This window comes from Lissotriton vulgaris, chromosome 4_1 (assembly GCF_964263255.1).
Source record: "Lissotriton vulgaris chromosome 4_1, aLisVul1.2, whole genome shotgun sequence".
Taxonomy (NCBI): Eukaryota; Metazoa; Chordata; class Amphibia; order Caudata; family Salamandridae; genus Lissotriton; species Lissotriton vulgaris.
In genome coordinates this window covers 1566180373-1566324551 of record NC_141691.1, presented here as the reverse complement: position 1 = coordinate 1566324551, position 144179 = coordinate 1566180373, and the positions used below count along the sequence as shown (strand labels likewise).

The 144179-nt window shown below is 44.0% G+C and overlaps 1 protein-coding gene across 1 annotated transcript; it reads right to left on the bottom strand.

The window, feature by feature from the left end:
- Positions 1 to 24712: 24712 nt before the first annotated feature.
- LOC147724247 (lectin-like) lies at positions 24713 to 125516 on the bottom strand. Its single transcript, XM_086966983.1, has 5 exons — positions 125444 to 125516; positions 111112 to 111200; positions 81681 to 81821; positions 54762 to 54873; positions 24713 to 25040 (listed from the first exon to the last, which is right to left on the bottom strand). The coding sequence occupies exons 1-5, from the start codon at positions 125499 to 125501 to the stop codon at positions 24955 to 24957; spliced, it is 486 nt and encodes a 161-aa protein (XP_086823109.1). The 5' UTR covers positions 125502 to 125516; the 3' UTR covers positions 24713 to 24954.
- Between the last annotated feature and the right edge of the window lie 18663 nt (positions 125517 to 144179).

Below are 144179 nucleotides of genomic sequence, written 5' to 3'. Positions count from 1 at the left end.
CAGTCAATATTGAAGAAATGATAGTGGAATTTATTTATTAAATTGATTTAGAGTTCCACTTTATTTGTCCGTTCATGGAGTAGATTTCTATGGTTTAATTTTTTTGTGTCAGAGACCATATATCAGAGGGTTGCAACAGGATCCTAGTTTTCAGTAACAAAATTGCATGGTCGCTTACTTTTGTAGTTTTAAGGTTCAGGGTTTGCATCATCCCGTAGAGATACACACTGCAGATTACATAATCGAGAATGGATGTATTAGATGGTCCCTTTCTGGTATAAGCTGTGGGGATATCCCCTTCCATTCTTCAGTTTAGTATAAGCCCATTTGAGGCCATCACCGAGGCGATTAACATTTTACCTCTTTTGTCAGCCTTGATCTCTGAAGGGAATAGTGATGATGGAATTGATAACTTAGTATGAGTAAGTGCCCCATTCAAACAATAGTGTATTAGACATTTTCCCAAGAAGTCCCCCATTAACGATACTAAAGGGAATCCTTTGGAACAGAGTCTATAATGGAAAAAACGTTGATCATTGCATGGTTATTCGCAGGTCCAGGGGGGATATAAATGTTAAAAATAAGCAGATTGTGCATATAGTCAAAAATCGTTTTCTAATACTTAGGGGCCCATTAGGATGGCGGGCGGATTGCCCCCGCCATCCTTCCCTGTATTCCCCCCCGCCATATTAGAATGGCGGGGGGGACAACGGCGGAGCAAAACACCGCCCGCCACTTTTCCGCCCCGGTCGCCTTGCGGCCGGGGCGGAAAACGAGGAACATGCAGGCGGAGCCTGTCAATATTACAATGGGCATTTTTCAATGCCTTTCCGTGGCGGCAATGCCGCCACGGAAAGGCATGCCGTGTTCATTCTGGGGGCCCCCTGTGGGCCCCCAGAGTGAAGGCCAAAGGGGGGTGGCACACGGGGGGGTACCTGTGGTACCCCCCTGCATTTACATAACCAAAGCGGTAGGCACCGCGCGGTGCCTGCCGCTTTGATTATGTAAAGGCTGCAAAGCAATTTTAGTAATGTTGCGGGCGGAGCACAGAGCTCCGCCCGCCACAATACTAAAAATACTGGATGTGCCCGCCACAGTGACGGGCACATCCTAATAGTGCGTGCAGGACCCCCGCCCTTAGGGCGGGCGGTCCCGATATCCGATAGGATGGCAGGATAGGAAGGGGATGGGGCCCCTTAATTTTTATACTTTGGATATTTGGCAGCCACATTTTAACTACTTCCTGATCCCAAAATATATCATCCTTCAGTAAAATGGCAAGGTCTCCTTTTGCGTGGCCCCATCTCACTGCCTCTGCCGGGAGATCATACAAGATTTTGGGGCAGATTTACATGCCCCTTGCGCCTCTTTTACGCCGCTGTTGCGTCAATTTTGTGACGCAGCGGCAGCGCAAAAGAAGCAATATGGTGTGGGGTACTTACAACGTGACACATCTGGAAGAAGCGTCACGTTGTAAAGCCCTGCATCAGAAGGAGGCGTTCCTGTGCAGGGGGGGGCGTTCCGGCGCAGAACGCCTCCTAAAAGTGGCTGAGTGAAACCTACAAGATTTCACTCAGTCACTTTGGGGCCCATGCTGCGTCAAAACCCTGCGCCTGCTTGAAGTAGGCGTATGGATTGATGCAGCATTAACAAGATAGGGCTCCCAGAGCTCTGCTGGAGCTGCGTCGCGCTTGCGACACAACTCCAGCAATGCGTCGCTTTTACGATGAAGATGCGTCACGCATCTGTGCCGTTTTTGCCCATTGGTGCGCCTCATTGTAAATGCGGAGCTTCAATGGTGGCGGAGGCATGGCGCACAATAAGTGGCGCATCCCTGCATAACAGCAGGGATGTGCCACTTATTGTAAATCTGCTCCATAGAATTTTTGGTCAAAGGATGCTATTGCCCTTGTCTCTTGCAAAGTCACAATTGACGGTGAGTTTTCTAAAATCAATGCTAGTTTTCCAAGGTCTTTCCCAGCTATATTCCATGATGCAATAGTCAAAGATCTGCTAAAAGGTAAGCGTGTTTGCCTTGCCCAGCTTATAGCTAATCAGGTTTGTAGAAATCCAAGACCAGGAAAGATTATGGGGCTGTGGTCGAAGATTTTCTTGGGTGAGGTCCGAATTTCGTCGTTCCCCGTTACTTACAGAGACAATTAGTATTCCTCCAGGTACTATTGCTTGTGCACTTGCACCATGTGGAATGTAGGTGTCACACGTGGTCTTGTGTCGGTTTTTATGTTTTGTTTTTTTAGGCGATTTAGATTTTCCTTGAATTTGACCACGTCAAATTCATATTTGTGAATGGTACCTTTCTACTTTAAAATAATTGAATGTATCACTTTAGACCAAAATCCAACATTTGCCATCGTAAGCTCAGGTTTATTTGGAAATGACACTCATTTTATTTCTGAAGGTGTTAGGCCATGAAGCAGGTTCATTTTCTGCAACAATTTTAGTATTCTTCCACGGTTTAAGGATGTATTTCCTACAGAAAACAAATTGGTTATTTCCAAAGTATAGGCAGCAATCAAGTTTTCATTTGAATTTCCTGGATACAAATAGTCTTCGTTGCCTAGTTTGTTTGCCTGAAAGGGGTTAGCTGGGATGCCTGTAGAGAAAAATGGAGCATACACACGTAATGACTGATCTTTTGTTAAGGCGATCTCTGGAGTTTTTAAGAGTTGAGACTTATCCTAGGTTTCCCTTTCTGGTGATGTAATGGGAGGGGATTTCATTTTCCTTGCAGATTGCTAAAATAATCTTCGTTTTGTTCTCGTCTTACACCTTTTATCTTTATGATTATTTTTACATTTCTTTCCCTTTTGTTTTGGCTGCAATCTGGTCCCTGATACAATCGGTGATTCAGAAGTAACTGTTGCCTCCTTGTCAGATATATGCCTTTTCGTAGTTTGGTTTCTTTTTTGATCAAAGGTTGGAAAGAATGAAATACTTTCTTTTATGTTGGTGACACTTGAAGACTCCTTAAATAATTTCCGGAGTGAGTATATTTTATCCTCGAGGGGCACTTTTATTATGTCTTTGGTGGTCTGCGTAGATATTTGAAACTTTATTGAAGAGTATGATTTATTTGGCAGAGAAGGTGCCATTTTATGTTTTACTTCCCCGTCTGGGTTTTCTAATTTCATTGGTGAAGCTTGTATTTTGTATTTGAGTTGTTTTTCCCGCTTTTTATTTACTAGGTATTGAGGAATACATGTTTGGGTTTCCAGTATCTGATCAGAGTTGTCCATATGGTTTTCCATTGGAGCCAGTATAGATTACCAACAAATTTGAAGAGTGAAAAGTGCACTAGATACTGCATCTTGTCTGTTGAGTGAGTGAAACAAATTGAACAACGGAAAGTCTGGTGACTGAGAAAGATTTTCTTTTTGATCAGGAGTGGGGCTAGGGGTACTATGGAGTATCAACAGTCTCCTTTGTTGATTCAAGAGGTACTATAAGCGGAAATACATTAGTATTTATATCTGGTAGGGTAAAGTCGTTTACTGAAATTGTGAGCTGTATCTCCTCTGCCTTTTGTGGCTTTTGTCTCTGCAGTTCTGATGATTGATCTGCTTTCCCATGTGCGCAAATACCTTCTTGTTCCTCTGCTGGAGCCCTATCATTTATTAGTATTGAAGATTCATTCTCCATTAAGGAGTTCTTTCTCTAAATTTTCTCTTGGTGGACTCATACCAGTGGGATGCTTAATTCTTGAGATCATTTTTGAAATCGCAGTGGTTCCAGTTACAATTCCTGTATGAAAGGCTTAGCATTTGTTTTTAGTCAGGGGTTGTTCCGTGCTCAATCTTTTCATGTGGATAGTTCTAGTCCTAAGTTACTTGTATGCCATTGTAGCGCAGTGGGGGCAGAGAAGCACAAATCCATCTTTTCTCGGTACTAAAATGTACTCGCCATGTCATCTTCTAATTTGTCAGCCCTTCTCCCTGACTAGGAGTTTAATGTCGTGGATATAACAGGCAACTGCAGCAGATGACAACGAGTAATAATTCCAATGTCTATATCTGTAGCAGGAATGTGATTTCTCAACAGCACCAGTATATAATGGGTGATGAGCGAGTGGGGCTCCACTGGAAGCCCAAAGGTCTCTGGGGGCCACTCTCAGCAGATTCTGACTGTCAGCTGCCAGACTTGCAGTCTCAGCAAATCAGGATGACGATGTGGAGACCTCCAATGGCCTCTCTGTGCAGCTTTTTTAAATCTCTCTTGTGGCCGCACTCCCGCTCCCCATGATGTTTGTCTGATTTAGGGGGGGAGGCAAGGTCTTCTCAAATAGATAAATAAAAGAAAGATACTAGTAAAAAAAATTGAGATATTTGAGAATTATGGGAGTTATGGGGGGTGGGGTGGCACCTGCACGAATCAGGAGTGGCAAGGGTGGGTGTGAGGGAGGGAACGGGGAGGGAAGCTGTTGTGGAAAAAAAAGAAAGAAAAAACGTACTTTCTCGCCGCTTCCTCACCGCATCTCTCCTCTTTAGTCCCTCGCTCGCCAGGTGGAGAACATGAAAAGTGCTCATGAATGTTTAGCCAGCCCGAGACAGCTGCCCAAACATTTATTAGTGGAGAAGTGTGGCTCAATGGTTAGAGGCGGCAGACCCGGAAGCTGAGATCGGCCCGGAACCAGGGTTCGATTTCCAGCGCGGCAGGGTTTTGGGTCAAAATGTCCGCGGGCCTGATAATTCTCGCCTCGGCGCCTACTCTAACCTTGGGCTCCACTCTGCAACTCTGGGCAATAGCTTGCTTAATCTTCACAACGGCCCCTTCAACGCAGGGGATGACTGGTCTCACCTTGGGGGTGCCCAGAAGGGAACATCTCACAAGGAGAGCCAGGACGGGTTCCCCAGCGGTATATAGCGCCGGGACGCCCGCGGTGCGGGCAGCTGTGCGCTTTACAAGTATACAACATATTACAACATATTACATTCATACACACTTACAGAGTGTGCCTACCACTCCTCTCTATGATCTCAGAGCAGAGTAGCTCAACCCGCAAAGCTGCCCAGCAGGAACAAATAAAATTATAATAGTATCAAGTTATCATTTTTTCCCCTTTATTTCACTGCAAAAAACTGAAAACAGTGGGGCTACGCTCCTCTGCCTTAGCGGAGGATCCGCCACTTTTAGGATGTAGTGAGTAGACTCAATATGAAAGGCAGATGGTACTAGAAGTAGTTGGCAATGATTGACACATTTTCAGGTGAGCACTAAAGTCTGGGCATTTTACTTTCCTTTACATAGTGTTTAGTTGTTAGAAAAACCATGGCTGGTCTTTTGAAGCTACGTTGATGGGATCTTTAAAGAAATTGGATTTAGTATGGAGAACAGGGTATGTAAACATTTTCTCTTCATTTTTTCAATACATGCAATGAGTCATATATTTATTATTTCCTCCAAGATATTTAGTTCTTGGATTTTCCGTGGCTGGCATTAAGGTCCTTGTAATACCACAAGAAGAAGTCTCATCAATGATGGATTTATCTGTGAGAAGATTGAAGTGAGGTCTTTGATGATGTTTAGGGTGCAATATTACACTAGATTTTTACCTTAATTGTTCCACAATTCTATGAAGATGTGTTTTTGGTGGGCGTGGCTATACATCCCCCAACCATTATATGGGGATGGGATTTTAACACAGTTCTTGACTCTGTTTGATGCATGGTCGACAGGCCGTGACCTATAACTTCAGCTGCTAAAACTCAGCTAGAATTATGAGATGGTTGATGTATGCTGACCAAGGCATACCAGGGAAAGAGAATTAACGTTTTATTTTTTTGTGCATTCATATGCTGGAAATGGCAGACCACAGCAGGTACAACACAATGTCACTCCATCAAGAACTGTGAATCGGAAACCTGGAAGCAATGTGAGTTCCCATTCAAACATGTGAGTAAGACACATTGGAGAAGGGTGAGAGGTCCCCTCTGTGACCTTGGGAACATCCAGAGGTGGGGTGGGTAGTGGGTCTGTGTCTTGGGCTTTCAGCCACCCAACCCAATTGCACTGAAGGAACATATTAATTTCTGCCATCCAGCAATGAGAACCATCCCTGTGGTTACAGAGCCATTGACCGGCAATCTCTAGATACATTAGATCACGAGATGCTCATTTTTCAAAGACCTGCTCGTAGCTAACACTACTCATAAAAAATATCCATATTTTCCTATTGCTCACACATTGACCTTGAATACAGAGACGCTAAATTCTATTGTGCTAAGATCGTGTTAGCATAATTTGTATTTGGTGTTTTGCACAATACCTGGAGTTTGTGATTGGGCAACACTGAGTCACATTTTTGGTGAGAGGGTCTCACTCCTCCATGCTCACACTCATTCATAAGCAGAACAGGTTTTAATAACTAGTGACTGCAAACAAAATATATTGTCCAATGGCATTGTTTTGTTATTTTGTTGCTTTATTCGATTTGTGTGATTTAGAATGTTTGTTTACCTTTGTTACTGTACATATATTTATATACTTGTGTTTTTATTAAGGTATTCTCTCATATAAAACGACAGTTTTTGCTGAATACCCTGTCTTTATTATACTGCATTTAAAATAAAAGTTCACGTCACCTCACCTCGTTTATACAACACCTTGCCTCCTGAGCAATGCAACATAGAATCAAGAATGCTTGAGTGGCCATCTTTCAATTCTAGACCAAGAACCCAGTTTTGATGTTGCTAAAATCCCACTACAGGCATTGGGGGAAAGTTTGACAATACATTGTTTCAATTACATTTCTTGAAGGATTTTTCTAAGATAATTAGGGTTTTTAAATATATGTGTCCCGTGCACAATGTAAGCTTCTCCTGGACATAGTGCATGTACACCTCAAACATGTTCTTCAGCCGTGTAGCCATGTGCACGTGAGTCTGGGAGCAGAGCGTAGTCTCCAGCCATTTAATGGATCTAAGCCCCAGAATCCACCGCTGAAAGAGTTTCGACTTGGGGATAATACCCAGGTTTTTACCACTGTAAAGTTCTCTGTCACTCAAAGGCACACAGGGCCTCATTTATGAAAAGCGACGCATCGCTGCGTGAAAACAGCGATGCGTCACTTTTCACTGCGCACTCCTTGCGACACCAATGATGCGTCATATTTAATGTATGACACATCATGTCGCAAGGACTTACAGATACGTCAGTATTTCTGACGCATCTGTAAGTGCAAAAGTGACGCATTGCTGGAGTGTGTCACAAAAGTGACGCAACTCCAGCAATGCGTCCTTTCACATGGGGAAAGCCCCATGTGAAAGGGCTTGCGTCAGTCTTACGCCTGCTGTGAGGCAGGCGCAAGATTTTGACGCAACAGAATCCTAAAAGTGACGCAGTAAAATCTCATAGATTTCACTGCTTCACTATTATGAGGCTTTTTGCGGGGGAACGCCCCCTCTGCATACATTATACCTGACGCAGGTATAATGTGGCGCAGGGGTTTAAAAAGTGGCGCATCTACCTAGATGCGTCACTTTTTAAATATGGCGCAACAAGGCGCATTTTGTACGTCGCTGGTGCGTCACAAAAAGTGACGCACCGGCGGCGCAAAACTGATGCAAGGCCTCATAAATAAGGGCCACAGTGTCCTAGCAAATTATCCTTTGCCCATCACAGCTGTCTCATGATGATGGCAGGGAAAAGTAATCTTTCATATTTGATGTAAATGTCTTGGTTATTATTGTGTGTGGTAGGATTTTAGTTTGTACCTTCATACTCTTCAAGGTAATAGTCATATGGTCTCATCAGTGAGTGGCAGATGGTAAACGGGAATTTGCTCTGGGCTGCCACCACTGGTCGGGACACAGTGATAAAAAGACTTTTCAGGATCAGCAGCTTATTCTATGTGGGACAGTCCCTCTGCAAGTCACTGTCAGGTTTCGGGGGTGCTGGATTCAGTGGTGCCACCCACTGGGAGGACAATAACGGATCACTTACATAATATAGAATGCCAAAATATCGACCTACCAAAATATCGAGGTAAAAATTTAGAATACCAAAATATCGACCTCCTATCTCCAAACAGCTAAGTACAAAAATATAGAATCAAAAATATCCAGGTAAAAAATATAGTTAGTCAAAATATCAAATTTCTTAAAATGCTTTAAATTAATTAAAAAAGAATAAAATAATAAATATAATTAACTTAAACATAATTAAAATACCTAAATAACCTTAAAATAATTATTGTAAGTAAAAAAACATACAAATTGATTTGTTAATACATATATATATATATATATAAACATAATATTAATAAATACTTTACTATATTTTTACCGTAGGATAGCGGAAAGGGTAATATTTACTATTACCACTCCAGTGAATGCAACAGTAGGGAAAGGGTTGGATAGCGTAGAGGTAAAAATTACAATTCCCACTCCAGAGAGTGCAACAGTAGGGAACGAGTTGGATAGCGTAGGGGTAAAAATTACTATTCCCACTCCAGAGAGTGCAACAGTAGGGAAAGCGCTGGATAGCGTAGAGATAAAAATTACTATTCCCACTCCAGAGAGTGCAACAGTAGGGAAAGCGCTAGATAGCGTAGAGGTAAAAATTACTATTCCCACTCCAGAGAGTGCAACAGTAGAGAAAACGTTGATAGCGTAGGTGTAAAAATTACTTTTCCCACTCCAGAGAGTGCAACAGTAGAGAAAGCAATGGATAGCATAGGGGTGAAAATTACTATTCCCACTCCAGAGAGTGCAACAGTAGGGAAAGCGTTGGATAGCGTAGGGGTAAAAATTACTATTCCCACTCCAGAGAGTGCAACAGTAGGGAAAGCGCTGGATATCATAGGGGTAAAAATTACTATTCCCACTCCAGAGAGTGCAACAGTAGGGAAAGGGTTGGATAGCGTAGGGCTAAAAATTACTATTCCCACTCCAGAGAGTGCAACAGTAGGGAAAGCAATGGATAGCGTAGGGGTAAAAATGACTATTCCCACTCCAGAGAGTGCAACAGTAGGGAAAGAGTTGGATAGCGTAGGTGTAAAAATTACTATTCCAACTCCAGAGAGTGCAACAGTAGGGATAGCACTGGATAACGTAGGGGTAAAAATTACTATTCCCACTCCAGAGAGTGCAACAGTAGCGAAAGGGTTGGATAGCGTAGGGGTAAAAATTACTATTCCCACTCCAGAGATTGCAACAGTAGGGAAAGGATTGGATAGCGTAGGGGTAAAAAAAATTACCATTCCCACTCCAGAGGGTGCAACAGTAGGGAAAGCAATGGATAGCGTAGGGGTAAAAAATACTATTCCAACTCCAGAGAGTGCAATAGTAGGGAAAGCGTTGGATAGCATACGGGTAAAAATTACTATTTCAACTCCAGAGAGTGCAACAGTAGGGAAAGCATTGGATAGCGTAGGGCTAAAAATTACTATTCCCACTCCAGAGAGTGCAACAGTAGGGAAAGCAATGGATAGCGTAGGGGTAAAAATTACTATTCCCACTCCAGAGAGTGCAACAGTAGGGAAAGGGTTGGATAGCGTAAGTGTAAAAATTACTATTCCAACTCCAGAGAGTGCAACAGTAGGGAAAGCACGCGATAGCGTAGGGGTAAAAATTACTATTCCCACTCCAGAGAGTGCAACAGTAGGGAAAGGGTTGGATAGCATAGGGGTAAAAATTTCTATTCCCACTCCAGAGAGTGCAACAGTAGGGAAAGGGTTGGATAGCGTAGGGGTAAAAATTACTATTCCCACTCCAGAGAGTGCAACACTAGGGAAAGCAATGGATAGCGTAGAGGTAAAAATTACTATTCCAACTCCAGAGAGTGCAACAGTAGGGAAAGCGTTGGATTGCGTGGGGGTAAAATTTACTATTCCAACTCCAGAGAGTGCAACAGTAGGGAAAGCGCAGGATAGAGTAGGGGTAAAAATTACTATTCCCACTCCAGAGAGTGCAACAGTAGGGAAAGGGTTGGATAGCGTAGGGCTAAAAATTACTATTCCCACTCTAGAGAGTGCAACAGTAGGGAAAGCAATGGATAGCGTAGGGGTAAAAATTACTATTCCCACTCCAGAGAGTGCAACAGTAGGGAAAGCGTTGGATAGCGTAGGAATAAAAATTATTATTTAAACTCCAGAGAGTGCAACAGTAGGGAAAGCACTGGATAGCGTAGGGGTAAAAATTACTATTCCCACTCCAGAGAGTGCAACAGTAGGGAAAGGGTTTGATAGCTTAGGGGTAAAAATTACTATTCCCACTCCAGACAGAGCAACAGTAGGGAAAGGGTTGGATAGCGTAGGGGTAAAAAAACTTACCATTCCCACTCCAGAGGGTGCAACAGTTGGGAAAGCAATGGATAGCATAGGGGTAAAAATTACTATTCCAACTCCAGAGAGTGCAACAGTAGGGAAAGCGCTGGATAGCGTAGAGGTAAAAATTACTATTCCCACTCCAGAGAGTGCAACAGTAGGGAAAACGTTGGATAGCGTAGGTGTAAAAATTACTTTTCCCACTCCAGAGAGTGCAACAGTAGAGAAAGCGTTGGATAGCATAGGGGTGAGAATTACTATTCCCACTCCAGAGAGTGCAACAGTAGGGAAAGCGTTGGATAGCGTAGGGGTAAAAATTACTATTCCCACTCCAGAGAGTGCAAAAGTAGGGAAAGCGTTGGATAGCGTACGGGTAAAAATTACTATTCCAACTCCAGAGAGTGCAACAGTAGGGAAAGCGTTGGATAGCGTAGGGGTAAAAATTACTATTCCAACTCCAGAGAGTGCAACAGTAGGGAAAGCGCTGGATATCATAGGGGTAAAAATGACTATTCCCACTCCAGAGAGTGCAACAGTAGGGAAAGGGTTGGATAGCGTAGGGCTAAAAATTACTATTCCCACTCCAGAGAGTGCAACAGTAGGGAAAGCAATGGATAGCGTAGAGGTAAAAATTACTATTCCCACTCCAGAGAGTGCAACAGTAGGGAAAGCGCTGGATAGCGTAGAGGTAAAAATTACTATTCCCACTCCAGAGAGTGCAACAGTAGGGAAAACGTTGGATAGCGTAGGTGTAAAAATTACTTTTCCCACTCCAGAGGGTGCAACAGTAGAGAAAGCGTTGGATAGCGTAGGGGTAAACATTACTATTCCAACTCCAGAGAGTGCAACAGTAGGGAAAGCGTTGGATAGCGTACGGGTAAAAATTACTATTCCCACTCCAGAGAGTGCAAAAGTAGGGAAAGCGTTGGATAGCGTACGGGTAAAAATTACTATTCCAACTCCAGAGAGTGCAACAGTAGGGAAAGCGTTGGATAGCGTAGGGGTAAACATTACTATTCCAACTCCAGAGAGTGCAACAGTAGGGAAAGCGCTGGATATCATCGGGGTAAAAATTACTATTCCCACTACAGAGAGTGCAACAGTAGGGAAAGGGTTGGATAGCGTAGGGCTAAAAATTACTATTCCCACTCCAGAGAGTGCAACAGTAGGGAAAGCAATGGATAGCGTAGGGGTAAAAATGACCATTCCCACTCCAGAGAGTGCAACAGTAGGGAAAGAGTTGGATAGCGTAGGGGTAAAAATTACTATTCCAACTCCAGAGAGTGCAACAGTAGGGAAAGCACTGGATAGCGTAGGGGTAAAAATTACTATTTCAACTCCAGAGAGTGCAACAGTAGGGAGAGCGTTGGATAGCGTAGGGCTAAAAATGACTATTCCCACTCCAGAGAGTGCAACAGTAGGGAAAGCAATGGATAGCGTAGGGGTAAAAATTACTATTCCCACTCCAGAGAGTGCAGCAGTAGGGAAAGGGTTGGATAGCGTAAGTGTAAAAATTACTATTCCAACTCCAGAGAGTGCAACAGTAGGGAAAGCACTCGATAGCGTAGGGGTAAAAATTACTATTCCCACTCCAGAGAGTGCAACAGTAGGGAAAGGGTTGGATAGCGTAGGGGTAAAAATTTCTATTCCCACTCCAGAGAGTGCAACAGTAGGGAAAGGGTTATATAGCATAGGGGTAAAAATTACTATTCCCACTCCAGAGAGTGCAACACTAGGGAAAGCAATGGATAGCGTAGAGGTAAAAATTACTATTCCAACTCCAGAGAGTGCAACAGTAGGGAAAGCGTTGGATTGCGTGGGGGTAAAATTTACTATTCCAACTCCAGAGAGTGCAACAGTAGGGAAAGCGCAGGATAGCGTAGGGGTAAAAATGACTATTCCCACTCCAGAGAGTGCAACAGTAGGGAAAGGGTTGGATAGCGTAGGGCTAAAAATTACTATTCCCACTCCAGAAAGTGCAACAGTCGGAAAAGCAATGGATAGCGTAGGGGTAAAAATTACTATTCCCACTCCAGAGAGTGCAACAGTAGGGAAAGTGTTGGATAGCGTAGGAATAAAAATTATTATTCCAACTCCAGAGAGTGCAACAGTAGGGAAAGCACTGGATAGCGTAGGGGTAAAAATTACTATTCCTACTCCAGAGAGTGCAACAGTAGGGAAAGGGTTTGATAGCTTAGGGGTAAAAATTACTATTCCCACTCCAGAGAGTGCAACAGTAGGGAAAGGGTTGGATAGCGTAGGGGTAAAAATTACTATTCCCACTCCAGAGAGTGCAACACTAGGGAAAGCAATGGATAGCGTAGAGGTAAAAATTACTATTCCAACTCCAGAGAGTGCAACAGTAGGGAAAGGGTTGGATAGCGTAGGGCTAAAAATTACTATTCCCACTCTAGAGAGTGCAACAGTAGGGAAAGCACTGGATAGCGTAGGGGTAAAAATTACTATTCCCACTCCAGAGAGTGCAACAGTAGGGAAAGGGTTTGATAGCTTAGGGGTAAAAATTACTATTCCCACTCCAGAGAGAGCAACAGTAGGGAAAGGGTTGGATAGCGTAGGGGTAAAAAAATTACCATTCCCACTCCAGAGGGTGCAACAGTAGGGAAAGCAATGGATAGCATAGGGGTAAAAATTACTATTCCAACTCCAGAGAGTGCAACAGTAGGGAAAGCGCTGGATAGCGTAGAGGTAAAAATTACTATTCCCACTCCAGAGAGTGCAACAGTAGGGAAAACGTTGGATAGCGTAGGTGTAAAAATTACTTTTCCCACTCCAGAGAGTGCAATAGTAGGGAAAGCGTTGGATAGCATACGGGTAAAAATTACTATTTCAACTCCAGAGAGTGCAACAGTAGGGAAAGCATTGGATAGCGTAGGGCTAAAAATTACTATTCCCACTCCAGAGAGTGCAACAGTAGGGAAAGCAATGGATAGCGTAGGAATAAAAATTATTATTTAAACTCCAGAGAGTGCAACAGTAGGGAAAGCACTGGATAGCGTAGGGGTAAAAATTACTATTCCCACTCCAGAGAGTGCAACAGTAGGGAAAGGGTTTGATAGCTTAGGGGTAAAAATTACTATTCCCACTCCAGAGAGAGCAACAGTAGGGAAAGGGTTGGATAGCGTAGGGGTAAAAAAATTACCATTCCCACTCCAGAGGGTGCAACAGTAGGGAAAGCAATGGATAGCATAGGGGTAAAAATTACTATTCCAACTCCAGAGAGTGCAACAGTAGGGAAAGCGCTGGATAGCGTAGAGGTAAAAATTACTATTCCCACTCCAGAGAGTGCAACAGTAGGGAAAGCAATGGATAGCGTAGGGGTAAAAAATACTATTCCAACTCCAGAGAGTGCAATAGTAGGGAAAGCGTTGGATAGCATACGGGTAAAAATTACTATTTCAACTCCAGAGAGTGCAAAAGTAGGGAAAGCATTGGATAGCGTAGGGCTAAAAATTACTATTCCCACTCCAGAGAGTGCAACAGTAGGGAAAGCAATGGATAGCGTAGGGGTAAAAATTACTATTCCCACTCCAGAGAGTGCAACAGTAGGGAAAGGGTTGGATAGCGTAAGTGTAAAAATTACTATTCCAACTCCAGAGAGTGCAACAGTAGGGAAAGCACTCGATAGCGTAGGGGCAAAAATTACTATTCCCACTCCAGAGAGTGCAACAGTAGGGAAAGGGTTGGATAGCATAGGGGTAAAAATTTCTATTCCCACTCCAGAGAGTGCAACAGTAGGGAAAGGGTTGGATAGCGTAGGGGTAAAAATTACTATTCCCACTCCAGAGAGTGCAACACTAGGGAAAGCAATGGATAGCGTAGAGGTAAAAATTACTATTCCAACTCCAGAGAGTGCAACAGTAGGGAAAGCGTTGGATTGCGTGGGGGTAAAATTTACTATTCCAACTCCAGAGAGTGCAACAGTAGGGAAAGCGCAGGATAGAGTAGGGGTAAAAATTACTATTCCCACTCCAGAGAGTGCAACAGTAGGGAAAGGGTTGGATAGCGTAGGGCTAAAAATTACTATTCCCACTCTAGAGAGTGCAACAGTAGGGAAAGCAATGGATAGCGTAGGGGTAAAAATTACTATTCCCACTCCAGAGAGTGCAACAGTAGGGAAAGCGTTGGATAGCGTAGGAATAAAAATTATTATTTAAACTCCAGAGAGTGCAACAGTAGGGAAAGCACTGGATAGCGTAGGGGTAAAAATTACTATTCCCACTCCAGAGAGTGCAACAGTAGGGAAAGGGTTTGATAGCTTAGGGGTAAAAATTACTATTCCCACTCCAGAGAGAGCAACAGTAGGGAAAGGGTTGGATAGCGTAGGGGTAAAAAAACTTACCATTCCCACTCCAGAGGGTGCAACAGTAGGGAAAGCAATGGATAGCATAGGGGTAAAAATTACTATTCCAACTCCAGAGAGTGCAACAGTAGGGAAAGCGCTGGATAGCGTAGAGGTAAAAATTACTATTCCCACTCCAGAGAGTGCAACAGTAGGGAAAACGTTGGATAGCGTAGGTGTAAAAATTACTTTTCCCACTCCAGAGAGTGCAACAGTAGAGAAAGCGTTGGATAGCATAGGGGTGAGAATTACTATTCCCACTCCAGAGAGTGCAACAGTAGGGAAAGCGTTGGATAGCGTAGGGGTAAAAATTACTATTCCCACTCCAGAGAGTGCAAAAGTAGGGAAAGCGTTGGATAGCGTACGGGTAAAAATTACTATTCCAACTCCAGAGAGTGCAACAGTAGGGAAAGCGTTGGATAGCGTAGGGGTAAAAATTACTATTCCAACTCCAGAGAGTGCAACAGTAGGGAAAGCGCTGGATATCATAGGGGTAAAAATGACTATTCCCACTCCAGAGAGTGCAACAGTAGGGAAAGGGTTGGATAGCGTAGGGCTAAAAATTACTATTCCCACTCCAGAGAGTGCAACAGTAGGGAAAGCGTTGGATAGCATAGGGGTGAGAATTACTATTCCCACTCCAGAGAGTGCAACAGTAGGGAAAGCGTTGGATAGCGTAGGGGTAAAAATTACTATTCCCACTCCAGAGAGTGCAAAAGTAGGGAAAGCGTTGGATAGCGTAGGGGTAAAAATTACTATTCCAACTCCAGAGAGTGCAACAGTAGGGAAAGCGCTGGATATCATAGGGGTAAAAATGACTATTCCCACTCCAGAGAGTGCAACAGTAGGGAAAGGGTTGGATAGCGTAGGGCTAAAAATTACTATTCCCACTCCAGAGAGTGCAACAGTAGGGAAAGCAATGGATAGCGTAGAGGTAAAAATTACTATTCCCACTCCAGAGAGTGCAACAGTAGGGAAAGCGCTGGATAGCGTAGAGGTAAAAATTACTATTCCCACTCCAGAGAGTGCAACAGTAGGGAAAACGTTGGATAGCGTAGGTGTAAAAATTACTTTTCCCACTCCAGAGGGTGCAACAGTAGAGAAAGCGTTGGATAGCGTAGGGGTAAACATTACTATTCCAACTCCAGAGAGTGCAACAGTAGGGAAAGCGTTGGATAGCGTACGGGTAAAAATTACTATTCCCACTCCAGAGAGTGCAAAAGTAGGGAAAGCGTTGGATAGCGTACGGGTAAAAATTACTATTCCAACTCCAGAGAGTGCAACAGTAGGGAAAGCGTTGGATAGCGTAGGGGTAAACATTACTATTCCAACTCCAGAGAGTGCAACAGTAGGGAAAGCGCTGGATATCATCGGGGTAAAAATTACTATTCCCACTACAGAGAGTGCAACAGTAGGGAAAGGGTTGGATAGCGTAGGGCTAAAAATTACTATTCCCACTCCAGAGAGTGCAACAGTAGGGAAAGCAATGGATAGCGTAGGGGTAAAAATGACCATTCCCACTCCAGAGAGTGCAACAGTAGGGAAAGAGTTGGATAGCGTAGGGGTAAAAATTACTATTCCAACTCCAGAGAGTGCAACAGTAGGGAAAGCACTGGATAGCGTAGGGGTAAAAATTACTATTTCAACTCCAGAGAGTGCAACAGTAGGGAGAGCGTTGGATAGCGTAGGGCTAAAAATGACTATTCCCACTCCAGAGAGTGCAACAGTAGGGAAAGCAATGGATAGGGTAGGGGTAAAAATTACTATTCCCACTCCAGAGAGTGCAGGAGTAGGGAAAGGGTTGGATAGCGTAAGTGTAAAAATTACTATTCCAACTCCAGAGAGTGCAACAGTAGGGAAAGCACTCGATAGCGTAGGGGTAAAAATTACTATTCCCACTCCAGAGAGTGCAACAGTAGGGAAAGGGTTGGATAGCGTAGGGGTAAAATTTTCTATTCCCATTCCAGAGAGTGCAACAGTAGGGAAAGGGTTATATAGCATAGGGGTAAAAATTACTATTCCCACTCCAGAGAGTGCAACACTAGGGAAAGCAATGGATAGCGTAGATGTAAAAATTACTATTCCAACTCCAGAGAGTGCAACAGTAGGGAAAGCGTTGGATTGCGTGGGGGTAAAATTTACTATTCCAACTCCAGAGAGTGCAACAGTAGGGAAAGCGCAGGATAGCGTAGGGGTAAAAATGACTATTCCCACTCCAGAAAGTGCAACAGTAGGGAAAGGGTTGGATAGCGTAGGGCTAAAAATTACTATTCCCACTCCAGAGAGTGCAACAGTCGGAAAAGCAATGGATAGCGTAGGGGTAAAAATTACTATTCCCACTCCAGAGAGTGCAACAGTAGGGAAAGTGTTGGATAGCGTAGGAATAAAAATTATTATTCCAACTCCAGAGAGTGCAACAGTAGGGAAAGCACTGGATAGCGTAGGGGTAAAAATTACTATTCCTACTCCAGAGAGTGCAACAGTAGGGAAAGGGTTTGATAGCTTAGGGGTAAAAATTACTATTCCCACTCCAGAGAGTGCAACAGTAGGGAAAGGGTTGGATAGCATAGGGGTAAAAATTACTATTCCCACTCCAGAGAGTGCAACACTAGGGAAAGCAATGGATAGCGTAGAGGTAAAAATTACTATTCCAACTCCAGAGAGTGCAACAGTAGGGAAAGGGTTGGATAGCGTAGGGCTAAAAATTACTATTCCCACTCTAGAGAGTGCAACAGTAGGGAAAGCAATGGATAGCGTAGGGGTAAAAATTACTATTCCCACTCCAGAGAGTGCAACAGTAGGGAAAGCGTTGGATAGCGTAGGAATAAAAATTATTATTTAAACTCCAGAGAGTGCAACAGTAGGGAAAGCACTGGATAGCGTAGGGGTAAAAATTACTATTCCCACTCCAGAGAGTGCAACAGTAGCGAAAGGGTTTGATAGCTTAGGGGTAAAAATTACTATTCCCACTCCAGAGAGAGCAACAGTAGGGAAAGGGTTGGATAGCGTAGGGGTAAAAAAATTACCATTCCCACTCCAGAGGGTGCAACAGTAGGGAAAGCAATGGATAGCATAGGGGTAAAAATTACTATTCCAACTCCAGAGAGTGCAACAGTAGGGAAAGCGCTGGATAGCGTAGAGGTAAAAATTACTATTCCCACTCCAGAGAGTGCAACAGTAGGGAAAGCGTTGGATAGCGTAGGGGTAAAAATTACTATTCCCACTCCAGAGAGTGCAAAAGTAGGGAAAGCGTTGGATAGCGTACGGGTAAAAATTACTATTCCAACTCCAGAGAGTGCAACAGTAGGGAAAGCGTTGGATAGCGTAGGGGTAAAAATTACTATTCCAACTCCAGAGAGTGCAACAGTAGGGAAAGCGCTGGATATCATAGGGGTAAAAATGACTATTCCCACTCCAGAGAGTGCAACAGTAGGGAAAGGGTTGGATAGCGTAGGGCTAAAAATTACTATTCCCACTCCAGAGAGTGCAACAGTAGGGAAAGCAATGGATAGCGTAGAGGTAAAAATGACTATTCCCACTCCAGAGAGTGCAACAGTAGGGAAAGCGCTGGATAGCGTAGAGGTGAAAATTACTATTCCCACTCCAGAGAGTGCAACAGTGGGGAAAACGTTGGATAGCGTAGGTGTAAAAATTACTTTTCCCACTCCAGAGGGTGCAACAGTAGAGAAAGCGTTGGATAGCGTAGGGGTAAACATTACTATTCCAACTCCAGAGAGTGCAACAGTAGGGAAAGCGTTGGATAGCGTACGGGTAAAAATTACTATTCCCACTCCAGAGAGTGCAAAAGTAGGGAAAGCGTTGGATAGCGTACGGGTAAAAATTACTATTCCAACTCCAGAGAGTGCAACAGTAGGGAAAGCGTTGGATAGCGTAGGGGTAAACATTACTATTCCAACTCCAGAGAGTGCAACAGTAGGGAAAGCGCTGGATATCATCGGGGTAAAAATTACTATTCCCACTACAGAGAGTGCAACAGTAGGGAAAGGGTTGGATAGCGTAGGGCTAAAAATTACCATTCCCACTCCAGAGAGTGCAACAGTAGGGAAAGCAATGGATAGCGTAGGGGTAAAAATGACTATTCCCACTCCAGAGAGTACAACAGTAGGGAAAGAGTTGGATAGCGTAGGGGTAAAAATTACTATTCCAACTCCAGAGAGTGCAACAGTAGGGAAAGCACTGGATAGCGTAGGGGTAAAAAATACTATTTCAACTCCAGAGAGTGCAACAGTAGGGAAAGCGTTGGATAGCGTAGGGCTAAAAATGACTATTCCCACTCCAGAGAGTGCAACAGTAGGGAAAGCAATGGATAGCGTAGGGGTAAAAATTACTATTCCCACTCCAGAGAGTGCAGCAGTAGGGAAAGGGTTGGATAGCGTAAGTGTAAAAATTACTATTCCAACTCCAGAGAGTGCAACAGTAGGGAAAGCACTCGATAGCGTAGGGGTAAAAATTACTATTCCCACTCCAGAGAGTGCAACAGTAGGGAAAGGGTTGGATAGCGTAGGGGTAAAAATTTCTATTCCCACTCCAGAGAGTGCAACAGTAGGGAAAGGGTTATATAGCATAGGGGTAAAAATTACTATTCCCACTCCAGAGAGTGCAACACTAGGGAAAGCAATGGATAGCGTAGAGGTAAAAATTACTATTCCAACTCCAGAGAGTGCAACAGTAGGGAAAGCGTTGGATTGCGTGGGGGTAAAATTTACTATTCCAACTCCAGAGAGTGCAACAGTAGGGAAAGCGCAGGATAGCGTAGGGGTAAAAATTACTATTCCCACTCCAGAGAGTGCAACAGTAGGGAAAGGGTTGGACAGCGTAGGGCTAAAAATTACTATTCCCACTCCAGAGAGTGCAACAGTCGGGAAAGCAATGGATAGCGTAGGGGTAAAAATTACTATTCCCACTCCAGAGAGTGCAACAGTAGGGAAAGTGTTGGATAGCGTAGGAATAAAAATTATTATTCCAACTCCAGAGAGTGCAACAGTAGGGAAAGCACTGGATAGCGTAGGGGTAAAAATTACTATTCCTACTCCAGAGAGTGCAACAGTAGGGAAAGGGTTTGATAGCTTAGGGGTAAAAATTACTATTCCCACTCCAGAGAGTGCAACAGTAGGGAAAGGGTTGGATAGCGTAGGGGTAAAAAAATTACCATTCCCACTCCAGAGGGTGCAACAGTAGGGAAAGCAATGGATAGCGTAGGGGTAAAAATTACTATTCCAACTCCAGAGAGTGCAATAGTAGGGAAAGCGTTGGATAGCGTAGGTGTAAAAATTACTATTCCAACTCCATAGAGTGCAACAGTAGGGAAAGCGTTGGATAGCGTAGGGGTAAAAATTACTATTCCAACTCCAGAGAGTGCAACAGTAGGGAAAGCACTCGATAGCGTAGGGGTAAAAATTACTATTCCCACTCCAGAGAGTGCAACAGTAGGGAAAGGGTTGGATAGCGTAGGGGTAAAAATTTCTATTCCCACTCCAGAGAGTGCAACAGTAGGGAAAGGGTTGGATAGCGTAGGGGTAAAAATTACTATTCCCACTCCAGAGAGTGCAACACTAGGGAAAGCAATGGATAGCGTAGAGGTCAAAATTAGTATTCCAACTCCAGAGAGTGCAACAGTAGGGAAAGCGTTGGATTGCGTGGGGGTAAAATTTACTATTCCAACTCCAGAGAGTGCAACAGTAGGGAAAGCGCAGGATAGCGTAGGGGTAATAATTACTATTCCCACTCCAGAGAGTGCAACAGTAGGGAAAGGGTTGGATAGCGTAGGGCTAAAAATTACTATTCCCACTCCAGAGAGTGCAACAGTAGGGAAAGAAATGGATAGCGTAGGGGTAAAAATTACTATTCCCACTCCAGAGAGTGCAACAGTAGGGAAAGCGTTGGATAGCGTAGGAATAAAAATTATTATTCCAACTCCAGAGAGTGCAACAGTAGGGAAAGCACTGGATAGCATAGGGGTAAAAATTACTATTCCCACTCCGGAGAGTGCAACAGTAGGGAAAGGGTTTGATAGCTTAGGGGTAAAAATTACTATTCCCACTCCAGAGAGTGCAACAGTAGGGAAAGGGTTGGATAGCGTAGGGGTAAAAATTACTATTCCCACTCCAGAGAGTGCAACAGTAGGGAAAGCGTTGGATAGCGTAGCAGTAAAAATTACTATTCCCACTCCAGAGAGTGCAACTGTAGGGAAAGCATTGGATAGCGTAGGGGTATAAATAACTATTCCCACTCCAGTGAGTGCAACAGTAGGGAAAGCGTTGGATAGCGTAGGGCTAAAAATTACTATTCCCACTCCAGAGAGTGCGACAGTAGGGAAAGCGTTGGAGAGCAGGAGGGTAAAAATTACTATTCCCACTCCAGTGAGTGCAACAGTAGAGAAAGTAAATACTTCATATATAAATAAAATTAAAATAAATATTAATACCAATTACAAATTAATTAAAATAATTAACACTTTTATATAATATTATATTTAATCCATTAAAAATATAAATACAAATGAATTAATAACAATAATTGCCTACTAATACACATTATTTACCAATTAACAACAAATTAATTAACAATTAAAAAATAATTAAAAATTAGATAATTTAAAAAAAATAAAAATAGAATTACTTACAATTAAATTACTCCCCACCCAATTCCCCTATAAACCTGCAACCAACTACAGAAAATAAATAAATAAAAGTAACATAATTATCAATTAATAAATTAATCAAAATGATTTACCCATTATATTTTAATTATTTACCAATTCATAATTAATTAACAATTAATTCAAAATAAATAAAAATAAATAAATTAACATATTAAATTATTTGTAATTAAATCACTTCCCACCCTATTGCCCTATAAACCCACAACCCGCTACATAAAATAAATTACTAAAATTAACATATTCATTAATTAATCAAATAATTAAAATTAATTACCAATTATATTTTAATTATCAATTAATAATTAATTAACAATTAATTCAAAATAAATACCACTAAGTAAATTAACATATTTAATTAATTATAATTAAATTACTTCCCACCCTATTCCCCTATAAATCTACAACCCGCTGCAGAAAATACATTTCTAAAATTAACATAATGAATTAATCAATTAATTAAATTAATTACCAATTATATTTTAATTAATTACCAATATTAATAATTAACAATTAATTCAAAATAAATACCAATAAATAAATTAACATATTTATTTAATTATAATTAAATTACTCCCCCCCTATTCCCCTTTAAACCCACAACCCGCTACAGAATTATATCATGCAAAAATTAAATACCATAAAAATATTTAATTAATATAAATAATATAATAAATATACACTTTTCAAACATATACTAACATAAAAAAAACACTTTAAAAATTGATATTAACTTACTTACCTCAAATTCGATATTTTTGTAGTCTATATTCTGTCCATTCTATATTTTTGTAGTCTATATTCTGTTCAGTCGATATTGTGTCCATTTTATATTTTTTAATCGATATTAATGCATATCGATATTAAAAACTCGATATTTTGACTCTATACCGACAATACCAACAGGCCTGTGTGAGGTATAGAATGCAGAAGCCACAGCCTGTACTTGGAACCACACACACAGATCCTCTCTGATTGTTGCTGAAAACTTAAACCACGAGTAGGTCGTGCAAAGCATGATTGTAGGCACTCAGTGGGAAATGTGTGACACTGCTGTTCTATGCTTTGAATCCCACATGTTGGTGCTGAGCAGGGGCAGGGCAGACATATGGGAGGTTTTGTTGCCTTTATTGCTGGATTTATAAATCTATATGACTTTGATTATTTTATTTTTCCCCTCATCTTTTGGTCTTTTCTATTAGGGTTTATGGGATTCAATGTTATAGAAAACAAATATTATTTTGTTCCCCTCATTGTTGTGTCTTCCTCCTCCGCTCTTCCTGTTCGTGTCTTGTTTTTGCTGGTACTGCTAACTAGTGCTAAATTGCTTGCGCTCTTCCTAATCATGGTAACATTGGTTCATCCACAATTGGCATATTTAATTTACTTATAAGTCCCTAGTAAAGTGGTACTCCCTGTACCCAAGTGACTGTAAATTAAATGTTATTAGTGGGCGTTCAGCGCTGATTGTGAAACCCAATTACGTAGCCCTTAACCATGTCTCAGGCCAGCCATTGTAGGGCCTGTGTGTGCACATTACACTGCCATGCCGACCTGGCAAAATAATCCTTTTGCCAGGCCCAAACCTTCCCTTTTTATACATATACGTCACAACAAGTTAGGCTATGGACAACTCAGAGGGGGGAGTGCCATGTATTTCAAAAGCAGGACATGTACTTTTAAGTTTTCCATGTCCTGATAGTGAGAAACATTCCTGTTCACTGATGCAACACCTATGTCTCCCACAGGATAACATTGGGATTACATTAATATATTCTATGAGTGGAATCCCCATTTATGAAGAGAATGACTTTTCAAGTTTGGTGACTGGAATCCCAATTAAAAACCTTGTGGTGAAGTGGGATTCTATATTGTAATTTTGAAAATGCCACTTTTATAAAGTAGGATTTTTCTTACTTTTGCCATTTGATGCCAGCTGCCTGTCTCTGATCACATGTCTGGGGTGGGTGACAGTTGGGCTTTTTTTATTCTCTCTAGACAGCCACACACAACAAGAGTTTTGCTTTGACTTGATGGGCCATCCTGGCACGGTTGGAGGGAGTAGCCTGGCCCAGCCTCATTAACACCTGAATAGGCTGTGTCCTGTCCCCACACAAAGGGCTTGCATACACCCCTGCATTGAGTCTGGAGCCAGGGTAGAAAGGGAGGACCTGTGTGAACTTCAAAAGTATGTCTTTGAAGTCTTCCCAATTTCAAAATCACAACTGGGTATAAATTACTGAACTTCTGATGCCACCACTTCAGTACACTTCTGGACCTGTGAAGACTCTGCCAGAAAGTAGGACAGCTGTGCTGCCTGAAGGACTGCAACTTTGTTGACTGCTGCTTTTTTGGACTCCTGCTTCACTGTGCTGACCTGCTGGCCTGCTTCGCTCCTACCTGGGTGCGAATGACTAGACCTCAATCACTTCAACCCAGAGTGCCTCCAAAGACTAGCTGTCTGGCCTCCTGATCTGAAGTCTCAGGGACATAAAATCCTTCAACCAACCTGCTTCTTCACCAAGACTCCGCCATCTGTGGGTCTGCCCTGCCAACGGGTGCCACCCCAGTTGTGGACCCTTGGAAATGGACCTAAAGTGTATCTTCAGCAGAACAAATGCATTCTCTTCTGAACGATGCACCCCTGAACAGAACGGACATGTCTCCTCGGCTGAGTGGTGCATCTTCTAGCAGAAGCTATGCATTGCAGCTGTTGCATGGACTGGACCCATTGCTACAGACTTGCATTGCCACAGCTTCCTGCATCTGGAACTGATGCATTGCCTTTAGAACAGCCGCTGCGCAACTCTTTACCTTATTTTTCTTATCTGGTGTGGAATCTTCTTTGTGTGGTGTTTTTACCGATTTATTGTTTGAAGTGTTGCACAAATACTTTACACGTTGCCTCCAAAGTTAAGCTTGTTTTCACTGATTTACTGTTTGAAGTGTTGCACAAATACTTTACACATTGTCTCTAAAGTTAAGCCTGATTTCACTGAGTTACTATTTGAAGTGTTGCACAAATACTTTACACATTGTCTATAAAGTCAAGCCTGACAGGTCTGTGCCAAGCTACCAGAGAGTGAGCATAGGTTAATTTAGGGTGTACATCTGCCTTACCCTGACTAGGATTGTGGTTATTGCTTGACTATGGCTCATACTGCAGCAAACTAGGAATCCAATTTCTAACATATTTTATTATGTGTATTGGACCTTTCTTCACCACTGTAAATTAGCAGTTTTATATTTCAAGTTGCACTTCATTCTTTAAGTCGTTGACATCAATAATTGACTCCTCCCAACTTCTGGTATGGAAATAGTAGGCAGGCAAAAAAAGAGCCTCAGTAGTTTCAAGGTTCACACAGGGACAAAGACAAATCTCACATGGAAAAAGTGTGGTAAAGTGAAGACTTTATATTGAAGTGTACAGCATATATGCATGAAAATAGAAAATGAAGCAGCTTTTGTTTTCAGTTTAAGTACTATGATTTTATTTTGAAATCAATTACCCAAAACCCCAGCATCTGATTATCTGACAACAAGTGGTTATGATATGTAACGATTTATCATGTTTCCGCTATTCCCAATCATTCAGACAACAGTGTGTGGTCCTTCTAGCTATGGCGGGTGTGCTTATCCTACAAAATCAAGGGGGCTATACACTTTACACACAAAAGGCATGGATCCGCCGCATTTCTCATCGTTCCACATTCCAGGTTCTGTTAAAGATACAAAAGACATAACATGTTTCAGTCTTTTCCAGGATGCCATACAAAGAAATACAAAATATAAATATCAGAAGACATCCGCTCCAGAAAATTACTGAATCTCCTTGTTAATGTTTTTATCAGGCATTTGCATTACCTACCCTGTAAACGATGGGGCTCAAACCAATCACAACACCTCATTGCAGCGTTGTGATTGGTTATTGGGAGCCTTGGAGCCCAGGTGCTTCTTGTTTGCACCGGAGAAACCAAGAAGAGGACGGAGGAGAGGCATCCGCTGGAAGCTAAGTGCTTTTTTTTTTTAAATCCCACCCTCCTCCTCCTTTTCCCCTTTCCCGCCCACTGCTGCTTTCAGGGAGCACAGCTCACTCCAAATACCAGATAGATAAATTTACAGGTCTGATTGACTATGGAAGTGCTATGAAATTGTACATTCTGACAAGCCAACAAATACATGTGATAGTGTAGAAATTATTCCATGGAAGCATTTTCATAGGAGAAGATGATGACAACTTGCTAATGACATACACCTAGACTATGTATATGTAACAGAATGACAAGATGAGGAAACTTGAACGAATTTCAACTGAAAGACATACTTAGAGTAAGGTGGCCGAGATACATCAAAACACACATGGCAGATGTCCTAGCTGCTACAATGCCATAGCATAAGTGCATTAGAGCCTCTGGGAAGGATTGACTTTTCATTCACGCAATACAATGCAGTCTGGAAATGTGGTGTGCTGTGGTGTGCTGTGTGAAAAGGAGAGAACATATATGTGGCATATATACTAAGATATGTTTCACTACTGCTCCCTCACAGAGCTTGCAGACCGTTTGCTGCCTAGCGTCACTGCAGGCACCTGCTTTATAAGCAGGATTGTTTTTGTGCAGGAATGAATATCTTCCTGCACAAAAACAATCCTAAGAAGAGTAATCCCCAACTTTATTAATCTTTGTAAATCTAAGTTTGCATCAATACATGAGGGGATGCATTGCAATGCCCATGCTCCAACCATGTATTGATTACCCAATGCAAAGTAGCGCAAGGCAAAATTATCCCCTGTTATGTGATACTTTCTATTTACTAAACCATGCAAAGCCACACAAATCATCTTTGCATGGCTTAGTAAATGGCAAAAAGGATTTTGCCTCAGGCTGAGCCAAAAACGTATCATAACTCGATGCAAACATTAGTAAATCTGGGCCTGCTGCACTTATATTATGACAGGTGGGATATTTGTGATGTTTTGACAGAGTATCCCATCGGCCAGACTCTAAACCACCCCCTTTTGTACCGCTTTTGGCCGCCATAAGTGTGGCAGGGTATGCTCAGACGTGAGTCCCTTGCTCACTTTGCCACTGGATTCAAGCAAGCCGGGCTGAAGACGGCTGGAATGCCAGAAAGCGGTCCTCGGAAGCTTGTTTCTGGTCCAGGGAAGACATGGCTTGGCAGTTCGGGCTGGACTGTTCCCATGAGGCACAGGGTCAGACTGATTTGCATATAGCCATGTCTGAACTGGGGTGGCAGAGTGGGCTAAAGAACGGTGATGGATTAAACCCAGATCTTTTGACTGGGTGTGAGTGTTTGATTGATTCAGATGCTCCGTCCATCACCACCCCCTTTTGTACCGCAGACTCTAAATAAGGCTCTTAGGGCCAGATGTAGAAGCCCAAATACCGGTCGGTAACGGCCGAATTCGGCCGTTACCGACCGGTATTTGGTGATTGGGATGTACTGGCATTCTTTTTTTAGATTCGGTAAATTTATCGAATTGGTAAATTTATTGATTCTGTAAAACCCAGATGTAGGTGGGACTCTTCTGCGTCCCAAAGGCCTTTCAGATTCGGTATTTTACCACCCATTCCAATTGGGTGGTAAAATACCGAATCCTGGTGTGCATGCACATGTGTGCATGCACACCTGTGCAATGTGACACACAAGTCCGGAATTGGGGTGCTAGAGGGTGTCAAAGTGACACCCCCTGCACCCTTGCAGGATTCGGTATTTACCGATTCAGTAAATACCGAATCGGTATTGCCCATTGATTCCTATGGGCTTCATGGCCCATAGGAATCAATGGGCAATACCGATTCGGTATTTACCGAATCTGTAAATACCAAATCCTACCGATTCGGTAATTCTCAATTTGGAATTACCTACATCTCCCCCCTTCATATTTACCGTCTCTTAAATACCGAATCGGTAAAATTCGGTATTTAAGAGTCTGTAAATATGAATTACCTACATCTGGCCCTTAGTTATTAGCAAAATCAATCAACTCACTGCTGGTCTGATTCAAAAAGAGTTTGCTATGACTTAACAGGCATTAACAAACACTTACTAAATCAATGACACCTCTCCAGGGGAGAGGAGTGAGGGTATAAGGACTTGACTGAGCAACAGTAGGAGTGAACGTAATGATGATTACAGAACAGTAATCTGACATTACTGCATCATTCCTGTTACTTGTTCACTATGTACCTTTTGAGGATATCACAGGTAGTTTAGGCAATAATTAGGCAGGACAATATATATTCAGTTGAGACAGATTAGTAAGTAACTGTACTCTGAACTGTGAAACAAAGATCTTTACACATACAGGAAACCTGTAAGCTAAAATGTTTAACAAAATGTATAGGTTAGCCTAAATTGATGCCCTACACATATTAAAAAAGATAATGTATGTGCTACCATTTAGGAAGGAGAAAGACTCCTTGTTAAATTAGCTGCAACAGCATACGGTATTGGTGTACCTGGTGCACTGATCACAGGGCCTCATTTATTTGAAGTGACGCAAAACAGCGCATGTTTTATGCCACTGGTGTGTCACAAAAGTGACGCACCGGTGGCGCTAAAATAGCGCAGGGGCTCATAAATGAGCCCCACAGTGTCTACAGATGGTTTAAGACTCGGATGAGTGGTGCTACAAGAAAGAAAAACAGAGTGACATTTGCAGAATTCAGCTATCCTTATATCTTGACCGTCTTACCCACGTCCGAGTTACGCAAGGAAAGTTCTATATCAGATAAAGAAGGACAGAAGTAGGGAAGAAAGATTTCCTGATTATCATGGCAATCAGAACTTACTTTCTGGAGAACAGTCTGTGAAAGAGGTAAAGCAAGACCCTTCGGAACAAATTGAAGGTAGGACTCTCAATTTGAATGCAAACAAATCTCTTCTAATCTTTGTGGAGCAGTTATTGAGATTAAAGAAAGTAAATTGATAGATGCATTTTTTATGGCCACTGCCTCCAGTGATTCGGATGGCAAGTACTGTTAAGCCCTTCAACACAATTGGAAATGGTATAGGGTTCTGGCCTCTAGGGTAGACAAAGTCAACACTATTTAGTAGGCAAGTTTAAGGTAGGGGACCTATGATCTCCAAAGGAGAACTAAATGCTGAAACACACAAAGGATAGGGGATTATAAAATAGCATATTCAGGTCTTTGTAGCCTGAACAATGCATCATAGAGGGCCAATGTTTATTGTATGATTTTGCCTGTTGTGTTGCTTATACAAATTCCAGAATAAGACCCGATCTACAAAGGCCTGATCTCCTACAAGGCAATCCTTCAATTTAGCCTGGTCAGGGAAAATTGAGGAAGGCTCAACAACCTCAAGGGTTGTACATTCAACTGCTTGATAGAGGAAAGCCAGAATTTCCTGGGCCAGTAAGGAGTTATGAGAATTACTTGACTAACCCTGCAAAGCTTGAACAAAATCTTTCTAATTGAGGAAAAGGAGGGAAGCAATATGGGAGTCCAAGAGGTCAAGTAGATGACAGAGCATCTTAAGCCAGGACCAGCATTTCCCTTTCTCTGGAAAACAAATTGGGTAGTTGGGCATCCCTTGAATTGGCAACAAATCTTTTATGTGTTACCTGAACCCCAGACATACCTTCTGAAAACAACCAACTGACCATGAAGCAACAGGTTAACGCCATCTCCTCTCCACGTCTCCACCAGAAAGATGGTCTCCCAAGCCCTTGTCTCCTGCCACCTTGATTACGGCAACACACTCTATGCAGTGACCCCCAAACAACTCCTAAACTGCCTCCAGACTATCCATAACTCAGCAGCAAGACTCATCCTCAACCTCTCCAGAATAACCAGCATCACACCTCATCTCAAAGCTCTCCAATGGCTCCCTGTCCAAGAAAGGTGCCTTTTCAAACTACTCACAAACGCCTTCCAGCCTCTCAACAATATTGCAGATCCGCCTTCATCAACCAGGAAATGATTCTCCACCGACCTCCCACACCCTGGCCCACATCCTCCACATCCATAAGAGCCGCTGTGGAGGGTGTGCCTTCTCCTTCCTAATGCCAAGTCCTGGAATAACTTCTCACTCCACCCACGACCCTCCCCATCGCTTCAAGACTTCAGGAAAAATTTCAAGACTTGACTCTTAGACTGAATCTCACAAAAAACCAACACCTGGAGAACCTCTGTGGTGGCAAGGTGTGCTCTACAAAAACCTACTGATTGATTGATAGATTCCCCAAAGTCAGTTTTAATGTGACATGCACCCAGATGGCTACCTTAGAGGATGCCAACCTGGTTCCCCCAGCCTTTCCTGTGCCCTGGCCTACAGATGCTGCCACTTACACAGGAATTAGGCTCCCTGTTAACAGGTATGAACTCTCTCAGGAGGCAGGGTATCACCTCCCTCCCTGACAAGATGGCTAATGACGTGGCACATCAATTCAGTCAGCTTCAAAGCACCCACTGCCTCTGATATGCAGTCTGGCTTATTCCCAGAGAAGGGAAAAGTCACCCTCTGCCATGTACATTTGCATTCTGGGCAGCCAGCAAAATTAGATAGTACGGAGGTGTACATCTCCAGATGGCTAGCCACACCCAAAAGATGGGCTATCTGGTCTATTTTGCAGAGAAGAGTTCTGCCATTTTTAAAGGTGGCAGAATAGAGGCTTCTTGATAGAATATATGCCACCCTCCAGAGAAACTGGTCACCTCAGGTTCAGATTAGCAGATGGAGCTAGTAGCCCACTGCCTACTACATCTCAGACCCCTAACACCCCAAAATGTAGGATTTAAGAGACTCCACTGGCACCAGAACCATCTGCTTGAATTGCAACCAAGGAAAAAGAAGAAACGCTTGACTGTGACTTCAGGACCGGCACAAAGCAAAGGCACGATAACCTGCATGAGCAGCAACCATCCTGTAACTGCATGACCATGTCCCATCCTGGACCAGAGGCTGGCTCCAAAGGAAAGAGAAACCTCTCTGCAAGCCAAAGGCAAATCCAGAACTCTCTTGGACTAGAGGTACATCTCACCTGCAGTTCGCAGGCAAATCACACTCCCAGAAGCAAAGAATTATGGGCCACAAAAAGTAAATTGTCTAGTGCATTGTGGGGAATGTAGTCCTGACCTCCAAAATGTTTCAGGTGGCTTCAGTGTTCCTCCTGACTCCAAGACATCGAAGTAACCGAAGGCTGTGTTTGCTACAACAAGGCTTGTTGGTGACCAGTCAGGCTACCACTACCTTTGTCCAACGCTGTGCCTCAGGTACAACCACAGTATTTTCAACCTGCTGCCTCAATGACCCTGTTGTCAAGTTTTGCATCCTTTTCCTCACCAGCACCACCCAAGCTGAAAAACCAGCACCTGGGACTCCTACGTTCAGCACCAGGGACAGCCAGGACAACTCTACACCCAGGCCCTATGAGCAAGGTCAAATTATAATGACTGGTCCTGGGACACACATCCCCTTAATCCCGAGTGCCATTAGTGCGTCTTCCTATTGACCGCAACATTATGGTTTTGCAAGTGTGAAATGCACTGATATATTTTTTGTTTCAAAATCTATAACTCTGTTTATACTAATCCCACTATCTTTGGTGTCTGAAATTATATACAAATCTGCTCTATTTTTATGAATTGGTGTCAGATTTCTTTTGAGTTGTGTCAATTACTTAACATCCATTTTGGTACTCTGAAACGCTGAACACATGACCTTTCTGTGCCACACTACCAGGGCTGAAAAATTGATTTATTAGTGTGAATCCAAAGGACTTATTTGGGACATTGCTCGAGTATTGCATACTGAAGCCTAAAAAGTCCCACTGCATAATACTCCAATTGGGTCAGGAGTATCTGCAGACATCCTGCAACTGAAACCTTTGCTCTGATTCCTTTCTATATTACTGAGATCCAAAACTAGAATTAACCATCTCATCTTAAGGGACTGTATATCACTTGATTTTGCACCACAGAATCCCATGGCTGAATTATGTCAAACTATGTTTTGACAAGATGGGGTGCCCTGAGGTCTTTGACCGCCCCAATGTCAGAGTAAAAGGCAATGCTGTTTGGACAAATAAGGCTTTCATGGCTTAGAAATTGGATGAGAAAGAATCACGTGAATAAATCGAGTCATCTGTAAGAGGTTATGTCTTGTTAACATTCTCTTTGTTCACAGATCCACATTTATTGCTTGACATGCCGAATCACCATCGCTTTTTTATTGACTCGTTTGAGTTTGAACGTGATTCATCTTCTGTTGGCCATCACTAAGAAGAATTTGAACTGTCTTAACCTGGTATCTTGTAATAGCGACTTGCGTCAACTCAGGACACTTTGCACTTCGTTGTGTTTTATCCTTTTCATAAAACTTTGCAGAAGTCTTTTACTAAATTGAGAAAAATCCTAATTTTAAGACTTTCGGTATTCACAGAAGGCATTTAGGCGTCCTAAAGTTAGTAGTCCTAACTTTACTACTACTAAATTGAGAAAAATCCTAATTTTAAGACTTTCGGTATTCACAGAAGGCATTTAGGCATCCTAAAGTTAGTAGTCCTAACTTTACTACTACTAAATTGAGAAAAATCCTAATTTTAAGACTTTCGGTATTCACAGAAGGCATTTAGGAGTCCTAAAGTTAGTAGTCCTAACTTCTGTGAATACCGAAATGAGTAAGTTCATTCTGTGAATACCAAAAGTAGTAAGTGCATTCTGTGAATGCCAAAAGTAGTAAGTTCATTCTGTGAATCGGGCCCACTCATTCTCAATCTGTTATACTTGCTGGCAGGCCCAGGTTTACTAACGCATTGTGCTAGGTTTGAATTACTTTTGTGACGCAAATCTGGCGCAAATTGTTAGGGTGGGATTTAATATGAAAACGCAAATCAGGATTTGCATTTGATAGTATCCCAAAGTAACGCAAAGATGCGCTATGCGTTGCTCTTCATTATTTTACCATGGTTAGGTAGGGGAAATTCCATCAGTGGGTGCATGGGTTTTTTCCATACAACTACCCATGAATAGACAGGAATTTGTGCCAAAATATTGCAAAGGCTCGTGTATAGAGGAAATATTTTTTTATTTCTTCTCGTATTTCTTATTTGTATGTGTGCTACATTGTACAGCACACATACAAAGTGGAAAAGCCTTAAAGCATTTTTTTTTATTGAAGATTTCTTTCTTGTGCAAAACCTATGCTTTAGAGAACGCATAAACCCTTGCACTATGGCACAAAGGTATGTGCGTTGACACATGGCTGTCAAATGTGTGCCAACACACAAGGAGAGAAAAGAAGAAACGTCTTAGTAGATATGACACACTTTTTTCTCTCTCCAATTGATGCATGGTAGTGCACCAACGTTGCTGCAGCAACACATTACACCATAAAATAGTACATTTGTACCTCAATCTCACAAACTCACAAAATCTCACTCACAGCCTACCATGGACTCTAGCTCACTTTCACTCACACACACAAGCTTAAATATACAGACACACTTGCTCAAACAAACACAAACTCTCTCTTAAAAACACTCTCACCCGTTAGCACTCACACAACATACATTTAATTCATTTTTAGATACCACATCAGCCACCAAAAATCCCACGCCAGCTTAGCTTGCTCCATTTCTCATTACATTAATAGTGAAAAATGCAATATTATTCACTATTAGTATAATGAAAACAGGCATAAAATTAGGAATGCAGAGCTTCACTGTATTTTTGGAACTGATTTTTCGGCCTCTGAGGCCCGATGTCTCAAAAACAGTGCCAGGGGTTGCAAGGGACAAGCCAAGGGACGCTGCTACAATCCCTGGTAACCCCTAAATGACATCCAAGCTTCCTTGGCTATTAGGTTTATTGGTATGGAGAATTCTGTGAAGCATATTTTACTGGCAAACATTCTTAAGCATCTCCTAGGGTTATACTCCCATGAAAACAAGTTGAGTTCATGCCCTTTTTTACATTTTAGAGCTTGAATTAATTTTCGCTATTTTTAAGAAGAACCACATGTATGGGTCTCCATAGCCATGTTCTCTGATTCTTTATCAGCAAATACAAGTGGTAGCAGACTTGTTTTTAAAAAATATATATTTTCATTAAAAGGTTTTTTTCCCTCTTTCCATATAGTACAATACAGCACAAAGAATGCAATACCAAATATACAATATCAAAGGAACAAACTTGTAACACTTATAGGCAGATCGTTAACACATATAGAAAAAATAATAATAATAATAATACCTCATCACAAGCTATATATTATTTGCATATATTCAACCCTCAGACAAACCCTCCTTCCATCTCTGTATTGGATCCCAGATTCTCTTCCCGAGCACCCTCCCCCTCCTGCCCTTCCTAGCGTAGATTCCCTTTTCTAAATTATAAGCAGCCAAAAGGCTTGAGAGCCATTGTTGCATTGCAGGAGGTGTTTTATCTAGCCAGGCCCTGGCTATCGAGAGTCTAAAAACTGCCATAGCAACGAATAAAAACTCCCCCTAAGAAACATCAGTATCTGGCATAACCCCAAGTAATATCAGGGATGGTATGAGGGTGATTTTAATCCCTAAAGATCTGTCAGGAAATAACTTGGTATCCCTAATAAGTGTATAAAGTTGCGGACAGGTGGCGAATATGTGAATTATATCCGCCTCTGGTAAATTGCAACGTGGACAGGTGGTCCCTGAGGTACCTCTCCACTGAGCTATTCTTGCCGGGGTAAAATACAGGGAATATAGTGTCTTATAAAGCTGGGCCTGGAGTGCGGCTGAGCATAGTAACGAACAACCTAAATCTAATGATTTCTGGAACCAGCTTGTCTCAATGCCAAATTTCCCAACCCATTTAATTCAACGCTTTTCCGGTCATCCGGCTTTGCCGCTGCGAGGAGTGCGTGGAAGCTTCGGATTGTACAATCGCCGCCCCTTTCTATCTTGTCCAGAATTTCAATATTATTGAACCCTGCAGCCCCTCCATGTTTATTACTCAAGAAGCTCTGAATCTGTAAATATTTTAAAAAAGCTCTTCCTATCAATGCAAAATGTAGTCTCTAAATCCGTGAACTGTAAGATCCCCCCCGGGCCAACAATATCCCAAATCTTCACAACCCCTTTACCTGTCCAATCTGCCATAACCGAGTCTGAAAAAATCGCCTCTGGTAGGGACCTATTTTTAAACAAGCGAGTATACCTATTGAACCTTCCTATCCCAAATTTTTTCAGGAAGGCAGCCCAAATTTTATAAGCAGCACCAACTGTCCCAAATCTTTTTCTTTTATAGTAGGAAGAGTCAATGCAGTTGAAAAAACAGTTCTCAGTTTATGCCCCCAGAACTATCGCATAAACATCAGTAGAGGTATGAGTAATTTTTGGATCTAGCCCGCCGCCCCAATCAGTCCCTGCATGTACTGCAATGCCGCGGCCCAGTAATACATCCTGAAGTCCGGGGCCCCCCAACCTCCTCTAGCCCTTGGGAGGGTGATAAACCTATATGCCCTCCTTGTTTTTCTGTGGGCCCAAATAAACCTGTTCAGTACTGATTCTAATGCCTAAAACCATTTAGCTTAAAAAAAATAGCGGTATTGACCTGAAAAAGTAGAGAAATTTAGGTAGAATTACCATTTTGATAACATTGGTGCAGCCGACTAGTGATAGGTGGAGGTTGTGCATTCTCTCTATATTGGTTCTTACTTTGCTCATTAAAGGTGTTATATTCTGCTCCACGACCCCGTCTAGATCTGCAGAGATCTCGACCCCTAAGTAGACTGCGGAGCTGACTACGCAACTATCATTGCAAACTATATGGGGGTTTTTACCTATATGGGTCTTAGCCCTGTTAAGCATATAGCCTGAGACCTTGCCAAATTTCTGGGCTTCAAGTTCAACCTCTCTAATAGCAAGGGCGGGATTTGGTGTGACAATTGCCACGTCATCCGCGTACGCCAGCGTCTTAAACTCTTTGCCATTTATGCTTGGAGAAGGGAAACTTGGTTTAGCCTCTAGCCTGCGCAATAAAGGGACCATATATAGCGCAAACAGAAGCGGGGAGGAAGGAAGCCCTGCCTAGTGCCCCTACTAATTTGCACCGGGGCTGTATACCCTTTGTTAATCCTTATCCTGGCTGTGGGCTCTCTATACAGTGTTTGAATGGCCCTAATATAGCCCTCCCCTATACCATTCCATCTTATTACTGTCCATAGGAAGTCCCAGGAGACCCTATCAAACGCCTTTTCCGCGTCTAAAAATAGAACTGCCATAGGGTCCCCTGGTACTCCTGTGGCATCAAACAAGGTAACTACTTGTCTAAGATGCTGTGTGGTGCCTTTCCCTGGTACAAAGCCATGCTGTGAAGGGTTGACCAAGCCCTCGATCACTCTAGCTAATCTTTTAGCGAGTATTTTGGAGAAGATCTTAGCATCAGAGTTCATTAAGGTAATGGGCCTATAAGATCCTGGCACTATAGGATATTTACCTTTCATCAAAATTACTATAACATCTGCCCCTCCCCAAGAATTTGGAATAGACTCCCCTTGCTGTGCCTGGAGCAAGGTGCTTAATATGTCGGAGATGAGCGCCCTTTGAAAAACTTTATAGAATTCAACAGGGATCAGGTCCGGACCAGCCGCCTTTCCTGAGGGAAGATTCTCAAGTGCAAAAGCAACCTCCTCTAATTTAATTGGAGAGTCTAAAGCAATCTTCTCCTCCTCGGGGAGTGTCGGGCTGGGATATACTTCAGATATTCCTGAATATCTGCCTCCCCTTCACCTGAGTCTAGCCCATAAAGATCTGCATAAAATTGCCGAAATACTTCCTTTACACCCTCAGATTCAGACACTATATTGCCTTGGCCATCTGAGATCTCCTCTATTTCTCCCGCTGAGAGTTTCTGCCTGGTGCGAATTGCTAATATGTGACCAACCCTCTCACTCAACTCAAAGGAATTTTCTTTCTTAGCTAGGTAGTTAACTGCGGCTTTGCTAGCAATGCCCTCTACTGCTTCAGCTTTGATCGAGATAATTTTAAGCAATTGTTGTTCCAACGTCATTTGCTGCTGAATTGCTAAAGTCAGCTACCCCCCTACCTTAGCCAATTTTTTTTACTATTTCTTCCACTCTGGCCTTCTCACGCTTGTGTTTGTTAAGCATATAACTCAACGTCTCCCCCCAAACTGGTGCTTTGAATGCGCCCCAAACCATTCCGGGAGCTGCAATACCTCTATTAACCTCCCAGAATAGCTTTATCCAATTATTCATATATTTTATGTACCCCTTATCCCTAAGTAAGGCTCTTTCAAAGGTCCAGGTGTTATCCCTTCTGCCTGCCTTGTCTAATTTAATAGTTATTATTAGCGGATTTTGATCCGATACTATCCGGGGGTGTTTTTCTATTTGGGATCTGGCAAGTAAGGAGTTAGATATCCAGAAGTAATACAGCCTTACCAAGATTTTATGGGGTGCTGAGAAAAATGTTCTACCATCCTATATAGTTTTGCCCATAGATCTATTAGTGAGTTATGTTGTGCCAGGGCAGTCATTGCTCAATATATTTTTTTTTTGGCCAGTATATCCCAACCCTGCTTGTATATCGGAGTCTGAAGGTCCGTTAATATTAAAGTCCCCGCAGCATATAATGGGTTCAGGCCACCTGGCTAATTCCGTATCTAAGAAATCAAAGATGTCAGGGTCGTCTTCGGTAGAGCCATATACTGAGACCAATGTGAACTTCTCCCCCCTACATACTATCTCCACCAGGACCCATCTACCCCACTGGTCCTCTTTCTTCTTATTTACAGCAATGTCCCTGCCTTTACCCAGTATAGCCACGCCTCTGGTCTTAGAGTCTTGCTTTGTATGAGCAAGTAGTGAAAACCCCAGCTGCTCCAGCAGAAAACCCTTTACCCCCTCTATGTGTGTTTCTTGCAGGCAAACACATCGTTTTTAGTAACGCAGCTACCCGCAGTCTTTTGTTAACATCGTTCAGCCCACAGACGTTAATTGAGGCAATTCGACAAGCCATTAAAACACACCAAAAGGTTGCCTTGCCTTCACTGCCAGCTTTTTAAATAAAATAAAAAATGTTGTGCTGTGTTGTATGTGTCGTATGTCCTGTGAGTACTCCCCCTTCCCCTCCCCCTCCCCCTTCTCTACCCTCCCCTGTGTCCTTCCCCCCCATTCCCTCCTCCCCCGTACTGGCAAATAGGTAAAGCCTTACCTATGTGTGGCCGCTTGGAATGTAGCTGTCGCCTCCTCCCTCCCCAGAGCTGTGGAAACTAATTTTCCCACTAATTGTGCTGTGCCACCTGACCTTACGCTATCTGTTCTTACATGCGACTTGCCCTTTGTGCCTTGCTGTCGCCCCCCACCCTTGAGACCCAGCACTTCCTACATATAATAATTTGCTTCTATTTCTGAAAAGAACATTCTAACCTGTCCTTTAGTGATTACTTTTAGTTTAGCGGGGTATAGAAGATATGCCTCTGAGCCCACGGCCTGCATGGGATCAATTAGCTGCCTCAGACTCCATCTATGCTGCACCGTGACATGCAAAAGTCGGGCATGGCAAAAAATGTAACATTATTGAATGAGCGTTTGGCCTCTGGTTTTGCTTTTTCTAGGATTTCTTGTCTCAGCAAGTAGTTGCCTTTATACACAAGGATTACCCTAGGCCTGCCATCTTGTAATGCACCCTGGCCCTTCCTTATTGTCAAAGGGAAGCGGTGTGCCCTTTGTAATTCATTTTCCCACTTCCAAGAAGATGACTCAGGAAATTCCCAACAAACAGTCTTGCGCCCTGCCCTTTGACCCCCTCTGCCACACCCAGCAGTCTAATGTTATTGCTGCGCTGACGATTTTCATAGTCCTCAAGTTTCCACTGTATATCCTCCGCCATCTTCTGTTGCTCCTGCTTAAAGTTTTGAAAACTATTAAAATCGTCCTCCAGTTTCCAGTCCTTTCCTCAACTTGCGAGACCCACTCTGTAACCTCTACGTAAAGTTTGTTCATCTTTGTTATGTTATGTTATGTTATTGTTATTTGTTGTGCGCACAGCTACTCCAGCTAAGGAGCGTCCTGGCGCATAGACAAGGAGGAACATAACACAACAGGTAAAAACAGAGACTAAAAGGGGGCAGCTAAAACAGAAAGGTTTTTACTGCTTTCCTGAAGGTCATAAGGTCCTCCAGCAGACGAATTTTGACTGGAAGTGAATTCCAGGTTGATGCAGCTTTTACACTGAAGGAGCGACCCCCCATACGGCTGAGCCTGAATCTAGGGACTACAGCAAAGGCCTGGCCTTGAGAACGGAGGGTGCGTGTGGGGACATAGAAGGAAAGAAAGCTGGACATGATTTCGGGGCCTATACCTCTCAGAATCTTAAAGGTCAAACAAAGGACCTTAAAGAGAATACGCTTCCTCACTGGATGCCAGTGTAGGGAGCGAAGAACACTCGCCACCGGGCAAAATCTGGGCAGGGCGACAATCGCTCTGGCAGCAGCATTTTGGACCCGTTGCAGGCGAGTGAGCTCAGCCTGATTGGCCCCGACCAGGAGAGAGCTAGCGTAATCCAGGCGAGAGATGATAGTGGCCTGGATTACCAGCTGTCTGGTTGGGGCATCGAAAAATTTGAGGACTGGTCTTAAGCCTCTCAACAGACCAAAACAACAGGCTGCTGTTTTTTTAGTGTGTCCTACAAAGGTAAGGCCAGCATCAAGCCAGACCCCCAGATTTTTCAGCTCCGACACCGGGGTCGGGGTTGGTCCCAGCTCTGGTGGCCACCATTGGTCACCCCACAGCTCCACTCCCCTTCCGACAATCATTACCTCTGTTTTAGTGGCATTGAGCTGGAGACAGTTTCCCGTCAACCAGCTGGCCACCGCCTTCAGTCCATCCTGAAACCTGGGGGCATCTTGTTTCGCATCCCCGCTGAGAGTGGCCGCCAGCTGTGTGTCGTCGGCATATGAGACCAAAGTTAGGCCCCACTGCCTGGCGACATCAGCCAGCGGTCTCACGTATAGGTTAAACAATGTGGGGTTCAGCGAGGACCCCTGCGGAACCCCCATGGCCAGAGGCTGGAAATTGGACTTGAAGGGAGGGATGGCAACACAGAAGGAACGATTGCCGAGGAAGGAGCGGAACCACTGCAGTGCCTGACCTCCAACACCAATCTCCTCGACCCGATGCAGGAGGATGCTGTGGGATACCGTGTCGAAGGCGGCGCTGAGATCTAACAATATCAGCGCCGCCGTTTGACCAGCATCCAGCCTCGCACGGAGATGTTCCACCATCACAAGAAGAGTGGTCTCTGTGCTGTGCCCAGCACGGAAGCCATTTTGTGTGGGGTCAAGGGCGTTGGGCCGGGCAAGATGTTCTGACAGGGCCAGATTGACATGGGCCTCTGTTATCTTTGCCGACCAGGGTAGCAGCGAGATGGGACGGTAACTTTCAGGCTTAGACGGGTCCAGGGAGGGTTTTTTAATGATCGGGGATACCACCGCCTGCTTCCGCTTAGTTGGAACTACACCCGACTCCAGGGAGAGGTTGACAAGGGAACACACGACAGAGCGTCCCATAAAGGCCTGAGCTCTGAAAAGAGCAGGTCTTACTGGACCAGATGGAGAACCAGATTTAACTTGCAAAGCAAGTTTGTCAAACCCCTCCGAGGTGAGAGGGGGAAATGAGAGCAGGGTAGTCTGATGAGGTGTCCCATCGGATCTTCCCAGGTCCATCCCTATGCTGGGGAATGCCCGATATATTGCTTGGACTTTTCCCAGAAAGTAAGAAGCAAGGGATTCACAATGGGAGATGGAGCTCGCAGCCACAGAGGTAGTCCGCTTCGCCATGAGATCTTTCACGGCCTTGAAGATAGCCTTCGACGGGTTAGCGCTGTTTCGAAATTCTGCAGCATAGAATGCCGCTCGGGCTCGACAAATAGCCCGATGATAGAGCTTGACGGACGCGGCATATGCAGCTTTTAAATCAGCCCCATACGTCTTCCGCCATGCTCTCTCCGCCCGTCTACAGGCTCCCTTCAGGGCACGTAAGGCGCTGTCGTACCAAGCACTCGACTCTCTGGTATTGATTTTACTTGATACGATGGGAATCAGAGTGCCCAGGGCCCTGGTAAGCCAAGAACAGAAGAGGTCATAACCCTCTTCCACGCCATTCAATGAGTTTTGAATCTTCTTTGTCCCTTGCCTAGCCCTTCGACTCTCCACCCTTGCCTCGCTTTGCATTGATTTCAAGGTGCTAAATAGTAAGTCTAATGAGACAGGCTGGGGCTGGGGATGAGGGGGATGAGGGGAAGACTGATCCCCGGTTTGCGTCAGTGTACTATCATTGTCCTGATAGGTCTGAGATGTAGCAGAGTAGTCCCATGTCAGATTTTTAGTAGGGTCTGACGGACTTTCTGATTGATTAGATTTTCTCCTAGACCTTCGTTTTTTCTGGGTGCTCTCTTGGGCACTAGAGCTGCTGCCAGAGTCAGTATCCAGCTCAGAGCTGTCCCCGCTTGAGACAAGGGACTCTGAGTCCTCGTTAACTGAATAGAATCGATCCGGTTAGCCAGCCTCCCCAGAGACCCCGCTTCCACTCTCCAGTGACCTTTTTTGGTTAACATCACTAATGTTGCTCTGATATGCCAGAACCGGATCACTTGCCCAAGTACTCACAGCTTTACCTCCAGTGGAAGGACCCCCTCTTAGTAGGTGAATCCCTGACTCACCCCGGCCCCCATCAGTGGGGGTGTTGTGATTCCAGGCGGGCTCTGTTTGGGCTGTCTAGTTGTCTCTGCCTGGGGGACTGTCAACGCCTTACTCTCCGAGATTCGCCATTCCTCATCTACCTCCGGTGGATCTCAGGCTGCCTCTGACTGCTCCATCTCTCGCTCCAGCAGTTGCCTGGTTACCGGCGCCCCAGCGTCCTCGAGGACGTTGAGCGCGCTGCAGTTTCCATCTCCTCTACTCGCGCTGGCAGCCGCTGCATCCAAGGGCTCTGGAGGCTTTATCGCTAAGGCTTCTGAGACAGTAAGTTGACGTAGGACAATCTCTTTAGTTTTCTCCTTATTCTGAAGGGGTCGCAGCGCTGAGGGATCGCATACATTTCCCGGGGGGCGCGCCATTGTTGCTCTGTAGTTCACCCGCTTTCTTTACCTGGATCCTCTTCGCAGCGCGGGCGCTAGTGGAAAACTCCATTGCAGCGGGGGCAACCGGAGCCTTAGACTCGTTCTTTTCCTTTAGTGCCACATCCTTCTGCTCCTTCTGCTCCTTGCCTGGCCTGATTGAGCGAGGTGCCATGCTGGAGGCCCCTTTGAAGCACAGCGCAGCAAATTCTGTTAGCTTTTTTGTGCTCGCACTAGGAGTATTTTTAGCAAGCTACCAGTGAGGAACCATCTTGTGTAGCTACTTGTTTCAGCAAACGTGAGGTTTCCTTGTCCAGGGAGGCCTAGTCTCATTGCAATGGGGAGAGCGGTCAGTCCATCATGCAGTAGTGGAAAGGGAGGAGGAGTGAGATGCGACCTCTCACTACAGTCTGCCCGCGGCCATCTTGCCTCACGAACAATCTCTGGTAGCAGACTTGTTGTTGTAAAAGATTTTTTTGAAGTGTGATATCCTGTAATCTGTCTATATATTGATACTAGCAGCCCGTCCCGACGTTGTCCGGGTATAAATTGCTGCCGGCCAGTAGTATATTGTTTTGTAGGATTTCGTTTAGATAGCATTTCTTATCTGTGACAGGCCTGTGAAACGCTCCGAAGAGTGCGCGTTCAGTAGTGTGTGAACTCGAGTTTCCCTACTTTATTTTTCCTTGCAATATTATATAGCGCGAACTCGACAACATGGCATGAGCACAGTTTACATTACAGAAAACACATTCATTTGTGGTAGGCACGGGGAGACAAAGCGATTTGCCTGGAATCACAGGATGTTGAGCTGATGCAGAGATTCGAACGTAGCTCACCAGCTCTGAAGTTTGCAATTCTAGAACTTGTGGCGGGAGGTGTGTCTAAAAGTGTATGTCGGTGCTGGCCATCAATGAAAGAGACCTGTGCATATTTCAAATGGGTGGTAAAAAAATATGAGTATGTTGCTGGAGATGTGGGCCGCCGTGCCACCAATGTACTTACAGGGGGAGGGTAAACACCCATTATTCCGCAACTTTTTTTCCGCATACCATCACTCCGCACACTTTCATTACGAAAGTACCATGACTCCGCAATGCCATTATAACGCATGGCATTACATTTTATATGCTTTTACCACGCATACATTTACAACGAAATTCGTTGTAAATGCAAGAATGGTAAAAGCATGGTTTTTTTTAATGTTTGGATAAGGTAAGTATGGGTATAGGGGTATATGTTTTGGGGTACTGAGGTATATGTTTTGGGGTGTTTGGGTATTTTAAGGGTTCAGATATAATTTTGGGTTATGGGGTACAGGCGTAGTTTTAGGGTTTAGGGATAGGTATGGGTTTTGGGGTACAGGAGTATTTTTAGGGTTCAGGGCTAGGTTTGGGTTTTGGGGTATAGGGGTATTTTTAGGGATCAGGGGTAGGTTTGTTTTTGGGGTACAGGGGTATTAAGGGTTCAGGGCTAGGTTTGGGTTTTGGAGTACAGGGGTATTTTTAGGGTTCAGGGCTAGGTTTGGGTTTTGGGGTACAGGGGTATTTTAGGGTTCAGGGGTAGGTTTGGGTTTTGGGGTACATGGTTATTTTTAGGGTTCAGGGCTAGGTTTGAGTTTTGGGGTACAGGGGTATTTTTAGGGTTCAGGGGTAGGTATGGGTTTTGTGGTACAGGGGTATTTTAAGGGTTCAGGGTTAAGTTTGGGTTTTGGGGTACAGGGGTATTTTTAGGGTTCAGGAGTATGTTTGGGTTTTGTGGTACAGGGGTATTTTAAGGGTTCAGGGCTAGGTTTGGGTTTTGGGGTACAGGGGTATTTTAGGGTTCAGGGGTAGGTTTGGGTTTTGGGGTACAGTGGTATTTTTAGGGTTCAGGGGTAGGTTTGGGTTTGAGGTACAGAGGTATTTATAGGGTTCAGGGCTAGGTTTGGGTTTTGGGGTACAGGGGTATTTTTAGGGTTTAGGGATAGGTTTGGGTTTTGGGGTACAGGGTATATTTTTATGGTTAAGATGGGTTAGTGTTTAAGGGTGTTGGGGTATTTTAAGGTGTAAGGGTGGGTTATGATAATGGGTTGCAGGGGTATTTAAAGGGAGCAGGGTGGGATTAGCACACAATATGAGACATGGCATGAAGGGCGGAACGTACCACACGCCCCCAGCGTTTGTCACGCCCCAGCACACGCCCACAAGGGACTACTTTGCTGGCTCGGTTCTTTTACCCTTTAAATGTATATGGTGGGCGTCTGCATAGCCTATGTCCTTCTGCTGCAACTGCCCATTCCAACGCTGTATTGGGTGTTGTGATTGGTGCTGTGGTTCCTGAGATTATCCGCCTCAAAGGTTTGGGCTCTCTCTTTATTATATTAGTATGGATTTATATTTGTTTGTAGGTTGCTTGTGCCATTTGTGACTAGCCACAGGAATTCTGAATCCTGGGTCACTGCTCCATCTATTAGAGGTGCCATTGTGACATTTTAAATTCCTTTTTCTTGAGTTAGGTTATTGTACCCTTAAAGGAAATTGGGTTTATAGTTGAGGGGGTGAAACCCTACTCAAGCAGTAGCCACAATTTCTGATAGGGTAAAACACAAGCAAACCCCTGATAGCTTGGTACAGAGCAGACAGACTTAAATTAAAAGGCAAAGTGTAAAGTATTTGTGCAACACTTCAAAAAGTAAAACAGTGAAAAATCCAGCCAAAAAGATTTCACACCAAGTTAGGAAAATAGCTATTAATTTAGTAAATAAAATAGGAGCAAAACAACAAACATTTATTGAGTGCAACCAGAGATATTGAATTTTAAAAAAATAGGTGAAATTAGTACCAAATAGCACTAAGTACCAGACAAGGGACATCTGGTTGTGCTGAACTGGGACAAAGTCGAAGGGTCAGGCGAACTGCGATGGATCAAGTACGGGCTACAGGGACCATGGTGGGCCCGCCAAGCAATAGTACTTTAGTCCAGGTTGTGTCAACATCAAAGATCCTGTAGATGCAGCCAAAGTGATAGTTGATGTCAAAGCGATGCTTCAGAATTGATCCTTGCAGTGGCGGAGATGAATTGTCCCTAATCAGTGCATCAGCAGCGATGTATCGGGTCCCATGATGCCGGGGCTGCACTGCAGAGTTCTCTTGGTCGTTGTTAAGGTAGTCGTCGACAGAGATGTCTTTACCTCGTGTTGGGGTGAGCGTCGCGCAGTGCTGGCTCTGAAGGTGATGCATCAATGTCGACTGTCGCATCTGAGGAGATGTGCCAGTTCTGGTTAACAAACAGGGGCGATGCACCGGTTCTGATCCACACAATGGTGTGATGCACCAGTTCTAGAGAGGATGCATAGGTTCTGACTGAAACAAGCACCTCAGGCCCACTTCCAAGGATCCAGGACTTGGATGGCACTAGTTTACAGTACAGACTCACAGATGGCAGAGCCCAGGTGCAGAAGCAGGATAGTTGGAAGTCTTTTAATGCCTGAGATCTCAGATCAGGAGGTCAGCCAACTAGCCCTTGGAGTCACTCTGGGTTCTGGGGCTCAAGTGATGCAGGCCCAGACCTTCTCAACCAGACCAGGAGGGCAGCAGGCAGCAGGCAGCAGATGAGCACAGCAAGAACACAGTTCTTCCAGAGCAGCAGCCCAGAGTGGTAGTCCTTCTGCAGTACAGCAGTCCTTCTTCCTGACAGAGTATTTTAAGGTCCATAAGTGGATTGAAGAGGTAGGGTCTGAGTTCAATTTCTCAGTGGTGCCTTTGAAGTGGGAGCGACTTCAAAGAAAGGTCTTTGAAGTGCACAGAGGTCCTTCCTTCCTTACCTGGCTCCAGACTCATTACAGAGGGGAATGCAGCCCTTTGTGTGTAGAAAGGACACAGCCTGTTCAAATTCAAGGTTGTGCCTAGCTCCTCCCTCCAATCCTGCCAGGATGGAGCATAAAGTCACACCTAGGCTGCCATCTTGTGTGACTGTTTCAGGAAATACACAAAGCCAAACTATCACCCAACCCAGACATGCCATCAGAGACAGGCTACAGGCACACATGGCTTAGAGTGCGAAAATGCCAACTTTAAAAAAAGTGGCATTCTCAAAATTATATTGATAAATTAAACTTTGCCTTTAAAGGGAATATATCATTACAATTCAATAGGTACCAAACACGAAAAATGTATTCCCCTCTCAATTAGGAATTAAGTTTATTAAATGTAATAGGGAATCCCCAATGTTATCCTATTAGGGGGTAGGCCTTGCAGTAGGAAAAAACAAATTTGGCAGTTTTTCACCACCATGACATGTAAAACTTAGGAGTGCATGTCATACCTTTTAGTTACACCGCACTCTGCCCTATGGGCTACCTACGGCCTAACTTAAGAGTGGCTTATATGTAATACAAGGTGAGGTTAAGACTTGGGAAGGGATTTTATATGTCAAGTAAAAATGGTAATGTAACACTGCATTCAGGCTGCAAAGGCAGTCCTGGGCCATGTTTTAAAGTGCTACCTAAGCGGATGGCACAGTAAGTACTACAGTCCCACCGGTGTCATGTTCATAAAAAACAAGGGCCACCCTATTCACAAGGAACCAGGTATATGTTAAATATCGAGAGACGATGGTACCTGTGGAAAAATTGAAACAATAACAATGGTACTAATAATGATGGAAATAGTTCAGCACAATGGCATTAATCATGGGTAAAGATGCAGAAACACAGAAGAGTCAAAAAGCCCAAAGAATAAATGCAATATTGTTTATGGCAAAATTAATGTTGAATGAAGAAAGAACTGTAAGGTGTCCCAAGTGAAATTAGAACCTATATACAAAAGTGACAAGTTGTGACATAGACTGAGGTTTCAAATATACAAACGACCGTCTGGTAAAAATACCATATTTATTCAAAGCCTTCGGCGTTTTTGTCTGATTAAGCCACCTGGATAAAGGTTCCCAGATGACAAACCCCTTCTTTTTGGCCCGAATACCTTATTTGGCATAGATAGCCTTCTCAAGGTTACAGGTCGCTACAAGTCAGGCCAACCACTGGGAAAATAAAAGGGGATTTGAATCTATCCAAGGAGATGTTATACAAAGCCTGAGAATAGTCATAGCAACAAAAATTAGCGCCCCACCGCTCTTCCTATTGATTATATCTTGTATATCCATCAAGATGGTCGTAGGGGTTAGCTGAATATCGCGTAATTGGACAATCCTTAAAAAGTTCTGAACCTTATCTAGCAGTGGCCCAAGTTCCATACAGGTGGCAAACATATGGACAAAGTCTGAACTAAATTCGGCACATCTAGGGCAGTACGTGCCTTTACCCGTCCCCCATTTCACAATCCTACTGGGTGTGATGTATAGAAAAAAGCCGGTTATATAAAACTGTGCCTGCAATTTGGCAGAAAGCAAGTCCCTCTGAGCATATTGCAGGGCTACATGAAAACCATTGTTGGAAATATCCAATTTTTGTTGCCATTTGCTTGCAATTTTAGCGACGTCATCAGGCATTTAGCTATTCAAAATAGAACAGATATACCCAATACGAGGCAGGATAGGTTCATTTAGCTAATCAATGAGATCATTTTGCACAAACCCCGTGGGCCAACCAGCCTTACATGCCAAGAAGTCCCTATGGTGAGGTATTTAAAAGTCTCATTATGGCTCAAGTTGAATTTGGTTTTAAAATCGCTAAAGGGACGGATTTCTTCAGCAGAGTACATGGCTCCCAAATTTAATATGCCCGCATTTTACAAGTTTTGAAGATATGATCTCCCAAAAGTGGCAGGCAAGTTAGCATTAATATTGATAGGGGTGTAATGGTTCAAACTACCTAAACCTAGAAGCTTGCGCACATTGGTAAAGACCCTAAAGGTGCACAACAGGATCTTAAATCTGACCCGCTTGTAGTACCTAAATTCAACCTGTCGCTACAGGCAGGCCCAAATCTCTACCCCAAGTAATAGTTCAAAGGGGGACAGGGGTCCTGTCGTTGGAATAGATGGTTGTTCATGCAGCAATATGGTACAATTCTGCAGGACAGTGACCCATAGTATACCCTTAAATTTGAGAGCGCCCAACCCCCTCTTTCACAATGAAGGGATAAAAGCTTAAAATATCTCCTTGGCTGAGAGTATGCCCAGACAAATTGAGTAAAAAGCTGTTCGAAACTCTGAAGCATTACCTTAGTAATTCAAGGGGGATAGCTCTAAAATAATAAAGAAGTTTGGGGGGGAAAAATTATCTTAAGAACTTTACATCGACTTACTATGGTCAAATGTAAGTTATTATTCTGATTGAGTGCTCTCTTAGTTTCTACCGCCAATGGGATAACATTTTCGCTAACAATTAGGTCAGTATCAGCCATTATGTTTACACCTACGTATTTAGCCATGTGGACAACCCTGCTATCTGTCCATTTGCTTTCTTTATTTAGGATAATCTGCATCTTACCTTTATTACATGCGTACCCAGAAATTTTACCAAATCCTTGAACCCTTGTTCTATAGCTAAAAATAGCTTTCTCAGGATCCGGAGTCACCAAGGCAAGGTCATCAGCATAGGCAATGATTTTAGTTTCTAGACTAAATCTACTTACAGCCAGGATTTCTTGATTTTTTTACTGTTTTTTTTTTATGAAAGGATCTGTATATATGGCAAAGAGCAACGGGGAGCAGGGACACCACTGCTGCGTCCCATCTGAGATTTCAACCTGCCCAGTTAATTTCCAATTATTGATATCCTGGCTGTGGGGTATAAGGCTTGAACAGCTTGAATAGCCTTAGGCCCAAAATACATCTTCCTCATGACGTACCAGAGAAATTGGGAGACCCGATCAAATGCTTTTTCAGCATCAAGTCACATTAGGGCAATCGGTTCCCCTGTAATCTGTGCAGCGTCGAACAAGGTGATGGTCCATGGTCCGCTGAATATAGTCTGTGGTGCCTTTTTTAGGAATTAACCCATGCTGCCACTTGGAGACAAGTTGTTCAATTTTGGTGGATAATCTGGGCACGAAGACTTTAAAGTAAACTTTACAATCACAGTTGATGGGAATGATTGGCCGTTAGGAAACCATTTTTAATGGTGATTTATCTTTCTTTGGAAATATTATGATCTTGGCTGATGACCATGAAGCGGTGGGGGGTGGGGGAGGCTGTCGTTAAAGATACAAACTACTAAAGTTGTAAAAAGATCTTTCAGCTGGGAAGAATTTTTTAATAAAATTCCATGGGGATGTAGTCGGAATGTCGGAATTAGCCACTTTACCATCTGGTAGATTTGCTAGAACTGTAGCAATTTCTTCCCATGAAGGAGGATCTTCAAGTTGATCATAGTCTTCTATGTTAAGTTCAGTTAGCGAGACTGCATCTAGATAATTAGTGATCTCTGCACCTCTAGAATCCAACAGACTTGTCCTCTTCAGTATACAGGCCATTATAAAACTCTCGAAAAGCCCCTTAAATTTTTATTGGGTTACTGGTAATCTCCCCTGTAGAAACCTATATCAAATGTATTTCATTAAAGGTAGCCTGCTGCCTAGTTCCAATGGCCAACTGGTGGCCAATAAGCTTGCTATACTTGTATGTTTTTTTGCAAGCAGTGGCCCATTTTGCGGCAACCTTCTCAGCTAGTATTGACCCGATTTCAGACTTAATGTCTACAACTTCCAGTTGTGTAGTTTTCATTTCAGCACCCATCTGGACTGCCTCTGTTAGTTTCTCTTCTGCCTTTACCAATTTGTCCTGGAACTTCGAGATCTAAGCCTTTTCTTGTTAATTTTTCCATAAGGTCTCTCCACAGATACATGCTTTTAGCCCATCCCAAACGACCGTGGCTGGGGCAGACCCAATGTTTATCTCAAGGAACTCATGAATCCAGCTTTTCATATAGGTCTGGTATCCGATATCATATAAAAGTGCTCTCTCCAAGCTCCAGGACAAAATTTCCTTGCAGAAGTCCAAACCTTTTAAATTTACGATGAGTGGATATGATCTGACAAAAATTACGGGGGGGTGTCAATAGCACAATCAGGGATCAAAGATGATGAAGCCAGGAAATATTCTAGCCTTGCCAAGGAAAGGTGCAGAGCTGAGTAATATGTAAAGCCTGTTCAATTTGGTTTTAAATTAGCTGACACATCGATAAGCCCATGAGTGTGCATTAAATCTATTAAAGCTTGGTATACTTTTGGCTTCCGGCCTGTATAGTTCCACTGGTTGTTTACTCTCCAGTTGCTAGGTAAGTTAATATTAAGATCCCTGCATATAAAACTGGGAGAGGCCAATGGGCTAATTCTCCTGAGATTCAGTTCATTACCCCAGGGTCATCAGTATTTGTCCCATAAATACAACATAAAGTAAAAGAAAATTCGGTTGAAAGCCGGCGTAGTGTTGTGACCCATTTCCCAAGAGGATCAGACTTCACACGGGTAGATTTAAGCGAATAATTCCATTGGACCATAATCCCTACACCTCTCACCCGCGCACCCAGTGGATGTCCCTCCACTTATTTTATACCCCAAAGAATTTAAATGTGTATGAGCGATCCCTCGATATGTGTCTCCTGGAGGCAAACTACGTCAGCCCCCAGCAAGCACAACCCTTGTGCCACCTTCTGTCTCTTTTGAGCATCGTTCAAGCTGCAGATATTTACCGAAATAGTTCTAAGATTAGTTATTTTACTCATATTCAAACATGATAAAGTATCAAAAAGTAAACATCATAAGGGTTACATAAAAATTATACCCAAAATAGATCTGAAGTCCAACCAGTGCAAGCATAGACTTCCCGGTCCCAAAGAACATCATTATCCTGAATGCATTTTTTTCCTGAATTCAGCCTCAAAATAGCTCAAAATAACATGCTAGTAAACACCCAGTGTCCCCCCAACACTAATCTACTTGCCCAGTGCTCCATTAACCTACCCCCCCAAAATTAGAGCAATCAGAATAAGCCTGAGTGATTGTAGTTTAATGTTAGTCCCTGCCACCCATCCACGCCGCTTTTATCAACCAGATATTTGAGGGTATTAAAGGCAAGTAAAAGAGGGAGCCCCCAATAGAAACCTTTTTAGAGTCACCAAACTAATCTCTCACAAGAGGCAGATGAAAGAGAGGAAGAGGAGACGTCAGAAATTGAGTGATAGATAATCATTGTCAGATAAAGTACTATTTAGCCATGCCCCTTTCTTGACCTAATTTCCACAAGAAATTCTTCCGCTTTAATTTCTGACAAAAAGGTACAAGTAGACCCGTTCAAGATAACCTTTAGTCTGGCTGGATTCATTAAGAACACCTGAGCACCCTGCTGCTGGAAAGGGGCAATTAGCTGACGCCCACCAGAGCCCTTCTGGGAATTGGGACGGGCCTGATCATAGATCAACTGTCTAAGCAAAAAGTTCCCAAAGAACACCAGAAAGGCCCTGGGTTTTTTCCTCGCTATAGCTGCTGCCATCATTCTGTTTCTTTAAGTGGAAGGGGAAGCAGTGGGTTTGCTGGTGCTCATGTTCCCGGTTCCAATTTGAGTGTTCAGTAAAGGCATCTTGCAGGAGATTCACAATGAAGCGCCACATATCGTCCCCCTCCACCCCTTCGGGAAATCCTAGTAGGCGGAGGTCATTCTGGCGCTGTCTGTTCTCCTGCTCTTCCATCTTCCATATAATGTCTGTCAGACAAGCACCTTGGGAAGAGCCTAGATCTTTTAGGGTGGTGACATCAGTTTCCAAACTTTCTGTACGGCTTTCAACCATGGTAACCCGATCGCCGATATCAGTACAGATGTTGCTTGCTTCCTCATGTCCCCTTGCAGTTTCTTAGCAGCCCCTTGGCTAGGCGACTTTCAGATCGAACCTCTTCCTGAAACTGCTTTATAGAGGTCAGTATAGACATTAGTGAGGGTTCTTCCATGCATTCCGTTGTAGCTCTTGTATTCTCCCAATGTGGGGCTTTAGTAGATTCCTCGCTATCGAAAAAAGTGAGTTGAGAATCTACGGAATCCCATTTAAGCTGACTGCTTCTCTTTGCATTGCTGCTCACCCTTTTCTGTCACCGGAAAGTACTATCATTGTTGTTGGATGAATCTTCCTATTCTGTCACAGAGTCAGAACCATCTGACACTGAATAAAAATAATCACCAGTAGATTTAGGAGTCTGGGGGAGCCTGAGACCCCGGGTTGTTTTTAAAGCGTTGGACAGAATTTACAGCTGCAGCCATTTTGAGTTTAAAGACCCGCTTATCAGAAACAGAACAAAAAGCAGCAGCACTAGGGGCAAGCAGGTTCATTAAGCTGGTATTCCCATTGATGAAAGCCAGAGGCAGGCTGCTGGCTGAATAATATCAATATATACCATAGGCCCTCTACACCAGATGATTGATCCCTGGCACCACAGGCACTTCGGTCTGAACCCGAGTAAGATTTTCTATTGTAGGTGCACCTGACTGTATCAAATTAAGATGCCCCTGATTTGCAGTCAGTGAAACACAGGAATCGCACTATGGGGGTAATACAATTGCATTTGTAGGGGCCTGCAGTTTGGCAGCATGGAAACATTTGACAATTGAGGGTTGAGAGTAAGTACCATCCTTGGAAGATCCGCCCCCCCCCCAGTTTCCCCGCTGGCCTTTTGGAGCCCCTGGTCTCCTGTTTACCTTTCAGAGTGGTGTCCAGCCCATCCACGTCTCCCCGGCCAGCGCTGACAGGAGTGGCTTTAGTTTTGGATGGGTCCTCTTGCTCCTCGAGAAGACATACTCCGTCGGGGACGTCAGCCGACCATCACACAAGGACTTCCCTGGTCATTTTACTCTAAATAGACGATTGGCGGCTGTAGCTGCCATCCGAAGCGCTCGGGGTGAGGTGTCGGGATTTCAGAAACAATCCCAGTGCCTTACCAAGCTGTGTCCCAGGGCCCGGCAACAAAGCTGATGGCTTTCTTCAGGACCAGGGAGTGAAATGGTAAAAAAATGGTGAGAGAATAGGTAAAATTTAACCTGATTCTTCAAGTGGTAGGAGGTCGTAATGTACCTGTAAGACAAAAAGCACACAACAAAACATAGGGAGAAAGAACAAAGGGGAGGAAAAGGTACTTAATTATGTACAAATTGTACTGATTCGAAATCGATTGATTTTGAAAAAAGAAACTGTACAGTTTCTTTTTTCAAAATCAAATTAATCTATTCTCTCGCCCTTTTTTCACCATTTCACTCCCTGGTCCTGAAGAAAGCCAACTGACCAATTTCTCAACTAAGGCTGAAACATGTCGACCATTTTATCAGACCATTAAAGTGCGCCAGAATCCATAACCGATTCTTCAGCAGCACGACTTACTATTCTTAGTATAGTCCGAATCCAGACTTAATAAATTATCATTCACTGGCTGTCCGGACTATTTTTAATTTTAATTCACCACTTCCCTTATCACAAGACCACTTTTCCACGATCATTACTGCCTCAACTAAAGGTAAAGCCTCCTGGTGGAGGGTGCCCACAAAAATTGACCCAAGGATTATGCACACACGTGTTAAAAGAAGCGGGACACATCATATACCGCTACCAAAAGAAAGAGATAATCAAACACGTGTATGAGGGTCATTTTATTGGGAGACACCCAGTTATCAACCTGCAGACCTTGGTTTACGCAGGGCATGCTCATTATATACCAGACTACCTTTGTGACTCAAGGGTCAGTTGGCTGACTATCTGATCTGAGCTACAGGGATACAACAAGCTCCAGATCCCTTCCTGCTACTGCCCAGCTGATATGCTGCAAGTAGACCTGCCTGAACCTGCAACTGGATCTACCTGAGCACTGATGGCCTTTGCAAGAGTGAGTCCTTGATCTCCAAGAGGTGCTTCCTAAGGTGTTTGACCCTTGGCTGGCATCATAGCGCAATACCTTATTAAAAAAAATCCTGAAGTCATGACCTCTTAGCAACAGACTTTGAGATGGTAACATTTTCAGTGGGACTAACCTGGTCCCGCTCCCCATTGTAGTTGGCCTGCACTTGTGACTTTCGCTGGTCCAGCACAACCAAATGACTGCCAGTGGCACTTTGTACTTTTAGGTCCTATACATACCTAAAACTTTAAAATTGCAGATTTCCAGATGCTAACAATGTGATCTCTTTGTATTTATTAAACTTTACTGTATTTTTTTATTTGGATTGGGATTTTTCTTGTGTTGTGTTTTCACTTTTTTTGTGTTTGTGTGCTAAATAAACACTTTTCTCAGTGCCTCTAAGTTAAGTCTGGCTGCTTTTTGTGCAAAGTTACCAGAGGATTAAGCACAGGTTAATTTAGTGACATTTGTGCTTCACCCTGACAAGGCTTGTGGTCATTGCTAGAGTAGGTCTCCAACCCTATCAGTAAATAACCCAATTTCATATACCTGTGATGATCCAGGGGATCAACAATCGTAATTTGGGAGCTATTCCTTTCATCCAAGAGGTTGGTTCTGGTGTTATTAGTCAGTTGGTTGTGTTTTCCTTGTGCTGTTTACATTAGGCCACTGGGTGTCTAATGTTTGGGGTAGGGGAATAGAGCTGCGAATAAACTGTTCTGACAAGTGTAGTTGTTGAACATTAATTCTTTATTTTGCTTCACAAACCGTTCAACCTTCTGGTTCGCCGACCTGCCTACATCGGCTGCTGATGCTGTAGATCCTGCTGACTTAGTTCAACCTGACATGGCTCTGCTTTACTCAATCTTGCCAGGTGGCCAGCGGTGCTCCACAAAGTGCCAAATGAGTGTCAATGGTCAAAATGAAGGTACACATGTGGATACATGTGAGAACTAAGGAGACCAGTAAAGTAGGAGTTGTGTAGTGGAGTCTGCATTGTGATGAGGGTACAAAAGGGGTATTGACAAAACTACCTATGCTAGTTTTTTGGCTGACATCCAGCATTGTTCCAATCCATATCAGGCACTCTTATTAGGTGTCCAACTGACAGCCACCATATGGCTAGGTGTCAGGTAACACTCATTACACACCCATTTCTGTGCATTTCTTCACCATCCCCACTACTGTATTGGAATCTAGACCAGCACTTTCTGTGGGTTGTGAGAGACTTGTGAGGAGATAGACATTAAGAGAACAGTTACTGTGTGCTGGAAAATCTAGAAGGAAGGGAACCTGGCCTGGCAAGGGAGGCCTGAGCCAGGACATTTGGAAAGAACACATGCAACAAGCAACGAAGCACAAACCACCAGCTTGGGGGGCTTGACAGGATGAACACTACCAATCTAGCTGAATTAGGGACTAAAAAGGAGATACACATTATAAAATAATATAATCTGGGCACTTACTGTGTGGTAGTCTAGAGGAAATATTTTTAATTTGAATACAAGAGTTCTCACTTACTGGCAAAGTTGAATTGCAGGCAGGGCTCCCGTCCACCTGAATTGTTGGGTTCTCCCTGATTCCATTTCTGGTAGTCCCACGAAGAGCCATCCGTCCACAAGAAGGTCCTATCCTGCAGATGGAGATTAAAACACGCCTTTACTAGAATCAGATATGTATTTGTACATATTTAGGGTCATTCTTCTTTTGAAAGCTCCCTAAATCAGACCAGTGTGCCATTACAATTTCAAAAGTGAATGCAAGAACATGAGCCTATTGGCTGTTCATAAAAGTTAAACTTATCTTAATGTGGTCCCAAGATTCCCAGTTGAAGGCTTAAACCATTTTACTAAAGTTTGGTAATCTGGTCCTACTTAGCAGAATTCTAAACTGACAAACTGAGCTTTGATCAGACAGAGCCGTAACTTTTCATCTGTTGCAGATAAAGCAGTGCTTCTTTGAGTTGGTGCTTGACGGTGGAGGATACCGGCACTCATTTTAGTGGACTGGCACTTATTTTTAATCATCAGATAACTCCCAAGAAAGAGAAAGAAGGGAAAACTGCTATCAAGATAGAATGAAGGAACTTGCAGGACTGAGATAACGGGGCAAGGAGCACCTTGTAGTGGATTAGAGGGCTTAGATACAATCCCGACTACGCCGGTTTGGTCTTTGATGTGCTGACATTCAATAAGCCCTACTGCAAACTTCTGAGAAGCCCTTTTGGCACGCAGGTCCATTTGGGCATGGGGGCATAGCCCCCCTGCCCACCTGCAGCCGCCAGCAGCTCCCCCTCGGCGTTAAGTAAACTGAATCAGTTCAGTTTACTTAAGTTCAAAGTAAAGACGCCAAGGCAGGCGGGACTCGGGAGAACTGACATTCCAATCATGTCAGTCAGCATGACATCACATCCCCCACCCCCTTCATAGTCTGAAGGGTCATGGGCGGGGTGGCGTCATGTTGACTGACATGATGATGTCATGTCACCAGGACAAGCAACACAAGTGCACATGAGTGGGGAAGGAGGGTGAATTTTTTACCCGTGCCTACTCATGCTTCCATTACTTACCGGTAATTGCATTACTCTGAGTCCTACTCCCTCGCTTCCCTTACTTACGAAATTGAGGCATCCCTGCCTCACCAGACACCTGTACCCACGTGATTTGTCACGTGGGGACTATATATAGCCCCCAGCCCCCTCATACCTCCTGTAATACCACACAGATCGAAACCATACCAAAAGGTTGGCCTGGACCATCAGGGAGGGAGGGAGGGATGTAAGTAAGGGAAGCGAGGGAGTAGGACTCAGAGTAATGCAATTAGCGGTAAGTAATTGAAGCATTACCTCATCGTCCCTCCCTTGCTTCCCTTCCTTACGAAATTGAGATGTACAAAGCCAAACAGGACAACCAAAGAAGGTATGCAAAAAACAGGTTTATTAAAAAACACAGAAGACCAGGGGAAAAATCACTATTCAGGAATCATAGTGGAAAGAACCCTGTGTCCAAACACATCAGCACAGTCAACCTCCTGGCCAATCCTGTAATGAGAGGCAAAGGTAAGCGGGGAAGCCCAGGTGGCAGCCCGGCAGATCTCTGAAATGGAAGCCCCTTGGACCTCCGCACAGGAAGCAGCCATGGAGCGAGTGGAACAACCCTGAACCCCCAAAGGAGAAAGGTGCCCCCCTCTTTGTACGCCAAAGAAATCATAGAACGAACCCAACGACTCAAGGAAGGAGTAGAAGGACGCAAACCCCTATTCACAGGACCAAAATTAACAAAAAGGGAATCTGAGAGACGGAAAGGAGTGACCCGCTCCAAATAGACCAGGAGAGCCCTCCTAACATCCAAAGAGTGAAGCCGCACCTCAGACTCCGAGGATGGGGAACCAAAAAAGGAAGGAAGAACCAACTCCTGATCCCTGTGGAATTGAGAGTCCACCTTAGGACGAAAGGAAAGAATAGGTCGCAACACGATCCTGTCATCAAAAACCCGACAAAAAGGGTGTTTGGAAGAAAGAGCCCCCAGTTCACTCAGGCGGCGAGCAGATGAAATGGCCACCAAAAAGAAAGTCTTGAAGGACAACAGGCGCAGATCCACAGAAACCAACGGCTCAAAGGGAGATGACATCAAGGCGTCCAAGACCAGAGAAAGATCCCAGGTAGGAAAATGCCGCCGAGGGGCAGGAAGAACGTTACTCAAACCCTTAAAAAGGCGACTGACCAACCCCTCAGAATCCGAGAGATTGCCCCAAGAGCTCCTAAACGCCCTAATCGCAGCCCACTGCAAACGAAGGGAAGACACCTTCAAGCCCAAGGAAGCACCCTCCTGAAGAAACAGCATCACCTCAAACAAAGAAGAGGAAGAGGGGTCCAAACCTTTGACAAGACACCACCGACTGAAAGAACGCCAGTGCCGTAGGTAAGACTTGTTGGTCGAAGCGCGTCTAGCCGCCTGCAGAGTAGAGGTCAAACCAGCCGGAACCCCCCGTCGCAGAAGACCTAGGCGTTCAACCTCCAAGCCGCCAAGCGCATCCGGCCCAGAACATCCTGTTGAAACGCCGGGAAGACCAAAGGGGGAGGAGACAGAGGCAGCAACCACTCCACCTCCGACCTCAACTCCACCAGGAGAGGAAACCAGGAGGCACGAGGCCACGCCGGAGCCACCAGAATCACAGAAGCCCCCGAGGACCAGACCCTCAGCAGGAAGCGGAGAAGAAGGGGGAAAGGAGGAAACGCATACAGAAGCCCGCGGGGCCAAGGGCAAGAGAGAGCATCCACCGCCCAGGCCGACCCCTCCCGACAGCGGGAGACAAACCGGGAAACCAAGGCATTTCCCACATCCGCAAAGAGGTCCACCACCGGAACACCCCAACGCAACGTCAGAGCCACAAACAACTCCCGACGAAGGCAGAAATCCACAGACGACGGAATGGCCCTGCTGAGGGCATCAGCACGGGAATTGGACACCCCCCGAATATGGATCGCCGAGAGAGCCAACAGATGAGATTCCGCCCAAACAAACAACCGCCTCGCCACAAGGGCCAGAGAAGAGGACCTCGTCCCCCCCTGCCTGTTGACGTAAGCCACGGCCGTGACGTTGTCCGTCCTGACCAGGACCATGGAACCCAGCAGAAACTGGGAGAAGGCCAACAGAGCCAAACAGACAGCCTCCAACTCCCTCCAGTTCGATGACATCCTGCTCTGAGCGGGAGACCAGAAGCCCCTGGACTGATGAACCCCCAGCCAGGCCCCCCAACCCGAGAGGCTGGCATCGGTCGTCACCACAACCGGAGCTGGAGGAGAGAGAGAGACACCCTTCAGCAAATGATCCCGAACCAGCCACCAACCCAGAGAAGACCTGATCTGAGGGGAAACCGGGATCGGAGAAGAGAGGGGAAGGCAATGGGGAGACCAATGCGCCAGAACATGAGCCAACAGTGTGTGCAAATGAAATCTGGCCCAAGGAACCAGAAACACTGTGGCCGCCATATCCCCCTGAACCTGCAGCCAACGTGCCGCCACCTGCACCGGACCGGACAGCAGAGACAGGATGTGAGACTGAATCTTGACCACCCGAGCCTCGGGCAGAGTGACCACTCCCAAATCTGTCCAAAACCTGGCCCCAATGAAGAGACGATCCTGGGAAGGAACAAGGAACGACTTGCCCAGATTGACAAGAAAGCCGTGCCCCCTCAAAACGGCCAGCACCAAGTCTGTGTGATCGACAGTCAACTGGAAAGAGGGAGCATGAACCAGCCAGTCGTCCAGATAAGGATGTAAAAATATCCCCTGACAGTGGACCAGGGCCACCAAGGGGGCCAAGAGCTTGGTGAAGACCCGAGGGGCGGACTTCAGCCCGAATGGCAAAACCGCAAACTGGAAGTGGAAGCCGCCAACCGCAAAGCGAAGAAACTGCTGATGAGTCCGAGCCACAGGAACGTGAAGGTAGGCGTCCTGTAAATCGATAGACGTCATGAAGTCCCGGACCCCCACCAACGGAATGATGGACTGCAAAGTCACCATCTTGAAGTGAACGGTCCGAACCCAACCATTCACCCTCTTCAGGTCCAGAACCGGCCGGAATCCCCCTGACACCTTCTGGACCAGAAACAAAATGGAATAACATCCCAGACCTCGCTGCGCCAGCGGGACCGGAACGATCGCCTTCTTTGACAGAAGATCCCGAACCCTTTCCAGTAGAGCCTCCCTCTTGGATGGAGACTTGGGGATAGGAGTAAGGATGGTGCCCCAGCCGGGCGGAACGGCGACAAAGTCGATAATATAGCCTCTCCTGACAATAGTCAATGCCCAGCGATCCCTTACATCCAGCTGCCAAGCGTCCAGGAAAGACATCAGCCTCCCACCCACAGGACCCGAGGGCGAAACACAGTCGACGTCAGGACTTCCTCTTGAAGGTATCCGCCGGAAGCTTGGGACCAGGCAAGGCCGAAGATTTCCTGGGCCTGAAATGGCGTTGACAAGCAGAAAAGTTCCTGGAGGACTGGCGGGAAGACTGAAAAGACGCAGAGGAGGAAGGAGCAGGATTCCAAAAACGGCGAGAACCAGAGGAAGACGCCTTGCCCTTGTAAGGCAGAGCATGCTTACGGTCCTTGAATGCCTTAGTGACCATACTATCCAGCTGGTCACCAAAGAGCAACTTGCCATCAAAGGGAATCTTAAGGAGTGAGGACTTCTCCGAAGAATCAGCCTTCCAGTCACGCATCCATAAGTTCCGACGAGCCAAAACCAAGGAGCCAGAGGTCATGGACGCAGAGCGAAGAACATCTGAAGAGACGTCAGCCAAGAGCTTAGCCTGCTGCTCCATGTGGACAAGCAAGCCAGAGCAGTCCGACTCCTCCTGAACAGCCGTGGCCAGCTTGCCAAAGTCAGACACCAAAGATTGCGCCGCATACGCCGAGTAGATACCAGCACGTAAAGACAAATTCCCAGCGGAAAAGGCCTTCTTCAGCGCACCATCCACCTTTTTATCCGTGGCATCCGAAGGCGAACAATCCTCAGGATTAATAGAAGTGCGCCCAATAAGAGTGGCCAACATGGCATCCACCTTCACAGAGTGAGGAAGAGAGACCTCCCCCTCCTCCAGGGAATAAAGCTTCTGCAAAAAGGGAGGAACAGAGGAGCGCTCAAGGTCCCGCCATTCCCCCGAAATCAAGTCTTTGATGCGACCATGAAAGGGCATAGAGAGTTCAGGAGGCTTAACATATTGGGGAAAAATGTCCTCGGACCCCATGGGAGCAGCAAAAGGAGAAAACCCCAAGTTCTCCCTGATGTGCTGGAGAATAGCAGGCACCTCCTCCCTACGCACAAACTTCCCCGAAGATGTAGAAGGCATGGCAGAGTCCGAAGAAGAAGAAGACGAGTCCTCAGAGGGAGAGTCCACCGGACCCCCCGCAACAGGAGAAGACCTGCGTCATGGCTTAGCACCCCTCGCCTCCAAAGCACGAGACACAGCAGCCTCAATCATGGACTGCACCTCAGAAGCAGACAGGAGGGCAGAAGAATCCACCCGACCCTGGGACCTGGTCCTACGAGCCGGGACAGGCACCTCACCATCCTCATCAGAGGAGGACAAAACCCTCAAGCGCTTCGAAGTCCGTTTAGCCATAGTGAAACTGACAGGGTAGAAAGCCGAGGCAAGCCCTTAAATAATGTGTAACACAGCCCCAGCCGGGAGAAACCCAATAGAATCAAAGGATACACGAGGCAACCAATAAAGAAGCCTCGCAGACAATGAAACCAATCACCAAAAACATTAAAATGTATAAAAAACGACCTCAAACGAGGCCCCTACGGCATAGGAGCATCGGAAACAGCCAGCCGAGAAGCTACAGCACATCCGCCAGCCGCCGCCTCCATTCCGGCCATCCGAACCGGAACCACAGCCCCAGCCACTCAGGGCCGGTGACTCCGTCACCCGGAACCCGACCGTCCAGCCGCCGAGAAGCGCACCGCAAAAACACCAATGCGGTGGGGAAGGCTCGCATACACCAGGTCGGCGCCGCCAGACCCAAGTGAGGGAGAAGCCCTCGAGATAGAGAAAATGACCGCAGCTCCGCAGAACGGCCAGCGCGTGGGACGCGCGTCTCACAGTGGTGAGACAGAAAAAAACAGGAGGTATGAGGGGGCTGGGGGCTATATATAGTCCCCACGTGACAAATCACGTGGGTACGGGTGTCTGGTGAGGCAGGGATGCCTCAATTTCGTAAGGAAGGGAAGCGAGGGAGGGACGATGAGGTAATGTGCACTTGCGTTTGCACTTTTTTGCGCATGCCCATTAGGAGCCCTTTAGGCTCCTAATGGGCGTGCTCCGGGCAAAGAGAAACCTGTGCCCCAAGCGCTAGGATTGGCTGTGAGGGGCTGCCACTCCCCATTCGTGCGTGACGTGAGGCGCCAAGGGGTCGGTGAGCAGAGGTGGCGCGGACCCGGACCGGTGGTGACTTAGGAACGTTTTTTTTTATATTTATTATTTAATTCCCCCGCACGACATCACCCTCGCTCCCCCCCAGCCGCGACTGATAGTTCATCTTTCTGTGTGTTCTCGTTTCCTTGTTTCTCCTTCTGCGTTCCTCGATGCAAGTTGCTTATATCTCCTAGCTGTTGTCCGTATGTGTATCTGACTGTTACCCTGCACCAACGGGGCTTCCCCACCTGCTGCGAGCCTGAGAAAACCGAAGCTCAGCAGCAGTCTCTGTGTTTAAGCACAAAATAAGATCTCATCGTCGATCTGAGTCTGTCTGAATGGGAAGGCTGAGGCCAGGGGTGAAACCGTGAAACTAAAGCAACGCAGGCCGCAGGCGGCACCAGGATGTGCATTTGTTGAGGAGTGACACGTTCCATCCCACTCTATAAACACTAACACTCTTTGAAGTGCAGAGGGACTACAACTCTTTGAAGTGCAGAGTGACTCACTCTGCACTTCATAGAGTGTTAGTAGTGTTTAGAGTGAGAACGTCAACGCAGACTGGTGCAGTGTAACAGCAGCCTTGTTAAGGAGCAATTGTTTGCTGCTTCATTACAACACGAAGATAGCTATGTATATCTGTTGCGCTTAGCTCAGCTTAGCTGTGAAATTACTTTAAAACTTCTGTACAGAATGGGCATTTTGTAATAAAAGATTAATGATATATATACCCTGGCTGATTCGTAACAGAAAGTTCAAAACACACAAATGAGTTTTAGTGTCTACTCTACACATATTGTATTGCATAGTTATTTTCAGCATTATGATTTTTGCCAATATACAAACACATTGGCCACCATTTATTTGACTTTCAGCGGAAGCATTTGAAATGGGAAGATTGAGTGGATTGAATTACATTTTTTTCATAGTTTGTTATACTCTTAAACGTGTTTGCTAGCGGTTAGAGGTGTAAGTATAAGACACTGATATTTTTTCCTGCTTATGGCGCAAGTCGCTCAAACAAAACCCATAAAAATGAATTTGAGAACAGCTGATTTTATGCCTAACCATGGCACGGCAAAGTGTACCTGCAATGCTCGTCAAGGATTTTACTGTAAAGAAATCAATAAAGGAAAAAAGACAGCTGACGTATATCTTGAATCTGGCCACAGGCACTGACAGTACAGTCCATCTGGGTTCTGGCCCACGGCCCAGTGCTGGCAACCATGTTGTTATATGACATCCCTTGTTTAATGTAATAACTGTACTTTCACAATTGCTTTATTAGCCTTCTTGCTTCTCAAATTGGCTTGAAAATGCACTATTTGCCCACTCATTTTTTAGAACCACCCCAAACCGCCTTTAATCGTTCGGGCTCGTTCGCTACACTCGATCGCTACGGTGCTCTCCCACGGAACGTTTCGCCTACCACTTTCAAATCTCACCAGCCACCACTGGGCACCAACACTCATTATTTTACAAATTATGCACTGGATAAAGGGCTTGTACATGATGCACCATTGCCGAAATGGAAAATGAAGACAGGATTTGAAGAGAAGTTACTGGAAATAAATTAGAGACGATGGCTGAAAGTACTGACGTCATCAGGGAGGTAGTATTTTATACCATTAAGTGTTAATTACTGGAAAAATTCCCAAGGAAAAATGAACAAAAGAAGGAAGAGAAAATGCGACAGACAGCAAGGCTTTATGCAAAATGTTTCTGGGAACTGCCTACCCATAACTACTTTGGCTCCTTCAATCTGCAGAGAAGCAGACATGAGTGAAAGGGTAATATTGCAGGACTACTTTTTAAAATTTAGAGATGAAACTTGGTGTAGTATTCAGCTTAATCCGCAGGAGAAAGCCTGTGTGGAAGAATCATGTTTACAATGACGTGGAGCTGCTAAACTGCTAAACTTCAAAGAAATAGAGCTGATGGTCTGTGACCCTGACTATGAGTTAGGTGTAGTGGTAATTAGCGCATGAAAGGGTAATAGCGTATAACTTTAAAGAATCGTCTGATGACGAGTTAAAAACTGTATGTGATATTAATGCATGTGTTAAATACTGAATGTGTGTTATAATTATAATTTGAGGATTTATATAGCATGGCTTATCAATCGTAGGGTATCTAGGCACTGCCCATGGGCACAGGGGAGATTAAGTGATTTGCCCATAACTACTGGATGTTGAGCTGACGCTGAAACATGAACCCGGATCTCCAGCTCCTGAGTCGGCAGCTCTGGCCGCAGCTCCACATCCTCTCCCTCAGTTATTCAGAGCATGTGATAAATAAGGCACCCAACATAGCATGGGTGCAAAACATCAGAAAGCGCCCATTTTCAGCCATTGAAAGTTCCTGAAGTGAGGACAAAAGGACCTTAGGACACCCCAAAAGTGCAACTCCTTCCTGTGTGGTAGTGTGCAGGCACTCATTTTGTGCAAACAAAACACAATGAAGCAAGAAAAACTAAATCTACTGCCGTCCTCGGGTATCACTCAATCATCACAATTAGAAACCTGCCAAACCTTTCCACCATGGGACCAGGCAGGGAAAAGATGTACACGTTTATGGATCCACTCCTGGCTAGAGAGATGATAAGACACCATCATTGTCTAGTGTGCCATCTCAAGCTGAAGATGCCACCAAAAACAAAGAAAAGCATGCATGTTGAAGAAAATGGACGAAATCAATACTGAAACAACATATTCACTAGATGTTAAGACTCTTACAATCAGTTTCTAAACCTTGGCGTTCTGTGTACTTAAGTGAGTTGCCAAGCACAAGCACTAAAGAATGACAACAGATGCTAGTTCTCAGCATCAGCTGTACCTCAAGCTGTGCAAAGAACCAATTATGACCATCCTCAATATCTCTGAAGTGGATAACATGAAAGAAGTTCTTGAAATCAGAGGAATCCAAGTTAACAGTTATGAGAGTCATAATAGAATTATGTGTGGCTGTTAAAACATTGACTTACCTGAGAATCATCATGCTTGTGAACATTAGCCGATGTAATTTGTTACACATATTCACATTGATCTATGTAGATGCCACAGGGGCTAACAACTCTTTAGAGTTACTGCTGACAAGTATAGAGATTGGGCTCCAATATTTATAATGCACAGTAATCTTGATGATGAAGTATTAATTTTTTTGCACAGTACCTTATGTTAGATGTTTTTACACAGAATGACGAAAGGAGGAAGGAGCATTCCATCACACACGCCAAGATGCATTGTGGTAAATGCAGTGCGTGATAACACTCACTTCAGTTGAAAATCTTCAGTGTTCACCATTGTTGGTGCAGTCTGTGCTGGGTATCTCTAGAAGTTTCAGGGTTGGTGTCCTTCTACAGAAGAGAGCAACATGTAGATTTTGGGGATGCTGGCAGTGCTGCTCACTGTCTTCTCAGAATTAGTACCACTCACAGAGCACCGGAGGTCGTCAGCCCAATAACTCTGCAAGGAGCCAATCACAAAAGGAGGGGAGAGCACACTGCCTGGCATACCAGAACACAACTAGCCCCACGCACTGTTTTAAATGCTGTGGATCCCATAGTTGTGCTCCAGAGTATCCGTCTAGAGGAAACATGTTTGGTATGGTGCTCATATTGAGCCTGTGTATCCTCTTGATCTCAAGCTAACTCATGTTTAAGGGTTCCAGTCTTACTCTGTCACTCCAACCTCTTACCTTGTGTGGCTGCACCATTTGATTAATGGCCTGGTTTCCAGCCTCATGTTGCATGGTTTGGTACCAGAACCTGGATCTCGTATAGCATGATAAAATGGCTTATCGGTGCTACATGCAATTCCGTGGACTGTAGACAGGAAGTGTGAGCTGCTGCAATCAACATGGGAGGGCTTCACCTGACCATGGCTGTTAATGTGGGTATGACCCTGGGTGCAGGTGTGTGTGCTATTTTATTATTTTCAGCTCAGTCCTTTTATTTGCATTATTGTCTTGGTCTTTCAATTTTCTATTGTTTTACAGCTTTCTTTCATTCCTTATGCTATCATGAGCTGTTATCCCCTCCTTTTGACTGGTGGTATTTTAGGGTGATATTTCCAATGGTATTTAATGACTTTTCATACTTTTAATTTGGTTCGATTTACAACGTTTTATTTTTTGCTGTGATAAATTGCACATGCCTTAAATAGCGCATGTGTTAAATGGTGCACATGGACTAATGACATGCAGTATTTAGTGCATGTGCTAAATATCACACACAGTTTTTGACGTGTGATCGGACAATTCATTGAAGTTAGACACTATTGACCCCTTCATGCAGTAATTACTACTATGCCTAACTCATAATAAGGGCGATAATCAGTGTTATTTAACATGTGTTATTTACCAAAACCCATGGTATTGGTTTGTACCCGATGTTAAAGTTTGATGGTTTTTACTACCAAACTCGTATTGCATCCCTGGGTGGATTAATAGCAAATTATGTCTGATTCTTAGTAAAGGGAAGACTTGTAGTATCTTTGCTAGAATGAACGTAGATAAGACATATGAGTAGAAGTATCCAATCATAAGTATTTATTCAAGTGGTGAAAAATATACATGCAGCTGGAGCTGTAGTCATCCAAGAATGACCCAAGTTCCCAGTAACCGCTACCACCTTAAAATCCACAACTTCGTATGAAAACATTCCAATTATATATACAGTGTTCTATTAAAGAAACATACCATTACTACAAGACTCTTGAAACTAGCACTGAAAGAAGAAAGGCATATGAGGGATATCCTGCCACATTCTTGTCCTTCCTCAAGGAACACATCGCCAAGAAAACCAAAATGAACAGGAGCAGCTTTCTTCACTAAATAAAGTGAAACCGGTTCTCCTTAAAAGTGACAGCAGAACTGCTGCTTAAGCCTTCCAACTTCCACATTTTTATGGTGGCAAAGCCCTGATCCATGACCTCCATGACTCTACAATACAGCCTTACATGCATCTTACATCCTGCAGCACATCAGGAAGGGCTTGAAAAATATGACCAAATTGCTGTCACCCTGATAGAGCACCACTGTTTCTCCTGAAAGTCATCACATGGCATGGTTCGCCATTTTGTATAAAGACTTGCACATTAATTAATATATACCCCAGACTCACAGAAAAGTTACTTGCCTTTCTCTAAAGCATCCTTAAGAGGTGACCAAGATCTGTCCCTCGCACCTATATCTCATTGGTACCTGTGCTTGTCCCTAGAGGCCCAGAGATGTGTGTCTGCTTCAAGGCATTCTCTCTTTTCTATTTAGGTAGCTCACTGCTTATTCTCTGCTGTCAGATGTGACTGTTGAGAGGCAAATTCAGGCAGTGAGTTTTCCATCAAAGATGAATCCATCGTGTCCAGAAAGTGTTCTAGTACATCTTGTTGCTTACATTTCTTAGTCTTCAAATCTATCTTAATCAGCACCATGGCAGCCTCAGCAGACCGTATCGAATGTCCCAATTTTAAGTCTTGATCTCAGTGCTAGAAATGTTCTTATGTTCTGATTGGTCTCATACGAAAAATCTGGAGAAATGTAAATCTTGTTTTCTCCGTACAGAAAAGGACATGTTTCTTCCCTGCCGGCATTATTTGGTGTGCTTGCGAATGCCTGAAGAAACAGGCAATCACTACCTTTGGATCCACTTTCCTATTATTGTTGCGTTTTTTTATCCAATGTGCTCTCTGTTGTTCCAGTGGGGGATACAACGTTATTTTGGTGCATTTTGAAATGAAGCAGGCGAGGAAATCCATCATATTAACTTTTTCAAGGATCTGTGGGATCCCTGAAAAGCGAGTGTTATCTAGCCTATTTCTGTCTTAGAGTTGGGTTGTTTTTATTTACATATTAAAGTGATCTTTTTCCAAGTATGTAGATTCCACCAGTTTTGTCCAATAGATGATCATTTTTTCTGCTGCCCTGAGATGCAAGTTAAATGCTACTATGTTTTTTCCTATGTAGAGGGCGCTGTGTTTTCTTCCACATTGCTATAGATTTAATCAAAGTCAGCTCCTTCAGTATTGTTTCCAGAGTAATCTCTTTCATCATTTCTCCAGAATACCCCTCTCTTGAAAACATCCCTGAGCTCCTCTCTCGCTGCAAGGGGGTTGTAGCCTGTGTCAGATTTAGGATTGTGACACGTGGAGGTATCCCTATGATGAAGCATGACACCTCTAGTGTATAAGGGAAACTGTTCTTCAACGGAGACTCCTCTTCCCTCCCCCCATACCAGCATAGTTGTCTTTACCCACACGCTCGCCTGGCCTGACCTGCCCTCGGACCCAAGGGCTCTTCGTGTGATAGATATTATTAGGATTGGGGAGTTTCCCCTTGCTGGTCCATAATAAACCTCCTCAGGCCCCACCTTGAGTGATTTCTCAGTGACTTCCCAGCCAACCTCTGAGGTCATTGTGCTGGAAATTATCATGTGTTCCTCTTCTAGTGAGGTCTCACTAGGAAGTGTGTGTTGACCACACTACAGTGTGCTATATAAATTCAAGCAAATACCACATTGGAAGTACACCCAGGTTGGTTTGGCGTTTGGTTCCTTTGCCTACCAGGGATCCTGGTTTTGCGTTTTCTTCTCCACAGGAGCTATTGACGCTCTCTGCGTGGACCATGCCACTATTGAGTCCATCGCCCTGCAATAGCAGGCTGGGCCTGCTGTGTGGAGTTCTTCTCCCTTATCACTTCTGCCCACAGCGACCTGCCTCTGCGAGCGGGGCTGGGACTTGCACATTCTTGCGCCATGTTATCAGAATATGTTTGGTGTCCTTGGCCCCTGTTGCTCTGCATAAGAGAGCATGGCTTGGAATCTCAGCACTTGGCCACTGCGCTTGGCATTTTTGGGCAGGGCTTGGGGGTCTTCATGTACTATTTGCCCTGCTGCTTGTGGGCACATTGGTTGTTTGCATCTCGTTGGGGTTCTCACTATGGTCTTGTGGCGAAGGTGGTTGGGTTTGATGTGCCTGATTTGTTTTCCCCGCATTTCGTATGGGGGTTACAATGGGTTGGCTCCACACCTGGTCTGAACTCCCCGGATACCTTTTTGTGGTATGGTGCTGGATGTACCTTTGTTACTTTATGTCTTTGGCACTCCACTTCGGATCTCTGAAAGCCCTTTTGACGTTTCCTCCTTCTAGGGTTTGTTGGCCAAGTTTATTTGTGCTGTGTCGCTTGGTATGTTTGGCATTCTGTACCCCGAACGATGTGTGTGCCCAGTTCAGGCTGGACTGTTCCCATTGGGGTCAAGACTGATTTGCATTCGGCTGAGTCTAAACTGGAATGGCGTGGCATGCAAAAGAATCAATGGATTTAACCCAGATCTATGACTGGGGGTGAATGTTTGATTAATTACGCATACCCCTCTTGCCTTAAGTGGGAAGGGTATGCCCAGACATGGGTCCCGTGCTAGCTACGCCACCAAATTCAAGCTAGCCTGGCTGATGAGGGGTGGTATCGCTAAAGCCGTCCCAAGATGCCTGTTTGTGGTCCAGGGTTGACCTGGTATGGCAGTTCTGGCTGGACTGTTCCCATGGTGAACAGAGTCAAGAATGATTTGCATATGGCTGGATCTAAACTGGAATGGCATGCAAAAGAATCGATGGATTTAACCCAGATCTGTGACTGGGGATGAATGTTTTATTAATTCCACATTCTGTCCATCATCTGTTCTTTTTGCATTTGTTGCCCTAGGTGGGCAGGGTATGCCTAGAGATGGGTCCCATGCTCCCTACGCCACAAGATTCAAGCTAGCCTGGCTGATGAAGGGTGTTACCCCAAAACTGGGCCCAGGATGCTTGTTTCTGGTCCAGGCAGGACCTGACATGGCAGTTCGGGCTGGACTGTTCCCATGGGGAACAGTGTCAAGACTGATTTGCATATAGATGGCTTTAACTCAGATCTGTGACTGTGGGTTGAATGTTTGATTAATTCTGCATTCTGTCCATCATCTGTTCTTTTTGCAATTGGCTGCGGAGGCGGCAGCTTTTTGGTCCTGGGTATCCCCTCTTTGAATCCCACTGCGGGTTGTGTTTTGCCTGATGAGGGTCAGTGGGAAAGTGCCAGAGGGTTCCTTGTGTTCAGGATCCTGATTGAGCAGGCCTACTGTGGAGTGTTGGCGGCTGTTAGTTTCCCCTCAACTTGCGCTTTTGCCCCTTTTTGCCTGGTTGTTTGTCTTTCTCTCTTTCTCTTTGCGGAGATGGTGCTTGGAGTCTGTCATCTTTTAGATTCTTCTCACGACTTATGGCACCCCTCTCAGTATATTATGGGTGATTTTTGTTGGGTTGCGATACACTTCTGCTTTTTGTGCCTCAGTGCCCTTCTGAGTGCATGTGCGCTTTGCACTTGCACATGTCGCATGTATGACATATGCTTGACAGGTCCTTTTTCCCTTGTTTTCTGTCATGGTGTTCTCCTGTGGACATGTTTTGTAGTTTCTTTCCATTGGTGGCGTCTCTGAAATTGGGCTTATCGGGTCTGGTGGTTTAGTGGACTTTCGCATCCATGGATTGGTCACTGGCTCAGATACCGGCGGGTTTATTCAGATTTTCCTCCTTCTGAGGTCAATCAAATGGGTGCCATGGTGTTGGGTGGCTATAGCTATCAGTTCTACATCGCCAATGTGCCCTTCTTGGTGAATTTGCGCTTTCCTTTAACTTATGTCGCACTCTCCTGGCCTCTGTTGGATCTGCCCCTCCTGCAAGGGGTTTTGGTCCACAAGGATCTCTCATTTTTTCCATCTGGTGGGCTGTGGCCTTGATCCTGGCTTTGGTTTTCTCCTGTCTGTCGGGGGTCTTGGGGGAAGTGTGTTTGAATCAACTCCCAGTTGCCATTGTTCTTTTTTGTGTCTTGCAGGGGATGTTGGTCCCCTTCCTTTGTGTTTGCAGCCGCTTGCAGTACAGGGGCCTGCAGCTTTGCTCGATCTTCAAAGGGACTGCCCTCACAGCTCTTGTGTTTTGCTCCTCACATCCCTCATCCTGATGGACGCCTTACTGCGAATTTCCTTCCATCTCAATGGTCTGCTCTGGGCTCACGCTCCTGCCATTTCTGGGTGCTTCTTTTGGGCTTTTCATCACCGCCATGGGTTTTTCTGACCCTGTTGACCCCGTTGATGCTGTGGTTCTTTGGGGCCATCTTCCCTCTGTTCCACCATCTTTTCTGGGTTCTGCTCCTTCCCTGGGTGTCTGCCAGTCTCTGACTGTCAGGTCTGGGGAGTTGGCCTCCACACTGCCCATGCTCTCAGGGTCCATCTCAGTTTGTTCCCTGTTTTCTGGCTATCACCTGGATTAGCGGTTTCGTCTTGAGCCACCGAGATTGGGGGTGTCTCTGGTAGTGGCTGTCACCTCTGGCTACATCAGGGGCTTGTTTCTTCCTTCTCCCTCAATGGTCATGGTGTCGAATCAAGGAAAAGTGGCCTTGCTGAGGGATCCCTGATCTGCTGTTCCCATTTCTGGGCTCTCCAGTCTTTGTCCTGGTGAGTTTTGGTGGCTATGTGGCAGGCACTGTCTCTGTTTACTCCACTCCTTTGGCCCCATGCTCTCTGTGTTCGGACATCTGTCATGGTCATTTGTGCCTCAGTCGACCAGCGGGGGGAGCTGTACCGGTCCCTGTCTTCTGGTTTTTCTAGAAGATTGGCTAATTTGCAAGCTTTGGGGAGTCTCCTTCCTCTCTTGGTGGTCTGTCTTTTGAGGGTTCTGACTGGACTTTGGTTTCTTTTGAACCTGGGTGTGCCCCTTTTCTTTCAGCCACCCCTTTCCTGGTTCGGCCTTTTCTGGCTGGGTCTATTTGCAATGATGGTGTTGGCCCTTCTCCCTCTGTTTGGTTCCTTTGGGTTTCGGCCTGGGCAGTTGCTGCTTCCTTACTCCTATTGTTCTTGCTTTCTGGTTCCTCAAGGGGTTTAAGTGGTTCTGCAGGCAGTTCTTCTATTTGTCTTCTCCTGGTTTCAAGACTGTGATTTCCCCTTCATATAGGTTTGTCTGCTTGTCTGCGTTCATTGGTTCCTGTGCATCCACCTCTGCTACTTGCTTCTCTTTTCAGCTCGTCCTCTCTCCTGCACCTCAGGCTGGGTGTATGTCGCTGAGATGGTTGTCCCTGTTGGCTTGGGGTTGTTTGCTTGCATTGGCTCACTCTGTTCGGTTCTCTCAAGGACCTTTGGCCCTTGCATCTTGCTGTCATCAAAGGGGTGCTTTAGCTCTTGGTGTAGGGGGATGGGTCTGTCTCCTTTTTCCATGATGCGTCCTTTTTTGTGGGTGTAAGGGGATGGGTCGGTCTCCTTTTTCCATGGTGCCTCTTTTTTTGTGGGGTCTTTTTGCTCCTGGATCCTGTCACCTGCTCTGAGGCCCCCGCCCGGGGTCTTCCATACGTCTTCTGACATTTCCTGGTCCTACTTTACACCCCTGTTTTCAGTTGGTCTTGAAGGTTTTTGTCCTTCGGGTGTTTTCTCCTTCATCGTCTTCTCTGCTTCTCCGTAGTTGGGAGTTCTCCGTTCTCTGGATGTGTTGTGGGCTTTTTGCATCTGCCTGGGTCATTCCAATGCATTTGGGTGGTGGCTTCCTTATGTGTTGCCTGTGGTCTCTCTAGGAGGGGTATTGGGCCTTCCATGTCCGTTCCGCCTCATTGGGTGTTTTATTTCACTGCCTGGTCCATGTTTCAGAGGGCCTCATTCCGTGATGTTTGTACTGCTGCTACATGGGCCTCTCCCCATGCTTTTGTTTCCCCTTCCAATCCTCTGTTAGGGATTGTGACTTCTGCTACTTTTGGCGCTCATGTTTGTCTAATGCACATGTTTTGTGATTTCTACTCTTTTATTTTTGCCATTACACTGACCTGTTGGTTTTTGTTTCCTACTTTTGGTATTTGTGTCTCAATCATCATTCACTTGGGTATGGGCTCATTGTTAAGGAATGAGACGGGAAGACCGACGAAGAGTTAATGTCCAATAACTCCCTTGTAATCTTAATTATCCCAAATTCTGGTCTTCCCTTTTCATTACTGAGCCCATCCCTCCCTCCCTGTTTCTGTTTATGGTGATTGGTTTATGTTTTTCTTCTTCTTGAGTTTCTTTGGTATTCTCAGGATGTGTGGATGATGCACTTCCCCATTTATGCATGCCAAGCCAGGTAGGCTGCACCATATTGGTAGAGGCATTCGTCTTTTCTAAGTAATAGGTTTTTGTAGAGCAGACAAGCTACTCATTCTTAAGGTATGGAAAAGGAAGATCAGGACTTGGAGTAATAAAGATTACCTGTGACTAACCGGGCATTGGCAATAACACGATGATTTGCCTGAAAGCTCCCTTTTTTCTGTCTTCCAAGGGCTCATCCTTCTGCCCTCCTGGCATGCTTCTTTCCTTCTCCTTCTACCTGTGAAAGGACAATGAGGTAACGTTTCCGGGCTCCCTGTCTGCAGGCTCCTTGGCAGCGATTGATTTTTCAGTTTCAATCTTATTCGAGTGGCAATTTTCCCAAGCTTCAGAGCCCTGGGGTATGATCTTCAGTTGTTGTCCTGATGAGAAGGGTCTGGAAATGTACAATTGTTCACCATCCACCCTGCAGCCAGATCCAAGGCAAGGCAGCCATGGTCCAATGCTTATTGCTGTGTGTGTCATACTGAAATGGGTGGCATATTCTCACTGGTTGCTTCCTGATGTTGGGTTCCTTTAAGGTGACTCTGGTGAGTGGTACCTGATGGAGCTTCAGAGAAAATAATACCACAGTGCTTTCACAATGTGCAAGTTGTCATAAATGAGTCTGAACAGCATCATCCTACACCCCATTTTTACCTCAGGGAGAGAGAGGCATACAGCATTGTGTGGTTCTATCAAGACATAGGTCCTAAATGCACAAAACTCAGGAAAGAATAAAAACTGCAGATATGTAGTCATTAGATATGGGAATAAAGGAAGAATATAAGGCAAAGCAACTTACTGGCTGTATAGCAATTGAGTCTTCAATTATACTTTGTACAATGCACATTTCCCCCAAGGTGCAATCATATCAGACCAAATCTTTTCAAATATACATCCCCAGCAGGGGCAAGCAGGTGGTACCAACAATATACAACCCCCCAAGGGTACCAAAGAAAACATGTCATAAACATCTATTGAATGCATGCTTCCCTTCTGCCTCACAAAGTAACGTGAAATACATGCAGTTTAATCCTAAAGCACACAACACCAGGACATTGCATAATGCTCTGTCCCTGCTGGGGAACCTGTCACCAGGAGAAGTCCCCTTCAATCATCAAGTCCAGGCAAATCAGGGTAGGGCAGAAAGATACAGGACCACTAGCAGGTCAGTCCTCACTTCTGCCAGCCCCGTAACCAAAACATGAAACATCCCAAGAAGGGGATATAATCAGCAATTCAGTCCAATATTTTGTGTTGCTTTCATTCTCTTCGACTTAACAATTTGCCTATTCCATTTTGCCTCAGGAGAGGGTAGGTGTGTGTGCTTTCCAAAATGTGGCTCCAGCTGCAGGTGCACCAGTCATTGAGGAGTCACTCCAAGCATGATTCAGGGATGAAGATGCCGAAGCCCTATATGTTGCAGTTTAAAAGCCTCAGTCTGTGGTCCCGCCAATGACATCACTCCACTCACTCACAAGAGGCACCACCATCGGCCTCCTCCAGCTTGCTCCTAACCATGGCACAACTAATGGTGCACCTCTGCTATGTGCAGAGTGCATCCGCACATACTCCCCTGCTCCAGGCTCCGCCCACTGCTGGAGTTTTTTTTTATTTTCTTGATTATCTCAGTGATATTCCTCACAATGTTATGTGCCAGTGTCTCTAAGGGAAGATTGTCTGATGGTTCTGGTTAGCTGCCATCAGTTGGCTTGAAGACATGTATAGCCAAAAGGGGCTGAACACTTCGTAAAGGGGAATAGGAAACATATGTATTTAACTGCTGTTAGCCAATGATGGTTTTGTTGAAAGCTTAGACATGTAGCAAAGTTGTTCTAGATCTGATCTCCATCAAACTGGGGCTTCTTCCTCAATATTTCGTCCTTAACAAGATCAGGTGGGAATAGTTAGAGTGCAGGTTCTGGAGGGTGTCATCTTTTAAAGAGGTTTGGTCTCCAACCTCCAGACCTCAAGAAATTTACATAATTCTTCGATTTTTTTTCACCACTTTGGACAAGACAGTGTGGGTTTTTGCTTCACATTCATTATTCTGACACCAGTGCTTGTAGAGGTGGCCTTGAAAAGGAAGAATTTGAAATGTGTCTTCTGATCAATTTGTAATCTAGGAGCCGTCAAGCCACAGAGCAAGTCTCTTGAACAACTAAGCAATAATATGATATGATAACAGAAAGTAGCCATTGTTTTTGATCATGGTTTTAGAGGTCGAAATTTCAATTCTTCTGGTGACCAAAAAAGGCCTACCAACATGGTGTCTCTGATGATGTGAGGAGGTTTACCGAGAACTCTAATCTGAAAAGGCAGGACTGGAATGAAGTTAATCTCTAATGCGCCTTCTTTCACAATGGTGGCTGGACTAACTTGTTATTTTTGTAAGTATATGCATTCACGCTTTTTGATGCATACAGGCTGCAGCAAGGAGCAGCTGTTTCATGCATTTAGGGCTAAGGTCATGAACTTGTCCTGATATTGGTTTTCTCTTAAAATAGAACTGTGATACTGGCAAAATACATGGACATAAGAGTATCCACCTTAATGCCCCCTAATAGAGTAAATCTATCTGCTGCACAGCTGCCAGAACAAAGACCAATATTAGCATCTTGAAATACTTCGTGAAAAGTAGTGTTTTCTATCAGATAAGCAATTTCTATGATGATTACATCTTGGATTCTACTTCCTGTACTTGGCATCTTATCAGGTTCAGAATATATTGAAATAGATGGATAAGCAAGTCCACCCAAAAATGCACTACACACAAGAACTGATCAGTAAAAGAATTTGCTCGACCAACAGTATGACTGGAAGTAGTTAGATACAACGACATTGCAAAAGGAAGGCATTGAGTTTCGAACGATGATGTACATCTTTAGAGGTGCTAAATTTAAACAACAACGCTTGATGTCTATAGCTTCGTCTGCACCAATAAATAGTTTAATAAAATGTCTGGTGAAGGAGGTTATTTTGCACTACTCAAAAGCGTCATGATAAACCTGAATGGGTGTCATTCATGTTTTATCCCTTTGACTGTACAAGGTGCCTTGGAATGTATAACTGTCATTTCCCATTGATTTGAGGACATAGCATGCTCTGGGTTGATGCCTTAAGAGATCACATGAGGCTTGAATAAATCATGCAAAAAGGACATCTGGCACCGGATGGAATTTGTTGGCTGCCATATGGGCCAAAGTTCATTGATCCTCATGACACATTCCATGTAATTCCTCCCATACCAGGCTATTTATATACAGTTGGCGAGACACGTCGACAAATATAGGTATGGATGCTACCGCTCTTCTCACACACAAGTTTGAAATGCCACAAACTGTTGAACTCAGGATCTTTTTAGTCTTATCATGACTTCTGTGGCTACAACTACCCATCACGTGAGAATTATGAACTTTGTTGCAATTCTTCAGTAGCTCTGCTACCTCTGTAATAGTATTGGCATTAAAAAGACAAGAGTCCGACCTTTGGAGGTAAGCACTCCTTAAAATGCTTCATGACTTATTCTATTTGTGAACCTTCCTTTGAGTCCGTTGTTACAAAATGAAATGACTCAGTTGGGTCTATTCATCCTCTGTGGTGAAATGCAATCAATTTGGTAATTTTCCATAGATAGGATTTGTGCTGCTTAAGTTGTGTTGTCTCAAGAGCAGCATATGCGGTACTTCCTTCTGTAAACTCAATTTCAGATCTGAGGGAAGGTTATCGTCATATTGCTCCCCTGGTAGCTCACGAACTCCTGACTTTTGTAATTCTTAGTAAATCCTCTGGGTTCGCCGTGGGATCACTTCTACCTAAGGTGCACAAAACTATCTACTGTTAGACTCTAGGAAACGTTCGTGTTTCTTGACCGGAGGCGATTATCACATCACCTATTGGCATCGTATGCGAAACTGAATACCGATTTTGGAACGGACTGAGGAGCTAGTGCTTTTGCACTTTAACATTTCTGGAGCCCGATATCGGCCTAAATAAAGCAAGGACACATAATAATAAAAGAATCATGGATATCGTGCTGAAAATTGTGAACTTGAAAAGGATATGTATGTTAGAAGTGTGTATTCGAGGATTACTTTGGACTTGCGAGGACGTGGAATTTAGTTTTTTTCACGTCAGCCCTGATGAAGCCCGCTGGGGTTAAACGCGTTGGCTGTGTGAATCAAGAATAAAGAAGATGTTTATATGAAGACAAGTCTCTTTATCATTCTATGTGATTCGTGCGCATACTGTATGAAATTAATTATGGGCCTCTTTGCGTGTTTGTTTTCATTATTAATGCCTTAATATCCACCGGCTCTGAAATCAGACTCCAAGAAATAAGCATGTGTCATTCCTGTATTTAATAAAATCCTCTTTGGACCCTACAAACTGGCCAAATATTGGCTGTTTTTTCACCTGCTCTAACTCTTCAAACTGTTAGAGAAGTATCTCTTCGTTCAATTATCCCAGTTCGTGAAGCCCAGCCATCTTCTGTAACTAGCTCAGATGGGCATCCACCCTGGGCAGAGTGCCTGTTTTGTCAGCCTTAGACAACTTTCACTGCTGTGCTGATTCTAACATCTCTGTGGCTTTACTTGTATTAAACCTCTCAGGAGCTTTCGAGACCGCCAGACTTTGTTATCTAGATTATCTGACTTGTTTGCTAATTGTCTTTCAAAGCTATCTTTTCACATATTTCTTCCCCCCCTCTTAAATTCTTCAGTCAGGCACTGCCAGGCTCCCATTTACTTACTTGGTTAAATCAATTCAGTTAGAATTATTCCTTTATGCTGATGATACTCACATTGCTGTAAAGCTAACAGGTGATTCTGGCAGTGTGACAGACAAATTGCATGATTGCCTTTTAAGTATGCAACGGTTGACTGAATTTCGACTACCTACAAGGGTCTCTCTGTCCTTTAAAACCATTCACTTTTTGGGACCGTGAATTCTGGCTCCAGGCTTTGGTTCTGAAGCCTTCTCCTATGCCAATGGTAAAAAAAATAAACTAGTAATTCAAATTGATTTCCCCTAACAATGGCTGGGCGACTATCATCTGTGGTTAGGTCCTGTCTGTTTCAACATCACTCCTCGCAATTAATCTTACATTTGTGTTCTTTACATCAGAGAGTTCAGCCAGTTCGGATTCTTAATGCATTTCTCACTGCTCGATTAGATAGCTGCAACTTTTTTTATCTAGATCTTCCACCTTATTAAATTCAATGCTGCAGTTTATCCAGAACTAAATATTCAAGATTGTCCCTTGTCATGGACATTTGTGACCATATTTATGCAGCCATTGGATCATTGCATTGGCTACCTATAGCGGAATGGTTTTATTGAAATGTTTGTGCATAGTACAGAAAACCATCTTCTCCCCAAATGTATTGTCCTCATCACAGTGGATTCAGTGGCACATACTCAGTCATCTACTAAGATCCAAAGACACAATTTATGTGAGTTTTCCCAAATATCCTCCTAAACCCATGGACGGAGCAACATTCTCTGTTGCTGCTGCTTCTAAGGGGAACTTTTTACCCCTCCATCTCCATCAAGAGTCCAAACTGTGTAACTTTAGGAAAGTATTGAAAACATGGCTGTTTCTATTTTACCTTTCCCTACGGGTGAAGTATATCTAGCTTTACCCTACCACTTAGTTAGTTAGGGCCAAGATACCCTTTCCTGGGTGAAAGTACACTAAATAAAAACACTAAACTAAATAAGGAACAGAAGCTAAATTGCCCAGTGTGCCTCTAGAGCACCAACATTCCCTTTGCCAAGATTGGTCACCAAAATATTAGGGTACCTTGGACCTCAGAAATTCTTTTCCCCATCCTTAAATTGATATATATTCAGAGTTTGCATAGGACTGCCTGAGTGTCATATGCGAGGTTGAGAAGTGTGCCAATGGGAAGTTAGGTAGAAAATACTTGACACACATAGTACTAATAGTAATAAATACATGTGTCTAGGAAGGCAGAAAAATAGTGAGAGACTGTAATAATGATGAATGTATTTGGGAGGAAGTGGTGAGGAGTGAAGAGGTGGGAAAGGAGGAGAGAGAGATAGACATAGGAGAAGCCAAGGAAGAGTAGGCAACCGCAAAAGTCAACCAGAAAGCTAATAGGTGATATTGTAAGAGAAACCAGGATGAAAACTATTTTGGCATATTAGATCTAAAAATGCAATTTCTGGGTAGGGCTAGGCAAAATAATGATGTAATGGCTATGTGGCATGCATCTAAAGCCTTTGAAGTGAAAATAATGTCAATAAAAATACTAATTAAATCTAATTTGATGACCAATCTTCTCCTTTTGTCATGTTCATTCTCCAAAGGCAGCGAGTGTAAGCGGTGAGTAATTTCTGGTGAAAGAGGGGGTTCAACCCAGATATCCCATGAGACAAGTGATTAATCTTAAATTAAAAGATTAAGGGGCATATTACCAACTTTTAGCGATATTAACGCTAATGATGCTTAGCAACACATTTTGTAACGCTAAGCATCGTCGAAAATTATCGCAGAGATAACTTGCTATTAGCAAGGTTTATCTCAGAAGTGATAAAAATTCTCGCGCTAACTGCCAATCGAGAGATTATCGCTGGAAAACCAACGATAATCTCTTGAAGTTTGGTGTTAGCTTGATAATAGGGGCTCACAAACTTAGCCATGATATCCACCTTCCATAGGATATCATGGCTAAGTCAGGAAAATACCAGGTGTAAAAAAAGCAGTGCTAACCGCGGTTAGCGCTGCTTTTTTTTTTAGCGAAATCCTTGATAATAGGAGAAATGTCGCTTAACAACATTTCTCCTATTATTTTTCTCTAGAACGCCCCCTTTGCATCTCATTAGAGATGCAAGGGGAAGCGTAGAGAAAAAGGGTGCTAACATGCAAATTTGCGTGTTTGCACTCTGTTGCTGATAGGGAGATAATTTTATTTCCGCTTTCTTGGCTTTTAAAGTCAAAAAAGCGGAGATGAATCCCTTGATAATATGTCCCTCAGATTCTTAATAAAGGGAATATACATTCAGAATTACTTCTTTCCAAGGGAGAGGATGTTTTGGTGGGGCAGAGAGGCGGGGTGAGGGAGGGGCAGGGTGGGGGGAGCTGAAAACAGGAGTATGGATAATTGAAGGTAAGTAAACATTTTGATTAATAAAACGAATTTCGTAGCGCGCCCTGCATCACAAAATGTGATGCAGGGTGCGCTACGAAATTAGTTTTATTAATTTCCGAAAGTATCCAAAAAGTGAAGAATCTTGGTTACCTGAAATTTCACCACTTAAAATAAGGAATGGATCCCACCAAGGTGGGATGTAGAAATGGAGAAATTCAGGATAACACAGGACTCTTGCAAGTCTTGACACCTACTTTAATATAGTCATCAGGATACCAGAGGGAAGAGTTTTGCCACTGCGTGTTCTGAAACCATGGTGATTAATGTCAGCCAGTGAGACACTGTAGTTGTCCTACTCTTGTGAGACACTTGCTAGTAAGAAAAAGACAAATTAATAGCTGCTGGTGTAATTTGCATTTTAAACCTTGATCTAATGGTTTTATTCTTAGTAGGGATATTGTGTTAGACTGCTTTTTATGAGTAAATATTTTATCCTAATACATGTGAAGCCCAGTACTACTAATGTTATAAAGGTTGTATATTTGGTGCTATTACTGCAATGGTTTAAGTAACTGTGCAGATAAATAAATAAATAAATAAATAAACAAGCATGTTGGTGGTAAGTACTACAACAAAGGCAGGATTGGGTTGCAGATGGTGCACACTCATCATCTTATGTTGCAAATGTCTTGTGTAAACTCTCGTCAGCTAGTGTGCAAGGTCCTGAATGTCTCACTTGCTTTTGAGAACCACCATGTACAAATAAGTCTGCTCAGTTTGGCTCTTTGGCTTCAGTAGCCTGCGCCTCCTTTCCACAAGAGCAGTTCAGCTTCCTCTACTTCCAAGGCTGGTCACAATACCAGGACTTGTAGAGCCCTACGATTGGCCCTGTCATTTCTAGGACCATCAATACTCGTTCATGTTCCTAGTAAAAGTTGGTGACATAGATCTTCTCATTGAAGTGCAAAAAATTATGACTTATTGGCTCGATGTGTTCAGTGTTTATATTACTTGTGGGATTTTGGCAGGAAGCCATATTCAACCAAGTTTAAAGTTAGATTTGAATTATAAAATGGTTACCTATTAATTTATAAATCATTAATTCACTTGAAAGCATTATTGCACTTGGTGGAATCTTGACAGAGCCATGAGAGGGTTTTTTTTTATAGAGAAGACATTGATCAAAATGGTAAGGTTTTCAATACTTTCTTGGGAGATTAAACAGTAAAACCACTTTCAGAGATGAATGGAGGATGTGGTCCATGTGTTAAGGTCAGGATAGTGAAGGGAAAGCCCACCTACCAGTCACAGTTATATTTGTGAACTTGAAGCAGTAAATAAAGGCTAGAATCAGGACCGTAGGGTCCGATATCAAGAGATTCTGCTCTTGAGGCCTGGATTATCAAGGCTCTAGTACTTTTCATGCATCTAACTAAGCCTCGACCTGAACCCTCTTCTTAACATATAGCGAGTGAACCGTTCCTGTGGCAGAAGTCACTTGTTCAAACCCGTTTCCTCAAACTTTCCTTATGGCCAGCTTCTGGATATGCCGAGACGTGGTAAATCAAAGCCAGGCGGCCATAAATAGAGGCTGTGAAATAATCTAGTCAGGAATCCCCTTACACTTGCATCTTCGAGGTTTCATTAAGTTTGATATTTGGAGGATTTTATTTAACACAAGTGTACAGTAAAAGACAACAGGGGTTTGCAATCACAATAAAGATTTGTACTTGATTGTTGATCTCCTAGAGTGAAGCTATATTGTGCATGTAGTGCCTAATTTGTAAAAGAATAGGTGTTGGGTCCCACATTTTCTTTTCGAAGCCTGTGGCTGTTACTTTCGAATATAAAGGGTGCTGAATATTAAGACTGTATAGTCTTGATCTGACCTCACAGTCTCTTTTATCCGTGACCAAATACCCCCTGCCTCTTTATCTCACTCTTCAGGTTCTTCTGCACCCATTCTTTCTTTTTTCGTCACAGTTTTTCTGTCTTTCTCTTACTCCTTTTCCCCCTTTTTTTCTTTGTTTTTCTCCTCTCTTACTCTTGGTAAAAGTCTGATGAGGAAAAATAGGTGCCAGTGGGCCACACCTGCAACCTACAGGCTCACATTAAGCACGGTGTGTATTTGTCACATTTGCTCCAAGAGAATAACATGAATTATGTATAATCAGTGAAGTTTCGCAAGCCACTTTTCAGTGCAGTCAATATTTTATTTTTAACATAGCAGAAGCAAATGGGCCACAAACCTTCATGCACTGGCGACTGCACTTACCTTGTAGCAATCACTGCCACCAATCCATACTTGAGGGTTGCCTTTTGCACTGGTCAATACCAACTGCTTAATAAAATCGTTTTCTTCCACTGAGTGCACAGAAGCAAGATGGGCACCGGAAGTAAGGCTCTGGCAATGGAGCTGAGGAAACAGATGTTACTCACAGTATGTGGAAGAGATACAAAGTGCAATCATGAAAAGTGCTCTTTACTGCAGGTGTTGCAGACAATATTCATGACAAATATTACAATCAAAGAGGGTCACAGATACTTCGCCTGCAAGGTAAGCGAGAGACTGCAAAGCTGCAGTCTCAATTACTGTGAGAGGCAATGAGTTCAAGTATACAAAGTAACTCTCATTGACAAAGTCGGACTGATCAGAACAAAGTCCAATTCTCAGGACCCATTTTACCAAAGTCTTAGGGACACAACTAGAGGAATAATAGTAGCATCCATGCAGCAGTTTGGCATGTGAAGCTCTCAAATTCTACTGGAGATTCCATTTTTTTAACCCAAGTATTATTGTTTTCACAATATGTCAGTTCTGGTGCCACAAACATCCTTAAGGTGACACTGTTTCTTACCTCTCATACAACACAAAGCATGGGCCTGAGGGAGAAGAAAAAAAGTAAATACCCTGCCTGGAAGCTATGTCCTTTAATCCCATCTTTAAGTAGCACAACTACCTACTGTTGGCTTGAAGTAAACATTGCAGACGCACAAGGAAGGAGCTGTCAAGGGCTCGTGATAAAAGAACTGCATTAGGAGGATGGAGAAATAAATATGCAGGAAGAAACTTAAAACTTTCCAGCTCCATAGATCTACTTGTGATACCATGCGTGACAAGGCTAATCGTGTACTTCTCATATGTTTGGAGGCTGACTTCTGAAAACCAGGCTCTGCTGTGCCTGAACGCTGACACTTGCACTCTTAAATCTTTGTATTTGGGCACAAAGTTTAAAACTATTCCTCACTGGTAAAAGATGCACTGAACTGCTTTCATTTTGAATACTATAAAATATGTTCTCTTCTACAATACTGAAGAAAAACCTATCAGTGCATCTTAATCCTTCAGCAAACTCTTACTAATCTTGGTTTCTCTGGCACTGTTGATTATATCTGACAAAACTCGGGTCACTGCTGTCCCACCCTATTGTTTCCAAGATCACGAAACGCATAAATGGTGTGCCATAAGCTACAAGCTTTTACCGTCATTGTGTAATCTATTATGGAGGGATTTGGCTTCCTCACTTTGCCAAGTTGGAGTATGTTTCTATGTGTACGCTGATAACTCAGTTACTTAATGGTAATCTTCATTACTCCGAGTCATGGTCTTCCGCATCGCAGTCCTTACCAGTGAGCACTTTGTGTCTCACATACAGAAATCACCCATTGCAAAAATAAATAAACTATGCCATATGCTATATGTCTTCCAAGGAAGTGGATAATCCATGACCTCTAAAGGAGGGACTGAAATGATATAATTAACTGACATATCAAGCAATAAGATATATCAACATTATCCTTTTCCTCTTTTCACCATGGGAGGAAGGAAGGGAACCTATAACTGCTACGAGAAAGGCTTGGAGTAATGAAGATTACCGGTAAGTAACCAAGGGCCTCATGTAGGTAAATAGTATTTACCGATTCATAAATACAGAATTTTACCGATTCGGTATTTACGAATCGGTAAATGCTATGTAGATAAAAATCGGTAATAAATACCGAAACGTTAAGATTCGGTATTTACCGAATCGGTAATTAAGGAATCAGTATTTGCCATTCATTCCCATGGGCCTGGAGGCCCAGAGTAATGAATGTCAATTACCGGATCGGTAAATACCGATTCGGTAAAATTGGGAAAAAGTCAAGGGTGGCAGGGTCTCACTTTGACACCCTGTTGCACCCCTGATTAGGGCTTGTGTGCACAAGTGGCACACATACATGCCCTAAGGGCATGTATCTCTGTCACATGGCACAGATGAAAATGCACATATTTGCAATTAGATTGGAATTCGTTATTTACCACCAACTAATAGTTGGTGGTAAATAACGAATTCTTTAAGCCCAGAAGCACTGTTTGAAGTGTTTCCTACATTTCATTTACCGGTAAATACCGAATCGGTAAATGATGATTCGGTAAATACCGAATCGGAAAATACCAATTTGTTATTTACTGAATCGGTAAATATACCCCTACATTGGATAAGTCTATTACCGGTCGGTAACAGCCGATTTCGGACGTTACCGACCGGTAATAGGCCACCTACATCTGGCCCTTTACTTACCTAGTCTTTCTTCCTTGGCCCAGTCCTTGCCAGTGAGTGTATACCCAAGTTGTTAAAGAAATGACACCATGCCACTAGAAGTAATGCAGCACCCAAATAATTATTTAGATCAACAAAATCGAAACGCTTAATGAACTGAAGACAGAACAGCTGTCCCAAACTCCGAACAAAAAACTTACCATTCTTAATCTGTAACGAGTAGTAAATGTATGCAGGGAGGACTAAGTTACGACAGCACACATTTCCTTTCTAGAGCCACTCCTAAAAGGTGCCTTAGAGGAGAAAGTACTGCTAGTGAAGCATCCCTGTATTTTGGAAGGAAGGTAGGGGTGGGTGCATATTCCACTCTGCTGGCAGAGTTTGTAGAGTTTTGCCCACTCTGCCCTCTACTTGGAACGCAGATTTCCATCAATGCTCCGCCAACTGCAGTGTGGGGGAGTTTGTTCTAGCACAGCTGGTCAACCGTAAATTGGCAAGAAAGAGCAGGAATTTGCATCTCCTATCATGATTTTTGGGCGCTAAAGGGCCTCCTGGCAAGATTTCTCAACACAGACGGTCGCAGCAGATTGAGACTGTTCTCATTTAAAAAGCTGCACCTTGAGTAAAAAATCTGCTTGCGCGTCAGAAAAAAGTAGCACACTCTGGTGTGTCATGTGGTGCTGTTAGCTTCAGGTCAGGCCCTCCCTGGACCAGAAAACAAGCATCATGGGACATCATCTTGTTTTCTTCTGCTACAGTTGCCCTAAGTGGGAAGGGTATGCACAGACGTGGGCTCCGCACTTGCTATGCCACTGGATGCAAGCTAGCCTGGCTGATAATGGATGATACCTCGAAACCGGCACCAGGATGCTTGTTTTTTAAGCCAGGGGGGACCGGAGTTGGCAGTATGGCCTGGACAGTTCCCATAGAGATCCGAATTAAGAGTGATCTGCAAATGGCTTGGTCTAAATTGGGGTGGCATGGTGAGCAGAAAAACAATAGATTTGACCCAGTCTGTAACTGGGGTGGGGGAATGTTTGGTAATGTTCAGCGTTCCACGTTTTTTTTCTTGTGTGTTGCTGTAGTCACCCCAAGTTGAAAGGGTATATCCTGACAAGGGTCCTGTGCTCGCTATGCCACTGGATTCAAACTAGCCTGGCAGATGAGGAGCGATACCACAAAACCGGTTGCAGGATGCCTTTTTTCTGGTCCAGGGAGGACCTGGCCTGGAAGTTTGGGCTGGAATGTTCCAACGGGAAGCATGGCCAATACTAATTTGCATATGGCTGGGTGCAAACTGGGGTGGCATGGTGTGCAAAACATCGATTGATTTAACCCAGATCTGTGAGTGGGGGTGAATGTTTGACAATGATCAGTATTCTGTCCATCTTTTTTTTTTGATTTGCCATTGACAAAATATTGTCCTCTGCCCAAATCCTGATTAGTTCTGCCTGAAATGCTAGCAAAGGAATTCTGGTACTCATCAGATAGTTCACATGGGCCCTCGTGACCTGATGGTCTATATTGATCTCTTGTGCCCCATATGCAATGGGCAACAACCTGCAGGCCTTTTTAGACAACTGCCAACTCCTTCCAGTTCGAGGATGCCAGGGACTCTGCAGGTCAATTGGTCCACCAGGATTGTTTCCCAATCCATAGCACTGGCATCCATTGTGATTGTCCACTGGAGGAGAGGATCCAACATTTCTCCTTTCTCCTGATTTGATGGATTTAGCCACTATTGCTGCTTCTGAGAAATTGGACCCAGGATGGGGACCAAGAGGTAATAGTTCTGAGACAATGGGTCCCAAAATGAAAGAATGAGCTAGAGGAGGTTTTATAGGTGTATGTGAGGACGGGGTACTAGAAACAGAGCAGCCGCCATGTTACCCTGTACCCTGAACAACTCCCTCACTGATGCACTTTTGAAAGTTCCGAAGATTTCTCAAGCATTCCATTATTTTCTGCTGTCATAGAGGAGGAATAAATGCCTGTCCCACTTTTGTGTCAAAAAGAACCCAAATGAACTGGAGCTCTTGAGAAAGAACCACATGTTTTTGTATCAAATTGAACATGAAGCCATGATCATTCAGGCATTATGAAACCAACGGGAGGGCTTGTTGACCCTTATGAAAAGAAAATAGTTGGCACAAATCAGCCATCTGCCAAATAGGGCAAAATTAACAGACCCAAGGAATGAAAGTTCCCCAGCAAAGGTGCAAGAGTCTTAGTAAAACCCTCTGAGGCCAAAAGGAGGACATAGGATTGAAAGAATTGACGCAAGGTGAATAATCTTAGATCTTTCTAAGACATAGGATGAACAGGGTTGTGGAAGAAAGCTTCAAGAAGGTCAATAGATGCTAAAACCATGCCAGAGGAAATCAGAGGTGAAATGTGTTGTAAGCTCATCATTATGAATCTTTTGTAAGGAATATAGAGATTCAAAGATTGTAAGTCTAGAACTAGACCACACTCCCCAACCTTTTTTTAACTAAATCATTAAGAAGTAATATGCTAATACCCTTTCCTGCTTTGGCACCAGATTGATGGCCCCTTTCCATGAAATATATAAAATTCATTTGAAGAGAACCTCAGTCTTCTGGGGATTGCTTAGAGTGGGAGTTGAAATAAAAATCTATTACAGAGGGCAAAAAACTTAATCTGATAACCTTTCTTAAACCAGTTAAAGGGCTCAGCAACTGAAACATTCTTGATTCTTCCGTCCAATTCCTAATAGTCATGTGCTAGGTTTGGCTGTAGTAGATGGAGAACCTACAGGGTGTTGGTGGGACTTGTAAGTAAAGGGAGTGCCACAAACCTCATCCCCTTCCCCAAAAGAGCTAGTAAGCCCCTTTAGAAGTACAGGTCCGACCAAAGCTTGATTGAATCTAAAGGCTTGTCCTGTAGAAGGAGGTTTAACTGAGGCAAGTATCTTGGGATCCTTGGCTGATCTCTTTATAAGTTCTTCAAGTTGAGTACCAACACGTTTAGAACCATCAAAGGGAAGAAGACTCAGGAGAGATTTCTGAGAGTTGTCTGCCTCCACAACTGCATCTATATGTGGTATCTAGAGTAGATTATGAAGTCAGATATTGCCCCAGCAGCAGGCAAGAAATCAAAAGTTATTTCAGATACTAATATGACCTGTTGCTCCATAATTTACTATCTCGCATTTCCATCTTCACCCGGCTGCAGTTCCTCAGCTGAGGCTTGGGAGTTGTGAAGAATGAACTGAGCTGCATATGTAGCATATACCCTGCACTCATTGCAAAATTAGAGTATGACATCTTACTTGCACTGTCCACCTTTCTGTTGACCTGATTTGAACACGAGGCACCCTCAGTAATTATCGTGGCAATCGAAGCCGAGTCAGCCATGAGAGAATCGACATTAACATTGACAGGGAATTTCCCTCAAAAACTTTGAAGAAGCTATGTTTTGCAAGGAATATCAGACATTTTGATTTATTTACATCTGCTCTTTCTCAAGATTGGGTCAAAGTGAAGTGGTTGACTTTCAGAGGGAAAGCTCAGAGGGGGTGAGATTTGAATTTCCCACCCATAGAAGGTCCTTCGCCGCCAGATGCCATTTGTAAAGTTAGAGATTTCTACCATGGGACTTTTTTGGATCTTGAATTTTTCAGGAGGGCAAGGCTGCAGGATGTAGAGGCACAAGGCTGGATACCTTCCTTGCAAGGTCTAGCTGAATATGATTTGCTACTGTGGAAAAGTTCAGAGTGGTAGCGACCTGAATCTTTGGCGCGGCAGCAAAGCACCTTTGTCAGATCGGCTTGACAGATTGTTCTTTGCACTGTTCAGTTCTTGGAGCCAAAAAGATTGCAATTTGCAGGTTTTTGGAAAATATTTGGAGTACAGGTTGTCACCAGCCAGGGATCTGGGACGTTGGAGCAGCTCTTGTGGGTCAAGACTCTAGCAGAAGCCAGCATCAGGGTCCGAGGAAAGGATTAGTTGGAACTGGCCATCTGGAAAGTTGAAGGGAACGCCTCTTGCAGCTTGTTGTGTCCCTATATGCTGAAGAGGAGGTCAGCTTTACGACCCTTGAAGTCTACTGCTTTGTTCTGGGTATAATAGGGAGAGCAAGTCCAAACTTCTCAGGTCACTGAGAACAGGTCCAGCACTCTTGTGTTCTTCCACAGGTCTTAAAGTAATCTGAGTGGACTACTATTTTTGCCAAATGCATGCCTGACAACAGACGGTGAGTGGAGGAAACTCCTGGACACCCTCTGAACAATGAGATTAAAGCATTTCCTGTGTTTCCTACTCCAAGCATTCCTACATTGCCCATCTACATAAAATTAAGGTGGCAAATCGTTCTTCCGCTGTGAAGAGATCCTGTACCCACCATAGAGTTGTGGCCAGGAAAATGAGCAACAACTCATTTGTTGTCACTCAAAGCCGGTTCTGGGGACAGATCCTCTCTCACTGAGACTGGTGTGGCTGGCAAGAGTGATAAATGAGTGGAAGGTTCAGGTGTTTGCTACTATCACCTATGACTGTGTAGGCCTCCTTGAAGTTAATTAAGTTCCTGACCACATCCCAGATAGTAATCTTGCCAGCGGTACAATCTCCATACCCAAGGCCTCTGTCTAGCACTGGAAGCAAGTTAGCCCCTCCTCCAGAGGGCTATTCAACTCCTGCTTAATAGCCGCAGCTCATACAAATGGGTCTCTAGGTGCTTTAGACAGGGAAAATAAAACTTTATAAAAGTGCACATTTTCCTAAATCTTTATTGCAAATCCAACTTCATCAATGAATTGCACTTGTAATAAATATTTTAAACAGTCCAAAATGAACTTTATAGATATCTCCTAGCCATAGAGAAGAATATTGCATTTATTGTTGAATGCCGATAATTTCCAATTGAACATCCAACAAAAGTAGCTTTTAGGGCATTTTTCACTGTAAGGAATGTCTTACATTTAATATTTACATGTCCTACTTTTAATACCATATATCCTTTTTTATGGACAGTAAGTCTGGACTAGCAGTCACTTATTTAAAACGAAGGTTTGGCCTGTCATAAAGGTTATGGAGACTGATTGTATTTGCAGTTTAAATCTGTACAATCAGGTTCCAGATGGCAGGCATGAAGTCATATTTACACTGTCATTGTGGTGGATGGCACAATAGGTGTGTCAATCAATTTAACTTACAGGCCCTGTGTACATTTTGATACCGTATATCAGAGGCCTATATGATTTAAATACACCAACCAGGAGTATGCCCATTTCATCACACTGAAAGGTGGACAGAGAAACTTTACTGCTGATAAACAGCGGTAAAACACCTAGAATTCAACAGCTATTAAAACAGTCAAGACAAAATCTAGGCACTACACCACTTATCAGATGGCCATTTCCAATGTGTTGCAAAACCAATTTTTAGAGGGACTCAGCGGGGGTGAGAGTATGAGAGGTCATTTCAGTTCAATACCATTTACTCAAGTGATATTAGTAATTAGAATTTTCCTAAATTATAGTGAGCCTTCTTCTTTCAAAGACAGCTAGCAAAGTATTAAATTAATATTAATATGTATGGCATTACAATATTTAGTAGTGAGGTAGGGAGATTTCTCTAGCATTTGAGATATTTAGTTAATTTCCACAGTGATTTATTTCATTCAATGCAAAAATAGCAAGGTTTGATTTACATAATGTGCTGGCTCCACAGTGTTCTTTCCAATGAATGCTATTCAAAATGTTTGCAAGTAAATGGAAAAGGGAATCTGAAGCTGCAGGCATTTCATTTGGGAGGGGCTGGTATAACCACTGAATACTAAACTTCTGCTGTCTTCCATAATGACCAACAAAAGTAATATTCACTGATTACATGAGAAGATATCTCACGTATGTTCACTGTGAATGTAAATAGAAAAAGAACGTAGAAACATGGTTATTTATATGCTGTCTGTACCTTCATTTTGGATCTCCACTGAGAATTAAGGCCAACAAATTTTTCCTCATCTCTCCTATACCATTATTTAAATGGACAAATATTTTCACCACAGTATACCCACACTGCTATGGGACTGAGACTCAATGCTAGTCAGACATTCTCTTCGGTAGAGGAATAATTGGTTATAGTACACATAAAGGAGCATCCCCTAACAAATTGTGCACCTTCTTAAGTAGAAACAGATATGAAATTGTGCTTTTATCAGAAGTTATAAAACATTACATTAAATCAGTCACCAGGCTCTGTATATATTATCAGGTGAGTCCAATATACAATAAATAAATGCATTTATCAATGAAATAAATAAGCTATTTTTAAGTAGGGAAGACTTTTTTCAGAATACAAAGATGGTAGCAGTAGGCTGTTGTCAATTTCAAATCCAGAGGGACAAAGGTCAGCTCGAATTGAAATAAAAGTCTAAGAATGTGGACTATTTCAGATGGAAGAGGTGGTGGACTCATAGTCTGTGACCACACTATACGCACCCAAGTAATGAATGGGAATTGTGCTTTAATAATTTTGCTCTGCACACTCTTAGAAAGCTTGGACTATAAATCTAAAAATGTGTACACCCTATGCCTAGGCAAGGAAATTATAGAGCAAGCAAAGACACAGCTATGAACTCACACATAGTGGACCCCAATACATGCATTCCACTTCTAGCCTGCTTCTAGCCTGAGAGGCTTAATTATGAGAGCCCTTCATCACTTTTGCACCATGTACAGTGGTATAGGCATGATACAGGGCTTGGAATCAGATTTATGAAACCAGGAAAAGCCACCTTGCGTGGCTTTGGGTGGCCTCATAAATCCTGAGTAAGGCAATGCAGCGCAAATTGTTGCATCCCCTTACTGTGCCCCCAGGAGGCGTTCCATGGGCATTGCGGTTGGGTTTTCCCACATAACACCTAGGGATTTTTACGCTGCCCGGGATTTACAAAATTATGTAAACCTGGGGAAGCACCAAATCTATACGCCTCCCAAAGTGTGGCGTTAAAAGGAAAAATATCTTTGTTTCTCCTATTTTTTTCTTCTTTTTAAGTGAGCTGCATTCTGCACACAAGGGGCCCTTCCTGCACAAAAACAATCTGCAACAGATCGGGAATAGAGGGTCCAACAGAAAAACTTTTCCAGTTCATTGATGCATATTTAAGACCATTTGTCTCGAATTTACCCTCGTTTATACGGGACACAAAACACCTACTAAATATGTTGTGTGATGTTAAGTGGGAGACAGGAATGACCTTGGTCTCTTTTGATGTAGTGGCACTTTTTACTAATATAGAGCATGAGAAGGGTTTGCATGCACTTGAATACTTTTTGGACAGGCGAGCAGTGGAATATTTATCTCACACTAAAATGTTTATAGACATGTCTAGACTAGTACTGAATAACAACACGTTCCTTTTTATTGATGACTGGTATAAACAACTGTGTGGTACTGTGATGGGCTCCAGATTTGCGCCGTCTTTTGCCAACCTATTTATGGGTAGTTTCGAGGCAGTGCACATCTGGGGGTCTCGTGGCCAACAGTGGGTGGAAGTCATCCACTAATGGGGTTGATTTATCGATGAGTGTGTGATGATCTTGACTGGCACACTAAGCAAACTCAATGCATTTTTTGAGTTTTTGAATGACAATTAGCATATTTTTGAAGTTTACAATGACCAAAAGTCAGCAGGAATTAGTGTTTTTGGATGTTGAGTTGTATATTGATGGGGAGAAAATCCAAACTCGTATGCACCGTAAACCAGCTTCGTGCAATGCATTACTGCATGAAGAAAGTGCACATCCTAAGAGCCAAAATATTTTGATCCCATATGGCGAGATGTTGCAGGCTCGTCGTAATTGTAGTCAGGATGATACTTTTGACCATAATGTGAGAGATAATAAAAGACGGTTTCTCTCACGAGGTTATGATGGAGGTGTAGTGGTCAAAGCAGAAACAAAGGTACATCAAGTGGAACGCAACAAAACATTAAAGGAAAAGTGCTGCAGGGTTTCGAAATTGTGAACAGTAAGTTCACAATCGCAAACAGTACGTTCGCGGGAGCCAGCTATCGCTCGGTTAGAATTTCTACCTGAGTGGTAGGAATACCAGCACAAACTGCAGTTCGCACTGCACTCCGCTACTCGCAGAACTTTGCAGAGTTTTTTTGTAACTTTGTAGAGTTCCGCGTAGCAAAACTCTGTAAACTTCGGCCAGACCTAACCAAGACAAACTGACAACCACACTGGTCACACTAAAAGAGTGGCTAGTTCTCATTCAACCTCCCTTCAATGATGTGCATTATATTTTTTATTCATATTGTTTCAATTTTATTGTTTTCATTCTAATAATTTGCAACTTTTGATCCCTACAAATTTTTTGTAAGCATTTTGGTGTAATTGTAATCAACAACCCCTTTTCTTTCGAACTCATTAATTTCATAGTTATAATGGTTTTCTGGTGCTACTGTTCATGAACCAAAATTTGTCTGTGAAGAATGTCTTGATACTTTTACCAAAGTACAAATCCTAAAATATGGATCCCTCATAAAAATGTGTTTTTGTTTGTGTATATTTTTTATTTTGAACAGGTTCACTTACAGCTAATATCATGATTGGGACCTAGTTTAACACTGCTGTGTTCCACTAGCAAGAATGAAGATGTATAGCGCGAGAACTGAAAAAAGAGTGAGATGGAATTGCCAAGCTTCTCTAACTAGCTGAGTCTATATTTATGTTTTTGTGAAAAGACATACTGTAAAGGATATTCGATGAAGGAAAGAAGCGGGGTCATTGCCTTTTTTTGGTGCTTAGCTATTGATGCAGCAGCCCAGAGTGCATCAATTTGTAACCTTAAAAGATTAACTCAATGATGTTCAAGGTATTTGCATCATATCATGAGACCATATGTGATCCTCATACTTTGGTGGAATCAATGACTATATGACAATATCTAGAAGACGTGGCCCTTTCTTGAGTTGAGAAGGAGCATAGACAGGCTCTGAACATGGTGATATAATTATTGAAGATATACTTGGCTATTGACAGGCTGGCTTCTGGGAATGCCCCTGGCTCTGATACCCTAATTGCAGATTTGCATAAGGCATATAAGACTAAACTAACTAGGATCTCAGAATTTGGTGTTGTATAACAAAACCTTAGAGTGGGGTGAATTCCCACCATCCATCAGAGAGTCACTCGTCATAATTCTATGAAACCCGGCAAGAAATAACTACTATGTCAATGATATAGACAACTCTTGTAAATCCACATAGTACAATTCTAGCACAAATACTGACCAGTAGGCTAGATTCACTTTTGTTATTTCCTGATCACTTCAGTTGCATCCAGGTTGGAGCCAGGTTCTTCAATCTATAACCCTTATTTACAGTGATATATCAAATAAGGTTGTAAATCTTTGCCGTCATGTGTTTTTTGATGTATAGTAATTGACTCCTGAGAAAGGCCCTTTCTTTGAGTGATGTTGAAGAAGATGAGGCTGTGGTATTTTTTCCTACAATTAAATGTTGTACACCTAGCCAACCACCAGAGTAAAAACTAATGGTCATATTTCATTTCTATTAACGATTGCTAAAGTACTCTGGCAGGAAACACCCCTTCCCTGCTCTTTTTTGCCATTGTTATGTAGCTTTTAAACTGTGTGAACTGCATTCACATAGAAGCATATGTCTTTTTTTACTCATTGCCTGATAATGTCTGAGTATGCACAGCATTCCATTATTCATTAAAAGACCAAATAGATATCTTCCCCCAGTGTTTAGGAATGTACATTTGGATTCTATGTTGGGATCTTTATCAACTGGGGCAAGTCAGAACTATTTCCATTGACTGATATCACAGAACTGGTTGTGGTGGTCTTCCTATTAGATGTGTATTGACTGTAAATTAGTTTGGGTGAAGATCTATAGGTTGCATGATGCAGTTCTTATTAATAACTATGGCCAAGTGATGAACCCACTTTCTGTTCAAATAGGCCGGTGGAAAAAGTTACAACTCTCAATTATGGTGTAGGATTGCCATAATAAAAACGGTGGCTTTTTTGAAATTCTTACACCCATCTAAAGTCCTACCAATTCCTCTTACAAGGTTTTTTTTCCTTTCAGTTAGTTTGTTATTTAGATTACTGTGGGCTTTAAGCAGCCAAGGGTTATTCGAGACATTCTCACCTTATGATGGGGGAGGGGAGGGGAGGATATTATGCACCTGCTTTAAAACTATACATTCTATGCTGCACAAACACAATTTGCTAATTTATGCACCACCCTGTACCAGGTATACTACATGTAGTAGTTGAAGAAAGTAGAATAGGTCTCTTCCATGCAAGAACTATTGGCTTTGCCACTATGTTTCAGACATTTTGTTCACTAGCGTGGCTGCTGTTTAGCATGGTTAAATGTTAGTGGGGTAAATGAGATTGGTAAGGAGAGCAGTATCATTAAGTGGAGTAAAGTGGAGTGTTAGGGAGTGGCATAAAGTTTCAGAGAATGCTGTGGAGTAGAGTTGAATATCATGGAGTAGAATGAAGTTTAGTGTCATGGAGTTGCATGGAGCGTTGTTGAGTGTCAGGGAGGGAGTAGAGTGTCATAGAGGGGAAAGTCTTGGAGTGGAGAAGATTTAAGTGGCACCGAGTGAAGTAGAGATGAGTGGCGTAGAGTGGAGTGGCGTGGTGTGTTGTGGAATGGTGCAAAGAAGAGTGGAGTGTCATGGAGGGTGTTGCCTAGAGGTGAATAGAGGTTTGTGGAGTAGAGTGGCATAGAGAGGAGTAGACTGTCACAGAGTGGAGTAGTGTAGGAGAGTAGAATTGCATTGAGTGGACTAGAGTGTTGCTGAGTTGAGTGGGCTAGAGTGTCATAGAGTAAGGTGGCAGAGAATGGAGCGGCATTGAGTAAAGTTGAGTAGTGTGTCGTAGAATAGAGTATAGTAAAGTGGTATTGAGTGTTGTAGAGTGGAGTAGTATTGTAAAGTGGCATAGAGTGGAGTAGAGGTAAATGGAATAGAGCATCATAGAGTGGAGTGGTGTACAGTGCAGTGCTGTAGAGTGGAGCAGAGTGAAGTGGGGTAAAGTGCAATGGTGCAGAGTAGACTGGAGTGTAGTGTGAATTGGTTTTCAGTAAAGTGATGTACAGTGCATTGGTATAGAGTGAAGTAACGAAGAGTAGAGTAGTGTAGAGTGCTGTGGTGCAGAGTAGACTGGAGTGCTGTATGGTGTAGTGCCATAGAGTTTATTGTTTCATAATAGAGTGAAGTGGTGCAGAGTGGAGTGGTTCAGGATAGAGTGGAGAGGTGCAGGGTAGAGTGCAAAGGTGTAGAGTATAGTAACGTAGAGTGGTGTAGAGTGGAGTGGTGCAAAATAAATTAGAGTGGTGTGGAGTTATGCAGAGTGTAATGGTGTTGAGTGCATTGGCACAGTGTACAGCAGAGTGGCATAGAGTTGATTAGTGCAGAGTAGAGTGGAGTGGTGTAGAGTGTGATGGCATAGAGTGCAGTAGCATAGAGTGCAGTGTCATACTGTGCAGTAGATTAGAGTGGTGCAGAGTAGAGTGGTGCAGAAAGCAGTGCATATAGTACAGTGGTGCAGAGTAGAATAGAGTAGCATAAAGTGGAGTGAGGCAGAGCCTGGTGGTGTAGGGTGAGATTGTATGCAGTATTGTAGAGTACAGAGGCATTGAGCTCCTTAGCTGAGACTGCTGTCTTGCAGAGTAGAGGGTCGTAGAATGCAGTGGTGTAGAGTAGAGTGGCACATCATAGAGTGGCAGTGAGGCAGAGATAAGTGGAGTAGAGTACAGTGCTGCCGAGTAAAATAGAGTAACATAGAGTGCAGTGACATAGAGCACAATGGTGTAGAGTGGTGTAGGGTGCAGTTACATAGCATGCAATGGATTTGAGTTCAGTGGCAGAGAGTGTAGTCTTGCAGAGAAAAGTGTGATAGAGTGCAGTGGCTTAGATTAGAGTGGCACAGAGTAGGGTGGTGCACAGAGCAGTGGCATAGAGTATAGTGGTGCAGAGTAGAATAAGGTGAGATAGCATACAGTGCTGTAGCATGCAGTGGAATAGAGAACAGTGGCGTAGAGTGCAGTAGTGTAGAGTGCTGCAGACTAGAGTATAGTGGCACAGAGTGCAGTGGTGCACAGAGGTTGGCGTGGAGTGCAGTGGCATAGAGTGCATTGTTTTTGAGGAAAGTGATGTTTAGTGCATTGTTGTAGAGTGCAGTCAATTAGAGTAGAGTGGCAAAGGTGGCAGTAGTGTAGATTAGAGTGGTGCAGCAGAGTAGAGTGGCATAGAGTGGTGCAGTGCAGAGTTCAGTGGCAGAGTGCAGTGTTGAAGGGTAGGCTTTTGTAGAATGCAGTAGTTTGTAGCAGAAAGCCGTAGAGTGCACTGGTGTGGAGTGCAGTGGTGTAGAGTAGTGCAAAGTAGCATGGCATAGAGTTCAGTGGTGTAAAGTGTTAAAGAGTACAGTATAGAGGCGTAGATTGCAGTGGTGAAAAGTAGATTGGTGTGAAATGCAGTGGCATAGAGTTGGTTTTGAATAAAGTGGTGTACAAGGCTTAGTCGTAGAATGCAGTGGCGTAGATTGAAGTGGCACAGAGTAGAGTGGAGAGGCGCAGAGTGGTGCTGAATGCAATGGCACCAAGTGCAGTGAAGGTGAGTGTAATGGTGTGGAGTAGATTATTTAAGATAAGAGTTGTGTAGTGCATGGTAGAGTATAGTGGTAGAAGTAGAGTGGCGTAGAGTGCAGAGTAGATTAGAGTGGCGTAGAGTGGGTTGGCATAGAGTACACTGGTGTAGAGTTGAGTGGTACAGACTAGAATGCATTGGCATGGAGACCAGTGGCATTGAGTGAAGTGCTGTAGAGTGGTGCAAAGTAGTGTGGCATAGAAAACAGCGGCATAGAGTAGAGTGGTGCAGAGTAGAATAGAGTGGAGTGCAATAGAATGCAGTTATGTAGAGTACTATGGCATAGAGTACAGTTGCGAAAAGTGCTGCAAAGTATAGTATAGTGACGCAGAGTGCGGTGGTGAAGAGTAGAATGCAGTGGCAGAGGTTTTGAGTAAAGTGGAGTAGATTGCATTGGGATAGAGTGCGGTGGTGTAAATTGAACTGGAACAGAATAGAGTGGCAAAGTGGAGCAGAGTAGAGTGAAGTGGCGTAGAGTGCAGTGATAAAGAGTGCAGTGGTGCATAGTAAAGCAGTGTGGGGTAAAGTGCATTGACATAGAGTAGAGTGAAGAAGAGAGGTGTAGAGTGAAGTGACATAGAGTGGAGTGGTGCAGAGTAGAGTGCAGTGACACAATGTGGACTAGCATGGAGTGGTGTAGAGTGGAATATGCACACTGCTATTACAGACAATACATCTTCAATTGAAATTACCATTACATTTGTACTGACATACAGTTTTACTAATAAAAATATTGGGATTGGGTGGACAACAATCTTCTGAGAGTCGCTAGGTCTGATTCCATGGCGGGTCGCTTCTTGGAGGCCAAAATCTACCCTATGCTAGAAAATTATTGGGACAATATTACGGTCCCACTGGACAGGAAGTTAGTCTTTCAGTTAAGATCAGGATCCATCCCGCTAAAAAAACTAACTGCAGGTTGGCAGAGGTCGTCCAATATGTCATGCCCAGTGTGTGAAGCCGCTGTTGAAAGCCTAGGTCACTTTTTATTTGTCTGCAAAGCCTATTCATCACCTAGGAGGGTATGGCTTACCCCTGTATGCAAAAACCTTGGGACACGACATAGTGCAGTGGCATTGAGAATTTTATGCACATCTACCCAGGAGTCGATAGTTCTCGGGGTAGCCAAATACCTGGGGTGGGCCTGGGCAATTAGGCGGCGATCTATGGGTGGGCTCAGTTAATTTGGTTTTTAATTGTTTTACAAATTCTAATCTAATCTGCTATATATGTGTACTTTTATATGTTGGTATTGCATGAGCTTGCACAAAATGTCTTATATGAATTTGTATATGTTAAATGATTTGTTTTTTATCTGTTATGTTCAATTTTATGCTGTGCTTTTATGAGAAATGATCTCGAATAAAGCTTGTTCAACCAACCAACTAATAAAAGTATACAACAATAATGTTTGGAAATGCCATCACCTAGAGTATTGATTTCTTTTGATCGTATTCAACTAAGTGTTTTTACCACACTGCAGAATTACCAAAAGAATGTGCTACATGTGTGCTTTTAATTCTAATATATTCTGAATGCCTGAAGAGTTCATTTATAGATATTTAAAGTGTATTGGTTGCTAGAAGAAAATAACATTGTACAGTCTTCCTCAAGCATTCCATAAATAGCCAGCATGAATGTCACATAAATCCTCTCACTTTGAAGTCAGAGAAAAAAAAAAGCATGCACCAAACTCCCTGGAAGACAGAGCCTAACATTTGACCTCTGTCTTTGAATGCACAGCAAATGTGACAAGAGAAGAACAATATATATAGGCCAGTACAGAGCTCCAATACTAGTATAGGTACACAGTAAATAGGGTTTCTGCTAGGGAAGAGGCAAACTCAAACTGGAAAACCTAAAACAAATAGAGTTAGCAAATAGAAAGCATGCAAATGTGATTTACAAACCACAAAGCCAATGGTAAGCAATGGGTGGAATGCATTGCATGGTGAGCTTTCGGAATGTTCCCAAGATGTTGTTAGCAAACCAGACAGCTGCACTATCTGGTAGGCTTCAAACTAAAAATGGCACTTTACAGACAGTGTTGGTGACAAGAATGCCTTATGGTCTGTACAGCATTGACTTAATGGGTACCACAAATAGGGTGTGGTTGGAAATTACTTAGCCAAATTGGAACAACAAGCTGAACTCTTCCCTCTCACCTTTGGCTAATAATCTTGTGGTTCCGCTCACTAGTGAAATTGTAGCTGAGCACACCTTGGGGGAAACCATTTATGGAAAAAATGTATTGAGAGAGCACCTTTCTGAGCTTAGATCAGTTTAAGAAGAGGGACAGTGTTACCCCTCTTGACATATTTGTATTTTCAAACTACACCACATATTGCAAGATTGAGCTTCATTCTATCTGGCTGAACCCCCAGATTGGAAGCTTCTTCATCTATTGATTAATACATTAGACGCTTGATGATGAGCGGCCAGAATGTATAAAAAGCCTATGGAAACAGAGGTGGGAATGAAAGCAAAGAGACAAACTGAAGCTGATTTTGGGATGGAGATTACAGATGCATGTGTGCTGCACATGACCTAAGCTGATATCCCCTACCATAGGCATAAACTACTTCATTTTAAATATTTGCATTAGCCAAAATACGCTCTGCTGTCCTTAACTCTGAATATCATGCTGTCCGCTGCAGGCAGAGTGTTAGACCTGGCCCTCCTTGCGGGTTTATCACCAAACATTTTGCCTTTTGCCTCCTATTTTTCTGACCTTTGTTTGTTGGCTATAGGATTCTGGGAACTTTACAACTGCTGATCAGTGCTTAAGTGCATATGCTCTCTGTGTAAACAATGATTATGATTGGTTATTGTTAGAAATGGGGGTCTCTAGTTGGCAATGGCTGGTGCCAAGGTCAAATAGGGACCCTTCTTCCTAAGTCAGGGCAAGTGGGCTACCCCTTTTGACAACCCCTGCTCAAACCTGTGGTAACGTAGCACGAGCAGTTAGGCCTATCTCAGAGGCAGTGTGTGAAGCATTTATGACCATGTACAACAAGGCAGTAATGACACCACAAAAGGACAGAACTCAGGTAGGTATAGAAAAATAATATCTTTATCAAACCGTTTAACTCAAACTCTCAAAGCGTGTCAACAAGCTACAATGCACCTAAACTAGTGGGGACTCCAAAAGGCATTAACATATTCACCAGAACATGACAAAGACTGAGTTCAAGGCCGGGGTCTTCATGGCCCGTTTGGCACCAGGCATCTGCCGTTGCAAGGAGACACAGCACGCAGCTTCTCGAAGAAGCAGAGATGGTGATAGGCAGACTCCCAGTGAACCCAAGTCTTGACTGCAGAGGTCCCCAGCATGCACCCATAATGATTTGGGCACGTGGGGACAGGTGAGCTCTCAGTGCCAGCAGCACATGGCTGCTGCGGCCCGGGCTGGTGGTGGTGAAGACTCTCGTCTTGCAGCTCCGTGGTGGGCTCACAGGGACAGCAGCTCTCTCTTAGCTGCGGTGGCCCACGAGACGATAGCAAAAATCTTCGACAATGGTGAACAAGATGCGGGAACTCCGCATCAGCAGCTCTCCCATAGCTGCGTTGACCCACAGAACGATAGCGACAATCCTTGACAATGGTGAACAAGATGCGGGCACTCATCCGCAACAACTCTCCCTTAGCTGCGGCGGCCCACAGGACAAACCACAAGGAGGAAAAGTTAGCACAGGTGTGGGCACTCAGCGGCAGCAGCTTTCTCCTAGCTGCAGCGACCCACCGGACGAATCACGATGATGCAAAATTGGTAAAAGTGTGGGCACTCAGCCGCAGCAGCTCTCTCTCTCAGCGGCGGCCCACAAGACGAACGGTGATGCAAAGTTGCCCAAGGTGTGGGCACTCAGCGGCGGCAGTTCTCTCTTAGCTGCAGCGGCCCACGGGACGAACCACAACGATGCAAAGTTGACAAAGGCTCGGGCACTCAGCGGCAGCAGCTCTCTCTTATCTGTGGCAGCCCACAGAATGAAGGAGAGATGCAAAGTTGGCAAAGGTGATGGCACTCAGCGGCGGCAGCTCTCTCTTAGCTGCAGCAGCCCATACAGATTTAGCGAAGGGTCCGCAGGTTCACATCCTGTTGGGCCCTGAGCGGCGGCAGCTCTCTCTTAGCTGTAGCGGCCCACACAGGTCCAGTGAAAGTTTGGAAGGTTCAAATTCAGTCGGGCTCTCAGCAGCGCCAGCTCTCGCTTAGCTGCAGCGGCCCACACAGATTCAGTGAAGGTTTCCAAGGGTCAAATTTAGGCGGGCTCCCACCGGCAGCAGCTCTCTCTTAGCTGCAGCGGCCCGCACATATTCAGTGGAGGTTTAATTTTTTTTAATTCAGTCAGGCTCTCAGCTGCAGCTGCTCTCTCTTAGCTGCAGCGGCCCGCACAGATTCAGCGTAGGTTTCAAAGGTTCAGTTTGCAGCCCTCACAGTAAAACTAGAGGCTCCAGATTACTCGACGGAGGCCTCACCTACAAGCAGAATTCCTCGCACAGGAATTCCGGCAGCAGACGAGGGTAAGTCTAATGTCCTTGAGACTACTTGCAGGTGGCACTCTCAATTGAGGCCCTCGGGTACTTTCTTCGGCAAGCTTGGTGAAAGTTTCAAAGTCTTTTCCTCTGTTCACCAGACAGAGTTTTGTCTTGACATCCAGAAGTAACGTACTTGGACAAAGTTCCAGTGCAGCGTTTTATACCTAAAAAGTCTTTGTTCTCTAAAGTCACAAATCCTGACTCTAGTCAGAACCAGTTCAGTGGGGTCGGGGAACACTTGGTTTATGAGGCGATATCCTGCCCTTTCATAATGAGGGTGTCTGCTATCAGACACCCAGTGAGAGGTGGAGCCATCATTCACCTTGCAAGACACAGCCCTGCTCAGTTCAAAGAGTCACCCCTCCCCATGCCCTGAATACCGATCTCTCTCTCCAGCCAGGTCTGACCCAGCTGGACCTACTGCTCCAAAACCAGACGGCCAATACACATACTGGCAAAGCCTACGGTAACGCTTAGGCAAGAAACTACTGTGTTTTCAGAAGAGGCATTTCCAAACACGGGATATATAAACGGTCCTTACTAAAAGGTGTCTCTCAATGTCCTGAGCATAACTATATCAAATTCGAAGTTCCTATCAGGTTCCTGGGGTCAGACAGGATGATAAAAGGTAATATCAAATGGTCCATTCTGGCCTATGAGAATGGATCGTTTCACAGTAGCGACAGTGAAATGGAGGGTAACTCACTATTAGAACATGCTACGCAGATCTAGATATTATGGTTATCTTGATTCATACAGTCAAGTTTTCAAGTTTATTTTATTTAGCAGAGTTAATTCAAACCATTGCTACAAATATCTCATTACGAGTAAAAAAATTAAAATCGATTAAAAGACATTATAACAAAATGGTATTTACAGTCCATTAAAAGAACAAGCGATTATTATAACAGTGTCAGTCTCTTTCCTAGTCAGCTGTAGTGCTGTTCTGTCTTAGCATTTTCTTCTCCACTAGTCCTAAAAATTTTACAAACCGGCAGTTAAGCTGCGTGTCCTCAGGTGCAAAACATGCCAGCATAGCCTTACTCCGTGTGCGAATGCCTCTCTGGTTGAAAAGCGGTATTAAAAGCTGTCTCCTTTCCTCTGTTAGATCTTTACACGTACAAAGGAGATGCAGCATATCTTCTTGCGGTGTCCCACATAAACGGCAATTAGAATCAGATTGGTCTTTCAGCCAATGGGGAAAGTGCTAAGTGCATGGCAACAAGCCTAGTCTGTATTTTAAAATTTTAATTTTTATATGTTTGGTAAAGCCGAAAGCTAGATACTTTTATGCAGCCAGAGAGGAATACGTACCCGAGATCATCCAGCCGTGCGACCTCCTTGTTAGGGCTGCCTTATCTTCGATCCAAGACTCGTTTTTTACTATTTTCTTTGTTAATGTTTTGAGGAGGCCGTGATTTGTAGGAATTGCCCTTACAGCCTAATTCATGAAGCTGAATTTGGCTCGCAAAGGGCCAGATTCTGAGAATCTGGCCCTTTGCGAGTGAGATTTTTGCATTTGGGATTCATCATCCCAAATGCAAAAATCGGTAATTGCGTTTTCGCAAATTTGCGATGGATTACATTTAAGTAATCTCTATTTGAGATTCCTTAAATGCAATTCATCATCCATTTAAAAATTGTGAAATCGCAATTTCGGGCCGCTATTTACCGCGAGGTCAAACCTCGTGGTAAATAGCGATAACTCAGAAAAATGCTTTTAAAAGCATTTTTCGGAGTTGCATGTTGCACACACACATGTCCTTTGGACTTGTGTGTGCGCAACCTCTGTACATATTAGCATTTGAGGGGTGCTACAGGGTGTCCTTTGGACACCCCTGGCACCCTTTCAATCGCTATCTTATTTGCGATTAGCAAATTGCTAATCGCAAATAAGGAATACTCCCCATTCATTCCTATGGGCCTTTTGGCCCATAGGAATGAATGGGGAGTATTCCTTATTTGCGATTAGCAATTTGCTAATCGCAAATAAGGAATTAGTAGGAATCGCATTTTTTTTGCATATTCCTACATGAATCCCGTTTTGCGAGTCCTTAATAGCGATTCGCTATGAATCGCTATTAGGGGCTCGCAAAACGGGAGTATGATGAATCAGGCTGTCGTTCGGTAAGACCTAGAATGGACACGCTAGTTGCTAAATATTTTGCTGCTGGAGATGACTGTTTCTGTTGTAGCTCAGTCCACAAGTGCCAGTTAGGGTACCTGGTTTGGATTTCCTTACTCTGTCCCAAAAAATAACTATTGCACCCACCCTTACAATGGTCTGTTTTTGCACACCAAACTCGAGACTAATTTGTGCTGGAGAGACTTGTGTTGGTAGACCAAAGACTATTCTGTACACTTTTGCGACCCCAGCATCCAAGAGCTTCGAATCCCTTACCCTCTGAACCTCGCTCCCATATGTTATTGTGGGTAGAAGGTGTACTCGTATAACTCCAACCAGAGGGGTGAGTGAGGGGCCCGTCAATCTTGAATTGAGGTTTCTCATTGAGGCAGCTAAGGCTATGTCTTTCTTTTTAATTGCATCTCTTTGGGTTACAAAGTGCTTGCCTTTACCAATGATCACTCCAAGGTATGTGTACTCTGTAACTGAATCTATTTGAATCTTATCCCAAAACCGAACAGGTATTTTCTTAAGGTTCTTTTCTGATTCATACAGTCATCTTTACACAGGGAGCATTTGTGCTGTGGCACTGATTGAGCATCTAAATCCAGCCAACATAAAAGAGAGGAAGAGAAAAGAGGAAGGGGGACCCTCGTTAATGATGCCAGGTCTAACAGGTATCCACGATTGGAGTATTTGATTTACTGGTGAGTCCCTAGTAAAGAGCATGGTGTGTGCCTGGGCCTGTAAATCAAATGATACTAGTTGGCTTGCAGCACTGGCTGTTCCACCCATATGAGTAGCTCTGTAAATGTATCTCAGACCTGCCACTAAAGTGTCTGCACACGCAGTTTTAAACTGCCATGTTGCCCTGACAACTGTATCCACTTGCCAGGCCCAAACCTAACCTTTCCTTACATGTAAGGCACCCCTAAGGTAGGCCCAAGGTACCCCCATGGAAAGGGTGCATTGTATGTGAAAGGTTGTCATGTAATGGAGTGTGTGACATGTCCTGATATTGAAATACTGTGTATTTCGTTTTTTACTGTTAAAAGGCTGTCTGTCCCTTTTTCATTGGGGCTACACTGTAACATTTTACATGTGTAAATTTCAATAGGGACAAGATAGAGAAATTAATTTTGGGATCTCTGAACTCAAAATGTATCAACCCACCATTTGGTAAAGGTGGTTTTTAAACTGTATGTTTGAAAATGCCATTTTTAGAAATTGGCATTTTCTTACTTGACCATTCTGTGTGCCTCTTACTTTTTGTGTTTTCAGCGTTTGATTTTGGAGTGGTAGGAGCTGAGAATGTGCATTCACGCTAGACAGACACAAGTGGCTTGCGGTGTGCCCTGCCTTGTCTGGGTAACTCATAGCTTGTATGCATTTAGAGGGGTGGGAGCAGTTTCCCTTGCACCAGAATAGACTGTGTGCCCTTTGCACAATGCTGTCTCCACCACCCGTGGTCATGCTGCACCAGGGAGGACAGGACTGGTTTGGACTGGGTTCATAGACCTTTGACACAAAGAGAGCAATGACAAAATGGGGTACAAGTAAGGGACCTTAAAGTAGCTGTGATCGGCGCAGCTAACATCGGTGGGGTGAGGGGGCAACATAGGGGGATAATTTGAGTGACGATGCAGAGGGAAAATGTATTATTTATTTAATTTTCCCTCTGTATTGTCCCTTGAAATCCTCCGACACGCGGCCCCACTGCCCCACTCCTGTTATCTGCATGGACCGCGATTGCCAAACTCCAAGGACTTTAGATTACGTCAAGAAATAAAAGGACCCTGCTAAGAAGAAGAGCGGAAAGACTGTGTAAGAAGTGCTGCCTTTTCTGAGCAAGGGGTGGGTTGTCCTACAGTTGCTGCTTCTGTCTGTAGTGAAAGAAAAGGAATGACTCTTTTTGCCCTGCTGTGGTATCCTGCTTGGCAAGAATCTCCAAGTGTGCTGGCCTCCTGTTGAAAGTCTCAAGGAGATAAAAAACGTAAAGAAAAGTAAACCTGCTACATCTACCAGGTGAGCTGTGTGAGCAGCACTGCCCCTACTGTGTGAGAGGTGGGTTGGCCGGCAGTTTCTGCTACTGAAGAGGAAGGATTAGATTGTTCTTACCCTGGTTGCTGAAGTAAAAGCTTGGGGAGAGTGCTTTTTGTAGGAGTCCAGCAAGTGAGGAGCGCTTTTATTGCTGCTGCAAACCAGAGCGCTGTGCTCAGATAATGTGGAGTGCTTGAGGGTGCTTCCCTCGACACTTTTAGTGCCTAAGGGTGAAAGCACATGAGAAGCACTTCTTATGCAGGCCAGTGCTGCAATTTTGTCATGTTTTTGTTCCCTCTTTGAGCAACGGTAGGGGAGAGCTGAGGTGAAGGAATTGTTTCCCGCATATTTTTCTTACCTGCAGCTGGTGCTCTGCTACATTGCCCAGGATGCAAAATATTGCAGTGCCCAGGAGGTCAGGAATCCCGACAGGGAGTTCCTCTGCTTTGTTGGGGCAACGTGGATGCCAGAGGGAGGTGGAGCCCAACTGCCAGAGGAAGCCGGAGTCTTTGCAGGCTCCCACCACCCACCTCATGACTGGAAAAGGCAAGAGGAGGGTGCTCGTCGGCGGTGGGTCTTGCAGAGGAGACAAGGACGGGACAAAGAACAGGTTTGAGAAGTTGTAAGTGTGATCTCCACATAGAAATAATTCAGTTAGCCAGGATTAATATCCGTTTTTTCCAGCTCGTAGTATGGAGGACAGAGACATTTCTGTTTGCAGAAATTTTTTTTCTTTATTTTGATTCACACAGCAAAGACAGCCGACACGTGTTTCGCCCCCTCTTGGCGATTTGCGCCGGGGCTTTCTCAAGGCTGTTGAAGAGGAATGAGAGAGAATGTATTTAATATAATGTGGTTTAAGAGCAGTTGACCCCAAGAAGAACCTAGAGAACACCAGGTGTGCGGAAGTGCTTAGAATGATTCTGTGATGCTATATCACCTTAAAGGTCCGGTATCCGTGCTTAGAGAAACTCATAGTGCCTAGTTAGAGTGCAGTGATTTGGGGAAATCCAAAAAGCCACGAAAAATTGGGATTCAGAAAGAGCAGTGTTGATATATTATAATCTAGAAGGAGTGCAGCAGGGTTAGGTAAGCGTAAGAGAAAATAAAATAAGAGAAGAAGGAATGTCACTCTGTTTAGTTGAACAAAAGAAGGGGGAATCCCAGAGTATTGAAGAAATAAAGATGAGGAAATAGAACAGGGAATGGTCTAGTCAATGAAATATAGTCATAATACCTAAATAGGATAGGTCTCATAAAAATTTCGATTCAAGGTGAGTACAGTGTCCGATATATAAAAATATAAATCTTCAGTAGTAAAACATTTCCTGTTAAATTAAACAGAACATTTTGACAAATGGTGAAAATATATTCAGATTATGAATGCCAACTTCGTATTTCAAAATAAGTCGTGTTAATATCCTAGTTTGGCTAATCTGTATAACCACACGACTTACTGGGTTCTTGCACCACTTACAAATGGCGTCCGCCTCACTAAACTGATCAGGATACTTTTAAGATACTTTTAAGAACAATTTCGTCAGTTTAAAATACTTCCGCTGTAACGATACGTTTTTCGCTGTTAAACTGTCTTTAAAACAATACGGAGAACTCTCCTCTGCTCATCATGACAATAATATAAACAAAAAATGAATAAAGATTCTAATTTAAAACGACCAAAAAGACCGACCCGTTTTTTGAAGACCTCTACTTCCGGGTCGTCCACCTTAACTACCGGCTCCCGCGATTGCTAGATGCGGGAGGTAATGACCTAGGAACGACAATGCCGGGAGGACTCTAGGAGCGAGGGCATCAGCCCAAAAAGTAAGTCTCGTTCCTTAAGCTGCGCTCATTTGCTTTCTGCGGTCTAGTGTTAAACGCTTTATCCCCGTTTGCTTAAAAAAGAAACACTCGTAAGTTATTTTTCTTTAACAACGCGCAAATCCGCCTGCAGCTGAATATCGAGGACACTAGCCTAAATAGTAGGTCCTCTTTTTAAAATTATGCTCAACTGCCCTCGCAGCCTTTTGTTAAACACGGGTGATTTCTATCCCCGTTTTCTTAGAAAAGTAAAGCTTGCAACTTGTTTTTGCCTAAACACAGGGTTACTTCCATCTCCGCTTGCCTATAAAAGAAACGCTCGCAAGTTAACATTTTTTAACTACGCACAAATCTGACTGAAGCTGAATATCGAGGACACTAGCCTAAATAGTAGGTCCTGCTTTAAAACTACGCTTATCTGCCCTTGCAGCCTTTTGTTAAACATGGGTGATTTCTATCCCCGTTTTCTTAGAATAGAAACGTTTAGCAACTTGTTATTTCCTTTACACAGCGCTACTTCAACTAGATCTGTAAGACAATGGCTTAGTTCGCTTGCATGCTGTACTGATAGGTCGCCTCTCATTCACCTACAGAATTGCCCACGTACTGTGATTTTTCAGGTCACTTAACATCAACACGACCTACAGAATTTCATGCCTGTCAGTCTCGCAATACCTTCCAATGAGCTAATAAAACAGGGCGATGTTGCCGCCCTTTATCACCTATACATAGGACCGGATATGTGGAGCAATACCCCGCAACACCTTTGCCCACTGTAATAAAAACAACCCAAAGTAATTAACCACTTTTATACTACTATACAAAATAAAGCTAGCTGCTCAGATACTATCAGTATACATCGCTATTTACTATGACACTACAATGAAATAATGTGACAAAAATGAATAAAAAAACTGTGTGATAACATTATGTAAAAGGGACATATATAGATTAGCTATACAAACTCTAATTGTGTGCCTTTTTGAATAGAACTAAGCAGATATTGTTGAAATGAGGTTAAAATGTTTTTTGCAATATAGATGGCATAACCCCATGAATTGATAGCATGAATTCGGGCATTTTGGTTGGAAACCTGCCTTTTTGAATACATTGTCTTTTTATATTGAAAGCCTGTTTGACATAATGCCTCTCTCAATATGCTGTGTATAAGATTGGATGTCAGTACAATTGCATTTATGAACTGTTCTGTTTAATTTAACAGGAAATGTTTTACTACTGAAGATTTATATTTTTATATATCGGACACTGTACTCACCTTGAATCGAAATTTTTATGAGACCTATCCTATTTAGGTATTATGACTATATTTCATTGACTAGACCATTCCCTATTCTATTTCCTCATCTTTATTTCTTCAATACTCTGGGATTCCCTCTTCTTTTGTTCAACTAAACAGAGTGACATTCCTTCTTCTCTTATTTTATTTTCTCTTACGCTTACCTAACCCTGCTGCACTCCTTCTAGATTATAATATATCAACATTGCTCTTTCTGAATCCCAATTTTTCGTGGCTTTTTGGATTTCCCCAAATCACTGCACTCTAACTTGGCGCTATCAGTTTCTCTAAGCACGGATACCGGACCTTTAAGGTGATATAGCATCACAGAATCATTCTAAGCACTTCCGCACACCTGGTGTTCTCTAGGTTCTTCTTGGGGTCAACTGCTCTTAAACCACATTATATTAAATACATTCTCTCTCATTCCTCTTCAACAGCCTTGAGAAAGCCCCGGCGCAAATCGCTAAGAGGGGGCGAAACACGTGTCGGCTGTCTTTGCTGTGTGAATCAAAATAAAGAATTTTTTTTCTGCAAACAGAAATGTCTCTGTCCTCCATACTACGAGCTGGAAAAAACGGATATTAATCCTGGCTAACTGAATTATTTCTATGTGGAGATCACACTTACAACTTCTCAAACCTGTCTTTCTAACCTGAAGCCCAAGAGGTCCAGAGCTTCGAGTGTGCCTCCATCCACCAATTAATCATACTTATTTAAGTGTTGTTCAAAACCTTGAAATCCTTGGACCTTTGCTACCTTTCCACGGGACAAAGAACAATCCCAGTGAGTTTGGAAGAGCAGTCCCAGTGATCTTGGGCCTTTGAGGGGCAGGGCTGGCCACCCCGACCTGAATGGTCTGGCCGGGCCATAGACGCATTTGTGTTGTCGGCTACAGTTACATTGCCTACCTTAGGGCATTTCTTTAAGCATCATATTCCCTGGGCCGGCAGCAGCTGCACTGCATGTTCACGGGCAGCTGCACTTCACTAAGTGTTCCACAGGTGGGGGGATCGATTGAGGTCTCCCTCCCTCTGTGAAGTGTGTGCACCCTCCCCACCTTCTTATGTTAGTAGGGCGCATACCCATGGTATGGTGACTTGGTCATAGGGAAAGGTGGAAAGTCAACGGAGGCCCTGATCCCCGGTGACAGTGACAATGGTTCAGATTATACTGCATTTCTGTTCCATGCCCTGACGGTTTGATGACAGGTGCAATCTATACGTGATAGATTTATTGAACTAACTGAGATGTTATGCATAAATGTTTTCAGGATGATTTTCATTACATGTGCAGCATGCAAGTCCTTGATATAGTTCACTAACTGTTATGTTTATGACAATTGACTTATAGCAAAGTGATTTATGATCTCTGCGTTATTATGACAACTTCCTAGTTGGCAAAGTGATATATGTGATTGTGGTCTAATGTGTCTTATCTATAATACAAAGGGTATTTTATATAACCTTATGTGGAGTCTTTTTTTGTCGTATGCCTAGTGTGTCACTGATGTGTGTGTGTGTGTTTGTTGCTCAAATGCTTTATACATTGCCTCTGGGATAAGTCTCTGGGATAAGCCTGACTGCAGTGCCAAGCTATCAAGCGGGTGAACAGGGGTTTTCTTGGGTGTGTAACTCCTTTACCCTGACTAGAGTAATGGGTTCTGCCTGGCTTAGGTGCATACCCTAGCCAACCCGATACTCTATTTCTAACACAGAGTTTTCCATACTTCTTGGTGCAGTTACAAATCCTGGCACACAGACTGGAGGCGATTGGATGGATCTCTGAGATTGCAGAGACTGAGATCCAAGATACCCTATTGATGATCCATTGAAAATCCTTCTGGGTTATGTTCAGGATACTCCAGTGGTTTCCAGCCAGCTGGTATAAATAATGCTGCTGGTGGGAAAAGGAATAGTGGCATTATGTGGGTTACAGGCCTCAAGTCCCAAGGTGAGGTTCTGCCTACTAGATGCAGCCACATCTCAAACCATAGCAAAAAAAACATGTGGCTTTTCACCCTGAGGCGATTAAGCCATGGCACACATAGGACTTGTTCAGGCATTATCTTCATACAAGAGGTAGGGTCCTGACTTACCATCCAAGGGGTGGATGGATAGATGGGTGCTGATCCAGGAGAAGATCACAAGACATCCCTGGGTCGTGGGTTCATATAGATTAGTACTTATTTCACTATAGAGCCCTATCAGAGATGGAAGCTAATGCAGATATGAATATGGCAATGTCTAGTGAATTGCTATAATTCCTCTTAACATTGCACTCAAATATACTGAATCAAGACCAATACTGATGTTGTAGGTTTACCATTGGTTCATGTTTTACTTTGGTATGCATTAGTTATTACTTTTACCTTAAAACACAATAAGAAGATAATTATTAAGAGAAAAAAACAGCATTTGGGATAAAGATAGAAAAGTTTAATCAAAAAGACACCAGAAGAAAAAAGAAAAGGGGATCATATAAAAAAATGTATGAATAAATGACTAAAAGGAGGACACTGATATGGCAAGAGGGAAGTTAGAAAGATGGATAGAAAAAAGGCGAATTGAAATAGGAAAAGACTGAGCAAGTGAGAGGAAGGCAAGAAAGAAGACTCATATTAAAAAAGTTACAACTGTTGCAGGAGTCTGATGTGTATATTTTCCCCTGCCAGAAAGATTCTTGTCTTACCTCTGCTTCCACCCAAGTTTTGGAAATCGGAATATATTTGTAGTAACTAGAAAAGCTGATTGCCCATCCAGATGGGAAGATGTCTTGTCCTGTTAGAACAATGGAGAACAACAGTCTTCACAGACATGCTCAGTTTTCTGTAGAACACAACCTGAGTATGCTAAGGACATTGTTACATCTTCATTTGAGAATGTCGTAGCAATACTTTGTACTGATATGAAACATGTTTTTCTGCCACAAACTGACTTTGAATTCATTCTAAAAAGTTCACAATGTGGTCAGTGCAGAAGATGTGGATAAGCATCTTATTTAGATTGAGACAAGATACTTCCATACAATCAAACATTTTAGGAGAGACTTAACATATTTGATTTATCAGCATAATTCACCGACTGTCATAGTCTCTCTGCTCTGCTTGGTTTCTTGGTAAACAGACAGACATCTGCTCATTTCAGGCTTCAAAAGGAATGGGTCTTGTCACATTTCATCATGCCCATGTGAATGTACATCATAAGGTTTGTATTTTATTTACAGTGTTTCTTCTTTTCTTAGTACCAATGTATTCCTTGTCCTAGCGACTGTGAGCTAGACATGCAAAGCCATTTTGTGATTGCAAATCCAGTGGTTCACAAAATCTCATTGTTTGCTATTAACCTTGTTAGACCTGACACCATTGGCGTGGGTTTCCCTTCCCTTTTTTGCTGTTGCATCCTGTGTTTTTTGCTATTTTTTTGCTTGTCTAGATGCTTTGGGCAATTTGCTACTGCTATTTAGTGGCAAGGTGTGAGTGCTCCCTATTGTTAATTGTTCTAATGGATTAGTGACTCCATGATTTCCTTATTTGATTTACTTCTCAGACCCTAGTACAGTGCACCATGTGTGCCCAGGGCCTGTAGATCAAATGCTGCTGGTTTGCTTTCAGCACTGGTCGTGCCACCTACAGAAGCAGCTTGTAAAATGTGGCTCAGACCTGCCATTTCAGAGCCTGTGTGCAGTCTGGGACTGTCATGTCGACTTGGCAAGTGCACACAATTGCCAGTCCCTAAACCTTCCCTTTTCTACATGTTAGTCACATCTAAGGTAGGCCCAAGGTACCCCCATGGGCAGAGAGCATTGTATGTAAAAGGTAGGACCTGCACTGATGTGTGTGGCATGTCCTGATAGTGTATTACAACCAATTTAGTTTTTCACTCTTGCAAGGCTACCTGTTCCCATGGGCCAGAATGGGCAGTTTGATTATAACATCTTATAATCCTAACTGGCTCAGGGAACTGGGTAAAAGTTCGAGTTTAGTATGCCTCAGAATGTTAAAATACATCTTTTAGTGAAGGTGGTTTTTACATTCTGTGTTTGAAAATACCAGTCTTAAAAAGTAGGTATATTCTTGCCTAAACCTCCGTTATGACTCTGCTAGGTTTGTGTATTCCATGTCTGGTTTGTGAGTGACAGGAGGCTGTAGAGGGCCTTGGCTCCAGCAGTCTGATGGTTCATGGCTGGGCTGAATAGGACCTGCATTGAATAGAGAGTGGGGGCGGAGATTTCCTTTCACTGACCTGAGCCCCTATAGAATACAGAGTAGGGGAAGGAGATTACCTTTCAGATACCTGGGCCAGGTCAGCTTTCAACAATGCTGTTCCCACCTCCTGCCTGTAAGCTGCACAGACCGGTTTTAGCTGGGCACAGTCACCCTCTGCCTTTAGATGATGAAGGATTTACTGGTATAAATATTGGGGCCTTGACCTCAGATCTTTAGATCACTTCTGGGAATCAATACAAACCTTTGCCAAGGAGAAGAACCAAGGAAGCTGAAGGAGTAGACTTCCCCTGTGCTGTTTTGCTATTTCTGGGGTTGGCCTCAGTGTTTACTTCATTTGCCAAGGAAAGGGGAAAAGGACTTGTGAACTTTTCATAATCTTGAGGAAGAATCTCCAAGGACTTGAAGTGTGCTTGCCTCCTGCCTGTAGTCTCAGGGATACACGACTTCACCACCAGCTCCCCTGAATTCCCTTGCTGGGAATTCTATCTGCAGAGAGGTGCCTACTGTTCGCTGTCACATCATTGAGGAAGCATGTTGCATCACTGGAGAAGCGTGTCGCTGCCTCAGAGGTCGCCGTTGCATCACCGGAGATGCTTGTTGCAGGGCCTGTTGCGGCTCAAAAGTTTCTGAGATCGCCGCAGGGCCATCGGGAATACACACAATGCATCCAACGTTGTTGCATTGCATCAATGACGCCGTTTTGTCGCATCGCATCGAGGCACCATCTGGACGCATTGTAACTGGAATGCAGTAAGAAACCGACGCATCACCTCTTCTCCGGTAAGGAACTGATGCATCACCTCCCCCGAAGCAAGGAACTGACACACCACCTTCCCTGCAACACTTTTGTTTGAATTGCGTGACGCCTCCTAGGTACTTTGAGAGTAAATTGGCGCATTTATCATCTACATTGAACTAAGCTATTTCTACCATTTTAAAAGTCTTATTTTTGATTACAGTATTGTTGATTTTTGTTGTTTGATCTTGTGGTAAGTCTAGTAAAGATTACTTATTTTTCTAAACTAGCGGGTGTACATTTGTAGTGTTTTCACTGTATTACTGTATGTGTTCACAAATGCTTTACACACTGCCTATGAGATAAGCCTGTCTGCTCGTACCAAGCTTCCAATGGGGTGAGCAGGAGTTATTTAGGAGTGTAGCCCCCTTACCCTGACTAGAAGCAAGGGTCCTTATTTGGACAAAGGTACTGACCTCTGCCAACTAGAGACCCCCAATTCTAAGATTGGTGGTCAGCAGTGAGGATTTGGACTTGCATTTGTAAATCAGATATAGTGATTGGTGTACACTACTAGTGAGTGCAGACCATAACGTGACCACATACTTTTTGGTAGACTTTTTTCCGGGGAACTTCTTTTTGCTTTTAGAGAACTGCCAACTGTTTTTCACCATGAGCAAAGCAGCATCCAATGCATCTATCGATCTACAGTTTGGAGAACATAGGGTAGATTCCTACACTGTGCCACAGTTTAAAACTTTCTGTAAAAGATGTTAAATCTCTGTGAAAGGCATCACCAAGAAGGAAGAGTTCCATAAGGCGCTGAGGGCCTGATTGGAATCTAAAAATGCTACTGAGCATCTTGATGAGCCTAGGGATGAGGCACAGAATACAGATGGGCAGCTGGATGGGCCATTGGGCCTAAACGGGGGGAAAGTACCTTCCAGGCCAGGCAGCAGTGTTTCTTTAAAAGACTGTCCCCAGAGGAGCTGAAGGACAGGGAGAGAGATAGAAGGCATAGGATGGAGCTAGCCAAGCTCAAAATGGGTGGTCAGATGGAGCTAGAGAATAAGAAGTTAGCCTTGGAGGAAAAGAGGATGCATTTAGAGCATGAAAGGATGCTGAGGTAGTTGGAATCGAAAGCCAAGAGTTTAGAAATTACTCCCTCTGGAGGCAGCACACCATCCGTCCCTGTAGAAACAAGAGAGTTTATTCCCACAGATGTCATTAATGAGTTTCATAAGAATGAAGATATTGGGCAACGGTTTAAGGCCTATGAGGTAGCTATGACCTCCCACCGGGTCCCTGAGAAGGATTGGGGAGCAGGTTTGGGGGGGCGGTTCCTTAGTGATGGGCGGGGCACCTAATTGGATTTGCCTTCTGAAGATCAGAATTCTTATGTGCACATGAAAGAAGCCTTAATGTCCACGTATGGGTTGACCCCTGAGCTTTATAGACATAGGTTTAGGAATTGTAAGAAACTGTAGTCTAGCACTTGGGTAGAATATGTTTATTTCTTTGGCAGAGCATTGGATGGTTGGGTGAAGGGTAGCAAAGTGAATGATTTTGAAGGGCTCTATAATTTGTTTAAGTGGGAGCACTTGTCCAGTATTTGTTTTCCAGAGCTACGCCAGCACCTTATTGATAGCAAGCTGATCAACTCTAGAAAGCTTGCTGAGGAGGTGGATCGCTGGGTAAGTAGCTGCGTTTACAAGGGTCATGTGGGAGACTTTGCCGAAGGTGTGCAATTTCCCCAGCAGAAGAGTTGGGGGACAAGGTAAAACGAGGAAGTTCCAGAAAGGGCCACAAAATGTTTCCCAAGGGAAGGCTTCCCAGCCTCCCCCTGAGAAGAAGCCAGGGGCCTGACAAGTAAACCTGTTCATAAGGGTCCCCTGAGATGCTTTAAGTGTGTTGAGGTGGGCCACCGGTTCTATGATACCCAGTGCCCCCAGAGAAACAAAACAGCACCCACTGGAACACCACCCCAGCAGATGGTTAGTGTAGTTCTGGGGAGGAGATGGGTGCCCAAGGTAGGTGGGGTCCCCCAGAGACGTCCCTAGTCTCTTTAGGAGACTGTGAGGTGGTCCCCAGGACCCAGCTGCCTGAGAACACTAAAAAGTACAGGCAGTGGGTGACCGTCAATGGCCATAGAGTGGAGGCTCTTAGAGACTGGTGTCTGAAGAGCAGGTAGTCCCCAATGTATTTTACCCAACACAGAGAGCCACTGCAAGGTGGCTCAGGTTCCCTTTTGCGTGGGGGGATCTCAGGTACTCTTCAAGTAGCTGGGAGGCCAGCCATTTCTGTTGACTGTCTGTTGGGTAACGATTTGGAGAACTCCTCTTAGGCTAAGGTGGAGGAAAGTGCTCATTTGGAGATGTTGGGTCTGCCTGAGTGTGCGTGTGTGACCACTCTGTCCATGGCAGCCAGTAAGGGTGTTCAAGAGGACCTGGAGCCTGAAAGAGTGGCCTAGGTGCCTGCCTTAAAGAGAGGAGGCAGGGGGCATGGGAAACCCGCCCACCGTTCCCATGGTCGAGGAGGAGGCAGACCTTGAGGGGGATGCCCTGGATCCTACAGGGGAGCAGGTATCTGAACTGGGGGACCTGCCTGAGCTGATCCATTGGCAGCAGGAAGGTGGACCCACCAGGGAAAAGTTCTGTGAGGAGCAGAAAAAGTTCCCTTCGCTTGTGGGTTTGTGGCAACAGGCCACAAACCAGGCAGAAGGTGATCAGTTTGGATCACATTGGATCTACTGGGAGAATGGTCCCTTGTATAGCGAGCCTACAGTTGCTGAGCCTGGGTCAGCCCGTGTGCTGGTGGTATACCAGCGCTTCATAGCCTTCCTACTGGGTTTGGCTCATGATGTACCTTTAGCAGGACATTTGGGGCAGGACAAGACTTTTGAAAGGCTTGTCACCCACTTTTATTGGCCCCAAATGTTCAATAGTTCAGATACTCATTGCAGGACCTGTCAGACTTGCCAGGCAAGTGGTAAGTGTGGGAGGAAGCACAAAGCTCCTCTCCAGCCAGTCCCTGTCATCAGCTCCCCTTTGAAAGGGTGGGTACTGACATTGTGGGGCCTCTGGATCCCAAGACAGCCATGGGCAACAGGTTAATCCTTGTCTTGGTGGAGCATGCCACCCAGTACCCGGAAGCCATCCCTCTCTGGACTGTGACGGCACCCGTGGTGGGTCGTGCGCTGATGGGGATTTTCTCCTGTGTGAGGTTCCCCAGAGAGGTGCTGTCGGACCGTGGTACAAACTTCATTTCCAAGTATATAAATTCTGTGTGGCAGTAGTGTGGCATAACTTATAAGTTCACACCTCCTTACCACCCCCAAGGTAATGGGCTGGTTGAGAGATACAACCGGACCCTAAAAGGCATGATTATTGGTCTTGAGAAACCTATGAGGCATAAGTGTGATGTCCTCTTGCCATGCCTTTTCTTTGCTTACAGAGAGTATCACAGAATTCCTTAGGGCTCAGTCCCTTTTGACTGCTGTATGGTCACCCTGTATGAGGCCCTCAGAGTTTGGAAAAGGAAGGCTGGGAAAAAGCTCCCAGGAAACCTTCCTAGGATGTCTATAGTTACATGCTGGCCTTCATAAACCAAACCCGGTGTTTCAGGCAACTCGCCCAGGCGAATCTGAAAGCCAGCTAGGAAGAGATGAAGCGGTGGTACAATCAGAATGCCACTCTGATTGAGCTTCAGCCTGGTCAGAAAGTTTGGGTCATGGCCCCCGTGGAGCCCTGTGTGCTCCAGAATAAGTGGACCGGACCATTTGAGGTGATGGAGCGCAAAAGGGATGTCACCTACTTGTTGGACTTGCTGTCTCCCATGAACTGTTTGCGGGTCCTGCATGTCATCCGCCTGAAGCCCCACTTAGAGAGGTCCGAAGTGGGTATTCCTCCTAGCAACAGATGATGGAATGGAGGAGGAGACTGAGCCTCTTCCTGTCCTCCTGTCTGCAACAGAGCAAGATGGGTCAGTGGATGGTGTAAACCACTCTTCCACCCTGACCCCTGAGCAGCAGAATGACTGTAGACAGTTGTTGGGACGGTTTTCTGATCAGTTCTCCCTGATTCCCAGTGTCACTGATTGGTGTTTCCATGATGTAGACACGGTGTACAGTCCTCCCGTTAAGCACTAAACTTACAGAGTGACTGACAGAGTGAGAGCGTGCATCAAGGAGGAGGTTTCCAAAATGCTTGCGTTAGGGGTGATTGAGTTCTCTAACAGTCCCTGGGCCAGCCTAGTGGTCTTGGTCCCAAAGGCTGCCGCATTGGGTGCCACACCAGAACTCCGGTTCTGTTTGGACTACTGAGGGCTCAATTCAGTCACCAGGACTGACGTGCACCCCATCCCCAGAGCTGATGAGCTCATTGATCGGTTGGGGGTTGCTCGGTACCTCAGCATGTTTGATCTAATGTCTGGTTACTGGCAAATCATCTTAACTGATGGCACAAAATAGAGGTCAGCATTCTCCACACTAGATGGGCACTACCAATTCTGGGTTATGCCCTTTGGGATGAAGAGTGCCCCTGCCACCTTTCAGAGGTAGGTCAACCAGGTGTTTTCTGGACTGGAAGATTTCAGTGCCACCTACCTGGATGACACTGCAGTGTTCAGCGCCAGTTGGGAAAAACATCTGTGCCACCTCTGGGAAGTGTTGGAGTTGCTGCGGAGAGCAGGCCTCGCGATCAAGGCAAGTAAGTGCCAGATCGGGAAGGGTTCTGTGGTGTACTTGGGACACCATGTTGGGAGCAGCCAGGTGGTGCCCCTACAACCCAAGACTGGGACCATCCTGGCTTGGGAACCCGCAAAGACCCAGACAGAGGTGAGAGCATTTTTAGGACTCACTGGGTACTACAAGAGGTATGTCAAGGGGTATGGCAGCATTGTTGCACCCTTGACAGAGCTGACTTCCAGGAAGCAGCCCAAGAAAGTGAACTGAACTGACAGCTGTCAGAAAGCTTTTGATGCCCTGAAGACTGCCATGTGCACGGCACCCGTGCTTCTGGCGCCCAACTTCACTAAAGAGTTCTTTGTACAGATAGATCCTTCAGAGCATGCTATGGAGGCTGTTCTTTCACAGATGAATAAGGAGGGCCTAGAGCAACCTGTAGCCTTCATCCGTAGGAGGTTACTTCCACAGGAACAGAGGAGGAGTGCAATTGAGCCTGAGGCATTTGCTGTGGTCTGGGCACTGAAAAAGTTGAGACCATACGTGTTTGGGACTCACTTCTGGGTTCAGACAGACCACAGGCCTCTCAGATGGTTGATGCAGATGAGGGGTGAGAACCCCAAGCTTTTGAGGTGGTCCATTTCCCTACAGGGGATGGACTCCACAGTGGAACACCGCCCTAGTATAGAAAACGCCAATGCTGATGGTCTGTCCAATTTTTTCCACCTTAGCGAAGAGAACTCCCAAGGGGTGGGTAGTTCTTCCCACATTTCAGCTGGAGGGGACACGTGTTAGACCTGGCACCATTGGGGTGGCTCTCCCTTCCATTTTCTGCTGTTGCTTCCTGTGTCTTTGTTATGTTTTTGCTGGTCTAGATGCTTTGGGGCACTTTGCCACTGTTATTTAGTGCCAAAGTGCAAGTGCTCCCCCTTCTATATTGCAGTAATGCATAAGTGACGCCATAATTGGCTTATTTTTTTTACTTGTCAGACCCTAGTACAGTGCACCATGTGTGCCCAGGGCTTGTAAATCAAATGCTTGCAGCACTGGTTGTGCCACCTACAGAAGCAGCTTGCAAAATGTGGCTCGGGCCTGCCATTGCAGAGCCTGTGTGCAGTCTGGGACTGCCATGTCGATTTGGCAAGTGCACACACTTGCCAGTCCCTACACTTTCCCTTTTCTACTTTTTAGTCACCCCTAAGGTAGGCCCAATGTACCCCATGGGCAGGGTGCATTGTATGCAAAAGGTAGGACATGCCCTGATGTGTGTGGCATGTCCTGATAGTGAATTACAGCTAATTTCGTTTTTCACTATTGCAAGGCTACCTGTTCCCTTAGGCCAGAATGGCAGTTTGATTATAACATCATATAATCCTAACTGACTCAGGGAACTAGGTAGACATATGAGTTTAGTAATGCCTGAACTCAGAATTTTAAAATACATCTTTTAGTGAAGGTGGTTTTTACATTCAGTGTTTGAAAATACCACTTTTAGAAAGTAGGTATTTTCTTGCCTACACCTCCAGTATGCCTCTACTAGTTTTGTGTATTCCATGTCTGGTTTTGAGTGAAAGGGGCTGGAGAGGGCCTTGGCTCCCGCAGTCTGTTGGCTCAGGGCTGGACTGAATAGGACCTGCATTGAATGGAGAGTGGGGTGGCGGAGATTTCCTTTCACTGACCTGAGCCCTCGTAGAATAGAGAGTAGGGGGAGGAGATTTCCTTTCAGCTACCTGGGTCAGGTCTGCTTTCAACAATGCTGTCCCCACCTCCTGCCAGGAAGCTGCACAGAACTGTTTTCGGATGGGCACAGACACCCTCTGCCTTCAGAGGACAAAGGATTTACTGGTATAAATATTGGGGCCCTATCACCAGAAAATCGTGTCGCCGCCGCAGAGGTTGCCGTTAATTCACGGGAGAAGTGAGTCGCAGGGCCTGTTGCTGCTCAGAAGTTTCCGAGTTTGCTGCACGGCCGTAGGGCGTTCACGCATCGCATCCAACGTTGCCGCATCGCATCAAAGATGTCAGTTTGTCGCATCGCACCGGATCGTTGCATCGCATCGAGGCGCCAGCCGGTCGCATCATAACTGGAACGCAGTAAGAAACCGACGCATCGCATCCTCTCCGGTAAGGAACCAACGCATCACCTCCCCTGCACTGCAGTAAGGAACCGACGCATCACCACCCCCGAAGCAAGGAACGGACACACCACCTTCCCTGCAACCTTTTTGTTTGTATTGCATGACGCATACAAGGTACTTTGAGAGTAAAGTGTTGCATTTACCATCTACATTGAACTAAGCAATTTCTATCATTTTAAAAGTCTTATATTTGATTACAGTATTGTGGATTTTTGGTGTTTGGTCTTGTGTTAAGTCTAGTAAAGATTACTTACTTTTCTAAACTGGTGTGGTGTCCTTTTGTAGTTTTTTCACTGTATTACTGTATGTGTTCACAAATGCTTTACACACTGCCTCTGAGATAAGCTTGTCTGCTCATGCAAAGCTACCAATGGGGTGAGCAGTGGTTATTTAGGAGTGTAGCCCCCTTACCCTGACTAGAAGCAAGGGTTCCTATTTGGACAAAGGTACCTACCTCTGCCAACTAGAGACCTCCAATTCCAACAGACCTCATTTGGCACTATCAGGAACCGGCAAGCAAGGGAAAGGTTCCCTCCTAAATGCAATTTGATATGATATGTGCCAATAGTTTGGTACCGCAATTGCGGTTGTAAACCACTGATCAGTTATCAACACCTCAAAGATGCTGTTATTTAATTCACATACAGGAAGCCTTAGCCTTTGGGACTGGTGATGTCAGGTTTAGGGTGAGTACACAATCGTTCAGAGTAACCATCTTTATGGACCCTTAATATGTTCCCAACCAGTAAACTGTTTTTGTTTTTTATAAAAGGCAGTAGTGTGTTTTAAGAGGAGCAGGGGATGCTTTCAAAACCTTAGGATGACAGTCTGCTGCTCCTTGCAGGTCAATATCCTTGTGTTTGCAGCCATTCACAGGGAGGATGCAAACAGCTCACTGCATAATAATACCCGTTCGGCGGTTCATTCTTCAAAGTACTGTGACTAGAGATTTTGCAAGTTGGTCTATCAGTGCATAGGTCACATTACAAAATTTAAGACTGGTTGCAAAAAGTTAATGCATAATTTGCAACCCTTTTTTGCAATCAGTGTTTAGTACACCTGGACCTATGTGTTCCCTGCCCCAGTGCTGATGCATCCTATGTTACATTGTCAGTGTATTCAATATCACCGGATGTTCCCTGTGTTAGTGTGTCCTTGAGTCAGTGAGCTTTTGCTATCCCGTCCCGTGATCATGTTTTCGCTGCTTTAGTGTGTAATTCTCCCAGTTCCAATGATGCACTGTAGTTGCCTTGCGATAGCAGTCGGTGAGCTGTGGTTTGTATGCTTTAGATGTTGTGATCCCAGTTTCAAAGCTGCTCTGTAGTTGCCTTGCTCTAGCAGTCGGTGAGCTGTGGTTTGTATGCTTTAGATGCTGTGATCCCAGTTCCCCAGTCAGTATATTCAGTGCCCCGCTGCTTGCTTATCCTCTCCTCATCTCCACTCTATGCCATGCTGTATTCCATGTGATGTAGTTGTCCCACTGGAGCTGTATTTTTATTTGTATGCTATCAGTAGCATGTTGTAGTTCATGTGCTGTTATTGTGGTAGTGTTTTAGTCCTGGCAGTGTTCAAGTCTGGTAGCACTGGGCTGGGTTGGAATTGTAGCTGTAATCTAGCATTATGTTGTTAGAGCGCTGCAGTTGCGTGCTATAGTTGCAATTCTGCAGATGCTTGGCCATTGTTGCATTGCTACAGTGTTGTAATCAGTGTAGAACTGTGAGTAGTTGAAGTGCTCTGTGCCATAGCATCAGTCTTGTTATGTAATTGTAGTGTTAGGTTTGTAGCATTATAGTTTTGTAGCTGTCAATTTCGTTTTGAGGTTTTGGATGTAATGTTATAGTGATAGTTTGATGTCGTTTTTCAGGTGTAGTTATGTAGTAGGCCTTTAAAATGTAGTATTTTAATGATGCAGCTTTGCAGTACTAATATTATTATAACAGTGTTATTGGTGCAGCGGTAATGAATATGCAGGAGTTTGAAAAGAAACATGTGGCTTTGGCAATCAGATGTTTGGAGGTCCCTAAACTTTTCTTCAACTCCTAAGTCAGTGGCTTTGCCAAGGTGGCAGCCATAGCGAGATTAGAAATGCCAGCAGCCTGTGAATTACCATTAAATGCAACCCTGTCTCCCCAGGGGGTTGTTTGGTACTATCCTTGTGGATTCCATTTGTGTGGGAGGCCGAAAAGGAGACAAAGGTTGTGAACCATAGAATATATGTGACTGAGCTTAAAGACAGTTTCTAGGTACTGGGTGTAAGATGACTCTCTTCCTTGAGGGTACAGATCTGTTTTATGGGTCTAGCTGTATTCAATAGTTTGTAGTGTGGGGAATTGAACTCCTCTTTATCAGTATGAACTAGCGCATTAACAGAAAGTAGGTCTTAAACCTCTAGCCCCATGATGTGGCCTGGGGATAGTGGGTCACCTTTAACACCTAAAAACCTGGGGGATATAGTGAGAGGGTTCTTTGGAATCATATAGAAACATTACAACAATCAGAAGAAACCATTTAAATGTGGAGAAAGTGCACTCTTGTAATCATTGATTCAAGCATTCATTAAATGTTACTAGAAAATAGGACTCAAAATATCAAACAAGATCATGAACAAACCTAAGTGTCAATCTTTAACAGTACAAAGCGTACTAGTAATACTACAAGTATACAAGTGCACAGGTGAATGATATGTTATGATTGCAGTGAGCTGATCATCGACACAAATTACATCTAACCCCATAAATACTATGGGGCTTATTCACAAGCCCCTTGCGCTGCCGATACGTCACTTTTTCCAATATTAAAAGTGACTCAGTGGCGGCACAAGGGGCTTGTAAATAGGCCCATTTATGTGTAGAAGACAACTGGAAGCAAACTTCTCCGAAGATTGTTTCTGAACTTGGTTACCAATAGTTTGCAAATGTGGGTCTGATCAGAACTATATATACTCTTTTGCACTGGCTGTATGACAAAACTATATCATTTTTTCTTTTTATATTTGATGGTGTTTTTTTAACTGATCGTATAAACTTTTATTATATTGTATATCGAATAAAGTCATACAACAACAACGACTTATATATCAAACATTAGAATCCAAAGTTTTATTTAATTTTACATAACAGTGCTTGTGAACCTGAAATATGTTCCTACTCAAGGAACTACTAGGACAATATGCAGTCTAAACTACATACATACCTAATATATATTCTGGGCACCTGTACAATGCTTTACAAAAATGGTAGGTATAGCTATGTAGAGAACAGACAAAACTTATGTGACCATAATCTGCAGGTACACTTTCTCTCTTGTGAGCTCATTTATCATGCATTTAATTATAGCAGCTGCTTAGTATATCAATTCAGATTTCTTTACTGGCTATTTAGTTCCAAAAATGTACATTAGCTCTTTAAAAAAAATACAATTGTATACACTTAAGTCCTGATTCATAAAGGGAAACATAACCTTTTGTGTAGGCTGACTATTTTACCAATAGTAATTGTATGACTGCTGAGGCTCTACACAGAAAGAGATATCCTTTTATATGCGGAGTTCTGGACTGCCGACGTTCCACAGTCGTAACATTACTATTAGTAAAATTAAACTTGTAGTGTGTGAATAACAAAAAAGTAGTAAGCTTACACGAAAGGATAAGTTTACGTTTGTGAATCTGGGCTGGCGAATTATGAGTTTTTCTAGTTATTTCCTAGTCATTGTAATGTTCTTGACAATCAGTAGTTACTTTTTATTATACCGGTGCTATTAGGAAGGAATGGTACTAAGAAGCTGAAGAGTCACTGTAAGTGCTCTGCATAATTCATCTTCACCCATGTGATTTTTTTGCCTGTGTTCATCTGTAGATTTGCATTCAAAAATATAAACAACAAACAACATACTGACGCATGAGAGTATGAAGCTGCAGACTGGGAGACTGAAACCGAGTTATGTCTGAATGTGTTTCCTTTTGAGATTTAGGGGCAGATTTACAATAACTGGCGCATCCCCAAGGATGCGCCAGTTATTGTGCACCACAGCCCTGCCACCCATGGTGTGCCACATTTACAATGCGGCACACCATGGGGCAAAAATGGCACAAATGCGTGACATATCTGTGCCGTAAAAGTAGTGCATTGTGGATTTGCGTCGCAAGCGCGATGCCGCTCCAGCAATGCTCTGGGGGGCCTTATCTGTCCAATGCTGCGTCAAGCCTTACGCCTGCTTCAAGCAGGAGCTGGGTTTTGACGCAGCATTGGCCTAAAAGTGACTGAGCCACTTTTAGGAGGCGTTCCTGCGCCGGAACGCCCCCCCCCCCCCCCGTGCCGGAATGCCTCCTTATGGCGCAGGGCTTTACAACGCGACGCATCTCCCAGATGCATCGCGTTGTAAATACCCCCGCATGGTGCATCTTTTGTGCCGCCGCTGCGTCACAAAAGTGACACAACAGCAGCGTAAAAGAGGGCCAAGGGGCTTGTAAATCTGCCCCGAGTGTCACTAGAAACGCCACAAATGCACACGTCTCCATGAAGCACATAGGCCGTCTTGCACCTTGAGAGATACATACACACCCCTGGATACAACCCTAACTCCACTCGGTCAGCTGTTTTTTCAATTCAGACAACTTCAGTTTGATCCATTACTAAAAGAACTATGTGATAAAATTATTTGTATGCCAAGAAATCGCTCAACTGTTGAAAGTTAAAAGTATTATTTGAAAATATAGCTCTAATAAGGCAAAACTTTTCTGAGCAGATTTTCAAGCCTGTTGCGCCCCTTTTACGCCGCCGTAGCGTCACTTTTGTGACCAAGCGGTGGCGCAAAAAAAGCACCATGGTGCAGGGTACTTACAACGTGTCGCATCTGGGAGATGCGTCACGTTGTAAAGCCTTGCGCCAGAAGGAGGCGTTCCTGCGCAGGGGGGCTCTCCGGCACAGGAACGCCACCTTAAAGTGGCTGAGTGAGTGCTGATATGCAGGGATGCACCAGCTATTGTAAATCTGCCCCCAAGTCTTTCTTTTCCTTTTCCCACGTCCTTTTCATGAAGTCTTTAGGACGCTCTCAATAAACGTTTTATGGTGTCTTTATACCCCTCGTTTGGTCCTCCTCATCCCTTGACACATCAGTTTGTATTGTGTGCAATAGGGCATTGGATTCCCTTACCTTCAAATAATACCTTGCACTAAACACAGTTTTTATTACATCAAAAAAAGTAATGACAATGTTGCTGTTTTAATATTAGAAAACCTTACCTGCGCTGTACGAGAACATAGCACAGAACACAATTATTTTGCCAACAACTTCCTTCATGATTGGTTATCTTCTGAAAAGAAGAGCAACAAATAGTCAAAATACATACGATACTACTGTCAGTATCATACACACACATTAGTACTCACTAGTGTAGATGCCAAAATACATGAAATGTTAAATTGACTCACAATTCCATATTGCACGGGTTGTAATGTTGATAGCTGTAAATAATGGCACCAGACAGGGAGGAGAGCATGGAACACGTTGTGAAGTAGGGGTAATAAGGGAAGTGGGAGGGAGACGTAGTAAGGAGACTGAAGGGAAATACAACCGAGGGAATACAGACAGGGTTTCAGGGTAGGGCCAGTCTTGAGGATGCTGAATATCTTGTGACAAAGGAAAATGGGGAATATAATACTTTCACAAACATGACAGGAAAGTTCAGGATATATGTCATGCAAGAGGAAAGGGGCCTTTGAGGTGACTCATAAATATCAATATGCATTCAATATGACTGAGCTCTTTGCCCATCCACAGCCTTTCCCTCGGGGTACAATGTAAATATATAACAGGTGCTTCTGCGACCACCAATGATTCGCCTAGGCAGTACAGTTTACAGACGACTGCCACCAAAACGAGTTTAGAGAGAACGATTAAGTCAAACGTTTGTATCATCTCTAAAATAACTGTAAACTATAAAAAATAGTTTTCTATACGAATGACACGTAAGCAAACAGAAATACCACCACTCCGTATACAGTTTCCTAAAATCTTCATGTGATTTTTTTCTTCTATATCTTCTCCAGATGAGGTGTGATTTCTGGACAGACCCCAAATTAGGAGATTACGTGGGTTTTAAATGAATTTGAACACGAGACTCACCATTCCCTTATCTCGTGGGTTTAGGGAAAGAGGCCTGCAACTGTGTATCTAAAATCAGGGGCGACACAAACTGCAAGGTTGACAAATGGCAGGATGGCAAAGCTCAGCGGACATTCTGCCAAACACTAGGTCAATATATATGGCAGAAGACCAAATATGGAACACTTAGGGACAAAAATGATTTCAATTATTTTCAATCATTTTACCTATGTTGCCAATACAGCACAGGAGTTCAGTGAAATGGTCCATGAGAGGGGAGAGGTTTTAGATTTTTTTTACTATATTGGTGGCCTCATTTAGAGTTTGGGGATGTGTTACTCCATCACAGAAGTGTGCCTTACTACAAAGGCCATAGGATATAAAGCACTTGTAATAAGGTGGCAGGATATCCGTCACGTTTGTGATAGAGTGACCCTTGTGCAACCCTCTAAATTACGCCCTTATTCTTATAACCCTTCTCTTTCTCTATACAACCATTGCAGCTTCTGTGACACAACACTCACAGGTCAAGTAGTGTAGTGTTTTAGTTCCCCTCTTCTACAAAGCTCCAGTTACTGTCAATGAACAGGCATACTTTCCATTCCTAATCTCTCGCCCTCTCAGTGCTATGTTTTCTCTATTGTAGTGAACCCTTAGCCCAGCCTCAGTCAACCTCCGATCTCTGTACAGATCCTGCCAAGGCCCCTGTCCTCTCACTGAGCCCCATGAGGCTCACTTGGACTCTGCAGCTAGGGGGGTCTTGGGGCCTGATTCGGTTAATTCCAACCCGTGCGCCAACCCCCGTTTGTGCTTGGGTCGAAATTTCAAGTTAGGCTGTATGTAGTGCATCCAATAATTATTGGATAAGTTGAATACCTCAACTGTTGTCAGATTTTGGCTGGTCGAACCTTCGAAATTTTAGGTGGGGAAAATCATGCGGTATTTACTGTGCCATGCGGATTTTGATGTGTAAAGCACCAATACCCACATGCAATTCCCCACAAACTCGTAATGGGTGTTAGTTATTGCACCCGATGAATAATGTACCCCGTGGAGTTGTTTTATATCAGGTGCCATAAATAATACCTAAACTAGTAATCAGACCCTCAGACCCCAAAACATGGTGGCTTAAAGGCTTAAAGGGCACCAGAACATGCATTGTAACATATTTCTTACAGTCAGTAAAGCGGTACCCTACTTCCCTTCTCACCTCTGCGGCCTTTGCTTATAACCTACATGCTGGTGATTTGCAGCGTCAGATTAGATCCGTGCTGTAAACCTGAAAACGCACTTTTTACAAACATATTCACAGCAGTTGGACATACATCAATTTCAAATCTAACTTTTGTTATTTAGAAAGTGTGGTAAGGTAACGAAAGCCCTGCTTCCCTGCACCCACCGCCAGAAGCGCAATAAATAAAAAGTCTGGCAATTGAATGTGAACTCCATTGAACTCAAAACGAAAGAGAACTGAAGGCTCGTCTTCCTTTCATGTCTTGGACAGCCGGGGTTTGCTTTGGGTGTTGTTTTTCTTGCTGGTCGTGTCTTAGGCCATTGTAAGGTCGCACCCGAATAATTATGGACTGAGGACAAGTGCTGATGGCGCTCCCTTTTTAAAAACAAATAGTGATGTGACAGCGTGTTTGTAAAAAGCAAAGAAGATGAAAGTGTTGTAGAAGGAGCACCGGTTTCCTTATGTTGCATCCCTAATATACACAAAATAAATAAAGGTGACTTAGTTCAGGCGGGGGAAACGAGTTTTACCAACACATCTACTGTAAATAGAGCAGATACAACAGTCCCCTGTCTCTCTTAAATATTGTGTTAATGCTGCCCCGTGGTCTTACCTTGTACCTTGCAGCAAGGAACAGTTGCAAGAAAAGATCCCTCCTGTTCGGAGCTTCATGGTCGAAGGGCTCTTATCAGGTGACATCAGCCACACCTCTCGCTCACCAGCCAATGACTGAAAAGAATGCTACTGAGCAATATACTTGTCGCCAGAAGGGACACGAAGAGCATACCTTTGGCCTGGTGCCATCAAATATTTCTAGACGTCTCCGTGCAAATATTCATGCAAACACCTCGTCTTTCCTTTCATTTACTTTCACCAACTGACTGACGCACAAGATAATCCATGTTGGAGCAAAGCATCAGATAATTGAATTTCCTTTTCCTCATTTCTCTTTCCTGTAGCTCCATCTTTTCCCACGTCTACTGCATGGAGCAACCTCTCACTGATGGTGCCAAATGTGACATCTTGGACCAAGTCATTGGTAGTGATTTATATCATATCAGCGATTGTGTCATTTTCATGTCAGTTGTTATCTCATTTTCATGTCAGTTGTTATCTTATTTGTAGGGTATTGTTTGCTATTATTTCTATTTTTCAAACCTCGTATTTCTAATTTCCATCCATCTGGGTATTCATAGATGAAACCTTACAAAATTTAACAACGTCATTTCACTGGATTTCCATTCGTTGTCTAAGTTTATGATTTACTCAAAGGTGATGTTGAAATCCCATGTTGAAGTCATTTTCACTTTGACCACTTTCCTTTCGTACCATCTAAGTTTTGATTGGCAGCGACTGGTTAAATCCATCAAACCTGGAGCGGCACAGAAAGCATCTTTGTCTAATATTTGGTGGACTAGGACTTTGTTGTCTAGAGCTTATGTCATGAACACAACAAATATAGAGATAAGGGCTTTGAGTTGTTCGGTTTGTCATATCCATGTTGTCCCGGTACCAAGGTGGAATGCAAGTGTCAAATAGCCAAGTAGTTAACAAATTACAAGTGATGTGTGCGACCTAAATGTCCCCCATTTCTAGATATATACATAGCCATACATGTGGGAACAAAAGAGATTGATTTTAGGACAGTATGCCTTGACTGCTTATTCCCACCATGTTATCATGTGTTGCAGTACTTATGACAGTGCTTTGCAACAACGCTGTGAACAATCAGTTCAGTAGAATGTCTAATGACTGGAGAAGTTAAGTTGTATAATAGTCATATACATTAAAACATGACATGCATTTCTCTGATACTGTGGGACTCACACATACACCTTGCAGTTGTCTCATGCAAAAAATGTAGGCCTCATTTTAGCAACCTTTGTATGTGAGACAAATTGGTTGGCATAACACTGTGATTTGCTGCATCACACAGACCTCTGATTCAAACCTACATTCCACTGGGCTATCATAAGGGTACTTCAGTGTGACATGGCTTAAGTAAGCGGAACCATTGCTTTCGCCAATATGACTTGTGGAAATTGTGAAGTGTGGGGCATGGACATTGGGTAGGGGAAATATGATACATCTGCTCCTTTGTTGGCCAAACTAATCCACTGAACAATAGGTATATGAGAAATCCATCTTTGCAGGGGATATGAGAGTATAGAAAGGGCCAATGGGAGTACACCATATAGGAATTAAAGTGAGTGTGACAACAAAAAATCCAATCAAACCTCAACAGCAAGGCAGCTGCACGAGAATGCAACAGAGGAAAAGGAAGGCAACTGACTCCATAAATGGAGAGTGTGTACCTATCCAGAAACAGGCCGTCTCACAAAGAAGCACTGTGTGGAGCATCCAGCCACTGCTGAGGGTGTAGTCAGACTTGACACCACATGCCAGAAGCAGTCTGATGACAGAGCTCTTCCTGGTCAGAAAGAGTGTGTGGTATCTGAAGAGCTGGATTCTCCACCTTTTGGTTTCATGCCAACCGAACGACCACCAACTAGGCCCAGACACTGCTAACACTGCTGCATGAGTTTGCCTCTACTGTCAACCCACCTCCCACGGACATTCCCTGCTCAGCACATCAGCATAAGTGGGTGCACTTGTTGCGCTCATATGTTCCCCCTCTGCAGTCTCATTGTCAGAATTTGCGGAACTTATGATTCAGAGTCACCCCGTACATGAGTAAGCATGGATAGCAGTAGGGTCAATCTCTGGAAGGAAGGGGTAATGGGAATGAGGAAGAAAAGTGACATAGAGCACTGCAGCCTTGTCTGGTCTACATCTCTCAAATTTCAGGTGACTCACTGAAGTGAAAAACAACTATTTAGGGAGGGTCAAGGGGAATATATTTATAGACCGTCCAAACTCAAATACCCCTAATGAAACCACGAAAAACAAGGAGAGTTGGAGGGTCTGTGAGCCAAAAAGCCGAGCCTATAAGGTCCTCATTAGAAAACCAAGCTTTTGGATTGCACTGAACCAGACCAAGTGGTCATAAGACACTAAGTGTATGATAGATATCCTATCAGCCCACCCATTCGGCGGAGCCTCGTCATGTAGGACGTCTGGAGCAGAATGGTGTGTCCAAGCCCAGTTGAGTTGGCTAGACAGCACACAGTTCTGGTTCATACAATGGAAGTGTCCGTGCCACTGGGCGGTGCTGGTAAAGTGCAGTGCAAACAAAAAAGGTGAATAAGTGATGTTAAAATGACGGTCGAGGCAAAAGAAAAACTTTTTATTGAGATTCACCAGGACGCCAGATTAAAAAGAGGTGTAGAACAGTGTGACAAAATCACTGTTTGCTTTGCTGTGTTGTTAAATAGGCCAACATGTTTCTGCCAACAGGTGAAACTACACCGGCATTCTTCAGGGCCACATATATGAGATGTTGCTACTGCATAAGTACACTCTAATAGTAAATATATAAAGTGAAAAGGACAGACCAAGATATGATAAAGGACTGTCAGACTAATGATGTGGTCACAGGGACCATCCTACCGTATCCTCTTGAACCATTTGTCGAATGAGGATGCGGTCCCAGCAATATGTGGGAGTCAAGCCTCACCTCACCCGGCAACGGCTCGGCTAGAACCAAAGCCTTTATACTTTATATATTTACTATTAGAGTGTACTTATGCAGTAGCAACATCTCATATATGTGGCCCTGAAGAATGCCGGTGTAGTTTCACCTGTTGGCAGAAACATGTTGGCCTATTTAACAACACAGCAAAGCAAACAGTGATTTTGTCACACTGTTCTACACCTCTTTTTAATCTGGCGTCCTGGTGAATCTCAATAAAAAAGTTTTTCTTTTGCCTCGACCGTCATTTTAACATCACTTATTCACCTTTTTTGTTTGCACTGCACTTTACCAGCACCGCCCAGTGGCACGGACACTTCCATTGTATGAACCAGAACTGTGTGCTGTCTAGCCAACTCAACTGGGCTTGGACACACCATTCTGGCTCCAGACGTCCTACATGACGAGGCTCCGCCGAATGGGTGGGCTGATAGGATATCTATCATACACTTAGTGTCTTATGACCACTTGGTCTAGTTCAGTGCAATCCAAAAGCTTGGTTTTCTAATGAGGACCTTATAGGCTCGGCTTTTTGGCTCACAGACCCTCCAACTCTCCTTGTTTTTCGTGACTCACTGAAGTGTTCTTACAGGTGCGAAAACAAACAAACATTCACAAAAGTTCAAAGTCAGACATCATGAAATAACAAAGATGGGTTTCATTATTTTGCTTACTGGCTTTAGAATGGTGGGCTACAGAGAACCTAAGCCAATGTTTAGGAAGCTACTAGTGGAAATAATGAACTCAAGTTTTGAAGTAATCCTGGAAAATGGTAAGAGGAAGCCAAGACCAGGGCCAAATTGGGAACCCAAAGGAGCCCTGGCAAATATTGTTAGACCACCCCCCATATGTCAAATAGCGAGCACAGCAAGTGAGCCTGACCACTACAAGGAAGTTGGGGGATGGGGGGGGGGGGTTCCATCCCTGAAAATATTGGAATAAAATATCAAAAATTGTGCATTCAACAATGCAATTTTTATTACATATTCAATTCTATTTAATTTTAAAGCATAGAAAATGATGTACTTACAGTGCACGAGGATTTATAATATCAGCTCCTCATATTAAAACCTATTTTTTCATCACCAGCTTTTATTTGGGCTACATTTTTAACTTATCATGAATCTAACTTTATAAACGTTTGGTGGTGTAGCTTGCTCTAAAATTCCTGAAGTCAATGGCAATCAGTACAAATTCATTACTGGGACAGCATTCAATTAGCGATAAACCATACTTGGTCTCAGATCGCTATTTGATTTTATGATGGAGAATAGAGTGCCACAAGATGGTGAAAGGAGAGTAAAATCCAACTGAACAATTCTAATTCAGAAGTGCTGCAAAAATGTTGTCTGCGGACCCTCACCCACTACTGTGTGCCCATCTCGTAAATTATTGCCACTGGTGTATCGTAGTGGCCTATTTCATCTTCAGGTCCCCTACCCAAACATGTGAGTTGTCTGGGTAGGTAAAGCCTCTACCAGGAGGGCGCACGTCTGGGAACAAACGTTTGTGGGTTCTGCGAAAAAATATAAAAATTACTCATAACTCCTATATATATATATGCTTTAATGTGGTTCTGGGGTTGGGCAAAATTAAAAGTAAGGAGGAATGTATATAGGGTCAATCTATTGATCCCTTGCATCTCACACACACAGAAAAACTCTAAGTCTGCATGTTTCAGCCATTCTTGCCCTTTTTGACTCATGTGGCTTTCATCAGGACCTTTCAAGAACAGATCCCTATTCCAGGTGTTGGTATACTGCCCTAGAATTGTATACCTGTTGTAGTATGTACAGTCCCTTACAGTTCTTCTGGGATATTTTATATTGCCCATGTTCTAAGGGAAAAGAACAGGACAATTTAAATAATGCAAATATTACTTTTGTAAAGGACACCCTATGTCCTGACACAATGTGCAATCCACCATTAGTGAATTGTATTTATTGGAAGCTTGATGGTTATCACTAATAGTAAAGCAATCATTCTTCTGTGTTGATGCCCCACAAACATTTGTAATTACTGTGTTAAGACCATGGGGGCTTGTGTAAACGTATTTGTCTAAGTGCTGGCTTTCTGTGGTCTTTATTTGTGACTCGTGTTTAAAAATATAATTACAAACTGTCCATGCATAATGTGGTTAGGAGGAAATAAAGTGTTGTGTTTCTTCTACCTAGATTGTACCAAGACTATGAAACATGGAGCAACATGATCTTTTTCATAAGGTCTAGGTTGCCAGTGATTGTTAATAAAAGGCACAAACTTCCCCAATGGTAAAAAATAGACTGCACATGTTAGCATTGTTCAACATTATACATCCTTAAGTATGGATGCAAAAGTCATGAACATGAATGTGAGTATCGCCAGGCAATGTTTCTATGAGTCAATATAGTGCTCACCTATACCAAAATTGCCAAAAGTGCTTTTGAGTGGGCTCGCTCGTGCCTTATAGGGAACAGTAGGAGGTGGGCGGCCCTTTAGTCACACACTGTACACCAAAGGAAATAATAAACATTAGCAGATGAGTGTCTACTAAAAAGAGTGTCCATCTTATCCCCCAGAACCCCGCACATATTTTGTCAAGGTTTTCATCCCAGCTTCCGCCCCTAGAGTGAACTCCCATTCCTGCATGTTGCTTCTGCTGCAAGATGCACTGGGTTTTAAACCCTATCGTAATCTATTAATTGGTTAGGGCATCTTGCGATAGTGTGTAAGAAGCATCAGATGCTGTGTGAGTGGGGAATCATAGAAAGAGACAGCAGACTGTGCATCTAAGTGATGTAACATATTATAGCATTATGGAGAATATCTAGTAAGCAATCCAATGCATGTATACTACTTAAGAATAACTGTGTTATTAACGTAGCGCAAGAAATAACAGAGCTCATCTTTGATCTGTCCCCTTCTCCTCTCTCGGTCTCCAATTTCCAGTCAACTATGACATTCATCAGGGACTGGATGAACCACAACCACCTTAAACTGAACCCGGATAAAACCGAGCTGGTTCTCACTGGTGGTTCATCCAGTCCCTGGAACTCTCTCTTCTGGCCCCCCTCTCTTGGCTCTGCACCGACCCCCTCCACCACGGTCAAAACACTTGGGGCCCGATGTAGGTAAACGCGATTTTCCGATTTCAAAATACCGAGGCGGGCCGAATCGGTATTCTGAAATCGGAAAACGAGATGTAGGAAAAAAAAACGAATGAATACCGAATCGGTCGGCATCGGTAATGAGATTCGGTACGTTCCGATTCTGCTCGGTCCGAATCGGAAAGTACCGAATCGGCCAACAACGAATCGGAAATCACCGATTCGGCTACCACCGATTCGGATATTCCCGATTCGGCGAATACCGATTCGGTAAAAGCCGATTCGGTAAAATCCGATTCGGCAATCATAGATTCGTAGCCATGAAAACAGACCCATGGCGAAAAAGCCCATAGGAATGCATTGAATGAACCGATTCGGCTTTTACCGATTCAGATAATACCGAATCGGATTTTACCGATTCGGATATTACCGAATCGGTAAAAGCCGATTCGGCAATAGGCGATTCAGCCAATGAGGTGGCTCCCCCTCCCCCACCCAAACAGGGAGTGGCAACCCTGGCAGGTGCAGCTAATTAAGAAGTTTCTGGAAAGCCTGCCTGAGCCCAACACACACAGTTAGCAGCAGTGGGAGAAGGAGGTTGCAAACTGAACAGGAGAAAATGGCAGATCAGTCAGGAAGCCAGAAGTCCTCCCAGAAGAGGAAGCCCAAGTTCACCACCACCGAACTTCAGGTGCTGGTTGAGGAGGTGGTGAGGGTGCACCGCCAGCTGTTTGGCAAGCTGTCCCTCAACGTGCCAGACAGCACCAAGAGGAGAATCTGGGCCGACATCGCCCAGAAGGTTAATGCTGCGGGTGTCACCCCCAGGTCCATAGAGGAACTGAAAAAAAGGTTTTACGACATCCGCAGCCTCACGAAGAGGAAGCTGGCTGACATTCAAAGGCAGGCTGGACACACTGGAGGAGGCAAGAACCCGGCGCCACCCCTCACCGAGCTGGAGGAAATTGTCTCCAGCACCATCGAGAGGGAGAGTATCGTAGGAATCGGGACCCTGGACAGCTCTGCGAGAGCCACAGCTACAGGTAAGAAGCATGCGCATCATGACACACCCTACCAGACACCTCCCCATTAGACACAATGCATAGGCAAACACCAGCACTGTACTGTCACCAACATACAAGAGACAAGCATCATGGTACATGTAGTCAGCAGAAGTTAGCCAAATATGTCAGTGCAGAATCACAAGACAGGAAACAGTGTGACACTGTGTAAGGAGATGCAAGGACATGTGGAATGCCATAATTGTACTGACTGTAATACATCGGCACTCAGTTTACAAATGCTTCTTTGTACCTAGGGGCCCCATCAGGCGGAACAACTGTGACAGCAGAGGGAGCAGCAACGTCCAACACTGCAGTCGCAGGGCCGAGCACCAGCCAGGCTGGCCAGGAGGAGGAGGAGGATGAGGAAGGAGACACCCCAGGGCTAGGAATGGAGGGAGTCCTGGTCATTGACTTCCAAGCAGTGCACTCCCCAGTACTGCCCAGCACACCCCCCTTGCAATTCTCACCAGAAAACTCCCCTACAAGGCAGACCATTCCGCCTACACCAGCTCCTGCCACAACCGTGGCCTTGCCACCTGTCCAACCTGTCCTGGGAGCAGGGGCTCAGGGACCGGCCAGCACCACACCCCCACCAGTGGCACCCCAGCCCACTCAGCAGGCCGGAAGCAGCAGTGCCCGACGCCGTGCCACCACCACCACTGCTGCACCAGCACGGGAGGGCAGTGTGTTCCTGGGCCTGGAGGGACAGATGGTTAAAATCCAGCGCCAACAGGCCAGATCCACCATGGCCTGCCAACGCCAGCTCCTGCAGCACAACATGCAGATGGGGGAGTTGGTGAAGGGTTTCCAGGCTGTTGTGGACAGCAACAAGGAGGTGGCAGCAGGGTTAGGCAGGCTGACCACTGCCATCACCCACTCATCTGCCAGACAGGAGGAGCATGAGGTTGCGCGCAGGAGGGATGCCCGGGTGCTGAACCGGGCCATGGCCCGCCTTGCAGCGGCGACCGCACAACTGTGCCATCGCAGCTCCAACCAAGAATCTGTGCTCAGTCAGCATACGGCTGAGCTCACTAGGGGGATGGCCAGGATCACCACGGCCATGGAGGCCATGATAATACCAAACACCGCCTCCAATCCTGCCCTGGACCTGGGTGATGCTGGAGACAGCAGCAGCCGCAGCAGCCCGGCCAGCGCTGCATCTGAGCCACGGAGGAGCACCAGGCGATCCGCTGATGCTGCTGGGCATTCGGAGGGGGCCGAGGGACACCCCAGTGGGTCTGGCAAGCGGGCAAAAAAATAGCCTGGCAAGGGGGGATGAGCAAACCAGAACCCTGGACTTTATTTTATTTTACATACTCCATTTTTTGATGCACATCAGTGCTGTAACTGTGGTGCATCACTATTAAAATTTGTTTTTTGCAAGCAACATTTAGCTGTCTTTGCATCTGTACTCAGTCAGAAATAGTTCTCAGTGATCTCCTCACGTCTGTATCTGCCATCACTTGGCGTACACACCCCAGCTGGCTGTGTCAGTGGCACAGCTTCGTCGTCGTCATAGTCCACGTAGTCAGACAACTCCACCTCAGTGCCCTTCTTGACCGCAAGGTTGTGTAACATTGCACATACAGCTATGATCTTGCAGCAGGTGATGGGGGTATACTGCCTTGCACCTCCACTCTTGTGCAGGCATCTGAATCTACTTTTCCAGATGCCAAAGGTCCGTTCAACAACATTCCTTGTGCGTATGTGGGCCCGGTTATACCTCCTTTGGCTGGGTGTGGAGGGGTTGAGGTAGGGGGTGAGTATGAATGAGCGGAGGGCATATGCACTGTCGCCTGGAAGAGAAAGGGGTCACATTAGACACATGCATACATGTATTCCACCTACCTACTATGTGTTATGGGGGTCTGATGATGTGTCTCACCTAGGAGGTATCCTTCTCCAAATTCGCCAGCCATCAGCCGTGCATATATGCCGCTCTGTTGGAATATATAGGAGTCATGGGTACTCCCTGGAAATTTTGCTACCAGGTCTGTGATGGTGCACTTGGCATTGCAGATCACCTGCACGTAGATGGTGTGTGTAGATTTCCGATTGCGGTATATGTATTCGGTGTCCGCTGGTGGGCAAATCGGAATGTGTGTGCCATCTATGCAACCGATGATTTGGGGAAATTGTGCCATCTGGTAGAAGTCAGCTTTAGTTTGTAGCAGTTCTGCGTGGGTTGCAGGGAAAGAGATGTATTGGTCCATCCTGTCTATCATGGCGTCAAGGAATATGTGGAAGAACCTTGACAGGCTGCTCTGGCTCACCCCTCCTGCTGCTGCTACTCCACTTTGATAGCTGCCAGACGCAAGCAGGTGTAGGCTGCATAGCACCTGGACGTGCGCAGGGATGGCGTGTGCCCTTGGGGTGTGGTGGTCCAAGAATGGCTTAAGGTCCCTGATGAGCTCAAGTATGGTGTCAGAGTCCAGCCTGTATCTCTGTAGGATCTCAGCCTCAGTGAGCATGAACAGGGTTACCCTCTGTCTGTAGACCTGTTCATTTCTTAGCCATTCCCTCTGTCCTTCCTGCTGTAGCCGTAGCCGCCTCGCAATGACATAGAAAGCTGCCATCCTGCAAGTTGCAATGCATTTTGGGACTGTTTATATGGGTTGGAGTTGGTTACCACCTGATTGCAATCCATGGTAAATACCGAGTGAATTCTACCGATTTAGAGCCGATTTCGGTGTTTCTGTGCCTCCCTACATCTCCCCAACTGTCGGAATCGGGGAATTTCCCGATCGGAGATTCATACGAATCGGCATGTTTTCCGATTCGGATCATGTCCGATTCGGTATTTGTACCGAATCGGTAATTGGACCGAATCGGTGAATTTCCGAATCGGTGTCACTAACGATTCGGTAATTGGACCGAATCGGTGATTTTCCGATTCGGTGTCACTTACGAATTGGTAATTGGACCGAATCGGTGATTTTCCGATTCGGTGTCACTAACGAATCGGTAATTGGACCGAATCGGTGATTTTCCGATTCGGTGTCACTAACGAATCGGTAATTGGACCGATTCGGTCTTTGCATCCGATTCGGTGTTTTTCCGATTCGTTACATATCCGATTTTCGGTATGTACGTATCGGATTCTTTCCCATTCGGTACTCATTCCGATTCGGTTTTCTATCCGATTCTTTCTGTTTTTGGTTCCCTACATCTCGATGGCTGTTTACCGATCGGTAAGGGCCAAAAATCGGTATTTTCGGCCGTTACCGATCGGTAACGCCCTACCTACATCGGGCCCTTGGTGTCAAAATAAACAGCCAACTCACTCTCCATTCACAAATCAGTTCTGTGGTGTCCTCCTGTTTCCTTTCTCTCCGCACTATCCGCACTGTCTCCCGCTTCTTTTCCCCCCAGGCACTTAAGATCATTATGGCCGCACTTGTGATATCAAAATTGGACTACGCAAACGCTCTTTACCACGGTATCCCCGCTTACAGTTTGCGTAGACTCCAGACCGTCCAGAATCAAGCAGCCCGGCTTGTGTACGGCCTCCCTCGTTATCACCACTCCACCCCTCTTCTCAGGGAGCTTCACTGGCTCCCCATAAAGGAACGGGCCCTATTCAAGATCGGGTGCATGGTCTTCCAGGCCCGCCAGGGCTCTGCCCCCGCCTTCATCTCCTCACTAATCAAGTCCTATGTACCTACAAGAGAACTTCGGTCTTCCTCCAGGTCCCTCCTCCAGATCCCTCGCTTCACTCGCAAAAAGTGGGGCGGGGCTAATTTCTCCACCCTAGCTCCAACCTTCTGGAACTCACTTCCTGACCACCTCCGCTCTGCCACTCAGTATCTCCCCTTTCGCAGAGATCTGAAAACGTTCCTTTTCAGCCAGGCCTTCCCCACTTAAACTCCCTCAAATATCCCCTTCATCTCTCCCTGGTCTTTTCCACCTCAGTTGCCGATCCCCCCAGCGCCAAGAAACCGCAAGGTGTACGCTGCGCTCTACAAGTATTTTAAATTAGAAATTAGAAATTAGCTGAGGGGAGTTATTGTCATGATTAGTCAATTGTTTTTCACAGGAGACAAGTTCTTGGCGAGTGTGTGCTTGTGTTGGACATACACCAGAGACCGAAAACTATGGTTTTGTTAATATAGTGTAGCACGTATAAGACTCTCATGAAGAGGTTGTGTGTTCGTCATACTTATGCTGAAGATATGTGGGCATATAATCGTTATTGTTTACACAAAAGGACTGGTATGCTCAGGAGCTATAGATATGCTACGTAAACATAGGAACTTGTATGGGTCAGTTTATCAAGGTTACATAGAACACCTAAGAAAATTAAAGATAACTGAATTATTGTGTAGAACATTCATAGATTGATCTCTCTCCTTGGGATGAGAGTTCACAAAGAGATTCCCTTTCAGATGTTTAAGGAAATGACCTCAGTATTCAAGAGGGGAAGGCCAACCAGGGGGTGTTGTCAATGAGGCTATTCTAAAAGGTTTGTAGATGGCAAACCCAGCCTTTCTCTTTTTCTATAAGGGAGCTATCGGCATCTTATTGGTGTGATCTAGTCTTTCTAGTCTAGTCTTTCTAGGATTACCCATTGTAAATCGTTTGCCATGTGATTGGCTGCTAAGTAATGAGTACTCATATGTGTTGTTACTTTCTAACACCGGATGTTGCTCATGTGTTCTCTGATTCGAGACTATATTCCTACTGGTCACCCCAATGTAATTTAAACTGCATGGGCAGGTGATCATATAGATCATGTGGATAGTATTGCAATTAGTGTGTTTCTGGAGGGTCCGTTGGGTATTGAGACCAAGACCTAAGACCTTTGGGGGTGTAAACGTTTCACACTGTCCCTTAAGGGGATTACACCAGAATTATCAGATAGTCAATGGTAGGATTACAAGGTAGGTGTTTATTCACCCGTTAACAGACTAAAACAGTTAGTGTTTCTCCCATCAACATTTGGACGCAAACATTCATAAGGCGTAGGACGCGGTCTCTTGTAGAAAGATGCCTTCAGTCTCCAGGTCTCTCTTCTTTTATTGTGGTCAGGACCGGTACCTCCCAGAAAGCAAACAGAAACAGAGGGACACTGTCGTCACTGGAAGTCTGTCAGCTTATGACTCTATCAAGTGTAATCCGTCACCAATAACCTGGGGTCACCGAGGCTAGTGTAAGATAGTTTAAGGCTGGAGGAAGGGCAGGGGAAGTGAGGGTTTCCTGGGGAGGGGTATCTTAACACACATGCATAAAACACAGCTTTACTTGTGCCACCAACCTCACAGTCCTTTTCCTCCCAAATCCTCCTCCACCGTTCTCCCCACGTCACTTACCTGGAGCTACGGTCCCCGGTGACCGTAGCAAGGGGTATCTCGGTGTCCTGTTGCTTGGAGGGACAGCCGGGTAAAAGTGCAGTGGTTGTTGGGGAAACCTCCCTTGGGTCCGCTCCGTCGGTCCCTCGACGCTTCTCGTCAGAGTTCTCCACATCTGGAGCCTCCTCTCTCGTCCTGTGTTCTCCGTTTTCCTCGTTGCTGAAGTCCTTTGATGCCTCCTCTCCTCCCACTCTCCCAACACCCGAACTCCCACAACTGAGCCAACAACCGTTTTTTTCTTTCTTTTCCAACGTCAGCTCTCCCTCGCGGGAGACTAGACTGCTTAACCTCTCCTGATATGGCAACCAGCCGGGCGCCATCCTATAAATCTCGGCATCCTTTATCATAGAGCGCTCTCTATCACATTGCCTCTCTTCTGGAGATGGACGATCGGGCCATTCAGATGTATAAAATCTTGATAGATAATCCACATTCCCCTGAAATTTTCCTGGCATGTGTAGGGTCCGAAAAGAAAAAGGCTGTAGAGCTAGGAACCACCATAACACTTTAGCATTTGTCTCTTTGTTAGTAGCTAACCAAGTCAAAGGAGCATGATCTGTTACTAGAAAGAAGGTTCTCCCAACAGGTAGTACTGTATTGATTCCATGGCCCACTTTATGGCAAGGCATTCTTTCTCCATGGTGGCATATCTGGTCTCTCTTGGGAACAGTTTTCGACTTAGGAACAACACCGGTTTAAGCAGTCCTTGAGTATCTGGTTGAGATAACACGGCTCCAAGTCCCTTATCTGAGGCGTCTGTTTGCAACACAAATGACTTCTTGTAGTCAGGACAATTCAGTCTTTAGAGTATCAAAACTCTTTTCCTGTGCCAGTCCCCACTCGATTTTGGCCCTTGAGGGTATTCCTCCTAACAAATCAGTGAGCGGGCTTGCTACATCAGACAGTTGAGGGACGAATCTCCTGTAGTATCCGACTAACCCCAAGAAAGCTCTCACTTCTTTTCTAGTGGTAGGCCTAGGGATGTTTTGGATAGCTTCTAGCTTATTGATTTGTGGCTTCAGGGTTCCCTCAATTATGGTATACCCTAAGTAGTTTATCTGATGAGTGGATTTAGGGAATAAAGTCCTTGCTGCAGCTTTTTGTGCCCTCTGAAGTCAGTTGTTCCATGCTTTGTTGGCGCCCAAGTACAGGGAGTTACAGTAAACCAAAAGTGCCACACATTACACAATCCACATGAATGATGGCCTAGTACTCTTTGTAAAACCCATGGCTAAGACACTGTGGGCCAGATGCATCAAGCCTCTATTTTGCGATTCCTAAATAGCGAGTTTTTGCGAATCGCTATTTAGAAAGCGCAAAAAGGTATGTATGTACAAAATCGCTATTTTTTAGCGATTCCTTATTATTCTTTATTTGCGAATTCGCATTTTGCGAATTCGCAAATAAAGAATAATTTGCAATGCATTCCTATGGGCCAGGAGGCCCCTAGGAATGATACTGCAATAATTCTCAAATTGCGATTTCGCAATTAGCTAATCGCAATTTGAGAATTATTTCAAGGGTGCAGGGGTGTCTCAAAGACACCCTGCTGCACCCCTGAAATTTACATGTGTGTGCATGTGGCACACATACATGCCCTATGGGCATGTATGTGTGTCACATGGCACCCTCACAAATGCCAAATAGGGCATTTTTAAAAAGAAATCGCAAATTACCACCTACTACAAATTGGTGGTAATTTGCGATTTCTTAACACAAATTCGCAATTCCAAATATTTACATACATATCATTTAAGGAATCGCAAAAATTGTGATTCCTTAAATGCTATGGCAAAATAAGGAATCTCAATTTTTTGCGATTCCTTAAATTGCGATTATTTGATACATAGCAAATCATGCTAAAAGGCCGTTTGTGAGTTACAAAGGCCGAAATTCTGCGAATTTCGGCCTTTGCGAGTCGCAAAAGCCTTGATGCATCTGGCCCTGTATTTGTTCTCTTTGGTGTTATGTTGTTTGTGTGTTTACTATGCGATCCATTTCGTCCTCTCCTGTGTGCAAATCTTGTTTTTTCCCAGGTTAGTGACCAATAATTTGCCCCGGTTCTTTTTAATCAGATCCGTGATTAAGGGCCATATGTCTGAAGGTAGCAATTAGCGATTCTGTAATAGCGATTTTTATAAAATCGCTATTTCAGAATCGCTAATTGCTATGTATCAAGAAAATCGCAATTTTTTTGCGATTTCTTGATATTCCTTAATTGCGAATTCGCAAATTGCAAATTCGCAATGAAGGAATAATTTCCCATTCATTTCTATGGGCCGGGAGGCCCATAGGAATGAAGGGGAAATTTGCGATTCGCAATTTGCTAATCGCAAATTGAGAATATTTTCAAGGGTGCAGAGGTGTCCAAAGGACACCCTGTTGCACCCCTGAAATCTGAATGGGTGCACATGTGGCGCACATACATGCCCTAAGGGCATGTATGTGCGTCACATGGCACTTTGAAAAATGCAAAAATATGCATTTTTAAAGGAATTCCCAACTTACCACCAACTAGAAGTTGGTGGTAATTTGCGATTCCTTAAGGCCAATTTGCGATTTGTTTTTGGCTTCTTACATTGCATTTAGGGAATCGCAAAATTTGCGATTCCTTAAATGCAATCGCAAAATAAGGAATCGCAAATTTGGCGATACCTTTTTTTTCAAGCAGATTTCCTTGAAACATACCATTAGTCCAAATTGTATTCGCAAACGCCGAAATTAGGCGAATTTCGGCGTTTGCGAAGTCAATTTGGCTTGATACATATGGCCCATAGTTAGAGGCAGCGTTGCACGTGGTCACGCAAGTGAGGATATCAGTTTGCAACATTTCCACACAAAATGGGTAATGGGTAATCTCTATCTTTTAGTTTGTCTGTGAGATCGTTTGCTTTCCAGTTTATAGTTCTGGATATTTTCAGAATTCCTTCGAATCTGTAAGAACTGAATGTACGGTAGGGTTTTTCGCAGAGGGACTGGTTGAAAACTGCTACATTTCTGTTGGTGGGCATATAGTACGTTCTTGTTTTTAATCCAATAGGGTGCACCTGTCTAATGAACCTTTAACTCAATTCATAGCAACATTTTTCTTCAACTACCCATCCTCCTGCACAGTCAGTGGAAATATCTGTCATGTGCAATCTTTGCATTCAGAACCAACTATAATGCATAATCAAAGTCAAGTTTATTTGCATAGTTAGTTAAAACCTTTGCATGCCAATATAAAACATTTCTTATACATTCGTTAAAAATAAAATCAACTCTAAAACCTTTCATTCTGACCTCTCCTAAGTATTTCTGCTAAAAAATAGTGCACCTCAGTGTTATGCAAGTTGTCCTGCAATTTAAAAAAAAAATTGTGAATAAAGTGTAAATAAGCAGTGCTGTCTTCAACTGTATAAGATCCGACCATGAAACTAATGTTACAATATAAAGATGATTAACTATCTTTTGACATATCAACAGATATTCTCCTTCTTTACAAGTAATGCTATGTGCATGCATGTTTTAATTGTCTCCAGATCCCTACCTCTCAGGAAACTGTTTCCTTGTT

Bases quoted from the DNA above. Each gene is read 5' to 3' on its own strand.
- LOC147724247 (XM_086966983.1), bottom strand. From the start codon at position 125,501: ATGAAGGAAGTTGTTGGCAAAATAATTGTGTTCTGTGCTATGTTCTCG. The intron at 111,201-125,443 runs GTAAGGTTTTCT...TTGTTCTAACAG, and splicing joins TATGTTCTCGTACAGCGCAG to GACAAGACATCTTCCCATCT. The intron at 54,874-81,680 runs GTAAGTGCAGTC...CTCCATCTGCAG, and splicing joins GTGGCAGTGATTGCTACAAG to GATAGGACCTTCTTGTGGAC.